The 143,089-nt window shown below is 42.5% G+C and overlaps 10 protein-coding genes across 21 annotated transcripts in view; 7 read left to right on the plus strand and 3 right to left on the minus strand.

Moving 5' to 3' along the window:
- Positions 1 to 12,521: 12,521 nt before the first annotated feature.
- On the plus strand, positions 12,522 to 25,539 carry LOC144721581 (sideroflexin-1-like). 2 transcript variants are annotated; one of them, XM_078599311.1, is made up of 11 exons: positions 12,522 to 12,611; positions 15,127 to 15,317; positions 17,968 to 18,138; positions 18,340 to 18,438; positions 19,336 to 19,411; positions 19,649 to 19,734; positions 21,009 to 21,136; positions 22,321 to 22,370; positions 22,491 to 22,540; positions 22,700 to 22,747; positions 23,042 to 25,539. In XM_078599311.1, exons 2-11 carry the CDS (start codon positions 15,154 to 15,156, stop codon positions 23,136 to 23,138), a joined length of 969 nt encoding a protein of 322 aa, XP_078455437.1. In that variant the 5' UTR covers positions 12,522 to 12,611; positions 15,127 to 15,153; the 3' UTR covers positions 23,139 to 25,539. The 2 variants fall into 2 exon arrangements, with proteins under 2 accessions (XP_078455437.1, XP_078455438.1); XM_078599312.1 differs by having other exon boundaries at positions 12,543 to 12,611; positions 15,130 to 15,317.
- A 2,372-nt stretch (positions 25,540 to 27,911) lies between these two features.
- On the minus strand, positions 27,912 to 38,051 carry TMEM129 (transmembrane protein 129, E3 ubiquitin ligase). Of its 3 annotated transcripts, none has more exons than XM_078599308.1 (6): positions 37,900 to 38,051; positions 36,368 to 36,576; positions 35,446 to 35,759; positions 35,169 to 35,329; positions 32,248 to 32,413; positions 27,912 to 28,443 (listed from the first exon to the last, which is right to left on the minus strand). In XM_078599308.1, exons 2-6 carry the CDS (start codon positions 36,570 to 36,572, stop codon positions 28,195 to 28,197), a joined length of 1,095 nt encoding a protein of 364 aa, XP_078455434.1. In that variant the 5' UTR covers positions 36,573 to 36,576; positions 37,900 to 38,051; the 3' UTR covers positions 27,912 to 28,194. The 3 variants fall into 3 exon arrangements, with proteins under 3 accessions (XP_078455434.1, XP_078455435.1, XP_078455436.1); XM_078599309.1 differs by having other exon boundaries at positions 37,762 to 37,950; XM_078599310.1 differs by lacking the exon at positions 32,248 to 32,413 and having other exon boundaries at positions 37,900 to 38,032.
- Positions 38,052 to 39,992: 1,941 nt separating this feature from the next.
- LOC144721583 (protein FAM136A-like) lies at positions 39,993 to 43,370 on the plus strand. Of its 2 annotated transcripts, none has more exons than XM_078599313.1 (4): positions 39,993 to 40,174; positions 42,257 to 42,370; positions 42,583 to 42,723; positions 42,833 to 43,370. In XM_078599313.1, the coding sequence occupies exons 2-4, from the start codon at positions 42,278 to 42,280 to the stop codon at positions 43,019 to 43,021; spliced, it is 423 nt and encodes a 140-aa protein (XP_078455439.1). In that variant the 5' UTR covers positions 39,993 to 40,174; positions 42,257 to 42,277; the 3' UTR covers positions 43,022 to 43,370. The 2 variants fall into 2 exon arrangements, with proteins under 2 accessions (XP_078455439.1, XP_078455440.1); XM_078599314.1 differs by having other exon boundaries at positions 39,999 to 40,183.
- Positions 43,371 to 45,001: 1,631 nt separating this feature from the next.
- SNRPG (small nuclear ribonucleoprotein polypeptide G) lies at positions 45,002 to 47,098 on the plus strand. Its single transcript, XM_078599337.1, has 4 exons — positions 45,002 to 45,214; positions 45,575 to 45,597; positions 45,805 to 45,929; positions 46,877 to 47,098. The coding sequence occupies exons 1-4, from the start codon at positions 45,183 to 45,185 to the stop codon at positions 46,925 to 46,927; spliced, it is 231 nt and encodes a 76-aa protein (XP_078455463.1). The 5' UTR covers positions 45,002 to 45,182; the 3' UTR covers positions 46,928 to 47,098.
- Positions 47,099 to 50,673: 3,575 nt separating this feature from the next.
- Positions 50,674 to 59,548, plus strand: LOC144721590 (uncharacterized). Its single transcript, XM_078599334.1, has 11 exons — positions 50,674 to 50,844; positions 51,971 to 52,143; positions 52,388 to 52,498; positions 52,641 to 52,748; positions 52,916 to 53,064; positions 53,435 to 53,593; positions 54,688 to 54,797; positions 54,964 to 55,075; positions 56,020 to 56,147; positions 56,923 to 57,070; positions 57,891 to 59,548. The coding sequence occupies exons 2-11, from the start codon at positions 51,988 to 51,990 to the stop codon at positions 57,937 to 57,939; spliced, it is 1,230 nt and encodes a 409-aa protein (XP_078455460.1). The 5' UTR covers positions 50,674 to 50,844; positions 51,971 to 51,987; the 3' UTR covers positions 57,940 to 59,548.
- LOC144721587 (transcriptional adapter 2-beta-like) lies at positions 58,263 to 70,611 on the minus strand. Its single transcript, XM_078599330.1, has 3 exons — positions 62,586 to 70,611; positions 60,827 to 61,462; positions 58,263 to 60,333 (listed from the first exon to the last, which is right to left on the minus strand). Exons 1-3 carry the CDS (start codon positions 63,416 to 63,418, stop codon positions 60,060 to 60,062), a joined length of 1,743 nt encoding a protein of 580 aa, XP_078455456.1. The 5' UTR covers positions 63,419 to 70,611; the 3' UTR covers positions 58,263 to 60,059.
- LOC144721588 (prenylcysteine oxidase 1-like) lies at positions 65,804 to 72,852 on the plus strand. The gene is made up of 6 exons (XM_078599331.1): positions 65,804 to 65,964; positions 67,420 to 67,626; positions 68,007 to 68,184; positions 68,461 to 68,672; positions 69,083 to 69,235; positions 69,331 to 72,852. Exons 1-6 carry the CDS (start codon positions 65,877 to 65,879, stop codon positions 69,999 to 70,001), a joined length of 1,509 nt encoding a protein of 502 aa, XP_078455457.1. The 5' UTR covers positions 65,804 to 65,876; the 3' UTR covers positions 70,002 to 72,852.
- LOC144721591 (grpE protein homolog 1, mitochondrial-like) lies at positions 71,872 to 75,840 on the minus strand. Its single transcript, XM_078599336.1, has 4 exons — positions 75,687 to 75,840; positions 74,476 to 74,680; positions 73,957 to 74,038; positions 71,872 to 73,849 (listed from the first exon to the last, which is right to left on the minus strand). Exons 1-4 carry the CDS (start codon positions 75,761 to 75,763, stop codon positions 73,503 to 73,505), a joined length of 711 nt encoding a protein of 236 aa, XP_078455462.1. The 5' UTR covers positions 75,764 to 75,840; the 3' UTR covers positions 71,872 to 73,502.
- On the plus strand, positions 75,825 to 94,341 carry RALBP1 (ralA binding protein 1). Of its 6 annotated transcripts, none has more exons than XM_078599327.1 (12): positions 75,828 to 75,863; positions 86,418 to 86,668; positions 87,185 to 87,390; positions 87,547 to 87,823; positions 87,986 to 88,335; positions 88,443 to 88,604; positions 88,939 to 89,070; positions 89,201 to 89,311; positions 89,757 to 89,878; positions 90,321 to 90,441; positions 90,810 to 91,181; positions 91,308 to 94,341. In XM_078599327.1, the coding sequence occupies exons 2-12, from the start codon at positions 86,425 to 86,427 to the stop codon at positions 91,599 to 91,601; spliced, it is 2,391 nt and encodes a 796-aa protein (XP_078455453.1). In that variant the 5' UTR covers positions 75,828 to 75,863; positions 86,418 to 86,424; the 3' UTR covers positions 91,602 to 94,341. The 6 variants fall into 6 exon arrangements, with proteins under 6 accessions (XP_078455455.1, XP_078455453.1, XP_078455450.1 ...); XM_078599324.1 differs by having other exon boundaries at positions 75,830 to 75,863; positions 87,544 to 87,823; XM_078599323.1 differs by lacking the exon at positions 75,828 to 75,863 and adding an exon at positions 77,770 to 77,989 and having other exon boundaries at positions 87,544 to 87,823.
- Positions 94,342 to 98,238: 3,897 nt separating this feature from the next.
- Positions 98,239 to 143,089, plus strand: part of LOC144721584 (VPS10 domain-containing receptor SorCS1-like) — a 79,616-nt gene continuing 34,765 nt past the window's right edge. For all 3 annotated transcript variants that reach the window (XM_078599315.1, XM_078599317.1, XM_078599318.1), the window contains exons 1-6: positions 98,239 to 98,966; positions 103,509 to 103,576; positions 121,223 to 121,322; positions 140,621 to 140,779; positions 141,622 to 141,695; positions 141,804 to 141,868. In XM_078599315.1, the coding sequence (XP_078455441.1) occupies positions 98,508 to 98,966; positions 103,509 to 103,576; positions 121,223 to 121,322; positions 140,621 to 140,779; positions 141,622 to 141,695; positions 141,804 to 141,868 (925 nt within the window). In that variant the 5' untranslated portion in view covers positions 98,239 to 98,507. The remainder of the gene's footprint in view (positions 98,967 to 103,508; positions 103,577 to 121,222; positions 121,323 to 140,620; positions 140,780 to 141,621; positions 141,696 to 141,803; positions 141,869 to 143,089) is intronic.

Here is a 143,089-nt window from a genome sequence, read left to right on the forward strand (position 1 = left end):
TAAATAGATACAGCACATGCAGCATAATGGTCCAGTTTAACACGTGCAGCGTGAATTAAAAATAAAAATGAACTAAACTCCAGCATGTGATCAAGATCAGTGATAGAGTAATTGTTGCGGCCAATGTTGTCTGGCTAAGGTAAATAATTCAGGACTACGCACGCGTCACGCATTATCATCATATGCAATAATGTTCATGTATCGTCTTTAGCCCTGATAAATCAACTACGGGTTTGAAGGCCTCTCCAACCCATTGCCATCTCTCACGATCCTGCCGTGTAACAATCCATCTGGGACCTGCACACACACACACACACAAGTTGATTTTATCGCTCCATCTCCGTGGTTGAATTCCGCTCGGGTGTGTGTCGCGTTATTTGGTTGCCATTCCGGCGTTCGTGACCATCGTCAGCATTAACTCACAAAACGTAATTGCCCCTGTACTGTGTCTCATCAGATGCTCAATCAAGTTTATTGCAATTGTGTTGTATCGCTATCAAATTCACTGCGGTTCAAACGGGCATTCATAAGCAGTTACATGCATGGACAATATTGTTGACGTGTTACAAAGATGCTGTGGAGTGCTTATTGAACGATATCTGTAATTTAAAAAAAAACTAGGTGCGCATGCTAAATCGACTCTTGCAACCTTGAAATCATGAACCACGTTATTGATTCCGCAAAACATAATTGTAATGCAGTCGCTGCCATAAGCGAACGGGGCTTTTTAGGCAATTCACTGCTCTGCATCACTTAACACTGTTGACCCTTGGTAAGTAGGAGATAAGCCAAAACATTGAGATAAGAGTTCTCATGAGTCATGCTAGTCCCTCCTTCACCTATACCCACCACATGCTTAAGTTATTGTCAATATTACGACTTTGACATTTGTACCGCAACCGAATTGCTGTTTTCAAAAAATAGATATTGAACAACATCGGTGATCTATACTGGGTTTTATTTGTATACCTTGACTGCAACGCATGTGTCCTGGATGTGGACTTTGTTGGTATGTTGTGTGCACTCAAGATGATCCAAATGTTTTAGAAAATGTTTCCATAAATGTAACTCAAATCCTAAACTGTAACTCTTATTTAAAAACTTAGATTTTTTTTATTTACTCGTAATTTTATAAATTGCATGCATTTAAATCGGAGTCGGTGCATCTGTAAATTGAAACAATATTTCTACTCTTTAACACGTAGGCTTTCCCGACCAATATTATCCATAGAGTTTTTTTTGGGTTAGATCGCGTCAATATAAATGTGTCGTTAAACCCGGCACCACCCGACACAGCCAATTAGTAAGGTTTGTCACGTAAACAGAACATGCCAATTCGTTACTAGTACAGCACACCGGTGTGTTGGAGAGTAAATCTACTCTTGGTTACACATACAATGGTGGACCAGTGGTGCAGTGGTTAGCACAATGCACTATGAACCTAGCAACCTTGCTTATATTCCCAGCCACAGCTATCATAAGTGGCGAGTGATACCCAACCCGCACTGACCAGTATGGGGAAGCATGGTCAAACATGCCCCATGAGTTACATGACATGAGGAGGCTTTCATCCAGTCGTGAATTGACAAAGGGATGAAAATTATAATGATAATCCCTTTATTATTTATACATATACACAAATATAATATACTTATATACTTATATTTGTGGAAATACAATTATAATACAATTATAATCTTCCAGCCCTTCGTTTTTCAATCCACCGATCCGGGTGGTAAAGTATGACACCCCATGATCGACGAGGCATATCATACTTTACCACGTGGGTTGGTGAATTGAGACTCAACACCAGCTGAGATATCACGTACCACTGATATTAGACATGGCTGGGAATCAAACTTAGGTCGTCAGGTTCATAGTGCAGTGTGCTAAAAACACTATATTACCACTCTCCACCAAACATAGTCTTATATCTACTTGTGCCAATGTTTTTCAAAAGAGACCTTTCATTTATAAAACCACGAAGTAGAAACCACTCGAGTTCCATTTGGGGAGTGCCAGGTGGTCATTGAAACCAGGATGTCGCAATTTCCGAAAAGTCCATCTAAGCAAATTAGTGACTCGACGCTGTTTTTGGTATTCACAAACGTCTCTTAGCGCGTAGGGTCTGTACTATAGCAGACTTGTGAAATATCTCGCCTGATATTATGCCATTCAAGTTGTGTCGCTTATTGTGTTGTGTACACAACATATCTCGCCTGACATGCCATTCAAGTTGTCATATATTGGGTTGTGTACACAACCCAAACACATAGAAGTCAGATTTATAGCCCAAACATCTTCCTCCTCCTCTGTAGTAGTCGTAGTAGTTTTGAGAAATATTTATTGACACCCGGAAACTAGGTCGAGTAAGTCTGTATGTCATAGCTTTCACTACGGCTCCATGCAATCTTGATTTGTACAAAGCGATACTCTCCGCTCGGGCAATCGGCACGGCAATTTCCCCTCCACGTGAGCAAAAATGCTCAGAGATAGAGCCCACCTGCAGAGTAGCACCGAGGAGAGGCCTAATTTGACTTTAATCAAGGAGGATATGATTATAATTATGCGATGAGCTGTGCATTGGTACATGCAGTCCCCAAAAGCTGCAGGAGCGTAGGAGTTGGGTAGTGACCCGGTAAAAAATATTTTTTTTAGCCATGGGAGCATTTGCCCCCCTCACCAACACCGTCGCCTCCCCCCCCAATGCTGAGCACGTCATTGCTCTTGTTAAGTCGTGCAAATAAGCTTGACGGGCCATACCGTCGCCAACGAGTGAATGTTTACGCGACAGAAGGTTACCTGACGTCAAGTATAGAGTGTTCCTGTGTGAGGTTGAAGATGCCGACTTGCTTGAAGTTAGTTGCGGTCAGTCAACCTTATAGCATACGGAACGCCTATACAGTATTATATTATAACTATGAGTGCCCCACTGTGACACCATTACACTGTGTAACAATTATTTTTTGGTCCCTGGTAGTAAGTGTTATTCTCTAATTGCGTTTGCCTCACAAGTACAGAAAATGGCTATTATTCCTCACAAACTTTGCCTTTGTGACCAGGACAGTGATATTTTTAAATTTACCTATTTTCAATGAGAAAACGTGGTGTGAATTTGTGTCATTCCTTCGCATAAAGTCCTGGTCACAAAAGCAAAGTTTGTGGGCAATAATAGCCATTTTCTATACTTTTTAGGCAGAAGCAATTAAAAAAATAACACTTACTACACAATGTTATATTCAAAATAATTTGTGATGGTGAGGCGAGACTCATATTCATACGGAAAAATACTGCATCTTCGCTTAAATTCGTGCGATTCTGGTGATGCAGCAAGTTGTAATTTAACCGCTCGATTTGAGGACGTTATTTATAATGCAATTGGAAAGTGCTTGTTCAGCTCCGCTGATTGCGAGACCAATCACCAAATTATCTGGGACGCACCCGACCTCGACAGCTAAGCAGAGCTGAGTCTGGATGGAGTGTGAATGGGCGACGACCATGCACACCAGGTTGTGATAAGGTGCCTGTGGGGCTGGGCACGTGGTGGTCAGCAGAGGGCAGTGCAGTAAAATCCATTGTACTGCTCCTCTATGTTCCCACCTCTATGCTGGCTTCACGGACCAGCGTGGTGAAGCATATTCAAGTAACCGCCACAAATTTTGATTTAAAGCTTTCGTGACTACAGGGATTCATATTCTTGGTTCTTTCGGTAAAGTCACGTAGAAGGGAAAAAATAAAATAATAGAAATTAATAATAAAATATTGTACATTTCTAATACACTTATTTTTAAACATTGTTTTATATTTATATTATTTTATTACTTCCCTTCTACGTGACTTTACCGAAAGAACCAAGAATATATAACCGCCACAACTTACATGACGTGGAGAAGCCATCAACGGGCAGTTTCGAATGCTCCTAACAGGAGCCCATAGGCATAAACGGGCCTCCTGAAGAGTGTGGCACGGTCCGGGTCATCGAGCACGACCCGTGAGCATCAGGCTGAGCGTGGGCAGCCCTTGGGCGATCCCACTTACGATCAGGTTTAGTTCCGATTAACAAAAAGAACTTAAGTTAAGGTGTGTATTATAATAATCTTTCATAATGCAATCGGAATGTTCCTGTTAAACAGTACCGAAGGTCAATTGCTTGGCTTCAATGTTTGCACTTTATGGGATGTGGCTTGAAGAGAGAACAACGCCTGTTTGTAAGAGAAGCCAACGTGTACACACATACCATAATCCGTAAGTCGAGGCACAAACAGCATGGAATAATTGGATTCTGTAAGACCAGCACACACTTTTAGCACATCACATCAGTCCTGCATATGCCACTTGAATAAATTAATGCATAAGCAGAAATGCACCATTCTTATCTCCTTAGATGTACCTTTCTTTAGCCTAATCTATCACCTCATAATATGCCTAAAGTTCCTCTTCTGAGCGTTCAGCTGTAGGTGCATATATTTTAATGATTGAGATGTTAAGTGGCTTATATTTCAATATTCATATGAAAAACAATTGGACGATGCAAAACAGCAGAAAAAGTGTCTGCTGCCTGTTTGTCAAGCAGGATTCCTACTCTTCTCACCTGTATTCCCTCTTGAATTACTACTATAAGAATGACAAGAATGTCTGTTTGTGTGTAATGTGCGTGACGTCCCTCCACCTGCCGCATCCCCCCCCCCCGTAATTTGAACAAATTGAAGGTCAGTTATATACAGTGCTACAGTGAAGTGAGGTGTTTTATGACGTAGTTTTGTGCAAGATTCACTAGCATCAATACAGTGCTACAGTGAAATGCAGTGAAGTGTTTGATAACATACTTTTGTGCAAGATTCACTGCCATGAAATTTACACAAGATACAATTGTACTCTGCTCATTTTTTTTTGTAAATATTACAGCTTCCGTCCTAAGATGGGCAAACACGCTAGTAGATTAATAACTAAATCTTGACTTAAAGCTTTCGTGACTGCAGGAATTCACATTCTTTGGGTCTTTCGGTAAAGTCACATAGATAGGTTCAAAGAAAATAACAAAAAACTACGACGTTTCGATCGCAACACAAGCGTTCGTCATCAGGAAGAGGGGGTTAGCTTCTAAAGGCAAACTGTTTATAAAGGTTTGAAATGGGCGTGGCCCAAATGTCAGCAGCCATTGTTAATGTAAGTGGTGGGCAGCGACCGCGACAGTGGTGCGTTTTCCACCAATCAAAGGGCTGCCAAATAAAAGTTAGCATGTTAATGTAAGATCATTGAGCGGCCTCCACGGCCAGCACCCTAAGGTGGCTATGTTAATGTGAGAGATTAGCATGTTAATGGGGGACTGCAGAGCAGCAACCTCGAGCTCGGCGAGCGAGGTGGCTGTGTTAGTGTGAGAAATTTTACCTGTTAATGTAAAATCAGAGAGCCGAAAATAACAACTAACATCGGAAGGTCGTAGGATGGGAACATCACAGCCAGTTATGACTTAAACTGGTTGATAACATCCTTCCAATGATTGCTCAGTTTATACCCATCTTCTCGATGGAAATTGTGTCTGTATATATGTGGATGGCTTCATTAACGAATCTTTGTTGATAGCCAGTGGGTTTGCACAGTACCTTCGTCTTAGAGAAATACATTTCGTGTGAGCCCACCACATTAAAACAATGTTTACCCACGGCCGAGGTATTGGTCCTACCGTGTTTCAGTTCTGCCTTGTGTTCACGAACACGGTCCGAGACATGTCGCTTAGTTTCCAATGTAACTATAGCGGAACTTCGGTATACGACCGCTTTGAAATAAGTCTAATTTGGTATACGTCGTGTTTATTCGAGAGAAAAAAATGTCTTGGGATACGACGTCTTGCTTGGGATACGACACACTTGCTAGAACTTGTATGGGTCGGGATGAGTCACCGCGTGCAGTACCCGCGTATGCCCCGTTCACGACTGAGACAAAGCGAGAGGGGCGGGGGGCGTGGGGGAGAGGGGCGGGGGGCATGGGGGAGAGGGGCGGGGGGCGTGGGGGGCTGCCCCCATGGAGGGTAGAGCCCCGAGTCGAGGCGCGCGCGACGTGCTGGGTTGAGGCACGCCACGTGACCAGTGCAACTGGCAGCAGCGCTGGTCACGTGGCTTCTGAATGCATTTTAGTAATTAGTGTCTAAATTATTTTATACAACCCCATTGATGTATAATATGCCACATAAAATATCATTTCTTTTCCTCTGGAACGGATTATTTCCTTTCCCTTTATTTCTTATGGGAAAAATTCGTTTGGTATACATCATTTTCGGGATAAGTCCTACCTTCTAGAACGAATTAACGACGTATACCGAGGTACCACTGTACTGCCGCAGACACAGCTTAGTTTGTAGACGCCGGGTTTTGCCTGTCAGGGATCACATCCTTCACAGACGGGATCAGATCTCGAATTTTATGTACTGTGATAAATCGAACCTGGATCTTGTTTTTGCTCATGTTTTTGGAGATCTTTTTGGTGACCCCTGCTTTGTATGGCAAGGTGATGGTTTTGATTGGGTCCTCAGATTGTTATTTCCCAACGGTTGGGGCGATAGCTTTCTGGATTGTCGCCTGAATATCCATTCATCTTGAGAGCTTCGTATACGTCTTCCAGTTCACTGGCTAGGTGATGTTCTTATCTTCCAAGTTGCTATGCTTACAATGTTTGTTTTTGGGCGTCATCACTCTGTGAAACCCCCATTGTGGACATTGATACTTCTGTTTCTAGCCATGATTACTTCCTTGATAATTACAGCAGTGGTTTGCCATTAGCTTACTGCCGTAGTCTTTGCTTCACAATCTATCCCACAAGGCAGCTGGGGGAGGGGTAGCTTTATACACAATCACATTTAAATAAGTTAACAATTAAATATTGAATACAGTACTCTCAGACACAACTGTCGGCAGTTGCTGAACCTGCTTGCCAACAAGGCCACTGAATTGATTTTGATAACGTTGAGGTGTTGTGTAGAACTAATTATTACTGGCCGAGACTAATTCGAGAATCCATTGAAATTAAGAGAAATACTAATAATTTAACCGCACTGACAGCTACAGGCTTAGTGCGGCCTGGAAGCGTATTATTAAGTAATACATCTCACAACTGCATTCCTTTCGAGGAAACACATGCTAATTAACTGATTACTAATCTATTATATAATTACAATACCCCTTCCGCCTCTGATCTCTGCACCTGATGGGTTCAGTGATAACGTCGTCCTGTTCTATATTTAAGACCAGAATCAGGTGGATTGCTTCACTATTCTAGCAAATCGCCCGATGATGCTGGATGTAATTACCAGCGAAACGTCGTACTCAAATTGTAAATGTTGTGGATGTACTCTTCAACACACCGGTGGGCTGAAGTAGTAACTAATTTGCGCGTTGTTTACGTGACAACCCTTACTGGCTTTGTCGGGTGCTCTAGGGTTACGACACAACATTTTATACTTACGCGATCTAACCCAAAAAACCTACATTATGAAAAAGCATATACGGTGTTAATATTATGAATACTTGAATAACAGTATTTTGTTAAATTTAAATACATATACATGTGTCATGGAATTAAGTGGTTTAACCTATCGGAAGTGAGAAATTCAACCAACTTGTAAGTAAACCGTAAAAGGAATGTATGGAAAAAATGCCACTGTCCGCTCGCCGCACGGGGAATTGAAATGCGCACAAAGGTTAAATTGATGACTAAGGCTGACTGGCCATTTTGTGAATAGGATTAGCCAACTCGCAGAATAAGTGTTGTAACAGTGGCCACTCACACCGGTAATTGCTCTCCGCACGTAAATGCTCTGGCACACACTTTTTTTTTAAACTTGGAGGCCAAGACAATGACAACACAAATAAAAGCTTGAGCATAGAATTACTGAATATTAAAATAATGTCACTGAAAAGATGTGTTATGATATTACACAACTTGTCCACACATTTGCATACACCGTCTATGACCAAATCACCCAGAAAACACTGGTCTATTCCGATCTTGGAAGCCGAGTTGAGCCTGGATAGTGCTTGAATGGGTGACCACCACGCTTTTCTCCTTGTACCATGTTATCGGGGTTACCTGGTGGGCAGTAGCTAAATCCATTGTTGTACTATATACTCCTGTGCTCCCTGCCTTCAAGAAACCTGCACTGACCAGTGTGGTGAAGTATGGTAAAATAACCATCCATGACCCGCATGGTGTGGGGAGGCCCTCGTCCAGCGGTAGATTGACAAACGGCCAATATATGTACATTTGCATATACATTTACCATATACAGAATACTGTAGCATTCATACTGCGAGACTTTAATCTACGGAGAACACAAATGGCACTCCTGATTTCCGATGTTGCAAAGAGGCATTTGGTTCGTGTCTCAGCATATAAAAGTGTTTAGAGCAGAAGTTATTCCCAGGATGCTGCCATGGTGTAATGCTTATCATACTGGACTTGCAATCCAGAGGTCACAGTTCGATATCGCAGCACAGCACTTGAAGCAATGGGGCAAGTTTCTTAAATAATTATCTTATGACCACTCAGCAGTATAAATTGGTACACAATTATTCTATTGACAGGTCGCACGTTGTGGCGTAAAGTGTAGTTACTCGAACCCTTTTCTAGACGTCTGGTTAGCATGGAAAAGTTGGCCAAAATCACCTCCTAGTGGGGGTGATTTTGTCTAGTGGGGGCCCTTCCCCTAGCAGTGGCGTGTGGACAACATTTAAGGACTGCTCTATCGCCTTTACCTCATTCCATTTCCAGCCGTACAAAAAAATATTGGCATGATGCTTCTTTCAGAGTGCATCTAAGGTTAAAGGTCTTCGAAATAAATTTGAAACACACCGGGTAGCACAATTATAGATGCAGGTCCTGTTTGCAAATAGGTGTGACACGTTACGGAAAACATTTAACGAGCAGTGAAAGCTTTAATATATTTTATGTGGCTTCATTGTACCATTTCCTAAACCTGTCTTAAACAACCAACTTTGCAACCCTTTTTTCATTCCACTGTGAATGAAGGCCTCCCCACACTGTTATGATCATGACCATACTTCATCATACTGGTCCGTGTAGGTTGTTGAAGGGGAGGCACCTTGTTAGTGTTCATTAAACATATCTACTGACTTATGGAAAGGTAAGATTGTCATCGGAAATGAGCATTGGATAAAACATGCCTTGTTAAAACATAACCATGTATTATTCCACAAAATAGTTGCATCTGTTAAATATTCATACAAAAAGTCAGTGGAGTGAGTGTGGCAGGTCAACAGAGTGTTCATTAACACAATTTTTGTGCTTTTCCCAGCAGGTAATTGCGACATTCTGAAAAGGGTATTGGTTCCTAATGCACACCTTCTACAGCAACGATGACATTTAACGTTTATGCAAAATCTTTAAAGGGTTTAAGGAATATTTGCTCTTCTTAGTCTGCCACGCAGGCATACTCATCTATCAAAGAATCCGAGCTGGAAATGACGACCCTTACGTCATAACTCAATAACACAATGGCTTCATTAAAGGTTTGGGTTCTAGTTGCAAAACAGGAACAGTCTATTGCAACAAAGGCGTATTGTGTGCCACAAAATAACTCGTCTCTTGTTTCTCAATTGTACAAGAAAGATATACATCCTCATTTGACTCAGTATTGGAAAGACCGAACTACACATTTTGTTTGTAGGTATTAAAGGGATATCAGTGTCGAATTCATTTAAATATCAACAAAGCCACGCTTTGTATTTTAATCATTTAGAGTAGATTTTAAAGAATTACACATGGTATAAAGTTCTGATTGGTGTTTAATTTCTAAGCAGGCAGTGCTTAGCACAATGATTTATTTTATAAGTAATGCAAATTGCAGGACATTGAATACCTTTGAAGTATACAATTTGCCTTTACCTCAATTGTGTTTTGTACTAAAAACTTACTCTTCCATTAAAATTGTGAATTTACAAACGTGGATACCCATGGCTTTTTTTGGGTGACAGGGTGGTGCAGTGGTAACACTTATGCTTCACAGGAAAAAGGGCATAGGTTTGATTCCCAACTCGGATGTCTTTCTGAATGACATTTGTGTCTTTTCCACTAATCTGCATGAGTCTCCTCCGGGTTCTCTGATATCCTCACATAGGTAAAAAAACAATTAAAGTGGTATTGACCAAACATCCTTATGCTGGAAATTATATGTGTATTTTTGGTGATCTGTGCATAGCGCCTGACACTTCTGTATGCTGTGTGTAACGCTGGGTAGGCTACATGGACTTTCATGCAATTTTGTTGGAGTTTTTCAGGAAAGGATTATCAAAATTGTAACTAATTATTAGTTTGTTACATGGATAATACATTTTCTCAAAAAAATTACCATCGCTACTTTTGATAAACGCCAAGTGCGCCCCTGTTTTTTTTATATTTTATCTTTTAGTTTCGCACACCATTACAGAAGACTAATAAATAATTTATCATACTCTTTGGTTCTTTAGGTAAAGTCACGTAGGTATAAAATAAAATAAATCACGACGTTTCGGGCGCAACACAAGCGTCCATCATCAGGTGGGAACGCATGATCTGCTGCTGCTGAGGCAGACTGTTTTAAAAGGTTTGAAATGGGTGTAGCCCAAGGGTCATAAAGAAGTGGCCGGGGCTAGTGATGTTAATGTGAGAAATTAGCATGTAAGATAGGAGGAGAGCGGCCTCCTCGACGAGGGCACGGAAGTGGCTATGTTAATGTGAGAGATTAGCATGATGTTAATGTGAGAAATTAGCATGTAACTGTAAGTTAGGAGGAGAGCGGCCTCCTCGACGAGGGAGTGCAACCCAACAGGTGCAATCCAAAGGGCATGTGAGTATGAGAGTGCAATCCAAAGAACATGTAAGCATGAGAGTGCAATCCAAAGGCATGAGAGTGCAATGCAAAGGACATATGAGCATGAGAGATCTAAGAGAGCGGCATAGAGAGAGGCACAGAGAGTCGGAAATAACAGCTGACATAGGCAGGTAGGATGGAAACATCACAGTCAGTTAAGACTTTACCTGGTTAATAACGTCCTTCCAATGATTGCTCAGTTTGTACCCATCCTCTCGGTTGAAGTTGAAATTTACGTTATTTACCACAAGAACCAAAGAGTATGGATTCCTGCAGTCACGAAAGCTTCAAATCAATAATCTCTCAGTTAATCTGTGTGACATTAGTTTTTTTGGGCATCGAATAGAAATTGAAATAAATAAGCGGAATCATTTTTAATTTAAACTCAGTGCAGTTTCACTTTGATTACTTTTGCTCGCACTTACAGTGAAAATGAGTGAACACCGACCCTTCTGATCAAAAAATCGTAACTTTTTTCAAATTCATATCAATTCAGAACCCAGTAAGTTATTGTAACTGAGTGCAAATAAATTGTTGTAAAAGCGACCTTCTGGTTTATGTAATAGTTATTTTTTTGTATTCACATCAATACAGAATCCACTAAATCGGTACGCATAAAAATTAATGAATTCCTACAACAATTGCACATTTGCAACAAACATAAGTCGAGCACTAACTTTTTATTTGGTTTATTGACTCTCATAGGTGAGGAAAAAATAAAAGTTTGGAAGACCAATTTTATTATTGAAACATTTTGTTTACGTTCTTCCTGATAGAAATGTAACTCAAACATCTCTTATGACCATACAAAAAGTGTGTAATAAATTACTTTCAGAAAAAGAGTGAATTACATTCAGTACATCACATTCCGTAATTTAGATTTAATTCAGACTAATCCAGAAGAGTCTGCAGACGACAGAAGGCGTCAATTAAACAGAGAAAGACAGCAGAGATGGCGTATTCGTCAACGGGATCGTTTACGACGTGGAAATTTCCGTAATATGACGGGCAATTACACTAATTGGTGAATATTCATGAATTAATTTGAGACCAGGACACCTATAAAATAATTGTTTAAACTCATTGATCGTAAACGATGTAGATTCCAGGAGTAACTAGCGAGCACGAACAAATTACGTCATGCATGCAGAGCGTCCGTTGAATGTTTTTTTTTGTTTTCTTGCAGATACCAGATCGTTAGGATACTTCACAAAAATGACCATAGATTAAAATATTGATATTCTTGGTTCTTTCGGTAAAGTCACGTGACTAATACCCTGTGGGCTGGTGGAACCAGTGGATTCCTACCAGTAATATTGATGTTCATTATTCATCCATTTGTGTCTCAGAAATCATGTTGGGTCAGGCAATGGGGGGGGGGGTACTCGGTTGAAACAAAATTCAACAAAGGGGGTACAAGTAACCAAACAAAAAGTTGAGAACCACTGATTTCGAGCAGCGTTGGTCCATTTTCTCGAGCAGTGTGTTGCGAGTAGGGCCATTGCAGGGCTGCGCCTTAACCCCCGCTACCCCCCGGCTGTTGTGAGCCGTTGCGCGCGCCCTGACGTCACTGTTGAGATAATCGCGTGGGTGCGGTGACGTCACCGAACCCACGATCCACGTCTGGTGGGTGTGCGCGCCGCTCAGCCAATAGGAGCTCGGCTCGCGCGGCACGTGACTCCCGCAACTCGTTCCAACACCGGCCCCTCCCCCCCACGTACAGCAGCAGCAAGGCAGCCGCAGTGGATGAGTGAGTGGAGTGTGTTATGTGATGATCACAGCTAACAATCATTACTACGACTTTTACATGATACATTTTCGTAGTCATTCTATTGCCTGTTTTGTTCACGCCAGCGTTTGCGAGCAGGGGTTAAGAGGGAAGCAGTGTAAGAGGGTAGAATTCGCTCTGGGCTGGGCCGCAGGCCCCGCGATTTTATTGTATAATAATAATAAAATGTAACGAATGAAATTGCAATTAAGCAGACGTCGCTGCTTACATTGTGTATGTGTGTGTGAGAGAGATAAAAAAATATAAGTCGTTCGGAGAGGAGAGAGGGCTAAGCCAGGTGTCAGATCATGAATGTGTGGTGGGTCCCGGACTGGATCGTCAGCTCTGGTATTATAAAATGGCTTGCGAATTATGAATGTGGCTCCACCTTTTGTCAGTCAGTACCGCATGTTTGTACATCTGCTGAATGTATATGAACTTCTTTCGCACCGTACGTAGCCAACCGTGCTCATCGGAGGTGCGGGGGTGGTAAGGGCAACAGACTAAGCACGAAGCTATTGACTATAGTTGACGCTGGGCCCTGCGGGTTTGTGATGGAGAACGTGGTGCAATAACAACAGTGGAGTCTGCTGCAATGCTCTCACAAATGATGGCCTGGTAAATTCCACCTCAGAAGTCTGTGGTGGGTTTGGCTCCACCAATATCAATGGTCAATGCTCAGATCTTTTATTGGATGTGGGCCCTCCCCATGCCGTTTGTGGGGGTTATTTGACCATACTTCAGCATTCTAGATTTTAAGCTTTCGTGACTGCAAGAAATCATACTCTTAGGTTTTTTCGGTAAAGGCACGTAGGTAAAAAAATAGAAAATAATAGAAATAAAATAATAAATCACGACGTTTCGGAGGCAACACAAGCTTCCGTCTTTAGGTGGAACCGAAAAAAACCTAAGAGTATACTTCAGCATACTGATCAGTGTGGGTTGGTGAAGGCGAGCGGCATGGACATGGCAGCGGTTTTTCCCTGCACTGCATTCTGCTGCAATGTCTCTGGCAACTGTTGATACCCAAATGTCCAGTGGTGAGGTATAGTTATGCAGATGTTAATGACGGATGTATCCTTCGACTGTCAGTAGTGAGTGGCTTTGTGTCAACGTCGCTTTCAAAAGTGTCATTGGTGAGAATCACTCCACAAGTGTAAATACGGCGAATGTGTCTCCATAAATGAGTGCGGTCAATGCTACCGTAACAAATGCATGCAAAATTAATTGTGTGATTGTACGAGTTGCTCTGGAAGGGCAATTTAGGATTGCTTGAGTTTTGCTTTGCTGACAACCTTGTACAGAATTATTATACAAAAGGGCAAAGGCATGTCTGTTGCCATTGTTATTCTCATGTGGTGTCTTTACCCATTACGATAGTTTTCCTACACGTTACGCATCTCTGTCAGGAATTCAACCTCTGTACAAACTGTGCCGGTGTCAAGTGTACAGAGCTTTAGATTGTTTGTCCATTCTAAATTAAATGTGTGACTGCGTTGCACTGTGAGATGAGTGACAATGATAAGCCATGCAACGTATGTTGACGGTATGGCCACTTTGTGTTATATGGATATTTCGTGAGCATGCACTGATATGATTTTATTTGACTATATCACGCCTTTGGTATTCTGGGCCAAGCATTTCGTTTCATCGCAGCATAAATTATTTAAAGATAATTCGGAAAGCAGCCATGCATACAAAAGCCTGATCCAAAAGCTCACAGGCATCATACATACTCTGCTGTCCTTTGTGACTCATTGTAACATGTTGGTCATTCAAATAGACTTATGCAAAAACATTGCATGGTTTTAATAATATGTATAGTTATAATTGTATTCCCCTTAATTTTGTTTTAATGATTGGTATGTTTTTAAAATTATGCAACGGTAGCTTTAGCTTCAGATAACGTGCATTTTTAACATGCATTTTCTTTCACAGCTGTAAGGGCCATATACAGCATGCTAAACACAACCATATAACTATTTGCGAGTCACAAAACCAAACATCGCTACGAGTGGAGTTCGACTATGTCCACAATCCAGTGTTTTATAGTAAATGTGTTTTTTTAGAAAGGGAATGTGTACCTTAATCGAATAAGTATTGCCATTGTTTAATTTGTAAAAGCATCTTCATGCTGTACAATTTTCATGTAATAGTTGTACGTCATTTTCACATTTGTTTTCCATTAAGTGGAGCCAGCTTGTTGCATATGACCTTTTGAAGGGCAAATCAATGTCCTCGGCTTGCACATGCTCAGTGATGCAGAGGCGTTGGATGACCTAACTTGCAACAGCAGCCGGTGAACAAAGTGCAAACGCAGGCTGGAAGTTTATTGACAGCTTTTTAATGTATCACCAATAACTATGAGCTCCTTGATGCACATACGTTTTTGTTCTTTTTAGTAAAAACGCAATCAAAATATGGTTGAGTTGTGATTATATGTTATTAGTTACCATTGTTGTTTATAAGTTTCAATTCTGTGTTTTTCCTATGTTAGCAGAAGGTGGAGTCGTTAAGGCCAAAGATGTCTGGAAACTTGCGCAATGATATCAACATCAAGGAGCCACGCTGGGACCAGGGCACCTTCACCGGACGGGCAAAACATTTCTTCACAGTCACGGATCCCCGTAACGTGTTGCTGTCCAATGATACATTGAATGCAGCTTCCAACATCATAGAAAATTACAAGTATGTGGATGGACTTGTTTTTATGCTAGTAAGAACAGTGAAAGTAGTCTTTCCTTCTTAGTACTCCTAACATCTTACAACGTTAATAATAAAACTTAAGATTTTTCATGAAACATATTCTCCAATTAAAATTAAGATTATTCATATTGATTATGGGGGGAGGGGGAGCAGTGGTGTGGTGGTTGCGCAATAACCTGCCACGGCTAACGTCAACTCCGAGTGATATCATAACAGGTACTGCTCCCCCTCATTCGCCTTCACGAACCAAGATTGCCAAGTGTGCTGAAATATGGTCAAACAACCCTATAACTGATATGGCATGAGGAGGCCTTCATCTGGCAGGGTATTGACAAATGGTTGCGCATGTTAGTTGTATAACATTTTACTAACATTGGAAGGCATGGTACATTTTACAACTTTTAGGAAAATATAATTGTTAAACTTTGAAGGTTGAACGACATTTTTTCAGTATAAAAAGAGCATTGACAAAGGTCAGATTGTTACATCCTTTCTTGTGAATTTTTAAAATTTTTTAACAATTTATAAACATAATTCAAGTTTAAATCTTGACTTAAAGCTTTCGTGACGGCAGGAATTCATATTCTTTGGGTCTTTCGGGAAAGTCACGTAGATGGGTTCAAAGAAAATGACAAGTATAGTATTATCTGGTGTACACAATGCATTGATTTGTAAGCAATAGTGATTGTGAAGAGACACAAACATATTAACTTACCATGTATTCCTTGAAAGCATTCACACAGACGTTATTACACTTCTTGGCCGTACTACAGTACTGCTTTAAATACTGGTGTTGACTTTTTAAAAAAGTTCGACCACCTCATTGAATTACAGCGCACATGTGAAAAGTGATACTTGACTTTGTGAACTTTTCACCATGGTCAATAAAGGTTCATGCCAAATATAGCAGTATTGTTGCCTGCTTACACCAAAATGTCAAAGCTTGTTCTGTTCAGATTTTAATTAAATGTCTCATTTATACATTTATTTACTTGAATCAGATGGAAAGTTAATATTCCACACTTGTAAGTTAAAATGGAATGTGGCAAGTACATTTTTTTGTAAACTCGTTACACATTTGGTGGGCAATGTGTATGGCCAATTACATTATTTTAAACATGAGACGAATGCATAATATTAACGACACGTTATTTGACGTTATTTAGGAAACATGTCTTATATCCTTTACATTTCAAATACAATAGCAGCTATAAAGGAAATATTGGCATACCAGACATAATATGAACTACAATGCCCGTATTTAATTAGGGGAACACGTTAAAACCTTTACAAGAATATAGTTTACTGTAGTTAAAATGTGAGTTTGATGGCTGTTCCCAAAAGTGTGAAGTGAGTTGGGCTAGGTTTTAATTTCCCAAAATGGCTGGTCATTACAAGTCGACACTTATGTATTGGCTATATTTAAACTAAGTGCATGTATCGTTGACATATTTCAAATAATACTGATACAATGTATTATTCTTAAGCATTGAATGCAGTTTCCCCCACATTTTGTAATAATATTTGCCTGTATTGCCCTTAAATGAAAGACTATTGGCTGTGACCATTGATGTGTTGCATCGAGATTTTCCTTTGTTATTAATAAACGAGCCATGCAGTGAGTACAATCTTGACAAGTCTGACAGGTAATACCTCAAATATGACTTCAGATAAAAAAAAACTTTTGTCTGCCAAGTCTATAAAGCTTAACACTTGACAGGCAATACAGGATACGATGTGCAAATGTGTTTTTCAAGTAACCTACATCTCCAGGTACACACGTATGTTGTATATGGCCATATGTATTGTATGTTGCCACATTTATTATTGTTTCCATAACATTTTACAGAATGAGAATAGAGCATTGTACCCATATGAATTTACCACTTTTCTTTTGTAATTTTATATGAAAACTTAAGGCTTATTTCTAAGTCTAAATATAATTTGCAGCCTATTGTGAATCTGCTTCTGGATGAAGGCCTCCACATATGTAAAAATCATATTTGTATTTCATTTGGTAATTATATAATATATAAGATGATAGAAAAACCTTACATTTTATATGATTAATAGTGATCCGTGTGAAAAGTAAAATAATCTCATTAAAGTTTTATTTGAGTTGAATGTGATATAGAAGGAGCATTCATATTAATATGACCATTACTGGGGGTCAAATGATGAATGACCAAGATGGTCCATCCAATGAAAGGAACGGGCACCATTTGTCTTGTAGCAAATGCTCAATTCTCATGTCATAGATCACTGGTAGTATCGAGATTCTTGATTACCTAAGCTCCTAACAATAAGGTGATTGAATGACCACCTTTGACCAGCTTTACAGTTTTTTTTCCATATAGATGTGCTGTCATGGATAGATAACTTTAATGGTTTTTTATTTGCTGAAATAGATAATAGGTATGAATGTGTTTAGCATTCTGGTCATTACTCATTAAGGATTACCAATCTTTTTTTTTAAATATCCGTTTAGCATTTATTGTAACCCCCTAAATGAATCGTCAGCTATGGCATTTTGGGACAAAATGGATTTTTATCAGATATTTTAATTTACAGATGGTTCTCCATAAAATAAAAGGTGGAGAATGTTAGCAAAATCTGTTTTGCCTGTGTCTAGGTTGGGTGTTGTACCCCCAACCCTGACGGAAGATGAGCTCTGGAACGCCAAATATGTCTACGACTCTGCCTTCCACCCTGACACCGGAGAAAAGATGATGCTGATTGGCCGCATGTCGGCACAAGTCCCCATGAACATGACCATCACTGGCTGCATGATGACTTTTTACAAGTTAGTACTGCGCAATGTTCATTTTCATCATTATAGATAATAAAAAACAGGTTCATTAGGCCGTTTTCACTGTCTTTTAATGCACTCGGCAACTATAATATTAAGTTACATTTTTGTTATGATGGATAATGTGACTCACGAAAGATTTACAAACGTAGAACATTTATGGTTTGATGGATGCTGTGATTTCTTTTTATTCAGATCCACTCCAGCAGTGCTCTTCTGGCAATGGATTAATCAGTCTTTTAATGCAATTGTCAACTATACCAACCGTAGTGGAGATGCGCCTCTTACAGTCAGGTAAACAATCTCAGTTATTCATTAAAAAGCTATTGTATTGAAGTGTGTTAAAATATGTTACACTCACACTGCTGAGTTATCATTTGGCTGCTGCTGATGTCTCTTGATAAAAGAGCTATAGAGCTCAGTGAGTTTTACTTTGGAAATAAACTTCTGAACTTCTTAAACGTTGAAGCTACATATGAAAACAATAGCTTTAGAGATTATGCAGCGGTGCATTGCAATTTATTGTAAAAAGTTAACTTGAAATGTTTGGGAAAGTTTAAATACATATCAGGTCCATATACATGTGTAAATATGTATGTTCAACTTTTATTTTATTCAAATGATTTTTTTTGAGGTGACCAGGTAGCTTACAGTTCAGTGCTAAACCAGTAACTGCTGGATTCAAATATTGGGTGCCTCCCATTATTTAACTTGGATTTCAAGTTGAGCGAACTAATGATCTCAGCCTAGTTATCAATAATTGCACAAAAAATTCTTTATTAAGTTTGGTTTAGTATTTAATGTGGCTAAATTCCAGCCATGAGAGTAAAAAATATCGATGTAACTGTCATGAGACAGTTGAACAAATGGGAAACTGTGACCCCTACTCTCTAAAGAATAATAAAGCAACTCGACAATATTTTTTTGAAGTCTTGAGAAAAAATCTCTTTAATGGGCCATTTATACACATGAGGTCTGCTGCTTTTTGAGCTTTGCAAATTCATTCTTTGACTTGTGACACTGACAGCCTCATCATCAGCCATGGTCTACCTGTAAGTGACGATGATGGCTTGGGGAGACAAAGCGTAATTGAAATCATTTTTGGGAAATATAAAAAAAACATGACCTGAATTATTTCAGCCTGAAATTTTCATCATATCCTAGATCCTAATTGTGTGTATTGCTTCGCAGCCAACTTGGTACAGCTTATGTTTGTGCCACCTCTGGGGCTGTTATCACAGCTTTGGGCCTCAACTCCCTCACCAAGGTAACACATATATAAATTGGATGTGTTAAATAAATGTTTACAGACTTCTATTCTTTATTTCCAAATACATGTAACAAATTTGTTATTATCTTTATGCAAACAATTATATTTTGTATATAAAATGACTGAATGTTGTTATTCAAGGCTGATATTTAGACTTACATTTGTTTGCACATTGGTGGCAAAATAATTACATTGTCGTGTTAATCTGATGTACATGTCCCCATTGTCTACTAGAGAGTCACCCCTCTCATTGGGCGCTTTGTTCCTTTTGCGGCGGTGGCTGCTGCAAATTGCATCAATATACCCTTCATGAGACAAAGGTACATAACATAACATGGGACCTGTTCTGAACTGCTTTTAATCATTGTCTGTAATGTCTGTTTGAACATTTTTTTAAAGTTTTTTAAAATAACTGTCTTCCTATTCATTTCACCCTTTTAAATGAAGCCCCCATACTTTTTTGTCTGGTAAGTGTTTCATGCAATATTACTCGGATATAGAATTGATAATATAACCCTTTAGTTGCTTATAGTCGATTTAGTTCTAATTGTATGTATACATTCGTGCAGGTGTTCTCAACCCATTTCAGTTATTAAAATGTCCATATTTGGAATAATTTTCTATAACCACATTACCCTTTACACTGGATCCCTGCATGATTCCTGCAGGTCAACGGTTGAGATCCCTTGCATTAGAATCCATGCTGTTTTCCGCTTGCAGCCCTGTTTACAAATGTAGCAGTTAATTTCCATACCTACTGTTTCTCACTTGTATCCTAGAGACCCTATTTTCCTGGAAGTGGGTGGGAAAGAAGGGTGTAAGCTATCAAGTAACACTATTCTGTGTAACACTGTCATGTGTGTAGTTGGGTTTCTTATGATTGCAGTACTATGTTGCGTAAGTGCTTAATATGTAAATGTTATTGAAGCATGTGGTTTACATTATTGATGAATGAAACGTATTTTTTAGCAATCTTGTCCTGGCTTTCTTTCCATTTTAAAGAATATATTTTGTAGTAATTTCTGCTGCACATATTTCAAGAAAGCCATCAAAGTTTAGTTGTACAACCCGGCAGGTGTGGGGTCAGATTTAGCCAGCTTTCAAAGTGATTTTTAGGAGCAAAACTTTTTTTGGTATGTACAACATTTAATGTTGATACATGTATGTCTTTATCTTTTTACTATTATCCTTTTCTATACTGCCTATTGGGATTACCATATACTGTGTATTTAATCATTTTAAAGATTAAACATCCAGTATAGCTCAGCTACACATGGGTCTGGCAACAATAGAAGAGTACGTATAATCTGTTGTAAATCTGAGGTTAAAAGGGTAGATGCAAAAACCTTCAATCATCATTTAAATACTGTCATTAAATTGTTTGCATGTTTTACATGCGTTACAATTCAATCATGTTGCCTTTTCATCAGTAGTTCAGTGTTGAAATACTACATTTACAATTGAGGACCTGTCATTACATTTCAAAAATGTTTCTTGTTGGCTTTTAGTGCTTGTTCATGTATGCTGTGTTCTCAGTTGTGCGTATAAGTGTGTAGCAATGTATTTTCTGTGGCATTTGCCCATGTGTTCCCAGGGAGCTGAAATGTGGAATCCCAGTGTTTGATGAACAAGGAAAACGCCTGGGAGAATCCACAAATGCAGCCCAGCAGGCCATCACCCAAGTGGTCGTTTCCAGAATTGGAATGGCAGCACCGGGCATGGGTAAGGATATTTGGACATTGCAGATGCATCCCCGTTTTTGTGCATTACAGGTCATTGCTATACATCATATATAAACATGCATTTTAAAGGTATTGCAGTATTATACATTTATATTTATTAAGAGAAAGAGTGATGTATTGACAAATTTCGTAAGTTATTGATATGATTAGTTTATACGTGCTAAAGTTATACTATTTTACAGAATATACAGCTCTTGGTCAATCCACCAATGGCTTTCCCACAACATGTCAATCATGGTAATTATTTGACCATACTTTAGCATGCTGCTGGGTAGTATTTAGTAAAAGTGCACCGATTACCAGTTTAGGTATCACGCACTACTGGTATTAGCCTTGGTTAGGAATTTAACTGAGTTAGATAGGGTTATAGCACAGTGTAATAACTACTGTGGCACTATTTAATTATTTAATAGCTTGATGTCGTAGTTTTGTGAATCGTTAGAAGCAGCAAAACTTGTTTATTAAACAGAAAATATACACTTCCTTAAATATAATCAGTGTTAATATGTTTAACAATGTTGATGCCATGTTATTTTGAGTCTTGGTGAAGGTAGTAACGACATGTGCTCTTCAGTTTGTCCTGATGTCTTATCTGCATCCTGTTATTCAAACATAAGGGAGAAAGCTGTTGTTTGGCTTTGTTAGCACTTGAACTCGGTGAACTATCCACCCACAATAATTACATAGAGAACATTACACCTTAAAAAATGACCTGCGAGTTGAAAGGTACTTCCACTAAACCAAACACTGTAGAAACAATATTAGCCTGCATCCTTTAAGGTTTAATGTGCTCAAATGTTTACTTCGCATACATTTGGTATTTATTCACCAGCATGTGTCGCTAAGTGATGATGGTTAGCAAATGAAAAGAGAAGTGAATCTTTAACCAACTGAACATAGGAGTATAATGTAATATACAGTGTAATTGTCATTCCACTGCTGGATGAAGGCTTCCTCATGCCATATTAATCGTGGGTGTTAGGCGAACATTCTTCATCACGCTGGTCAGCGTGGGTTTATGAAGCGGGAAGCTCATGACTGTTTTCTGTGGCAGAATCGAATTTAGGTCACTAAATTCATAGTACAGGGCACTAATCAGTGCCACAACTCCATTAATTGTACGAGGATATATTTACACCTGACGTTTGAAATTTCTATTTGCAGCCATCCCACCATTTATTATGAATGCTTTGGAGAAGAGGGCATTTATGAAGGTAATTGTTCAGCTTTCGTATATCACATTGGAAAAAGACTTATAATGGCATAGTTTTATTATAAATATTCTATACAAGATCATGTCAGTTCCAACATATGCCTACTTTTGTAAATTTCAGAGATACCCTTGGATGAGTGCACCAATACAAGTTGGTCTGGTGGGAATTTGGTAAGCGTTTTCTTTTTTGATATTTGAGCATTCTATTTTCTTTCCAAAGTAGCCTGGTATAATGTTTCCTGCATTGGGTTCCTTGCTGTCGAATATAAATAATGATGCAGGCCTGTTTACTTGTGCAGATATATTCTCCATGTTTGTTTTCCTCTACAGCTTGGTGTTTGCAACCCCGCTGTGCTGTGCACTTTTCCCCCAAAAAAGGTATGCTGCCTTTAATAAAAAAAACATTTAAATAAATGACCACACTAGATGCATCTGACATATGTATATATTTGTGATGAAAGTGATGCTGTTTTACGATCTTTCTCATGATACCAAATGCAGGAGATAATATCTTGCACGACAGTCAATAAACATGCTTGGTCATTAATTTCTATCCGTTATGGTCAAGTACTGCGTTTCACCTCTGGTAATTTGAACAATACTTAAACGAATGACTTAAGAGTACATATTTGTGGACTGCATTCCATCGTCACCTGTTGTTTCTCTCCTCAGTTCTATGAATGTCACCAGATTGGAGCCCGAGCTTCAGACCAAAATTCGTGAGTCTGCTCCAGGGGTCAGCGTTGTTTACTTTAACAAGGGACTCTGAGCGACCTCACTGTCGTGTGACCTCCACGTTCTCGTTCTCTGACCAGCACATCATCTTTATGGCACAAAATGTTTAATAGGAGATATGCACGAATGTTAAGTTTGAAGTCAGATGCATAAAACATTCAGGGAACTGGGGTCTTTTATAAAGGAGAGGGTGCTCATGTAAAAAACGAAAAATGAAATTGCTACATTTTAACATGGAGCTGAAATGATTTAGGTTGTCTTCACATGTATCATGGATATTATACTTATATGATCTGGTACACAAAATACTAGATGAAGATTTCACTTTTCATTATGGTGAGAATTAGAATAGTTGGTTGATTTGTGGCATGTGTTTCTCCCAATGATGTTTCCTAAGTGCTGTTTATTGAAGTCTCTACGAATACCCTCGAATATACTTACCCAATTAATGTAATTTTAAAGTAAATTCATATTTCTGCAATGTTTGAATGGGTAAAACAGTAACTTGCCCTCATTCTCCCTCTGAGAGAATGCTGTATTGATTTCACATGTACCGAACTCGTGCATGTCCCCTATTGTGCTCCAAGACTTGATGACTCTTACGATTAAATGTCAGTAATTGGATAGTCTATTTAGTAGATTTTATTGTAAATGTTATTGTAAATTTGATTTGATCTAGTTTGTTTTACATTTATTGATCAGTGTTCGCCAATATGCACAATAAACATTTCAGTTTAATCACACCTGATGTCATTTTAAATTAAAAACCATGTCTTGCTTTTGCACATTCCATGGCAATTTCACTATTTCTTACATAAATGCTAGGTCTATCATTTGTAATGCGTAGCATACCTAATTATGATTATTGCATTCATGTAAATTGGATTGATTCACAAAGTTAATAGTAATGTAATTGGACTCTAATAATCCAGCCTGAATGAGAATCAATCGTGTCTATACTGGAAAGAGCCAGATTAGAAGAAGAATATCACATCACTTAAAAATTCCCAGTGTATAAAAGGACAACTACCACATGATGGTACAAAATCAATTTTTTAGAGGCATAGGCAGTACTGTATGACTGTGTATATGCATACAAATGCAACTTGATACCGAAATTGGAAATGGTGAAGTACGGTATAATGTTCAACTAAAACTTCCTCACTGTTTTTGTATTCACACTACTGGAGAGATGAGCAAAGGTCAATGTGGCAAAATGTTATAATGAACACCAAGTTTAAACGATCAAACAGGAACATCTACATTATACGTGTAGATTTTATGAACAATATATTTCTCTTGGATTTATGTAATGCATTTTCTGAACATTTTTTGTTATTTGTAAAACGGGCGTGCATGTCCACAAGTCCATATGAATTAGCATTTTAATTATTTCTTCAGAATGGACATTTTTGCTCGATGTTCAAGTGTACAAAACATTTATTCTATGGTTAGAAAATAGTTTACATACTTGAAAAACTTCATGTTAGAGTTTTATTCCGTAATGCAGAGTACTTTTAATATATTTCCCAATGGGTCCACAATAAAGCTAACAGGTCGCATGACATGTCTCATGGACAGACGGTATGATGTCACCCCGTCGTAACATCATAACATCTCTATATGTGACCACTAATCTATCTGTACCTATTTTCTCTGGGTCTCTCTTCTTGTTTATCTTGTGTTCATATCACCAATATTTAATCCCATCGACAGCTCTCACCCCTAGCTCTGGTTTAATGCTCCTCAATTTGGCAAATTTGTATCTCTTTGTCTTGGTGGGCCACTCCAACAACCATCGCAGCCATATCTGGCCCATGTCTGCCCGTTGGAGAACCCAGACGTAAGCATTAACATCGCAAAAGGGTACATGTGGTGTTTCAATAAATCTGCACATGAAGTACAGATGAAAATGCGTCATTAAGTTACTTGTATTGATATTTTACAGGTATGTGCTGCCTCATGCAAGAATACTTAAACCTCATGCAAACTAAATTGTAACTTTTAGTTGTAATTAGGAGTCTTACCAACTTGAAAATTGTGTTTAAATCTCTGCAGTAAAGATGCTTATTTCCAAAACACTGAAAGAAAAAACCTCCGAATTTTTTCAGTAAAGCTGCTCACTTGGATTGTATGCTTTCTGACACTTAAACGGAAGCATTCTTGTTGAATTATTGTTAAAGAAAAGAAACATGGTAATAAACATTTGGTTAATTTGGTAATGGTAAATCACCGTATTGTCAGAATGGTTTGATAACATTTCTAGTTGTTAATTTGTTTTAACCATTGCAGGAAACTGAAAATGGTAAGTATAGGTGTTGACATGTATGACAATGTTAATGTGCTGGCATCATGATGGAAGTGTGTCGTCTGGCAAATCCTGCAAGAAAGTGCTGTAAAGCTGTTGTAAGTGAAATAAAGCCATCATAAGTCAATGAAGTCGGTTTGCATCGAGTTTGTGAAGGGTGTTCGCAGGTTGAGTAAATGTGTGCTGTTCCTTATTTTCCTATTTGCTTAGGTGCATACACATTTTCCTTTGAAGCAACGCCAGGTGACATGGTGTACAATAATATAATCAAACAATACTCTTTGTAAGAAAAAAATGCACATATAAACTTTCTTTGATTTCATAAAAATGTATAGCTGTACACCAAGATCGTACTACACCTTGTAATTTGGTTAGTATATACCTCTGGTTTGTATGAATGTATACAAGTGAATGTTGACCAGTGTCTCGTTTTATGATTTCATTATTAGTATTACCACTGTAACTCAATCTAGTGTACTTTTTAAAATAATTTATTAGATGATTACAGCTGCTTTAAGTAAGTTATTCCAGCATTTCCTAAAGTTAATTTCCACTAGCTATTTTTTCGTCTGCCATAAGCATGATTGCTCAGTTTGTACCCATCTCGGTTGAAATTGTGTCTGTGTCTATATATATGGATGGCTTCATGAACGAATCTTTGCTGATAGCCAGTGGTTTTGCAAAGTACCATCATCGAGAAGATGGGTACAAACTGAGAAATCCAGTTGAAGTCATAACTGGCTGTGATGTTCACATCCTACCACCTTCCAATGTTATTTTCAGCCCTCTGATTTTTGACATTAACAGATTCAATTTCTAACACAGCTACCTCGCGCGTCATCCTCGAGGCTGCTGCTTCACGATCTGCCATTAACATAGCCACCTTGGCATGCTTGCCGTGGAGGATGCTCGGCGATCTTGCATTGACATGCTAATTTTTGCCTGGCAGCCCTTTGACTGGTGGAAAGCCCACCACCGCCGTGGTCACTGCCCACCACTTGCATTGGGCATTGGCTGCTGACATTTGGGCTACGCCCATTTCAAACCTTTATAAGCAGTTGTCTTTAGAAGCTAACCCCCCTTTTCCTGATGACGACTGCTTGTGTTGCGAGCGAAACGTCGTAGTTTTGTTATTTTCTTTGAACCAATCTACGTGACTTTACTGAAAGACCCAAAGAATATAAATTCCTGCAGTCACGAAAGCTTTAAGTCAAGATTTCAAAGGTGTATATAACCTGCTTTAATGGGGGTTGTGAACATGGACAAAATGTAATAAAAGAGTGCATGAAGAATGATCATGTTTATGCTTGAAATTACACTGAAAAACGAACATGTACTTGAGAACATGCAAGTTAAGAGACACCATATTGACAACAAATTAAGCAAGTCACCACTACATGGGAATGAGGGCCAATGGTTAAGACTAATAATGGCGTGGCAGCCAAAGGGACACCCGAGAAAGTGTCCACCGCAGAGATGGAGTGATGAGATCAGCTTCCGGGTAGGAACCCAAATGGAATGCTGCATCCAGAGACAATGAGGGATGGTGATGGCTTAGAGAGGGATGCCTTCATCCAGCAGTTGGTAGACCGGTACCGAAAATTATGATTTACCGTACTTATTTTTTGGTAAATTTCCAGCCATTGTGTTATATGGATGTATTGGCAGACACCGGTGCAGCATAACACACCGTGCCTCATAAAACTGTCTGACGATGTCGCTGTTGCCCTTGAGTGAGTTGCACTCTCCCCATCAGAAGTTTATTCAGCAGCTGCTTTCCCGTTAGAACGTGTGACATGAGTAAAAATGTTTTGATGCCACAGTCCGCCAAGAAAGTATTCCGTCCAACCAAATCTAAGGCACGAGGAAAATCTGCCTTTGAAACATGGAGCCAATCGTCATCAGGCTGGGTGCTATACGATAACAGACTGAAGCTTCGTGTTCAGTTGCTTATAACATTCGTCTTCCGACTGCTTTGACATCACGAGAACTGATTTTGACATGCGCCACAATATTTTCTGGGGTTGTGCAAGTCGTGGGACAAAATTTTTTTTTTTTAAATATACATACTGTGCACAGGTGTACCTCCAATACGCTTATGTGCCTATTTGCAATGGGAATGTACAAATTCAAATCTGAGGTGTCACGATATATGAGGCAAACAGTTGCAACTATGAAGACATTCAATTTTGACTGCCCTTGATGCATTGGTGTTTACATAAGTCTTGCCTATGACCTAAACTGGATTAGTTGGAGGTTACGGTCACGCCAACCAAGTATAATTTAAGTAAACTTTTCCAAATAAGCACTTGCACCGAAAATGTTCCAATTATAAAGTAACCTAATTGTTCTATACTGTTATAGAATACATAAAAACTACTCGTTGTTTAAAAGTAGCTTAAGATAACTGCCAGCATGTGAATAGACAGAGATTGGGCATTGCACAATGTAAAATAATGACGATCATACTTTAAATTTAGTAAGGACAGCAAGACAGTATTAGTAAACGTAGACTGATTTATTTATTTTTAAACAAAGTAAACGTTTAACAAAGCCAGATGGATGCTTTACATTGTCACCCCCTTTGTCCAAGAAATGTACAAGAGATCTTTTAAACTTTTTTTTGCATTTTTATTTTCCTCGAAGTAGGAAGAGGGGGTGGGGGTCAGTGTTTTAATTTTCAAAATATAAAAAAAAATCCATCAATTGCATTTAAGATCCGGAAACATTTGTGCCCGAGATGCTCAAAATAACACTGGACCAAACGTTTACAAGCGTGCGGTTATCGTACGAGAGCCACGTCAAGGATGCAGAACCTGGCGCGGCACGTGGGGCAGGGCGCTCGGCTCGAGAGCCACACCTCCGGGTGCTGCTGGTCCTGCCGGCTGGCAAACCACTTGCCCATGCACGTGAGGCACCACATGGGACGGCAGAAGCAAGTCTGACACTCTCCCTCGGCGTTCCCATCGCACTGTTTGTGCAGCTTCACGGTGGCTGGCACCTGCATACATCCGATGCATGGCTCTGTCTCCTAGACGAGTGAGGAAAGCAGATTTATGTGGATAAGCGTTGATAAAATGCACATCAGGCCTGTGCACAAAATAGGATTCCTTATTTGAGAAAATCAGTGATGTTTAGGGCTGTGTTTTTCTTCACGAATTGTAACATATGCGAAAGATACATTTTGACATTTAAACATGCTGCTTACAGATACTATTGGGAAAATAAGGGATTGTTTATTCAGTCCTTTGCATGCGTGTGATCTTGGAGCCATTGCGTGAGTTTGGGTGTGCATGCGAGTGCACCTGCGTCACTTGTTTGCCTGCAGCAAGCTTCACGAGCCACTTCAAATGTTTGTGAGAATATATCACCCTGCCTATGCCAAGTATTGTCATTGCACATTACTGTCCCAGCCATGTATTCAAAATTTTCAAATAATTAATGACCAGATATTTTTGTTAACACTGGCTGACACTAATGTGTCTTTACATCTCACGGACAAAATTACCCAAAGAACATACTTAGCATATGGACAATATTATGTGTACAGCATATTAATTGTCAACATTAATGAAATATGGTGCTTTGTCTTATTTTATGGCTTGGCTTGGGAGGAAAGGTATTGTTAGACTTTTTGAGTTTGAGCTTGGCCAGAAATAATAGCCATGGTAATTCCCACGAGGCAACCTGAACTCTGCTCAACCCTCATGGGTCAGCAGGCATACACAAGAACCCATACCCATCGGACAGGGCCACCTTTTGTGTTTTGTTCTGTGCCAAGTGTTGTCTGCTACTCCTGGAATGTTTTTGTATTTATTATTAAGGGGAGATGCACAGCAGTGCTGACCGCCTGGTCACAACGGCCGCACTCATATGGAAGGTACCGTCGCTGACCGTTAGTATGGAGGCGGCACACAACGCTGTTTTGTGTGGCCAATGAAGGGCAGGTAAGCTGATCGCCGCTGTCACCGACTCGGGTCAGACATGGGCGATCCGATCTACAAATTAGTCTGTCGCCGTGTCGAGCCAACCATATACATTTCCCTACATCCCCTTGAGGAGAGGCAGCTTGATAGAAAAACAGGACAACTAAATCCATTCAAAATCCATTTTCTCCTCTGGGATGACAGCCCATTGAAGTTGGTGCAGATAAGATGCCACTGCTGATACATCTATTGGCTTTTCGGCACATACTAACGTTGTTAAATTGGTTATGTTGGAAGACTTGTTTTGTTTTTATATAGCTGAACAAAAACACAGCTTTGAACTCCCAGGCATGAATGCAAAATTATTGTACATAAACAAGGTCAGTAGCTCTGCAGCTAACCATAATTAACATCAACATGGGCTTGTTTTACATGGTTATTGCTGGGGTATGCTGCAAAAACACGAATTTACTTTTCTTGGAAATATTTCAATAAAATTGTATTGCAATAGCTACAAATATAATGGCAATTCAGAATTCAAATGATTCTGAAAGCATTTTAATTGATGAGATGGTGCACAGCTCATTAATTTACCTTTTTTTTTAATATATAAACATTTGAAATGCACACTGTCATGCACAACGCTTGATGTTGACTAGCTGATAAACACTTTATGAAATGGAATAACAATTATGTTAATGTACATATTATTTTATTTCGAAATCACGTGAAAACTGCCAAATTGCACACCAAGATATTCACTATTATTGTCTTACATTGATTGTAAATACAATAATAAACAGGTCTGTGTGCCAATTTACTGCTGGATGAATGCCTCCCCAGTATGTCGTTCATGGGGCTTGTTTGACCATACTTCCTGCTTGTTAGCACAGGTTTGTGAAGGGGGGGAGCAGAAGTGGATAAGATGTCACTACTTGTCACTGATGTTAGTCATAGCTTGAAATCAAACCAAGGTCACCCGGTTTATAGTGTTGTGTTCTCCACCCATACCTGCTGAATATAGAGGTGTTTTTTTAATTTAAGATGTCATGTTTATACAGTTTTGTATTTTCATACATTAGCATAAGTTAACTTTACGAAACGTTTTCAGTACATTGGTTATCATATACTGTTAGAATTTAAACGTTTTCATGTATTTAAATTCTTAATTGGTCATTCTTTGGTTATTTCGGTAAAGTCACGTATAAAGATCAAATAATAAATTAAATAATAGCATACGACGTTTCGATTGCAACACAAGCAATCATCATCAGGTATAAATGAAATAGCAACAAAAAATCTAACCAGAAAACTATAGACAGACATATAAGCAGACAGATATCACCAAGATACATAGAGAGAGTAACACAGGTACAGGGAGGGAGATCGTCTCTGTGGCGTGGCCTTAAATAGACAGAGGGGGGCGGAGGCAGAGAGAGGGAGGGGTTAGAGAAAAAAATGTATATGTCAATGAGTACGAAGAACGCGTAGTAAAGTATGCAGGCTTGAACATTAGGAGAGAGGGAGAAAAAACACACTAAATTAAATAACCTAGCAAAATATCGAAATGTTATGTAATACAACACAGAGAGTCGGTCAACACACAATTAAGGCTAAGTTAGAATTTAAGTGTGAAAATTCCAAAGAAAGACAAAACATAAAAACAAGATGGAACGGAGACACACAGACAGAGCAGAACATAAGAACGACAAAAAACGAGTGTAGACAGAAAAAAGTACACTAAATACACAGGCAGAGAGAAAACAAAAAACCCAGAGAGAGAGAAAAAGGTAAACTTGGAACTTCCCTGTAGAAGTGGTTCAATCTTAATTTTGGAGCTTTCGTGACTGCAGGAATTATTCTTTGGTTCTTTCGGTAAAGTCACGTATAAAGATAAAATAATAAATTGGTCACACTGGCTTTGAGTAAATTTTGCACGTAAAAAAACAGGCATTTACATGAACCCCACTCCATGACCAATACTCTATTTGAAAAGCTTATAGATTTTAAATGATAAAAAGGGCCCTCAAGGTCACACGTGCCAATCCTTGAATGCACATTGTTGTGATGCATGAAGTTTTATGTTGTACATAATATTATAATGAAATATAAATTATTAAAAAGAGAATGCACTGAATTTCAGACTACTTCCATTTGTTTTCTATGAGGTGTTAAGCATTAAAATGAATTTCAACACCAGCATAGGACAGACTATAGATGTCAATTGAACTATGTAATATTAGCTTTATAATGTTGGTATTCATGAAGCTGCTGAGCTACTTTTGCATGAAAACAAAATTTTTCTATGCCCATTCATGTCTACAAATCTCTCAGAAAAATGTTTTACATGACACTTCCACTTTAAACTTTCCAAGATTAGACTAAACACCAACGGGTTCTCCATAATTAAAGTAGACTTGTTACAGAATAGCTGTTATAACAAAGGTGAGTGATTGAGCTAAACATTCAGAAATAAAGCATCATTTATTTTTTGTCATATAAAAAAATGTTACGTGAACAGAATTACACACAACAGCTGAGCACAGTACTGTAATTGCTAAATTGGAAATAGTTTGCTTATTCTTGGTTCTTTCGGTAAAGTCACGTAGAAGGGAAATAATAAAATAATATTAATATAAAACAGGTGTGAAATCTTTCTGTGGATTTCACACCTGATGATGATTGCTTGTGTTGCAGTCGAAACGTCGTGAGAATTTTGATTGTTTTATATTCATATTATTTTATTATTTCCCTTCTACGTGACTTTACCGAAAGAACCAAGAATATGAATCCCTGTAGTCACGAAAGCTTTAAATCAAGATTTAATAGTTTGCTTGTTAAGTACTCTCCTGACCAAGGCTGCAGAGAGGAGCAATATTGTGTGGTTCAGTATTGAGTTTGGGGTGTACCTGCGGCTGTCCGACTGGCATGTAGTAGCAGTCATTGAGCTCCACTTGAGTCTTGAAAGCCTCCAGGAAGAGGTCGCTGAGCGTTTGGTGAATGACCACGTTGCGAGCATTGCGTATTGGGGCATGCAACTTCTCTCGCAGTTCTCCATACTCTGTCGAGTTCAACCTGCCACCCGGTAATTTTGCACTTTGTTTATAGTATACAGTATGCTTTTTGTCCCACTCTTATGCAGGTTAATAAATCATGTTACCAAAAACTTAACATACCTTTGTTACATTCATGTAGCGATTTTGTCAATTGACTACTTAAATTAAGGTCTCCCCACATGGTGCAGGTCGTGAATGTTATTTGACCACATTTCGCCACACTGGTCACTGCAGGTTGATGATGGCAGGGAGCATATAAACACAGGAGATTGAAACAGTACAACAATCAGAATCTGTACTTATCCTGGAGAAGTCCAATGAGCTATGAAGGCTCTTTTCACAGATGTCCAGGACATGGATCTAATGTGCTGCCCTCTGCTGCTCACAACATAGCCTATGTAATTTAACGATACATATTTTATGCTTAAGGGCAGATATCCACATTGGATGATGAACCAGCTGGACTGAGTTCAATTCCTGGCCATGGCTACCATCAGTGGTGACTGATATCTACACCGGTCTTGCAGCCTCCCCACTTTATAAACCTGCAATGACCAGTGAGGTGAAGTATGGTCAAACTAACCCCATAATCCATGTGGTGTGTGAAGACCTTCACCCAGTAGTGGAATGATAAATGGCTGTACGTCTTAATTAAAACATTTAACATCCCATCCATATCTGGAAAGTATGACAACAAGCAGTCTGCATTAGCCGTTAAAATATTAATAATATTACTTGAAATAAATATGGCACTATTCATTGGGGAAAACCGAAACCCTGCTGCTTCATGACGGGTATGATTACAGTCACAGTAGGATCCCAGATATAGTTCAGTTAGCAATTTCAGGAATGCACGTTGCTTTATTAGTTATATTCATGATTTATTCAGGAATAAGTCAATGTTCACTGCATATAAATAGTTAAACTATCCCAATACAGCACACGTAATGTCATTTAGACAATGTGTTTAAAAACACTGTTGATAAAGTAAATGGGAGAAAATTTAATTACAAATAAAAAAATATTATCTATATACTGTCCTGCAAACAATTTACTGCCTTTAAAGACATTAAAAAATAACATAAGAGGAAAGGAGGATAAATCAGAACAGCTTTTAAATGGTAATTATGATGCTAAACTGTTTAAAAAACAGATGGCACTTTGGTTGTATTGCTCTTCAGATGATTTACTTTACGTTAACTATTTATTCACATGTTGATGAAACACGTTCCTTTGCCAATATCTAGTGAAAAAAATCACTGGCAGTGGAAAATTTGAACTTGTGGAAAAAAATATGAAGCAATCCTGAGATAATCAAATAGCAATTTCTCAAACACATCATGTTGTTTGCAGCCCAGTGAAAACATTAATGTATCGCCTTTTATACACTTCAAGTACGTTAGTGAATGACATATATAGAAAATCTAAATATTACATAAAACCTATTATCACATTACATAGATTGTCCTCTTTCAAATCTAGAATAGATTGTCCTCTTTTTATTATGAGTAACAATGCCAATTTGCCAAAAAATATCAAAGCCACATCTATTGTGAAAGAAAACTACTCCCTAATAGGATACTGCAGTTAAAAAACCCTAAGAGAGAATGTTGTGGGAAACATCTTGTGGTTAATAATTTGTTTATGATATGCATCACGATTTCTGAAGCTGCTGGCCCAGTTTAACGTCCTTCCGATTATAACTGCTTTCTTAGTGACACCTAGTGGTGCCAAACGGTGGCCGCAGAGAGGAAGTAAACTCCGTGTATCTGGGGTAAACAGGGGAATAGGTACCCCTGTTCCAAATATCCAGGGTTCCAACGGGAGGTGGGGGAGGTGTGGGGGAGGTGTGGGGGAGGTGTGGGGGAGGTATGGGGGGTGTAATTAACCATGGATAACCTCGGATAATTGGAAGGATTTTTCATTTATCCATGGTCCCAAGCATTTTGTGACGAAGTTTCCATCAGAACAAGGGCACAATCATTCGTTGCACGTCTCTGAAGGCAAGTCCTACAGTATTTCCCCAAACACGACATGCGTATGGGAAGGGAGAGACCCTGAAGGACTAGCACCTCAGCAATGCAGTGCAGATAGCGCTGCATCAGCATTTGCATCCATACTTGATTTGGCACCAGGAGGTGGTCCTAAGCTCTCTTCAGCCACTTTACCCCGATTAATCCCGGATATTTGGAAGAATTTTGCTGAATAACTCCATGTATCTATGGTTCTAACCCCGAATAACTAAGTATTTGCCATATAACTCTGTTTAATCATGGTCTGGACCCCTAATATTTAGATGGCCATGCCCTCTGGATATTTGGAATAGACAACTCATTTTAAGCGATTCCGAGAAACGAATTCACGGAAAATTGTCACAGATAAATTGAGTTTGACCGCATTTAGAAATATAAGATAATGCAGTTCAAATAACATTCAAATGTTTTGGTAGGGATGAAATGATGTATTCAGTAATTCTAAACCACATGGAACCTACATAATAACCAGTATTTTTATTTGTATATTTTATATAATGGTTTTACATGCCATCTTCAGAGACAAGTAGCCACTACATTCAACTTGCTAAAAATATATATTATTGAATCGAAACACCACCGAATTGCCACAATTCATCAAATTATTGGGAGGTGAATCGTGAAATCACTAGTTTTTAGTTTAAAATGAAGAACATAAGCAGTATAATTTGTTTGTGGTAATTCATGGGAACATCTGTCAAAGAGAATGAAGAGGAAGCTCTGCCTCTTGAGTTTTCTCACCTAATGTCGAAAGCTGGCACGCCTGGGGTGATGCTGACCACGCGTATGGTGAGGAACTGAATGGCAGAACTTGTTTCAGGCGACAGTGAGTGCTGCCGTGACTCGGTCAACGTCAGGTGTATGTCCCGCTGCTGAGCCACGTTCACTTTGTAAGGAGTCACCTGCAGCCACACGTGATAAACACCACACTGGTCCGATGTACATCATGTACATTAAGTAATTTATGTATTTTTTAAATTCAGAGTTCAGTTTGTATTCAAGAGCAACGAGCTTTTACCTTCACCACCCAAGAATCTGTGACAATGACTCTTGCCTCCGGAGGACCCGTAGCAAACTTGTCAATGCGTCGGAACTCTGTATTAAGTGACACAGCAGCGGTGCGCCAACTCATGGAAGAGGAAACATGGCGGGCAAGCGCCCGTGCAAGTGGATGGTTTCCCCAGCCATTCCGTGACCAAAAATATCCCAGCGTGCCCAAGCAAGCAGGCACGATGAGGGAGACGAGCAGGTACATCCTCCAGCTGTCACTGGCCTTGTGGAAGTAAAATAGTTGTGCTTTTGGTACAGTGAAGCCCATTCCGATGTAGTAACCTAGATAGCGGTGAGAACATACAAATTTGTTTATTTTCATTTTATATCAGAAAATAGTTTATTGGATTCACATACACTTTTAACAAAAAAATCCCATAGCACTATTTTACATGTAACATAAGAGCTTTATCTTATTTAATGAACAGCGCCTACTTGGCATTGGTTATTTTAACATCTTATAAATATTACCAATTCAACCAGTTGTATTAATAATTACAAATATCAGGCAAAACCACATGTAAATAAAATAGCTAGTTATTTTAATTATGCATCCCAAACTGGTATCGCCCCAACCTGTGGTTTCTAACCTGACCACGGGTGGTCTTGCAAGTGGTAAGTGGTCCGTGGAATGAAAACAGATACTATGATTTAGATTGGTTATAATTTCTAAAGATATGCTATTGGTGCATAGTAGTCTGCGAAAAATGTTTAAGGGATGACAGTGGTCTGCAAATCCAGAAAGGTTGGGAACCACTGCTCTATAGTATGACCATATATTTAGTAAAACCTTAACCTATAAATTTCATATAAAAACACCAACATGTCACAGTCACAAAAACAGCAAGATCAGTTGATTTACAACACGAGCAAGCTGTGCTCACGCATACCAAGAGGCAGGAGGGCATGCACAACCATGGTGGTGGTGGTGCGCCGTGTATGGTAGCGCACAAAGTCGAGATCCTCACTACCCAGCCACCCCGAGAAGAGCCCTTGCACCGTGATTCCCGCCGAGCGGAACTCCGTGGGGGTCAGCAAGAAGCATACACAAAAAAGGAGGTAGGCAAGTGTGAACACCATCTCTGGGGACTCCATGGCTCTGTAAAACAAGGTGGGGGAAAGAAAAAAAAATCTGTAGCCATAATCTGGTACTGTAAAATACTAAACGCATTCATGTCAAATTTTAAGTGGTACAGTTTCAGCAATTACAGTTGTTATTTAATGGCAATGTGAAACAACAGGTTGCTGAATACTACTGATGTGTAGTTCTCAGAAAATGTATTGGATCATTAGCGTAATTAATTTGTGTAAATTTTCTTATTTGCTGAATAATTCTAAGCAGGCTTTGCATCACATGTACTTATCATATTGGGGAAGGATGAGTCTTTAACATACCAAAATGTTCGATGTAGTGAAATAATTGACTGTCATTTAATAACCCAGGAAAGCCTCATCGAGAATACTTTTTCAGGAGGGTTCTACATTCGGATGTTTTGAAAATTATTTTTGAGAGCACTTTGTATTCGGGAGATAATTTTTTTTTAACTTATTTTACCTAAATAATATCCAATTGAATGCGGGAAAACGAGTTCATTTTCCCCAAATGCAGTTCTATAGCCTTCCAACCACCTCAAAACTCAGGCGGTTTGGAAGTTTCACATCCAAGTAAAATCTACCAAAACGTTGCCTCCAAATTACTGGATGAGAGACGTGTACCACAAAGGCCTGGTACATTGGAGTTAGAGTACAACTATGGAAATCGATCAGGATAGTCCTAAACGTAAACATATACACACTGACCACCAAGAGGATGTCGTAATTTTATGCACAAATTACAAATGACCGTACACTCAGAACAATCACTGTACTGCACGTCAACATATCAATTCAAAGTCGCTGCCACGTTGATTCCACTGTTATATCACATTGACCACCAGCATGTTAGCCGTAACCCAATATCGCCAAACTGGAGCCCCAATTTGTCCAGCATGGACTGTGACACTTCATCTTCACCTACAATTAACTTAGTCGTTTTCACACTCTCACTGGCCAGAAGGTCTCTCATGACATTAAATGTCAAACCACTGCTGGGTGAGAACCTCTCCATGTCGTGCGGGTCGTAAATGTTATTCGATCATACATCAGGCTGGTCAGTGCTCTTGCACATCATCGTACACTGCAATGGAACTTCACTGCACTGCCCTCTGCTGCCCAACGTAACCTCGCAGCAGCCGATGACCGGCTGCCACGGCACGGTTGTCATCCAACATAGCACAATCGCAACCTCAATGTTTGCCGAGCTTCTTAGATGTTGCGCACTCTAGGTGAGATTTGCTGTAGGCCCTAAATGCAAATCGCAGTCCTGTATCCAGGCCCCACGGTTGTCTGGCATATTGAGTCGACGTCGTCTCTTGCAACTCACAGTCGCTGACGCCGCCACGAGCAACCAGTTTCCTTCCACTGTCTCTTCCTCCTCCACTACCCCTAACCCCAACCCCGACAGAACCAGCGCCGGCTTCTCCCACACCAGCGCCACTGTTTTGCCTTGATGCGATGACGTCACATCCACGGGTAAGAGCAAGTGTTGACGTCACCGATAGGGGGCGGGTGATGACGTCATTATAGGGAGCGAGTGGGGACGTCACGCACGCGGAGCGAGTGGAGAGTGGTGTCACACCCATAGGATGTGAGTGGTGACGTCATCCACGCGGAGAGAGAGGCGACGTCACCTATAGTGAGCGAGTAGGGAGCGGGTGGAGTCACACACGGGGTTGTGAGTGGTGACGTCACCCACGCGGAGAGAGAGGTGACGTCACCTATAGTGAGCGAGTAGGGAGCGGGTGGAGTCACACACGGGGTTGTGAGTGGTGACGTCACCCACGCGGAGAGAGAGGTGACGTCACCTATAGTGAGCGAGTGGGGAGCGGGTGGAGTCACCCACGGGGTTGTGAGTGGTGACGTCACCCACGCGGAGAGAGAGGTGACGTCACCTATAGTGAGCGAGTGGAGAGCGGGTAGTTGTCACCCACGGAGTTGTGAGTGGTAACGTCCCCCACGCGGAGAGAGAGGTGACGTCACCAATAGTGAGCGAGTGGGGAGCGGGTGGAGTCACCCACGGAGTTGTGAGTGGTGACGTCACCAATAGTGAGCGAGTGGGGAGCGGGTGGTAGTCACCCACGGAGTTGTGAGTGGTGACGTCACCCACGCGGAGAGAGGTGACGTCACCTATAGCGGGTGGAGTCACCCACGGAGTTGTGAGTGGTGACGTCACCCACGCGGAGAGAGTGGTGACGTCATCCGTGGGGAGCGGATGGTGAACAATTTTCCTATTGAATGTTTCTGATTTACTGCAATTTCCACCCGTCCTTCGACGGGCAGAAAAGATAGTTGTAAACAAATTGTCTGATGACAAAGTTTTTCAATTGTATGACTCGTTACCTAAGTGTAGCTATTGAGTAACACATCCATTAAAAAGTACCTGCTGAGATTAAAAAAAAGATTATTGTAATTTTATTTGTATATTATTTTCAAGTGATTTGTTTACCTTTGCTATATTTTGCACTCCCATCGTGTTTTTGTGTTGTAACTTTCTGACCAGTCCCTACTGGACATCTGTGAAAAATAACTTTGCAGCTCATCGGATTCCTCCAGTATAAATACATCTTATTAAATCGCCGTACGAAGTGTTACCTAAGTATATCTATTGAGTAACATAATTACTATTTTTTACTAACATTACTAAAAGGGGGCCGTCCATAAATGACGTCACGCGATTTTGGACGATTTTTGACCTCCCCCCTCGTCACATGGCGTCACAAAAAGTCAGACCCCCCCTCAAATATGACGTCACAAAGCTCTCCCCCCCCCCAAATATAAAACATGCTTCAAATCGCATTAAACTATTGTCATTGTAGTGCGTATTTAATGTGCCGCTGCACCCTCATGTTGTAAGAGAAAACATTTATTCAAAAGTATATTTAATTAAGTAGAACGTGTTGTCTATATTTATTTAAAGTTGCGCATTTTGATGTGACGTCACATTTCTCAAACCCCCCCCCCCCGCTCGTCACACATCGTCAAAAATTCTAGATTTGAAGCTTTCGTGACTGCAAGGATTAATACTCTTTGGTTTTTTCGGTAAAGTCACGTAGGTAAAACAATCAATAAAATAAATGAAATTTTAGTTTTCATTTATAATATGTTATTGATTGTTGTAGGTAAGACAATCAATAAAAGACATGAAATTTTAGTTTTCATTTATTTAATTTTATTGTTGTAGGTAAAACAATCAATAAAATAAAATAAATGAAATTTTAGTTTTCATTCATTGTATTGTTTTACCTACCTGATTTTTCCGAAAAAACCAAAGAGTATCGTCACAAATATCTGACCCCCGCCCTCCCTAGGTGCGTGACGTCATTTATGGACGGCCCCAAACTAATGACGGAAGGACCGTTTTACCGGAACCTAACAGGATGTGACGTCGGGGGGTCCCCCGGAAGTATTTAATGGGGGGGGGGGGGGGCGTGTGGTAGGGCACGCTGCTGGGGGTCGCCACTTCTCGCCTGGGCCCCACGTGTTGCGATAGAGGTCCACGTGTTGTGGTAGAGGTCGCCGGTCGCGTGCCGTGGCGTGCCCGCTGCACTCGCTGTCCTGCGTGGCCGAGGCGGCCGCTGTGAGCTCTTGGCAGTCAACGCGTAAGCGACGTGAGCTGTTTAAGATGATTGTGTTGTTCGAGGCAATTGGTTGCTAGCGCGAATTGCGGGAACTCCCACAGGGTGTTTGAAAGACAATTGTTGTTGCCAAAGTAGTTGCTACGAAGAAGTGCCGTTGTCCGAAACGTCGCCTATTTTATAGATGTGTTTTACTTTTAAGGCAGTGGTGTTATTGACCAATGTGTTTTTAATTTTGTCGATAGATTTAGGGAGCGACTTTTTGGGGTTTTCCTAACGACAGCAATTTGTCAAAGCTGCCCACAAATACTGTCTAGGACAGGGGTCGGCAACCAAAATAACAAGAAGAGCCATTTCTTTCCAATTCGGTACAAAATTCAGAATTTCAAGAGCCGCAATGCATCTGAGTAAATACTGTACATACGTACATATTGTCAAGAAGCAGCCCATAAAGAGCCGCATGCGGCTCCGGAGCCGTAGGTTGCCGACCCCTGGTCTGGGACGAGGACAATACCGCTTCTGCTTCCGTTTTGGCTTCCAGAAACTATTAAGGATTCGGTATAAGAGTTTGCAACACTTGGTAAATCTAATTAAAGGTGATGACATCGCATGTTAATGATATTATGGCTTTGACTGTTTTATATCAACTGTAAATGACTAACCCTTGGTGTTAGTGTCGTATGGGCAAGCGGTTAAAATAGAAATGTATTGCATTTAATGTTTGTACGATATTTCTCATGAGAATTACAATACTACGGCAATTAATCAACTCGCCAGTAATAATCTTGATTGTGTCTGACCTCGGAACCTAAGCCTAGTTCGTGCTTGAATGGGTGACCACAATGCACAAACAGCTTGTCTTGGAGCTGCAGGCCACGAGTTGTAAAGTCAGATGGCAATGCAGGACAAAATCACTGTTTTTAAATCCTTTATATTAAGTTCACTTGCTTGCTTGCGCGCTTACGACCGTGCAAATCTTTCGGTCGTTTTTTTTAACCCACTTCCCGTGATCCAATCGAGCTGACATTTTGCACACAGACTCGTTGTGCGTGACAATTTATTTTCGTGAAAATTTTTTTCCCAAAATTTTCCACTTTTTAGGAATAAAAAAAATGTCATATTTAATTTAAAATACCAATGTGATAAAAATGAAACTTTTACTCAAGAAAAACAGAAATGAATTATAAAATAAAACCGATGCCACGCATATAAAGGATTTATAGTGAAAAACTTTACGGGTTAATTTTTGTACTATCTTAATTTTAGAACTTTCGTGACTGCAGGAATTATTATTTGGTTCTTTCGGTTAAGTCACGTCTAAAGATAATATAATACATTTTTTATTTAATTTAATTTATTATTTTATCTTTAGACGTGACTTAACCGAAAGAACCAAATAATACTTTTTGTACTTTTATGCCTCCACGTCTGTGCTCTTCGCCTTCACCAACCCGTACTGACAAGCTTATGGTCAAATAATGCCTACAACCCAGATCCCTTATTTGCATCGTCCTGCAAATGGATTGGCAACAGGGCTGTGGCATGCAAATCCATATAGTCATTATAATCTCAAGAACTTGCAAATTATAGGGAACAAAAGGTGAAAAGTGTATTGAGCATATCGAGATTAATAATACTGTAGTACTGTTTACACATGAAAGCTAATGAAGTTGCAATACTTTTTCAGGAGGGTCCTGCATTGTATTGTTTGACAACTTTAGTTCATGAGTGTTTTACTTTGGCGAATTTATAGTGTTTCATTCGATGAATGCTTGTAATTGTACTTAAATAAAGGAATCTGTGCATCAGCGGAACAAATGCAAAATCAGAGACATCGACTGTAGAGAAGTAAGTGGGCTTGGGCAGGACACATCAAAAGACGTGATTATGGCCAATGGATGAGACTGGTGACAGATGGAAAGAAAATGTACCCAACAAGTGCAACTACTAGAGGTAGAACGATGATATATCTTCACGAGTGAGGTATATTGTGGCATTTTAGAAGCTTGCGGGATGTGAATGGAGATATGCAGAGACTTTTAACCAGCAGTGGATACACAATGTATGAATGATGATGTTGGAAGACACCTTGCATTGACCTGCTAGCTGCAGGATCAGACCCTGAACATGGACGGCGTGGAGGCAGCGCAGACGAAGGTGCAGGATGCCGTGAGTGGCATGGTGGACAAGCTGGAGAGGGAACACATCCGTAAGATGCAGGTAAACCATACCAAAGTATAAACCATACACTTGCACTGTTTTCCTGTACAGAAGCTACAGCAACTAGGTTGGGGACGTTTACATGTGCACTAGGCTAGAGGTGTCGGCAAATAGGTGCTTATAGGTTGATTTTGCCGATTGCAGTGTCTTATTAACGCTAAGATTTCTAAGAGTATGGAATATTTGATATGTTTCTGTGTGCTGTTCTCCAGGCACGCATGTTCCGCTGCAGTGCAGAGTGCTGTGAAAACAGCGCAGCGTCAATGTCGGCTGTACACCATTGTATCGAGAGATGCCATGCTCCTCTGGTGCAGGCCCAGAGTATTGTCACCAATGAGCTGGAAAGATTTCAGGTTTGCTCTTGTTTCCTGACCATTTGTCCAATCAGCCTTTTATGTGCATCCTGCATTGGTTTGATTTTTGTATCATTCACACAAATATTTTCTATATTCCTGTGTTCAGAACCGCTTGCAGCGCTGTGCAATGAGCTGCAATGACAAGGCCAAGGACTTGTTTGACTCGGGGACCAAGGAGCAAGTCGTAAAACAGCAGCTGGAGTCGTGTGTGCGCTCTTGTGCAGATGAACACCACGATCTCATCCCCAGTGCGACTCGTCGATTGCACGACACTCTATCGTCCTTGCCACAGTAACTGTCCTCACCAGATGAAAATGTGGAGGGAGAGCAGTCGGTGAACTTGCTGTTTGGAAGGAATATATTACATCTGAAATATTGTATGACATTGCTAGGGTAGTGAGGATGGTTTGCACTCAGGCTATTGGTGCATGTACAAAGAAATAATTTTACCTAAATATGAGCTGACTTGTCAACAGCTTTTGCAACATTTTTTTACATATGTTGTTTTTGTTGGATACTGTGTGTGGTTTATTGTGTTAAGTCTAATGTTAATGACTTGGGCCCTGAAAGCTATTATATTTTATTGACCTATGTGATGATTGAAAATGCAGGTTACACTGTCAATAAAGGAGAATCTGAAATTATTTAACATTTTCTTGTCACTATTCTACAATTAAAGAAAGACCTATGTTTGCCATTTCCTAGCATGTAGCAGTGTTGGCTCTTGATTATGAAAATCAACATGAAAATGTAGCTCATTTAGAAAAAAATATAAAACTTTATAAAATCAAATTACTATATAATTGATGTATTAATATACAGTAATACATTATTCATACATTGTACAATGCAAGTTCAGAGATTTAATCTCTTACATTTACTTCGTGACCAAAAATTGTATCCTGTTCAGAAGACACCTTGGGTTCCCTGAACCAGTGATGCAACTTTTAAATTCCCCTGACAGGAGCCACATTGCTGTTTAATGTTCACATGCTACATATACAGATAATCCTCGACTTATAAATATCCGCACAGATTTTTTTTTACATCGTCTGAACTCGCACTTTTGAAAGGAACCGCGGAACTACTGTTAAGCGGAGCGATCCTCAACAAGATGTGTTGAGTCACAGCAGCCTGCTAGGAGTGTGTGTGAAAGTGTGTGTGGGGAGCCGGCAAAAACAATCCCCTACCTTGCCGTGGTGCTGGATGGCAACGCTGTGGTGGGTAGTGCCGTGGGGGGAGAGAATTTAGATTGACCATTCCCCTGATGGCATTTGTAATCACCACAGCAGCCAAATGGGGAAACCTAAGCCTAGTTCGATTCCTGCTCATATCCAACAGCAGTGATGATTATCTGATCCAGTCCTGGGCCTCCCCTAGGTCGACTCAACCGCGATGTACAAACATCGCCACTGGGGAGTCAAAGGTGGCCGGGCGTGCTGGTGGGCCACCCACCCACTTGTGTGCCGTGTCGGCCTTGATAAGTGTTCGCGAACAGCACTTGCCTCCACAGCCTGTTAAGGCTATACGGGGAGATCGTTGGTGTTTGTATGCAATTGTCCCCACAATTGTATACACACACAGTCATCATCAGGACTCGAGGTAAGTGAAAATAAAACTAGATTTATTTCTCTGTTACTTTATTTTGTTTCTATTTACTGTACAGTTTATTACAGTATCGCATGCAAACGAACATGTTTTCTGATTTGTGTATTTAATGCGTCCCATTTTTCTGCAACTTGTACACTTGTTACACTGACCGTGCGTACATTTAAAGACGACGTTATTGTTCCGACTTACGAACGGGGCTCGTGCATAATGCACGGGCATAATGACTTTATGCACGGGCATAATATGACTTTAAACCCCCCGCCAAACCTACGCATTTCACAAGTAGTACTAATCACATATCTGCATTTCCCATAAATATGCTACATTCCTCTTGATATGCAAATTATTTGGTCAAGGCGCTCTTCCCCCCTCCATCCCAGCTTAAATAGGCGCACCAAGCCTGGGGTGTGTCATTCAGACTGTCTTCTCGACAGACCTGTTCTCCACCTGAGGACGGCTGCTTGCGTTGTGGCCGAAACGTCGTGAGAACTATTTTATAATGTTTTATTTTTATTATTTTATTATTTCCATTCTACGTGACTTTACCGAAAGAACCAAGAAGATGAATCCCTGCAGTCACGAAAGCTTTAAATCGAAATTCAGGGGCTCAAGAACTTAAAGTGTTCGTGGGAGGCACAAGGGGCGGGGCGGGGCTTGGCGGGGGTGGGGTTTAGGAGGGGGCGGGGCTTGGGAGGGGCTGTGCACGTCACGTGATCCCGAGCGGAAGTGCGTCACGTAGTGGCGGCCACACTCCGCGGCCTCCTCTCGCCTCCTCCCCGTGGGCCCCTCAGACGCTTCGCGACTTTCATTTCACGACTCGAATCGAGTGAAAGACCGCGTCCACCATGAGCAAGGCGCATCCCCCCGAGCTCAAGAAGTAAGCGGCGGTCACGCGGCCCCACGGAAGCCGACGCGCGATCAACGCTGGCGGGGAGTTTGTGCGCGGGAATGAGCGCTGCGGCCTACGTGGGCTTAGGCGAGGCGCTGGTTGCGGCCTATCACTCGCCATTAACAATTGTCTGGAGCGCGTGCGGTGCTTTATTTGTTGTTAATTACCGTGTTTAGTTTACGCATGAATGGACTACGGCCGTAAATTGCTTCGATGTATGCGCCGAGCACGACTTGGTTGTTAGTGTCGCCAGCCTGCTGCTGGCTTCATGCGTGAATGAATGAACGGGGCCGCATGTGTATCTTTGTCCCTAACGTGTGCGCCTCCTTGTGTCTTTCTTGGCTTTAGGTTCATGGACAAGAAGCTGAGCCGTAAGTAATTGTCGATGTTTTTGCCGGGCATGAAAAATGTTAAGCGTATCATAATTACGATTATTTGACCGAACACTGTATCGCGCTTAAAGGCTCTTGATTTGTTTTCTTTATACTCTGGAGCTTTGTCGACTCTAGTGATTACATTATTTTTACAGAAATTTTGCGAATTCATGGCCTCTGATTAACTTGATTGTTGCCTTGCAGTGAAGTTGAACGGGTCGCGGACGGTAACGGGCATCCTACGCGGCTTCGATCCTTTCATGAACCTGGTGATGGACGAGTGCTTTGAGCTGTGTCAGGGCGGCGTGCAGAACGATGTTGGCATGGTGGTGAGTGAGCAGCCACTGGCGTCGTGCTTTCATGCAATTTAAATCAGAATAATCAGCCTTTATCAATCTAAGCTATACTATTTTTTATTTACCAGGTCAGGCCCACTGAGCTCTATAGGACTGGCCACACATGATAGTCAAATACTCAAAATTCATCGTTATAAATGTGTAAGGAAAAACTGGAGGACCCAGAGAAAAATCTACGCGACCATGGGGATAACATGCAAACACCAAATATATAGGCGTCATTGTCGGGATCGAACCCATGACCTGTGTACCAGGCGAGGTAGTTAACATTTTGCCACAGTGGCGCCCACTGCTCGGTGCTTGTTCACTTGCAACTTCGATTTTGTCAAACTTCACGGTGGTAGGGTGTTTCGGAAGGGTCACTGCAAAAGAACAGGATGCCTTCTTGATTTGACCATTGCTACATAGAACGCACCGACTATCTAAAGAAAAAAAAATTCTGAAGAGTGGCAACCTTATTCTATCATAGAGCGAGAGTAAGACAGTAATTATGGAGTGGGATTCTAGTCTCCGTGCAAATTATACATACAATTTTGGGGTACAAGATTTAATTGGATAGTGCCCAGATAAGCCAGAATATCAGTACGTTTATGCAGAAACGTTGTTAGTCATTTAATGAGTAATATGTTTTAATACTTTAGCTTATTTGCGTTTGTTTCTATAGCTGAGAATGAAGCTGTATTGCTATGAATTAAAATGTCCTATGGCGACATTTGGCATTGAAGCAGTATATTTAAAAGTACCATGGTAGAGCTGTGTTTTTATATAAACCATCTGTGTTTTACCTTGATTAGTTTTAAAATGAATTTACATTGTTTTGCCACTTAATATACCTTACGCAATTGTGAATAAAAAAGTAATGTTTGGTTACAGAAAAATTACTTTCTGACATTAATTGAGCTCTTTTTTTTTTTCAACAGGTTATTAGAGGAAACAGTATCATCATGTTGGAGGCCCTGGAGCGAGTATAGCTCTCCATGAGCTCTTCATGTTTATCATGTCAAGCGTTCATAGAAACCGTTTCATAATATTCTTGGAAAATAATACATTGATGCAATTGTTTAGATGCAGCAAGGATTGTTTGTACGTAACATAAATGTCCCCTTGTTTATACAATAAAGTTGTAATTTTTACGTTGTGCATTCAATCGTTTTGTGGGTTTATTAGAGTATATTGCAACCTTTTGGTTATTCGCGTCTTGTATTTTTATTGGTTTAGAATGCCAAAAAACATTCTTCAGCCATGGTCTATCCACGTGTAGATAAAAACATTCACAAACCGTCACTATCATGGTTTAGTGTAAAAGTCCATCTACTGCACATGAGATTATTTCATTGCTCAATGATAATTATCAGTGTGGACATTCAGGTGTGCACCCTCCTTTGTCATTGCTGTTTCTTGAACTCCATCAATCATGCGTTACAGCAATGTGTCCTGCCCCAAGCCCACCACGATATATATCAGAGGTGGGACAAAGTCATTGTTATGCAAGTCCAAGTCGAGTCGCAAGTCATCAAATTCATGACTCGAGTCTGACTCGAGTCCAAGTCACATGACTCGAGTCCACACCTCTGATATATATAAATATGAAGCTAAATGTTTACGATCTCTAATGCATGTTTTCCGCCAGTAAATCCAAGCTTGCACCTCTCCATGCTTTGTGTACTTGGCTTTTTATTTATATTATCTACTAGCTTGTATACCTGGTGTTGCCCGGGCCAAATAATATTTCAAAACTATTCAAAATCTAACAGCAGTGCGTACTGACTGGTGGTACCTGCTATGATTACAGCAGTGCATACCGACTAGTGGTACCTGCTATCACGACAGTACATGCTGATTATATAGCACAAAGTACTCGCCTGAGTGGCGTGGTGAGGCCTAGTCCCGTGTAGAGCCTCCGGACTCGCCGAGATTGTCCAGCCGGCCGAGGTGGCACCTTGGCAGGCTGGGGCTGGGCTGCTATCTTTGACCCCCTCTGCCACGATCTCCTCGGCCGCTCTGCAGTAATATCTACGACCTATAGTGGTAGCATCTACCGACGTTATAATAGTAACTGCACGCATCGGGGTGGGTGGGACATCACAGTGAAGAATTAACGTCAACGTTTAGTGTATTTTTATAGCATTTTTAACGCGAAATAAAATGTCCCCCTCACTCCCACCAAAGGCGGGCGACTTAGCATGGGCCGTCCCCCCCACCATAGGCACGTGAGTTGGTATGGGCGTGCACGCGTCATAAATAAATAGCGCACAAAAATCGCACTAAATCGCTAATTAAACTAATTTAAAGTTGACGGATGTGGAAAAGAAATAACACTTGCTGACGGCGGGGCTTACGGCGTGGTACCTGGCTATTTTTATTTTTCGTAAACCCCACCGTTGAGCCAAATCATTTGCAAGCGCGCGAATACAGAAACCCACACACAATTTTTTTCTATATATAAGAAATATAGATGTTTGAGATCCTTGTCCGAGCAGGTAATATGCGTTGGATTATATCTTTAGGAACATTTATATACTGCTTTTAATTATTTAGTAAAACATTTCCAAAAGCACTGCTATCCATCTACATCTTGATTTTATTGTTCCCAATACACAACACATTCCTGCGGAGGGAGCTGGTAGGAACGTTGGGTTGCTTGGTCAATGGCCAGGGTCAACGGCCGACTGTGAGGGTGGGCACAAGCCGGCGTGAGTAGGTTAAACGTTGAGTTTTATAATGTCACCACGGGGTGACCAGCCCCTCCCCACCCAGCCGTTCCCCACCCTCCCCTCCCCACCCAGCCCCTCCCTGCACGACGGACGGACACAATAATCCCCTGTGGGCTGGTGTAACCAGGAGGTTCCTACCAGTATTATCTCTCCTAGGTATACATACTATGTGTTATTCACTTGTCCCTACAATGGATATATTTGTTTTCCAAACGTTTGCATGATGTTTTTCCCCTCATTTGAACCTTATGGCGAGACCCCGGAGTCCCATAAGCCCCTGGCTCTGGCATGAACATAAGGTCAACAAAGACTTTGCTCTCTTTCACCAATGGGTTTGAAGGATGGTGGAAAGTGTTGTCTTGTTAAACTATGCCTTTAAAACTGAAAATTATTGCCTGCAGTACCTATTTAAATACACTATCGAAAAAATTATTTACACCCCTCTGTCAATCATCGTGTTTCTCTGTGGATTTGTGAACACTTTGTTAACAGTACATAAAATAGTATGCGTTTTCAATGCGCTGTTCATATTGTAACAAGGGTTTTTACCAGTGTTACTCTACAGAGTAGTGGGTCACCGCTCCTCTTATCTGCATTGATACGAGTGGTATGTGGGGCTATGGCTTAACCGCAAAAAAAACCGATCTGCATAGATGCATACGGACAAGAGAAGTATTAATTATCAAACAGGAGGAATTAACAGTGCAACGCATCTCATCTGTTAAATATCTGCAGGTAATAGGATTGTCATCGATTGATCCTGGCTGCAGACATTGGTAGGTCACAAATAATAATGAAGATAGAGCACTATGAGAGCTCCTTTACCAGTGGCAATGGAGACTATAAGAAAAGCTATCTTGGGTGTGGACCAATCAACTTCAAGGACAGTGCATATCATCAGAGTTGTTTATTTTTGTTTGCATTTTGACTGCTTGTGTTGTGGTTATTGCAAACATGATCCCTTGTATAAATGTGTCAGTTTTTGTACCAGTTGAAAGGGTAAACCCCTATTACGAAGATAGAGCAGTTTCACTGTATAATGCATACCGTTATGACAAATAAAGGACTTAAGTCGTGTAGGCAATTTAAGCAGCTTTGAATACCACTCATGACCCTGCCCATACCCGAGCATGGAGTGCATTCGCTTGTTGAGCTCTTCTGCGCATTCGTCCTCGCTGCTGCGCTTGGGCATGACATGACAACATAATGATCTGCGCCAGGCGGGTCGTGGCGTTGATGTACGGAGTCGCCAAAAATAAATGTATTAATTACGATTTTGACTTCCTTTTATTCGGGACCCCGGGGTCCCGCCATAAGGTTAATTTATATATAGCCCAATATTAGGCTGTTCCTTTCCTGCAGTCAATTGCTATTGATAGTTATTTTTTTTTATACATATGCCTATTTCTCTACTCCAGTTTTCACAACATAGTATTGCTGAATAACGGGATTGTGTGATTTCTTGTCAAACTTGCCGATTAATATATATTTTTGTAATTGATGCAATCGTGGTGTAGCTGTTACAAATTTGGAATAGGTTTTTCTAGATTATTTTTAGGCCTTGTGTTTTTTGAGAGATTGGACGACTGCAACGATTTACACTGAGTCAAATAACTTTTCAGTCTCAAAAAGAACTAGGCATACTATCGGAACCTAATAGTTTGTAATCGATGGTTGAAACCTTTTGCTCAGAACTGCGTTTTACAACACAAGCTTAACCAGTGAAGTTAATGTTATGTGCCATCGTTTTTTTAGCGCAACCGATCTTTGTGAATTGCCATTCATTTTCTGTACCATTTACTTTCGGTGTCTGGTTGGTAGCAAGCATTTCGATGGTATGTTATACTTTTAAACAGCCTGTCAACTGCATACAGCTAAATTTAATGCAAATTTTGTGGAGGGGTAAAGATAACTTAAAAACATTGGTTCCAGCAAATCATTGGTTAACTTTCTGTTGGTAAAGGCACTAACCTTTGGACTTTGACTTTGCTTACGCAGGACACTACTTTTAACGGCTAGCACTCCCAAAGTTTCATCAGATATATAGTTTCTGTGACTAAACACACTTGCACTTGAGTATAAACACGGAAAACGTGTACATGCATGCAGTATATACCGTCTCAATACATGAACACCCAAAGACACTGAACTTCTTATCACCTTTACATTTTAAGGTAAGTAATTTGTTGTGCTTACTGTTTTTGCACATAATCAAGACATGGGTGTTTGCAAAGTACAAGTAGCAAACATTGCGGGTGAGTTAAAGAAATTAAAATGTCATACATTTGATATCACATTGGCACTGCCGGTGTGGATGTTGTAGTGTAAAATCAGAGGTCGCCGGTTCGTTTAAACTCTCGGCGCAGTAGTTGAAACAATTGCGTGTCTTAAATACACGTACCTCTGTCCACCCAGAAGCAGAAATGGGAAGTCAAATTTTCGACCAACTTAAGTCCCAATTGGCAAACTTAAAACATCAAGCTACAAGGGTAATCGGTGAGGGAAAGAACGTTTTCCACTCGCTCATCGGTCGACAGCCAGAGTTGTGTGCGAGCACACAGTATGTATGTATGTTGAACTTCTTTCGCACCGTATGTAGCCAACCTTGCTAATTAGAGGGGCGGGGAAGGACAACAATTTTAACGCAAAAAGCAGTTCTCAAGATATTAGTTTCAAACGAGATTTAAAAGTGCATGTCTATGATAACAGTGACATTATTTTCGGACATTGACAATGACAACAACACGTGGGTACGCCACGCGGTTTACTTGGCAGGTAGCAATGTAAAGGTGTAAAGTGTGGGTACTCCTACCCCCCTCTCTCTATTTAAGGCCTCGACACAGAGACGCTGTCTTTCTGTGTGCCTATGTGTGTGTGCATCTCTTTTTGTCTCTGTGTGAGTCTCTCTCTCTGCTTGTGTGTTCTGTCTGTGTGTCTCCGTGTCTATGTTTTGTCTCTCTCTCAAATTTTGCAATCTTTGGAAGAACGTGATCAACCAGGTGGGGTGTTGACTGTTGTGTTGGCCGACTCTCTGTGTTGTATTGCATTATATTTCCAAGTTTACTATGTTTTCTCATTCATTTGTACCTGATGATGGTTGCTTGTGTTGCAACCGAAACGTCGTATTCTATTATTTAATTTAATTTATTTTTACGTGACTTTACCGAAAAAAACAAAGAGTAATTCCTGCAGTCACGAAAGCTTAGAATCTAGTTTACTCCTACCTCTTCAACGATGCCTCGCCAGTGGACGTGAGTGACGAAAGGGCTGCACCTGTATCTTTGCGGGTGTTCTGTTCAGCACGCTGGCTAGTGACCATGTTGCTGTTGCTGCTGGGAGCAGCCTCGGTGCTGCTGGTGGTGTGGTGGCTATTTCGTGATGATCCCTCAAAGCTGTTTGGGGTCTACAGCCAACCCGGCAAGTTCTACCACATCAAATACGCGTTCTTCTACTGCTTATACACGCTGCGCCAGGTACCTTGCACCTTTTATCAATCTCGTTTTTATCTTTTGCACAATAGCCGGCCTCGACAATAGATGTGTTCTTGAAACTCACCACTAATTAAACATACTTTGTAACAGCTAAAGTTTGTCGTTGATGTTATGTTGAAGCATGCTAATACATTTTTGTGTTAAACTGAAAATTTTAAAAGTGGTTCTAGAGCGTGAGAGTAGGTTCTCATACAAATGAAAAATATTGCTTTATGATGCTTTCCAGTGGAGAAACAAACGTGAGCAGAATGTAATTGGGCAGGCTGGATACGGCAGGAGGTCACGGAACACGCCTGCCCAGATGGAATGTGCACAGCCACTCTCGAACAACCCTAAGGTACGCTGACCTTGTCAAAGAAATGTACCCACATTGCAACTCTGCTTGCACAGAAAACGCGCGTGTGTGCTTATCGTATGTTGATATGCACATTTTTGTCCTGTTATCAATCGATGGATTTGTATTTTTTACTTTTGTTCAGGCCATTGATGCAGTTTATTTCAATGCAGCCAATAAGCAAGGATGTTATCTTGTGGCGGCCACGGCTCGACGGCCCAACAAAGTCATAAACGGCTTTATCATGATGAAGGTAAAGTTCAAGGTCTAATATGTCCCTGGTAAAAGTACCGTGTCGGTCAGCAGTTGGTTCGGAATTATTTATTTGATTAATAATGCATGTTGGAATAACTTCATATACATTACGCGTCTTTTAAATGGATCCACTTGCAATGAAAATATGTGTCTCTCCATCTTTAGCTGCCAAACATAGGGCTCCTATTGAGTACCAAGCTACCTGACACCATCTTGCATGCAGAGGAGGACATGACGTTTGGCGCAGAAGGTTTGACATTAAAGCCATTGGAACCAATGAGAAAGTGGAAACTTCTTTTTAATGGACCAATGAGGTAAACTGTCGATTCATTGAAGACAAAAATCACATCATTGCATGGGGTCGGCTGCTCATGTTTTCTACATGTAGCTTTTATCTGTGCCTATTCTCTCGTCACACACAATATCCTCATATCATTCCACCTCGTCCTTCCCATCTCTCATTCGGTCTCCCTCTACTCCTGCCCTGTATGGCACCTCCGATTAGTGCGGTTGGCTATGTACGGTGCGAAAAAAGATACATACATATGTACTGACTATCTCCTCCCACAGTGTCAATTGACAATTCAAATTGTACAATCAGGATTTTCATTAAGGTTACTTCTTGCCATAAAGTGCTTGCCTATATATTTTTTTGTGATGGTCATGCATTGTTTTCCACCTCAGGCTAAGGGGGGAGGATCGCACATTGAACGTGATCGTGGACCTGGTCTGGGAGAGCACCCTGCCATATTTTGACTTCGACACGGAATTGCACCCCACTTTCATCTGTCGCGGTATCGCTCGAGAGCCCTGGAGTGGCACATTCTTCAAAGACCTCGAGGAGTGAGCCATACGCTGCACCACTTAATTTCAAATTTCTTTACCGCTTTCCAACTAAGATTGAAAGTGTATGCATTAGTTCTGTCCATCTCTCTGTGACAGTGGGACATTAAAACTCTCCGAAACATTATCCGAAATAAGTGAACCTATAATATAAAGAAGCTTTGCTAATAAGGAGTTATCCTTTTGAAAACTGCCCATACTGATTAAAGGATTGCCCAAACTTGGAGACACAAATTAAAACAAAAAGGACTACAGTATTTGTAAATATGCAAATAGGTTTTTCACAAACAGCTACCTAACCACTGCTGTACTGTACTAATTCAATACTTTTGAGATCAAACGCAAGTTGGAAAGTGTGACGTAATCTGTCAATATGTATAATTTCCCCTAAACTTTCACTGTACATTTTTTATAGTAATGTTAATAGATGTATCCAATTCCCCCCCCGCCCCCCCCAAACTTATCACTCTTATTAGTTTGGTTTCATTTGCAGTCACTTGATCGAGGCTGAGACCATCAACTCACGACACTTGAGAATACAATAAAATCAGGGATCACTGAACCCCTGCTTCGGTCCAAGGTTCTCAGTGTCAGGACTCTCATGGTTTTTAAGACGGTGATTGTTTTCTGTGCGTTATTGTTTTCAGCAAGTAGAGTAAGGTGCCGTCCATAAATGACGTCACGCGATTTTGGACGATTTTTGACCCCCCCCCCCCCTCGTCACACGGCGTCACAAAAAGTCAGACCTCCCCTCAAATATGACGTCACAAAGCTCTGCCCCCCCCCCCAAATCATATTTCCATTTTGAAAATAAAATATGCTTCAAATCGCTTTAAACTACTGTCATTGTAGTGCGTATTTAATGTGGCGCTGCACTCTGATGTTGTAGGAGTGTTGTTATAACAATTAGTGTTGTTATAACAATTCTATATTTATTTAAAGTTGCGCATTTTGATGTGACGTCACATTTCTCACCCCCCCCCCTCGTCACACATCGTCACAAATGTCTGATCCCCCCCCCCGTGCGTCACGCCATTTATGGATGGCCCCTAAGATTATAACACTTTGGTGCTTTGCCCTTCCATTCCTCGCAGGTCTCACCAGACACACTATGAGCAGTTTGGGTGGCTTCGCGGCACCATCACCGTGGAGGGCTTTCCTCCACAAAAGCTCATCATGGGCTCCATGAGAGATCACTCCTATGGTGACGAGTTTACTAAACCTCAGACGAAGTTATCGACTTATACACTTAAATGTTTTCGAATTAGAATTTATGTGGGCATCGTTGCGAAATATAATTGTTACATATTTGCTTTCTTTTGCACACACTCAACCATAACACACCCATAATACCTTGTTTTTTGGCCCAGGCAAGAAGCGCGAGTGGAAGTACCTGCATCGTTATGCCTTTCACATGGTGACACTGGAGGATGGAACACAGTTTAACGTTGGGGTCGTTTCTCAGCCCATCACCACTTCTGTGTAAGTCACTTATTCCATCTGACTGCAACCAATTCTATTTTAGTTTCTGACTTTTTTTTTTTAGTAAACTGATCTGACAAAGCTACATGTTAACATTATTACAGCCATAACCAAATCACCTGGAATGCGCTGGATCTTGGAAGCTAAGAGAGTTTATCTTAGATAGTGTTTGGATGGGCGACCACCATATATGAACAGGGCTATGCAGTAAGTAGCAGAGGGCAGTGCGTTACAGAGGTGTGGACTCGAGTCATGTGACTTGGACTCGAGTCAGACTCGAGTCATGAATTTGATGACTTGCGACTCGACTTGGACTTGCATAACAATGACTTTGTCCCACCTATGAGATGTGGACTCGAGTCATGTGACTTGGACTCGAGTCAGACTCGAGTCATGAATTTGATGACTTGCGACTCGACTTGGACTTGCATAACAATGACTTTGTCCCACCTCTGGTGCGTTATAATATATTGATGTTCTGCACCTCAAAGCTCCCACGTATATGCTGCCCTGCCTTCACCAACCAGCAGTGAGTATTAGCAAGTTGGAGACCAATGATGGTCACCACCGTGACCCTCATGGTGTGGGGAGACCTTCATCCAGATGTTGATATACAAAGAACTGTATATGTGTACATGTACGTTCTTACGTCGTTTTAATAAAACCGCAGCTTCAAATGGTAATGGTTAGATAATTATTAGTTTTAATACAGCGCCCGAGTCGCCGAGTGTGCTTTACATCACATCTCATCTTAAACATTGTAAAAGGCACTCACAGTAGCAGCTGTCCCTGTGGGTACAAGGTGACCCATCACCTGGCTTGCAAAGGGGCAAAGTGTGTCAGTAGGGCAGCGATGATTGCAATGTATAATACATTGAGCAAGTTTGATTTGAGTATATTCGATGTGTTTCATGACGTTCTTTTGCCCTCTGACCTACCTGCAGTCTGGAGATGGGCTACTTGTACACACCGGTTGGAGAGATGCATAGCGTGAACTGGACTGACTTCGACCTGGCCTACCATGGCGAAGGGGGGACCCCACCCTCGGATTACGGATTCCGCTTCCGTGCAGGTCTACAACGCACCTCTCTAGCCTCACGGGAGGTGGCGGTCCTCGTTATGCTTCCAGTGAGATGGTTATCAAATGTACAGGCGGTGCAACTGCACCGGAGTCCACGGGCCAGAGGAGCACCCTGGCACTGGGCTTCGGGGAAATTGGACAGGGGCCCATGCTCTACCATTCTCACACCACTGTGCCTGAGTTGGCTCACACCGTCTTAATACAGACAGTGTGTGAGTGAAATGCTAGAATTCACTCTCCGATGTGTTTTCTGGTTCTGCTGCACATTTTCCGATTATACAACCCCCAAACACATCGGAGAGCCTTACAGCACAACTGAAACAAAACCACAGTAATAAGTGCATACCTTACTAGCTGAGATATTTTAACACGTAGGCTTTCGCGACCAATATTATCCATAATAGATGTTTTTGGGTTAGATCACGTAAATATAAATGTGTCGTTAAACCCGCCACCACCCGACACAGCCAATTAGTAAGGGTTGCCACGTAAACAAAACATGGCAATTCGTAACTAGTTCAGTACACCTGATGTATTGGAGAGTAAAAACACAATGTATACAATTCGAGCACGACGTTTCGCCGGTAATTACAACCAACATCATCAGGCGACAGCCAGAGTTGTGGAGAAATCCTCCTGTTTCGGTCTAAAAATAGTGGGATAAATGTGATGTCGTCACTTGTGAGCCAATCAGGTTCACAAGTGACGACATTATGTATGGCTGAGATATGTTTGTAACGTTTCAGCTATGTTCCCTGCTGTTCAGGTGGGAAACTGTACAATGTGCAGTGCCTCGTGCAGGACGTCTCGGAGTTCTACATTGGCTTCGAGTGGGAGGCTCGCATTGTGGAGAGGCTGTGCCTCTTCATCGTTAACGGAAAGCGCGGCTGGGGCATCTCCGAGTGGCATTATCGGCGAGTGCTTATTCTTTTCCTCCTCATTCCACGATACTGACAAATTTCACTCATTTTCTCAAACATATGCTCCATAAATCTAGGATTGAAGCTTTCGTGACTGCAGGAATTACTTTACTCATTGGTTCTTTTGGTAAAGTCACGTATGTAGAAATAAAATAAAATTAAAATAGATCACGTTTCGAACGCACCACAAGCGCTCGTCCTCAGGTGAAAATGGCGTAAACAACACAGCGAGGGAACATACAGAGGGACATTACACAGAGCACACAGAGAACGGCAAACTGCACGGAGGCAAATACAGCAAGAAGATGGGAGGCGCGAACTCAGCAAACCTTAGAAATAGAATACGATGCAACCCAGTCGGCCAACAACTGTCAAGATTTCCCCTTTTAAAGTCCAGACTTGTTTTTGTTATATCTTATGCGTATGACTGAGCTTTCTGTATGAGGAGGCTTCATTTTCACCTTCTTTAAATTACCATTTGCCTTCCGTCTGTGCACTGCAGCCTATTATGACCTCACTCTCTTCAGATATGAAGTCCTCTAGATGTAACTGCCCCACCATGTGTACAACATATTCATATGTACTTTGATATACATTGTTTTTAAAATTGTAATGTATGGTTTATGTGCGTTGCATGTGGCGGAGGGTTATTTGACCAATCAACTCATGTGTAGGTGCTAGGTTGGATTATTGCATCGTAGGATCGTGAGAGATGGCAGACTTGGGGAGACCTTGCCTCAGCAGTGGATTGAGCAGGTGGATGATGATGATGAATGTATTGTGGTTTTAAAATAATAGCATTCCTATTTTACAGGCATCATGGCGGACGTCCAAAAGAGTATTCTTCAACAGACCCTCAGTAGGGAAGTGGGAAGATGAAAGGTACATGGATCCATGAAAAAAACTGATGCCTCACTTAATTATTTTTGTGCTGTAATTATTTTATAATTTTTACAATACAATATATCAGTGTTGTGAGAGATGTTTACCTGTAATGAATAAAGCACAACATGAATAGCAAATAATTAAGCATTGTATTGAAATGCATTGCATTTAGATTGACAAATGTAAACTTACTGAATGCTGCATTTGTTTGAGTATATTCATTGTCTAAAAAAAAATGGAGAAAAGGTTAATTTTATCTCAACATATTACTTCGGAGAAGTAAATCAACACGACATGCTGCTTCGTTGTTAAAACATTTATGTGCTGTCATCAAGTCAAACATGAACGATACATTACAGTGCAATAAACACAGGCAGTTCGTGTAAAATAACCCACTTTGTAAGTTTCCAATAAAAAGTGCATCTTTGAGTCTCTATATATGCCACACATCAATCACGCACATTGATGATTGTTATGGCCACAATTCACAATTTCGATGCACAGTACTTAAGCTTAAATCACAGCACGTGAAGGGGTGGGTTCAAGAAGTGAGCAGGTCACTCATGAGTGGCACTCAAATCGCTTCCTCCAGCCCTGATGCACTTTTGCTTGCAGAGGCGTAGCATGATTGGCATGGGCCCTGGAGCAAGGTATAAAATGGGGGCCCCTGTTTAACCCTTCCCCATTCAAAGACGTCTGCAATTTTCAGGATGGGTGTCCCGTTCACCACCGTATCACGGAACGTCCAAGCATTTCAGCGTTCAATTTATTTAGAGGCGTAGCGCCATTTTTTTTTTTAAAGATATTGTACTCACCACAGAGAAATACAGTGACACAAACGCATTTTATGATAGCTGGTGCCAAACTGTGCCACACCCCCTTCCGCATGGCCTTTTACTTCGGGAATCGGAAGTAAAACTGATGATTGTACATGTACGTCATCGGAATGGGAAAGGGTTCATTTCCATCCTCTACATAACCCAGTAACTGGGGATCCTCTTGCCTGCGGGCCCCTGTGCAGCTGCACTCAATAGTTCTACAACTATTTGCAACTTCTGTAATCATTTCTCATGTCCCTTCTCCAATATCTCTGGCACACATTAATAATACAAGTTTATAAAGACACGAGAGGAAATACTTTTACAGTCCGTTAACGTGTCACACGTTTACTTACAATATAATGTGTACGGTATAAAACCCAAGTCAAGGCTTGGAAGAATAACGTGTCTAGACATTGGCAAATTATTAGCAAAAACACCATGACAATTTAAGTTACATCAACAATTAAGCAAGACAATGTTTTGGATAATGCATTGAATAGGACTTAAGGAATATTAGTGAAGGACTTTTGAAAAATATTGATCCTAGTTGTTTTCATCACTGACCACACTTCATAACACCAGCAGAGTGAAGTGTGATCAAACAACCCCCATGACTAAAATGGCATATGGAGGCCTTCATTCAGGAGCGGATTGATGAAGGGCTGAACATTACTGTTATTGTATGATCATGTAAAGCAAGTATAACAAAATGATGTATCTCCCTCCTTGCACCCCTCCACTCGAATAAACTTCCCCTCTACATTAAGCAGGCCTCCACCTTAACCTCCTTTTGTTCCTCTCTTAAAGCTCACCTCTTCTCCATTGCCCATTCTTCTTCTTCCCTCCCCTCGCCCCTCCACTCCTTTCCGTCCCTCCCCTACCATTTCATAACCCCAATGTGCCCTCTGTTATGGTCACTCATTCCTCGGCCCTTGGACTTTCCTGCCATTTAAATCACTATTTTTACGGGTTTTTTTTACTCTGTGAAACACCTTGAGCTAAGGCGCTCAATTATAATTATTGACAGAGACTTCACAAAGTCCCAATACTCTTGGGTGCTTATTTATTAACCACATCATTTGATTCAGAATAAATGAAGCATCTTAATATTCAGCACGATTATTATAATACTGCGTTTTATTTTTTTTGGCATTTTCAAACATGCTCGCTCTTCCAAGTGTAAACTCAGGGGACAGGGCTTGTATGTATGTGGAACTTCTTTCGCACCGTACATAGTCAACCGTGCTAATCGGGAGGTGCCGTAGAGGCTTCATCCTCTATTGCGCCTCTCGGGCAATCCAGCCACTCTTGGTTAGGAAGCTGAGGATGCGCTTCTTGTGCGACTTGTCGAGGTAGGGGGGCAGGCGTGGCTTGGAGGGGATACCCTGCCGCTTCTGGAGGTAGTCGCGGATGAGGATGGCCTTGATGGTGACGTAGCGCGTGGGGCTCAGGCCGAGGGAGGCGCACAGCAAGCGTTCCTGCTCCGACAGCTCCTGGAAGCCTGGGAGGCTCTCCAGGGTGGGCACGTCGCCGTCGGGCTGCTCCTTGTTCCTGTGTGGATGGCCACGGAGCAAAAGAAATTAGCATCCTCCATCGCACAGGTTTAAGACAGGCCCTATTATAAGCGCACTTTAACTCTGATCATTGAGCTCTATGTAAGCATATGGCATAGTGTCACAGGATACATAGTTTCAATAGTTACAAAGTTTGATACTAAAGGATCAACTGTGCGAACTGTATAAAAGGAAATTAGCGATAATAAGCATTAATGTCTAAAAATGTATTGGTAAATTATTCGCAGAAACACCATAAACAATGAGAGTGCCATCAATAATCAATTTTTAACAATTTTGCCGAAGGATTGATCCCCGTTTTGACGCCTGGTCAGTATGGTATAGATATCGAGAGTGAAGTTGCACTGCCTGCACTGCTACGGTTTTAGATCCCCCTGCTCCGTGTGGCATATCTACCCAGTGTGCGGGCGGTGCAAGCACACACGCAACGTCAATGCCACCGCCTTGACGCCTGCTCCACGCAGACGCACCTGAGCGCGAGGGCACCGAGGCGTGTGTTGGGCGTGGGGGGCCGCCCGCTCTGCCTCGTGGTCGGCGTGGGGGGCCTCCCCGCCTTGCGCTTCTCCCTCCGGTGCTTGGCCGCCTCGTACTCGGCCGACTCCTCGAGACGGGTGATGCCGTCGCAGCGATACCTCTGCAGCTCGCGCACGCGCAGCCGCAAGCCGCGCTCGCGGCTGCCGCTCTCCATCATCTCGTCGAGCTTCTGCGCCGGCAGGAAGCGGCAGAAGGGCTGCATTCTCCCGCGCAGCTCCGTCTCCTCCTTGGAGGGCGGCCGGCCCTTGGGGCCGCGGTCGCGCTCCTTGCCCAGGAAGCCCGCGATGAGGTTGTACTCGCGCACGATCTGCTTGCGCCGCTGCCGCTCCTCCACGCGGCGGACGTACATGTCCACGCAAGCGCGCTTCAGCTCCAGGTCAAGCTCGTCGTCCGAGTAGCTGAGGGCCAAGCCGCTGATGAGGCCCTCCGCCTCGGGGTCGTGCTCCACCTCGAAGTCGTCGCGCAGGGGCAGGTAGCCCAGCTGCTGGCGCTCGGCCGGGGAGAGCTCGAGGAGACACGGTGACGGTGGAGGGCTGCCCAAGCCGGGCTCCGTGCACGTGTGGTCTGTCACTCTTAAATACATCCAAAGCGCCTGTTGTTAGGATCACCAACTCCAAGAGCTCAATACTGTACTCTCACTGCCCAGAGGATGTGGTGGTGTCAAATTAAATTACATGCACATGCATAACCCCTTTTGTCAATCCACTGCTGGATGAGAGCCTCCCTGTGCTGGTCACGGAAGTTATTTGGTCATTTTGGTCAGTTTGGGTTAAGTGAAGGTGGGGAGCACAAACTTGGAAGAGTAAAAGTACAGTACAACAATGGATTTTTCTGCACTGCCATCTGTAGCCCACAAATTAGCCCCACAAATCATATAATAACATGTATGTGCACGATAGTCACCCATCCAAGGACGATGCAGCCTCCAACTTGTTTATCTTCAAATACGGTATCTTATATCAGGTGCATTCCACTCGACTTGGTAAAATCAACTAATAATGTCCTTTATTTATCCAGTAAAACTTTACTGAGTGTCCAGCATTGTTTGGCCAATTACATCCATGAGTGTCACATTGGAGAAAACTGCAGTACCCAGATAAACCTCACATATACAAAGAAGAGGTTACACTCAGCGCTCTGTACACGGGGAAATTCCAGAACCCAATGCTGTACTGCCATCTCAAGACCAACTTACAGGGAACTGTTTCGATATTGGGCCTTCCAGTGGATTTCTAATGAGATGGTCCCTAATGAGATGGTCCCAGCAACGGCAACGGAAGAACATAAAACATTTGGCTCTGCATTTCATCTCAGCTCACCTTTGTAGCGGGCAGGGAAGGTGTGAACACACTGCCCCCTAGTGTGCGGATTTGAGGATCAGAGATCTAGAAGGAATGTCAAAAGTACTGTACATACTGTAGTTTTGTCATAGCCACTTCCGAGGGCTATTTTGGAACACAGATTTACACTGCACTGCGAGAGTTCTAAATGGATTCTTCGTCCGATGAAATGACGCAAACAGCACAACAGTCATAGAGATGAATAAAACAGCATAGCGCGCGGACCTGAGGAATTAATGCATTTGCCCATGCGTAGTTTTTTTGCGGTTGTGCTGTATAGCCCTCTCAATATATTTTCTGTTTATACCGCGTGTTGTTCGGCATGATGTCCGACGTTTCGCTCCACGTCGGTTACCTGTTGGGGATGATGGCAGGGATGCACGCCCTCCCGATGTTACCGTACACGAAGCGACCTAGGTAGTGCTCCGTGGCCTCTGCCGCCGTGCGGGAGCCCACGTGCGCCGCCACGTCCTCCCAGTTACCGAAGCCATACTGCTCCACGGCCTCCAGCAGCAGTTGCTCTTCGCAGTTACTCCACGGGGCAGAAGGTCCCGCCGGGATGTCCTCAGGCGCTCCGGGCTGCCGGGTCAACGGCTCGTCCGGTCGCGTCTCCTCCGCCGACTCCGGCGCCGCTTGCGCGGCTGCCCCCGCCGAAGCCGCTGACATCGGCGCGTGGGTTGGAGCCGCCGGGGTCGGAGCCTGCGTCTGAGTCGGAGCCACCGAGATTGGAACCTGGGTCGGAGCGGGGGTCGCGGCCGACGCTGCCGGTGCCGTGGCCAGCGCCGCGACGCAGGGGGTCGCCCTGGGTAGTTGCTGTAGCTCGGGCGCACGGCCACTGCCGGGGCCACACGCCGGCTGTTGGAGGACCATCTGGTAGGAGTGCCAGCGGCGGTGCGGGCCCAGCTCTGCTCCGGCGCTGAAGCACTCGAGGCAGAGCTCCATGTCCGCGCACTCGGCGCAGCGCAGACGCAGGGCGGTCGCCTCCTCCAGGCAGTTGACGCAGTATTTCTTGATGCCGGATAGGGAGGATGAGGAGGAGGACGAGGAGGACGAGGACGACGATGACGAGGACGACGACGAAGATGAAGAGGAGGACGATGACGACGAGGATGATGATGGTGCCGCTGCCGGCTCCGCCGTTTTCTCGGGAGCGGGGCGTTGGCGCTGCCACTGCGCGCCGCGCTCCATCGCTGGAGGGGGGAGGGGGTACGGTGGATGAATCGGCGCCCCTGGCTCCGCCGGCCTTGCCCCTGCCTTGCCCCTCCTCCCACGCCAAAGAAGGAGCCCCGTTGCTGCCCTTGCAGCCCTAACCTTGCCCCTCCTGCGCTAGTGCGCATGAGGGACGATCGTCGATTATTAATTAGGAGACCGAGCGCTCCGCTCAGAGTGAGTTCATTTGAAATGCAAAATTATGCAATGATTGTACGTGTGCGCGCTTGTGTGTGCGTGTGTATATGTGAACGTATGTATAGACTGGCACGCACACGAGCGACCCATCATCCATCGTGACGCATTGCACTCGGAGTGCATTATGTCCACTGATTTATTTGTGTTGCTGCCATGGAAACAGCCTTTTTTCAACCAAATCCGACATGCTATTGACCTACTTAAATAAATCAGGCGCATATTTTCTACAAATCCCTTAATTATATAAACGTGCATCAATAATTATCCACGATTTGAGCTTCGGTTTTTGCTTTCACTGCAATTGTAAATTGCCCTTCGGTAAAAAATAAGCAATACATTAGCCGGGTCTTTTTTAGCACGGCCATCCGTAACGTATTAAAATACACACTTGCTGTCGTCCGCGAACAATGTGGCCTGCAATACATTTTGCAAACATATCAAAAAGGAGGGGGCGGGTGAAATCCATCATGTTCCCAGCCCAAGGCTTCCTGCTGGCGGCACGGCAGTGGTTGGGTGCAATGCAGTGCGGGCGCTGTCCTTGGTGCTGATGAAACGTCACTGACTCCCCCCCCCACCCCCCTTTTGTTCCAGCCACTGTGCCAGGGTGTTGGGTAGGCGGTGTTCTGCATCGCAAACGCACGGCACTTCAGAGTGGCCGAGTGTGGTTCTGGAGCCACACAATCAATGGCCTTGTCAGAGCAATACCGGCATCGGTAAGGTCTTGGGCTCCAGCCATCCGTGGGTTTAAACCAGGTTTTCCGTGTGGAGGAAAGGTTGATGCAGTTAGCACAGCGACTAAGTTTATCCCTTTTGTATGAGGTAGTATACATATGCTCAATACAGCTTTCTAACCAACATTTTAAGGCATTTAAATTACTTCCTTAATGTGGGCTATATTTTACTTTTAACACGTAGGCTTTCGCGACCAATATCCATAATACAGGTTTTTTGTGAGTTCGATCGTGTGTCGTTAAACCCGCCACGGGCTAAGAAAGTGTCAGATGGTGAAAGTCTGAGAAGTGAAATTAAACATGTTATGATAGTAGGGTTATTTACCCTTTTTAACATGTTAAAGAAGCGCTGAAATTGAATGGTTACAATGATGCACAAATCAACAGGGCATTGAATGCCAAAACCAAATCAAACACTTATTTGATTTAGATAATGTTGAAGTTATGTGCAAAACTAGTTACTACTGGCCAAGACTAATTAGAGAATCTAACGAAATTGAGAGAAATAAAAATAATTTTAATCGTTCGGATAGCTACAGACTTAGTGCTGCTTGGAAGCGAATCAAATAATACATTGTTTAATGGCATGCCTATATAGGTCACCATACTTCAATAGGGATTACCGTTGATACGGCTATTTTAGTGCACACAATCGACAGGAAGTACAAGAACAATGGACTTGCTTAATGCGCATGCATAATGTACGTTGATTACCATATAAATAACCCAAACGGCAATGGATAACCATAGTCATTTATATGCATTCTTTAACCCCCCCACACACTTCACGCTGATACCCCTCTATTTAAGGAACGAAACAGGAAGACGTCTCCACAAATCTGGCTGTCGCCTGAAGCTAGTTGTAATTAATGGCGAAACGTCGTCAATGTTGTGGCTTGGCTCTCCAACACACCGGTGTGCTGTACTAGTCACGAATTGGCATGTTCTGTTTACGTGACAACCCTTACTAATTTATGGCTGTGTCGGGTGGTGGCGGGTTTAACGACACATTTATATATCTACACGATCTAACCCAAAAAAAACCTGTATTATGGATATATTTTACAATGTTTTACAAAATGTATCCTCGTCATCAAACACAGTGAAGTGTTTGGATGACATACTTTCGTGCAAGATTCACTACCATTAAATTCACACAAAATCAGCTCAATCTTTTCGTAAATATTACAGCTTCCGTCCTAGGACGTGCAAGCAAGCTAGTTTTAAATATCACTGTAACCGATTACAAAAACACAATGGCATACATAGTAAACGGCTGAATATATGCATGATCACAGGTAATGAATGAATGATCGCAAATATATTTCACGGTACGGGCGAATTAATTGCACGCGTTCATCAGTCGTGACACGCGTTCATCAATCGTGACACGCGTGAGCGCATGAATGAACGCATGTGACGTCAGTGGGGGGGGGCGGTTGAAGGTTTCCAACTTCCCGTGCCGCCGCCGCCTCCTCCTCCTCGCCGCCCTCCTCCTCTCGGTCACCATGCCGCGTCTGGCCCAGCTACTCGTCTCGCTCCTCACCGCCGTCAGCGCCGCATCCTCCGCCTTCATCGTTCCTCCCAAGAAGATCGGTAGGAGGGAGGGAGGGAGGGAAGAAGGGGTGGGGGAAGGTTGGTGAACCTGTCCGGGGTAAAATCAAACAAACAAAGTGTGGGAGCTTCGCTCGCTCGATGCGCGCCCGTCTCTGAGCGCCTCTCCCGGTAGGGCGCGGTAGTCGAGGTGCCCTGGCCACGGCGTGGCCTCCTCCCCACGAACACCCCACATTGACAACCCGAGCTCGGATCTCGCGCATTTATCGTGAGGTTTTATTCGTTCATGAAGACTCTCCTCTCTCAATTGCGCCGTGACGCATGCGTTGCCGATCGTCACGGTCTCACGAATTTTATCTCGTCCGTTTTACACCTGAATGGTGGTAAAATGTTTAGCACCTTGGACTTGGATTACAGAGGCCGACCCCTGTCCACCCAGCAGAACAGAATGCATGGACGCACAACGGTTAGTCGATAGGCAGGCCGCATTTGGTGGGGGTAAAGTGTGGGTACGGCCCTATATTCACTGCCCTATATTCAAAGACGTGTGGCCATCGTGGAGCTTGTGGCCAAGTACCATCGAGAGGGGGCCTCTCCAGAGCTCCCTTGAGTTGGAGGCCTACCGGTGATCAAACAATTGTAGGGCTGCACATTTATCGTTCACATTTCACTAAATATAGAGTCGGCTCTGCTTTGACAAGCACAGTATGAGAGCCCTTGACTTGTAAAAGTTATTCACGTGTCAAATCAACACCGGCCACCTGCGTCTTCCAATATGACCACCGAGGAAGTTAAAGAGGCATTATTGTCTATTACCAAATCACCCGGCACGTGTTAAGATATTGGTAGACCTAGGAAGATTAAAATGTTCTAGCCTGGATAGTGCTTGGATGAGCCACTGCCATGCACTGACATGGTATAGCCCGTATAGGCTTCGGGGCTACTTTCTGGGCAGTGACGAACAATGCAGAAGTATCCATTGTTGTGCTATATACCTCGATGCCTCAACGTCTGTGATCACCACCTTCACCAACCCGTGCTGAGCAGTGAGCTGAAGTATGGTCAAATAACCCCCACAGTCCGCACGGCCTGGGGAGACCATCATCCAGCAGTGAATTGAGCAAGGGCTCTACGTGTACATTGTTAGATCATGAACATAATGTAATGTCACATTTCCTTACATTGCAATGAGAAATTCATACGGTTAAGGCACATCGCAAATTGCTTACCGACAGCCCCTTTATCAATCCACTGCTCGATGAAGACCTCACGGTGTGTCCGTCATGGGATTTGTGGTCAGTGCTTGTTAGTGAAGCCCGTGTGCAGGGCTTGTGACGAGGACTGGTTCAGATATCACTCGGCCAGGTTTCTCGTGCAGTGTGCTCACCACTCCTAACCACTGCACCACTTTGCCACCCCCATGACAAATGAGCCAACTGCTATTGGTGCATCTTCCGTTGTGCTGAACGAGACCACCTTCTATTGTGTGTGCACCAGCTGTCATCGGCGCAGGCATCGGGGGCTGTTCGGCTGCCTTCTTCCTGCGGAAGAAATTCGGCCCCGAAGTGATCATTGATGTTTTTGAAGCAAAGCAGGTGGGCGGGCGGATTGCCACCATCACGGTGAACGGGAAGGTTTACGAGACGGGCGCCTCTATCATACATCCCCTCAACTTGCACATGCAGAGCTTCGTCAAGAACCTGGGTGAGAATTCGTTTGTTTTTCGCCACCAGACTTGTGCGTTTGTCACGGGGAAGAAAAACCATTGCATCGCGTTAAAATGCGTTCATGTGAATGCAATTTTTAGCATAGGTCTTAAGATGTGTGTCTGGGTTGTACCATGTGATGTTCGGCATGTCCGACGTTTTGTTCACATGCTTTAGGAACTTAATTCATTTGATTTCTTGAAGCTCCTAGAATGCGTGTGGTTGAGCTTAACGCCCCATGCAAATGGTCGGATAATAATCTTAACATGTGGTACAGCCTGAAACATATCAGAGGTATACAGTACAACTACTGAAACCTACGCAGTAATACTTTTTGGTGATGTGTGGCAAGCTCACAGTAATCATCACTATTTGCAGGTTTGAAGCAAAGGAATGCTGTTCCAGGAGAAAAGTTGGGAATTTACAACGGAGAGCAATTTGTGTTTGAAGAAAGTAGTTGGACAGTCATGGATGCCATCCACCTCATGTGGCGTTATGGCTTGAGTTATCTCCGAATGCAGATGTGGGTAGAGGAGATCTTGGATAAGTTTCTCAGGTAAGTTAACTTCCATTTACCTTAAACTTGGTGTCGCAGCACGAACAGCATTGGCAATGATGACCTGTTAACTGATACTATTCACGTATATACGTTTAAATTGATTGGGAAAACATGACGAGATTGTAGCCGTCATTGTTACACTGTAAGAAATACAATTTTAAATTTATTTCCATGTTAAGCAACGTTTAATTAGTATTATTAACAGTACTCGTTTGGATAGATTTTTGGTTGCAATTTAAATTCGATGTGCACTTAAAGGGCTCTTGTGTGCAGGATCTACAAGTACCAATCACACGGATTTGCATTCTCGACAAACGAAGATCTGCTGCTCGCTTTGGGCGGAGAGGCGTTCATTGAATTGACAAAGCACTCGCTGGAAGAGGTCCTCGGGGAACGCGGCGTCTCCCAGCGCTTTCTTCAAGAGCTCGTTGGAGCTGCCATCAGGACCAACTACGGCCAGTCGCCCAACATCCACGCCTTTGTTGGCAAGCAGGCTCCGATTAATGCATTCATATGAACACCTTTTTATTATCGTTATTTGGGCCATATTTCCTATTACTCTCGAAATAAGTGTGATTTCCTGCTCAAACGAGCATTAGGGTGGTGCTCCTCTCTGTTTACAGCCTAACGAGTGGTAGAATTTCCATAATCCTATGACGGGGTTGAGTAGTCTAAGAGAAAACACTTTTGACATCCCAACAATGTGTTACTTATTTTACTGCCCCCGGAGTGTTGATGGGCTGAGGCAACCCCCCCGACCAGGATTTTAACTTGCAACCTGCTGCTCGTGAGCTGTTCAGTCTGCTGCTGTGCCACCTGACTTGGATAACTTTTAACTCTTTATAGTTGACGTATCTGTAAAACATTGTCGTTAACCAACTTTTCTTCCCTTCAGGGGCAGTGTGCCTGGCTGGTGCTCAGCCTGGCCTCTGGGCTGTAGAAGGTGGCAACAGTCTGGTGTGCACGGGGCTGTTGTATGCTGCAAAAGCACAGCTGCAACTTGCCAGGGTCACCTCTATTTCCTTTAAAAAACGCCCAGTTAGAAAAGGTGAGCAGCGTTTATTTTCGTGCAATACATTTTGTTGGTTGTGATGTTCATCATGGAGATGCTGCAGCGTGGTTGTGCTGTTTGTGTTTTTTTAGGTGGAGAAGTGAGCCTGTATGAAGTTGGATACGAGAGTGACTTGGGCAATGGACATAACCTTTATGATCTTGTCGTGGTGGCTACTCCACTTCATGAACAACTGTCAAATATCACATTTGAAGGTTTTACCCCACCTATCACTACCTTCCCAGGTTCCTATCACCACACAGTGGCTACCATTGTGCATGGCTATGTCAATACCTCATATTTTGGCTTCAAAGATCCAACATCATTCTCAATAAGCGAAATAATGACCACCGAAGACTCTGACCTTTTCTTTAACAGCTTAGGTAACCTCTCTCCTGTCAACGCAAGTGTGGACTATCAGCGCAAGCCCTTACACGAGTCTGCCGTATGGAAGGTTTTCTCGAAAAAACCTCTCGATCGGCAGCAGCTCAAAATGCTGTTCCGCACATATTACTCCGTTCAGGAGGTCGACTGGCTTGCTTACCCACAATATAACTCATTGCCTTCTTCAGGCAAGCTGCCTCCTATTGTTCTGCATAATTCACTTTACTATATCAATGGACTGGAGTGGGCGGCAAGCGCAATGGAGATGGCAAGCATTGCTGGCCAGAATGTGGCCCTGCTTGCCCACAGCCGCTGGAATGGCCTTGATGAGCGTGTTGATCAAATGGACCTGATGCACCGTATTAAAACGGAGCTCTGATCCCCCAAGGCAAGGCTTAATATGACCTGAATAATACGCATAACCCTGCGAGCTGGACTTGTTAATAACCTGAGGATTGTGTTCTAGATTGAGGGAAAATTATTTTATGTATTCTGCTTTGAGAATGAGCTTTTATTCAAGTTAATTTAATTCAAGTTAATGTTAAACCACTGAAAACGGTTAGTCGAGGCCAACATATAGAAAATGTATTAAAATGTATTTTTTTCTACTTAGGATTCAACAATGATTAAAATAGCATTTTGAAAATTATTATGCACTAGGACAGTTTAATTTCTGTATAGTTGGCAATTTTGAGCTTAAAGTGTTAGACGGTTAAAATGTCATGTTGAAATGCTTTTATCATTGGCGTGGGATTGTGCAAAAAAATATTGCTTGGTAAATTAAATCAACGTATATTTAATAGGACTGCAATTATTAATCCATGGTGATGTTTTGGGATTTATCAGGCAAGATTTTCATAGAGCTGTTAAGGTATACCTCAATCTAGATTTGAAGCTTTCGTGACTGCAGGAATCCATACTCTGTTTGTTTCGGTAAAGTCACGTAGGTATAAAATAAATTAAAACTAAATAAAATAACGACGTTTCGGGCACAACACAAGCGTCCGTCATCAGGTGGGAAAGCATGGCCTACTGCTGATGCAGACTGTTTTAAAGGTTTGAAATTAGTGGAGCCCAAGGGTTATAAAGGAGTGGCTGGGTCTAGTGATGTTAATGTGAGAAATTAGCATGTAACTGGGTACGGAAGTGGCTATGTTAATGTAAGAGATTAGCATGATGTTAAAGTGAGAAATTAGCATGTAACTGGGCACGGCCGTAGCTATGATGTGAGAGATTAGCGTGACTTCACGGAGGTATACCATGGGAACCTCATTTGCCAGTAAAAATATAGTTGTTTTTTTACCCTTCTATCTGGCAACAAAACTGACACCTTTTTACAAGGAGTCATGTTTGCATAGATCGCAATACCTGCAGTCCTAATACAAAAGACATAACTCTGATAATGTGCACTGTCCTTGAAGTTGATTGGTCCACACCTGAGACAGCTTTCCTTAGAGCCTAGTCTCACATGGGTTGGACCAGATGACGCCAAAAGTCTTTGAGTTGTGCGCCTTTTGGCGTCATCTGGTCCAAACCATGTGAGACTAGGCTCTAAGGAAAGCTGTCTCGGGTGTGGACCAATCAACTTCAAGGACAGTGCACATTATCAGAGTTATGTCTTTTGTTTGTATTATGACTGCAGGTATTGCGGTCTATGCAAACATGACTCCTTGTAAAAAGGTGTCAGTTTTGTTGCCAGATAGAAGGGTAAAAAAACAATTATTCACGGAGGTATATTTTATTTTATACCTACGTGACTTTACCGAAAGAACCAGAGTATGTATACCTCAATATTTTACCTATAAACATGAGTTGCACCTTTTATACAAAAAAAGCCATATAGTTACACGTTTGGTTTAGAAATTAGACTTTGTTCATCTTTTCAACTGGAATTATTTAGTTGATATGTATATACAAAAAGTGCCATCTACTGAAATGGGAAGGGTAAAATAGCTGATTTTTGTTGTAATTGTGTCGTGTATAATTTCGGTTATTAGTTTGTTTTACATGACCATCGTTGCAGTATATTTCAATTCCCAAAGCCAGCAATGTCAAAAGGATTTCTTAATATGTTTATACACGTTTTTAATTGCCTCTACTGGCCTATTTTTAAAAAAAATGGTCAGGATTGTAACCAAGTAGCTGCTTGTGCTTCACAGAAGTCACTTGCATAAAGAGTCATCCTTGCTATCTAAATTGTTAGTGAATACAAATTTACATGAACCAAATGAAACATTGACAAATGCAAATGACAATAAAATCAACATTTTTATGCAGGGCATATAACCGGAAATTATATTCTTACGACAGAACCCTAAATCAAATAAGTATATAATTATACATGTATAATGTACATCAACAGCATAAAGTTTATTTACTAACTTGAATCAATTAATCCAAGTGCTTTTGCTGCTGACAACTTCGTAAGTTGAATGAAGAAGAAAAAGAAATTCAACTCCTGAAGATGCCCGCAGCACTAAATGATAAGCTACTGCAAAAACATACATGTTAAATCGAATCAGTTAGGTGTATAACTGCAAATGTTACACTTACATGTAACACAAATATGGTTAAAATATACACTTGTAACAGTGTATGTGCATGAATTTATGATCGGTGTAAACCTTGAATACTGAGTGGCAGTGACACTTTAAAATTTAAATAAAAAAACTATTGTGTGGAAATTAGGATATTGCTTTTGAAATAAGATTTAAGTTCTAGAATGTATAGGTGTACCCTGATATACTTAAAATACTTTGATTCATCATTTGTTAATTTTGTCAAATTGACACTTTTTTTTGGTTTGTCTCGTTGGTTTCGTTTTTACGTTTGATGACCCAAAAGGTGAGACAGACACTCTTACTGCCTCTCCCTCACCCTTCCAGTAACCCAACACCTATACGACCTGCACCAGTTTCTGGTTCGTAAATTGCAGTTTACATGTATCTCTCGATTTATGATCGTTCGGTTTACGAAATTTTGCCTTAATGCAATTGACATTATGGACAATTGTCGATTAACGAAATCGAATTTCCGTGTGAACGAAATTTCACACGGCACATGCCGTGAGATCCAAATGTAGCACCCAGGAGACTGCGTCATCCATCCGCAACAGTGCCACGGTATCCCGACGATACAATAACAATGCCTCAACATCACCTTTCCAGTCATCCTGTGCAGATGTTTTGGCGAGTTCCCTGAAAAGGTATTTTAAAAAATTCAATAATTTGTATTTGTTCCTTATTATTTTTGTTTTGTGAAAAGTGACATAGGTGTATATTTTTAGGTTAGGAGTAGAGTTGGAATTAATGTCCGAAACCCATCCCTAAATTTTCGTATTAAATGGGAAAAGCCATTCCAATTCACATAATTGTTTTACACAAATCGAGGGATACATGTAAAGTGTTTTTACTTAGCTGTTTAGTTATTACTCACCATATTTAGGCATGAAAATGTTATTTGTATTTACAATTTTTGTAGGTTTTAGGTCAGAACATTGTTAGGAACGTAATTTGTGATATATAATGGGACCTGATGGGAAAAATGTTCAGTATACAATTTTTCACTTTACATTCATGTTTTCAAGAACGCAAACTGAACATATATCGAGGTACACCCGTAGGTATATCGTTACACACTGCAAGTTTTATAGTTTGTTTTTAATTTTGGGTAAAAAAAACTGCCTCAATTGGATATTGTTATACTAAAGTGGACAACAAAAAGAAGTAAGATTGATAGAAGGTACTCGGAAGCTTTATTTTAAATAAATAAATTCAGCAGCGGAATGACAAAAGGGCTGTAAATGATTATAACAAAAAATGTGGTATTGGGGAAAGCTCACCAAGACCATCCAAAAAAAGAGGAAATGGGAGTCAAATAATTAGGGTCCTTTCACAACACCGACGATGGCTGGCCTAACAATGCGGTTGTGCAGCTTGTAACCGATCTTGGTAACTACGCCAACTGTGCCAGGATCCTTCCCTTCCATGGGCACCTGGAAGAGTGCCTCGTGCTCATAAGGGTCAAACTTGGCATCAATGGGGTTCAGAGGAACCAGCCCATGCTTGGTGAACACTTTCTGCAGCTGGCTCTCGGTAAGAATCAGACCTTCGTATAAACTCTTCAGATGTGGGTTGGCGTCATTTAGCTCTTCCTTGGGAACACTCTCCGTTGCCTTCTGAAGGATGTCTGCAACTTCGAGCAAGTCCTTGCAGAAACTTTGAATGCCTGCAAAATAACAAGTTCCATATCGGTACACAATACTGTGCCCTCTTGAGACAAAATCGACCAAGCAACTTAACCCATTGTGCTGTAGATGGTAGTGCCGCCGTTACCGAATATCTTGCCATCTTCGATCATCCTTTGGCTCCGTCGTCGCACATTTTCAGTGTCCGCCAGTGCACGCTTATAGCGATCCTGAATGGAATTGAGCGTTAATGGCAAACCTAATCTATGGTTCAATAAATCTAGTCTGACATAAAAAGACTTGGGCAGGACACCTCACTAGGACATAAAACAGGCAACATTAACAATTGAATGGAAGCCAATGGAGGGAAAAAGAGGCAGACAAAATGAATTGGTGGGATGAGAGAAGATTTGTAGTAGCAAGTAAGAGTGGAACACATTGGGGGAGGCCCTTTCATGTTAACAGTTAAAATATGTAAGTTGGATCAGCATTCCCATTGAAGACAAGCACAGTGCTTCTCACATATGCTTGTATGAGAAGTTTCCTGACACCGCCCTCCCCCAACCCTACCAGTAAAGTAAGGATGTGTTGCTTATTTAAGGACTGCTCTACAAATTGTCCTGGAGGCGGGCACATCTCAGCATTCACTAGAATCACCCCCACGTACCGTCAGATCTTTGACTTGCTCTTCGAGCTTGGTTTTCTCTTCGAGGGCGGCGATCTCCTGCGCGGCCTTGTCTCCAGCTGCTCTTTCCTCCACCCTCCCTGACGGCGCGTCTCCGCTCGACTGTTGCTCCGTGCTGTTCTTGTTCTGCTGTTGCGATGCCACGCATAATCCACGCAGCAGCAGCATATCCCTGCGACGCAAAAGGCTAAAAAAAACAATGGATTGATTATATACAACGCTGACATTCTACATTTCGTCCTTTTTTCCTCATTTATATACCAACATTTAAATGCCGCATCAACGCAAATAATGCGTCTTATGAATTCGAGCATATTGTCCAATTAAGTTGAGGTGACCATAACTCCGTGCCAAAGAACAACGCTAGTTACATTAATCTCTGATTTCATTTAAACAGCGGCACGTTTTCCGGTATACATATTCTGATACTTTGTGGGGTATGGACCAAGGCCAAATCATCCATGCCTAAATCTGTATCATTTATTCCGTAGCCTTTAAATCGCACGATTTCCAAAACTCGCCTTCGCATCACTTCAGCCCAGTACGTGCCAATGACGTGAGACAATTTCAAGCCATGCCCGGAATCAGCCAGTGCCACGACGCCTATTGAGGAACCTTTGAAGAGCTTAGATGCGAAGAACCACTAAATACAACCCCTAGTCCGTATAGGTGACGATGAGTTAGAGGGGCCGAGGCTCCTTGGGTTAGGTTACATGAAGGGTGAGTGGACCATCCATACCCATGACGGGCAATTGCACGCAACGTGGCCTATGAGATACTATTTTCAAGGCAATATTATTGACGAATGTGTTGACTGCCAAAGCAGTATCGCAAAATGAGGAAAATAAAGTCATAACCGGCTCCCTTCGACCCGCACTCCTCCCCCCAGCTCTCGTCAGTCACGGGTACGTGAATGAGTGATCAAGGGGGTTCAACTTGTGTCCGAAACAGCCTCACGTCTTGAAGTGAGGACGCGCGCAGCTGTAGTCGGTGTGGATACGAGGTCACGAGCTGACCTAAAGCCTCGCTCCCTCCCCAACTCCAATGCCGGCGAATGACCTTACACGTGTGTGCCGACCGCGCTGTAGGGGGAGCGCTCCAGACTTGTTTCGGGGGGAGGCCGGGGATGAAACTCCGCTACGGTGAGCAGCTAAGGGGGGCGAGTCAGAGGGGTTCGCGTGCGGGCGAGGTACCTGGGCGAGGACCGCGACATCGCGGGGAGGAGACGGCGGCCCAGGCCAAACACGCGGAACCCAGCGGCGACGGCCATGTTGCTCCACCTTGCACGCGGTGCACGCCGGGAGCGTCACGTGCTCGGATAGCCACGCCCCCTTCCCGCGTGCCCCGTCCCCAACCCACGTGTAGTGGTGGTGAGTGTTGTGGTGGTGAGTGTTGTGGTGGTGAGTGTTGTGGTGGTGAGTGTTGCGGTGGTGAGTGTTGTAGTGGTGAGTGTACTGGTGGTGAGTGTAGTCGTGAGTGTAGTGGTGGTGAGTGTTGTGGTGGTGAGTGTTGCGGGGGTGAGTGTAGTGGTGAGTGTAGTGGTGGTGAGTGTAGTGGTGGTGAGTGTGGTGGTGGTGAGTGTACTGGTGGTGAGTCTACTGGTGATGAGTGTAGTGGTGGTGAGTGTAGTGTAGTGGTGGTGAGTGTAGTGGTGAGTGTAGTGGTGAGTGTAGTGGTGGTGAGTGTTGTGGTGGTGAGTGTAGTGGTGAGTGTAGTGGTGGTGAGTGTGGTGGTGAGTGTGGTGGTGAGTGTGGTGGTGAGTGTAGTGGTGGTGAGTGTGGTGGTGGTGAGTGTACTGGTGGTGAGTGTACTGGTGGTGAGTGTAGTGGTGAGTGTAGTGGTGAGTGTAGTAGTGGTGAGTGTACTGGTGGTGAGTGTAGTGGTGGTGAGTGTGGTGGTGAGTGTAGTGGTGAGTGTGGTGGTGGTGAGTGTACTGGTGGTGAGTGTAGTGGTGATGAGTGTAGTGGTGGTGAGTGTAGTGGTGAGTGTACTGGTGGTGAGTGTAGTGGTGGTGAGTGTGGTGGTGAATGTAGTAGTGAGTGTAGTGGTGAGTGTAGTGGTGGTGAGTGTACTGGTGGTGAGTGTAGTGGTGATGAGTAGTGGTGGTGAGTGTAGTGGTGGTGAGTGTAGTGGTGAGTGTATTGGTGGTGAGTGTAGTGGTGAGTGTAGTGGTGGTGAGTGTAGTGTGTGGTGAGTTTAGTAGTGGTGGGTGTAGTGGTGGTGAGTGTAGTGGTGGTGAGTGTGGTGGTGAATGTAGTGGTGAGTGTAGTGGTGAGTGTAGTGGTGGTGAGTGTACTGGTGGTGAGTGTAGTGGTGATGAGTAGTGGTGGTGAGTGTAGTGGTGGTGAGTGTAGTGGTGAGTGTATTGGTGGTGAGTGTAGTGGTGAGTGTAGTGGTGGTGAGTGTAGTGGTGGTGAGTTTAGTAGTGGTGGGTGTAGTGGTGGTGAGTGTAGTAGTGGTGGGTGTACTGGTGGTGCTTTTTTTTATTGTGTTTCTCCCTTGTGATGGGACTTTGTAGAATGAACGTTGAGATTTATAAGTTGCACGGGATGACCAATAATGTCTGAATTGGTCTGTATTAAGGGTTCACATGCTCGTATTAGGGGAATTATGATTCCCCCCCCCCCACAATATACTGAGGCTGTGTTCATTGTCATGCGATGTTATGTTCTGTGAAACTTAAATGTTTATTGTATTATATTTTATAACCTCCTAGAGCAGAGTCCCCACGGACTCTGCCACCCCAGGGGTTGTGGCAATCCGTTTAACACTTTGACTTTCGCGACCAATATCATCCATAAGAGGGTTTTTTCGGGTCAGATCGCGTAAATATAAATGTGCCGTTAAGCCCGCCACCACCCGACACAGCCAATTAATAACAGAACATGCCAATTCGTTACTAGTACAGCAACACCGTTGTGTTGGAGAGCAAATCCACAACCTTTACAATCTGAGTACGACGTTTCGCCAGTAATTACAACCAGCTTCATCAGGCGACAGCCAGACGAAAGACGGAACGATTCATTTTCCCATCGATCCACCGACTTGCTTATTTGGCATCGATTCTCTGCTGTCTTGTTTGTACGTATTGTCCCAGTTTTGTAACGTCTAGTTATTGCTCCGCCTCGTTCGTTCCTTCCTTCCGAGTATCGGTCTGAATAAATACCGTACGAAATGTGCATTGGTGTGAAGTTATTGATTCTTATACACGTAACGATATATTTTGAAGTATCGTTAAAATGAGAATCGATTCGCATGATTTTCGCGATACGCACCCTGTAAGGCTCAACATGAACATACACGATTCGTAGAGTATGTTTTCCGTTTCCATATCACAATTTTAGAAATTACTATATTATTTTAGCCATTGCACGCTCCGTAATTGCGAGTGGAATTAAGGAGAATCGATTAATTACACGCGCGGATCGATGCAAGGATTGAGACCAAAGGAATCTTAGAATCGATACGACCCCTCTTGGTGGGAAGGCGGCGGCTGGTAAAGTCTTCGCGTTGTTTACTTCCCTTCATCATCATCACCGTCAATATTAATAAGAGTATCACCAATTCTGTTGATGATATAAGATACATCGTCGAATTACTCGTTACATCGTCGTGTCGATGGCGCCGTGCTCGTTTTGTTTGTTGTGTTTATAACCAAAGCGACGTTCGCTGGGCACAGTTTCTAGGAAATCCCGCATGCCTGAATGGGGCCTGGTGTTTGTATTTTAGTTTACATTTAAACGCTAAACTTGTTTTAAAATGATCGTCTTGGACGCGGTGTGTGTACAAGTACAGCCTAGAAAGTGTAACTGTGAGTGTATATGGGTGGCAGCAGCAGTTGTTTCGTACACTGCCTTATGAATCCGGCGCCTGAGTTCGATAACCGGCCACAAATAACAACATCATCAGTGGCGAGTGATTTGCGAGCCGGTCTCTCGTCTTGGCATTCCCGTTCACCTCACATACACCCACACACACTACACATCGTGGTGAAGTATGATAAACCAGCCCCGTTACTCACGGTGTGACGAAGCCTGCATCATTTGTGCGTTGACAGGGATGAATACCTGTACTGTATGATGAAATACGATACATTCACGTGTAATATAAACAGGTTCCTGGAAGTGGCCCTGCATTATCGCAGATAATTTAGCTTATACCGTGCACTTACACGCATGGGAGATCGTACTTCAATGTGTTGCACTGACGACTTTGAGAAATGCTTACATGAAAACATTTGGTGTGTGTTCGATTTAAAAAAAAGTTTATTCCAATTGTGCCATCAAAACTCTCGTAGTGAGTGAGCAGTGCACCACCACGATAGAATGGCCTGCAGACATATCATTGAACTGCTTCTGGGATCCTTTCAAGGGATATTCACTTGGAATGCTGCATATTTTCAGACTCCCTGCTATATATATCTTTTCCATGGAGATGTGTGTCGCATGGCAGGCGAACTTTAATTTGTTTTATCTTTGTTGTATTCTCAGAACTGGAATTTTGCCAGTTTTACGTGAAAACCCAGTTTTAATACTTATGTAGGGGTGTTAGAGAGAGAGCCCGTTATGCATGGCAGCCTATGGTAAACAAACACAGTAGGCGGGGCTACATGTGTGCACAAGCAGGTGCCCTCTGCGACGTCCGCGCCAGACACCCTGGGGGGTCGATTCGGTCGTTATGATCCCCCGGGGCCCCACCCCTCAGGGAGGGGTGGGGTATAAAAGGGGATTGTATCGAAGGGCTCGGGAGTGATGTTTAGCTAAAGAAGAGGAGGCGGAAGACGTCTGAGATAGAGCCCTGGACTCCCCCTGGTACGCCGTCCTTATCAGGACCGCGCAGGCTCGAGCCAGTGGCGTGGTACCAGAGCCAGAGCCAGTGCTGGTCTGGACTCTGGGTACCGGGCCCGACTGACCAGTGTCGGGCCAAGATAGCCTCCCCTAGCCCATTAGTGGAGGACTCAGAGGCAGGCTAGGGTTAGCTAGAGAGGTGTGTCCTCAGATAGACGGGTGAGGGGGCCGATACCCCCTCAAATGTGTATGTCACAACGTTGGTGTAAAATAAACAAGTGTGCCTCCAACTCCGGTGTGAACGAGTCGTGAGCGTTACTACATCTGGCGTCAGAAGTGAAACAAAGTACGAACATGGATACACGCCGGACGACTCGAGTCGGAGTACCAGGGGCGGAGGACACCGCTGCAGTCGGAGGGCCCGAGATGGCTGAAGATGCCATCGAGCAGCCGGGGCTGGGTGCACCCACGCCACAGCAGCTGGAGGAAGGGGAGCCGTCGACGGAGGGGCTGAGGCAGGCGCACGCGAAGCTGGCCGAGCTGCTGTACGCCGCAGCCGCCATGCTCGACAACATCACGCGGCTGGGGGCTGCGGGACCGCCACGAGGCGACAGCAGCCAACGACCACAGCGCCTTCCCGCCATTTCAACGGAGCAACATTTTGAAACTCCCGCCATCGCCGCAGCTGCTGTTGAGGGCGTGGCCGCTCTAAGCATCGCGTCCAACGGCGGGAGTACAGTGCCTGCCGCGTCACCACGGGTGCGACCGGCGATGCCATCGCTGCTTCGGGCCGACGCTGAGTCGAGTGAGGGAGACGAGGGAGCGCGATCGTCCTCTGCAGCCGCTGCCTTACATCAGCGACTGCCGCCGCTCAAAGAATTTGTGGGCGAGGAGGGCGACTGGGGCGGCTTCCAGCGGCGCTTCCTCGCTCACCAGGAGATGGCACAGTGGACAGACGCCGAGGCTCTCCGAGCACTGCCAGCACTCCTCGACAGCGACGCCCTCGCCACACTAACATCGGCAACGAAGGAGAGGCGTTCCACGCTGCGGAAGGCGATGCAAGTGCTGTCCGCTGTGTATGGGCCACCATCGGACTGTCGTCAACTCTTTTACGATCGCCAGCGGGGGACGAAGGAGTCGCCCCTGGCGTACCGTACAAGCCTCCTGGCGCTGGCAAAGGAAGCCTTTCCACGAATGGACGACGAGGGGATCGACGCCATGGTGACAGAAAAGATACTTTTGCTGGCGGACGACTTAGACATCGTCATTGTCGCACAGGACGATGCAGAAATGTGCTCCCTCCAAGCGGCCCGTCTCCTCCACGCAAACCTGTCCTCTCAACGACGGAAGGCCAGCAAGGCGGCGAGCGGGCGCGCCGTCGCTGCGGCCACCCTCCCGGCGGAAGAGGTTTGCGCCATCAACCATCGACGGCAGCACGGAGCGGGAGCGCGGGAGGACCGGGCCGATTCAAGCCGTCTACAACGTCCATCGTCGCCACCAGCGCTTCCACGCTGTTATAACTGCGGCATCCGGGGCCACGTCGCCTCGGGGTGCCGCTCTCCTCGGCAGCGCGGAACGACACCTCAACGGGACGCCGGCCCTCGTCACAAGCTCCACCATCATAATCCGGCGAGTCGCGGCACCCCTCATGTTTGGCCCACGCACACGCCCGTCACACACTCGAACACCGCAGCGAAGGGGGGGCAAATATCGCGTACCATGGCACCAACACGCACCGCTCTGGGTACTCACATTGAACCCAGCCAGTGGTCCGTGTTGGCCCATCGGGTTGTAGCCGCGTCATCGGGGTCGTCGGCCGTTGTGGGTCACATCGATGGGGTCGAGGTGCGCATCCTGGTCGATACAGGAGCATCGGCGACCATTATTTCGGAGTTGATTTATAACATTCTCCCTGCCCAGAGCCGTCCTTTGATGCCTGTTAATGTGCCATTCTTTGCTGCTAACGGGGGTTCACTTGGCATCATCGGACAAATTCGAGCCCAAATTTGTGTCGGGGATATTAAATTATCTGGGCCGATTTTTGTTTCCTCCTCGCTGGCGGTTCCGTGCCTGCTGGGGACGGATTTCCTGGCCAAAATGCCGATTAGGATATTAATCGATCAGGGATGCATTGAGCTCCCATCGGGCCGACGCATGGCGTTTTTGCCATCCCCCGCTACGAGCCGGACGGCGTTCGCGACGGTGCCGGCGTTCGTAGATAGAACGGTGCGCGTTCCTCCGGGGGCGCAAATGTTAATTCCTTTGAGACTTCGGCGGCCCTTCGCTAAGGGCATTGGGGCTCAAGGGGTTTTGCTGGGACCGTCTAGGGCCGGGGTCAGTGGACCTAATTTACTCCCGGCCCAGACCATAGTGAGAGGGGATGGAGAACCCTTCATCGCGGTCCTCAATGTGGGCTCGCAGACGGTGGTGGTCCCACAGGGGACCGTGCTTGCTCACGCAACGCCGGTGCCCTGTGAGGAACCCGTCGCGAGTCATGTCGGCGCTGCCCCTGCACCGCGACCACATTCAGACAGCGATGAAGGGTGGCTCGAGGCGCTTTGCGCGGGATCGACGGACCTGTCAAATTTAGAGCGCCAACGTCTTAAGACACTACTGAGGGAATTTTCCGACGTTTTCAGTCGGGATAAATACGATTTGGGCTGCACTCATCTGCTGCGTCACCATATTGATACGGGTGACAGCGCGCCAATACGCCAAAATCCTTTTCGGTTGAGTCCCGCCGAAAAGGACCATGTCAAATCGGCTGTTGATGACATGCTAGCCGCCGACATAATTTCTCCCTCCAACAGCCCTTGGGGAGCGCCGATCGTCCTGGTTAAGAAGCAGGACGGTTCGTTGCGGTTTTGCGTTGACTTTCGGCGCCTTAATAAAATTACGGTTGCCGACGCATACCCGCTCCCACGGATGGACGAATCGCTTGACGCCTTGGCGGGAGCGCGATTCTTCTCCACATTGGACTTACTTTCGGGATTCTGGCAGCTTCCTCTGGACGATGATTCAAAGCCTAAAACTGCTTTCCGTACTCCGCACGGCCTGTTTCAATTCAACCGGTTGCCGATGGGCTTACACTCAGCGCCGGCAACTTTCCAGCGGTTGATGGAATTGGTTTTGGCTGGATTGCAATGGGAGTCGTGCCTGATTTATTTGGATGACGTCATTGTCTTTGGCAAAACTTTTGAGGAACATCTCCAGAGGTTGCGGGCGGTTTTCCTAAAGATGCGGGCTGCTAATTTGAAATTTAAGCCCCAAAAATGCCATTTGTTACGCGAGTCGGTGCGTTATTTGGGGCACATCGTGGGGCGCTCAGGTATTTCTACCGATCCCGCCAAAACGCAGTGTGTAAGCTCCTGGCCGACTCCCACCTCAGTGGGAGAGGTTAGGAGTTTTATTGGGTTTGCGTCGTATTATAGACGCTTCGTCGCTAATTTTGCGACTATCGCCAAACCCCTACATGCTTTAACATCTAAAGGGGTTCGGTTTTGCTGGGGTCAGGAGGAGGAGGCTGCTTTTTGCTCCCTTCGGGATGCTTTGGTAAACGCTCCTCCCCTGATTTACCCTGATTTTTCAAAACCGTTCTTGCTCGACACCGATGCGAGCAACACGGGTATTGGGGGCGTGCTCTCCCAGGTGGTTGACGGCGTGGAACATGTGGTTGCGTACGGCAGTCGGGTGTTGTCTCCAGCGGAGCAACGGTATTGTGTCACCCGTAGGGAACTGTTGGCAATTGTCCATTTCGTCCAACAGTATCGCCCATATCTGTACGGTCGGCATTTCACCGTCCGCACAGATCATGCGGCACTGCAGTACGCCCTGAGGGTTCAACAGCCATCGGGACAATTGTCCCGATGGTTGGAGGTCCTCCAGGATTACGATTTCCAAACCACATACCGTAAGGGCGTTCGCCACACCAACGCGGACGCTCTGTCACGCTTGCCAACCACCTCCGAGTGTGCATGCCTCCTGGGGTCTGGACGTTGCAGGCCTCCAGGGGACACATCGGTACCTGTCTTGGCGGCCGCCAACGACGACGATGCAATGGTTCCTAATTCAATCGAACAGCAGGGCAAAGATTCCCTGTTGGGGTTGCCCGTCATTGAATGGGGGCGCCTCCAGATGGAGGATGTCTCCCTCCTCGGGTGGCGACGTCGCGTTGGCGGTGCGGCGGGGGGAAAAAGTGGTGGTTCCGACGCATGGGAAATGTGCCAAGGTCTGCTAATGCATTGGGACGGGAAGTCACGTCGACATCGGCTGGTTGTCCCTACTGGGTTGCGGGGTAGGGTGGTATGGGCCGCTCATGAGCGCCTCCTACACCTGGGGACCCAAAAGACTCTCGCCTTGCTGCAACTTGATTTTTACTGGCCTGGCATGACGAGGGATGTGGGGGATTTGTTGGGATCGTGCCCTCAATGTGCACAACGCAAACCGCCGGCACGAGAGTCTAACCCGCCCTTGCAATCGATCAAAGTGTCCAGGATAAACGAGCTGGTCGCTCTGGACATTTTGGGACCATTCCCCGCCACCCCCAGAGGGAATAGATATTTGTTGACGGGTGTCGAGTATTTTACACGCTGGCCTATGGCCTGGCCTTTGGCCAACCAGTCGGCAGCAGCCATCGTGGAGGCCTTTGTTCAGGGTTATGTCCTGGACAAAGGTGCTCCGGAGAGGCTGCTGACCGACCAGGGCAGAAATTTTTCCGGTAAACTACTCAGACAAGTCTGCGATCTCCTGGGCACAAAGAAAATTCGGACCTCCCCATATCACCCACAAACTGACGGGATGGTCGAACGTTTGCATCGCACCATCTCGTCCATGTTATCACAACAAGTTTCGGACTCGCAAACGGATTGGGACCTACAAATTCAGGGGGTCTTGGCGGCGTACCGGATGGCACCCCATGCGGCTACGGGGTTTTCTCCCTTTTACCTCATGTACGGCCGAGAACCAGACCCGCCTGTTCGTGCCCAGTTGCGGATCCCCGTGCCGCAGGGAAAAACTAATCTGGCTGACCACGTTAAATTTAATCTGGACAAATTGACCGAGGCACGGGATGCTGCAATGCAAAACTCTGACCTCCGTCAGAAGGCAAATGAGCGCCTCAGATTGAGTCGAGCGCACATGCTGCAGTGGAAGCCGGGGGACAAGGCATGGTTGCACTGCCCCCAGGTGCCACTGGCAACCTCCTCTAAACTTGTGCGGCCGTGGCGGGGCCCTGTGGAAGTGGTGGAGGTGTTACGTCCGCAGTGCGTGCGCATCAAGTGGGGGAAGCGGCGATGGTTCGTGCACCCCTCCAGATTAAAACCCTTCGCTGCGGTACACGACCCCACTTCACACGCGCGTGGCCAAACATGTGGGGGGTCGGCCGACTTGCTGGGTCCGTCTCTGTCGCTCTCACCTGATGCCTTGCCGGCTGTGCCACCTTCAGGAGCATCAGGAGTGACGGGCTCACGCCCGATCACCCCTCCTGCGGATGCCGAGGGTCACGCGGAGTCAGAGGAATGCTCACCTCAAGACGGACAGTCGCCACCTGATGGTCCGCCACGCGGGGTTACCCCGTGTGAGGGGCCCGCTGCAAGGACGCGCGCTAAAATGCGCAAACTGTTGTGAGGCCGGAAAATGTGTACAAAGCTGTTGTGTTTATTGGGTGTTGTGTGGATGGTGTGTTTCCCGCTCCTCGGATGTACATATGCTGGGTTCACCGTTTGTTGTGTGTGCGGGGTGGGTTCCCTGCTGGTTGTATATAAGCTGTTTTTTTTACGGAATTCGTATTTATTCGGGGGGGGTGCGTCGGGTTGTTTCTCATCTTGTTGTTGCGTTCTTGTTCTGGTTCCTGTTATTGTTCAAAAATAGTGAGGCACACGCGCGGTCAGGGGGTGAAGGCACCTTTATTGTCAAATTTTTGTATGTTGGCAGCCGGGACGGCTGCATGCTATGCGGGGGGGAGTGATGTAGGGGTGTTAGAGAGAGAGCCCGTTATGCATGGCAGCCTATGGTAAACAAACACAGTAGGCGGGGCTACATGTGTGCACAAGCAGGTGCCCTCTGCGACGTCCGCGCCAGACACCCTGGGGGGTCGATTCGGTCGTTATGATCCCCCGGGGCCCCACCCCTCAGGGAGGGGTGGGGTATAAAAGGGGATTGTATCGAAGGGCTCGGGAGTGATGTTTAGCTAAAGAAGAGGAGGCGGAAGACGTCTGAGATAGAGCCCTGGACTCCCCCTGGTACGCCGTCCTTATCAGGACCGCGCAGGCTCGAGCCAGTGGCGTGGTACCAGAGCCAGAGCCAGTGCTGGTCTGGACTCTGGGTACCGGGCCCGACTGACCAGTGTCGGGCCAAGATAGCCTCCCCTAGCCCATTAGTGGAGGACTCAGAGGCAGGCTAGGGTTAGCTAGAGAGGTGTGTCCTCAGATAGACGGGTGAGGGGGCCGATACCCCCTCAAATGTGTATGTCACAACGTTGGTGTAAAATAAACAAGTGTGCCTCCAACTCCGGTGTGAACGAGTCGTGAGCGTTACTACACTTATAACGCCATCAACTCGCTATACTTGAGAAACCGGTTCAGTCATTTACGCTGACACTCGGGTTTGAACCTGGGAACTCAACGTTGCAGGCTCAATATTGTGACCCCAACCAATCAATGTCATTGATATATGGACAGTTTTTAGGACATATGTTGAACAGTTTATTGGCATATAAATTATTTTTTTATTAAAATGTATAGTTTAGTATTGGCATGACCATTTTTACCATTAATACATGTTGAATAGCAGACATCCTCATACAATTGCACATACAGAACACTGATGAAGGTGACTTTCAAGTATTTTTTTCATGAATTAAGCTCATTAATATTCATCAACTTAAGCCCCTTTCTCTATTTAAGTCCCATTTAAAAACCTTTTGTTTACTACGGCCTTTGAATAGACCTTGGTTTTGGTGTTATACTTTTTTGCAATATATTTTTTTTGTCTTGTACAGCGTTGTGAGATGCAGTTTTGCATGAACGACGCCGTATAAAATGTAATATAATTAAACTCACATGAGACAGCCCGTGATGCACAGTTTATTTGCATGTCTATTAAATAACAGATATGTAATTTTGTGTTGCATCTTAACAGGGGGGCAATGGCTGAGTGCTTCCTGCCAGCACCAGGCAGCCCAGCCGAGAACCGCAGGGCGGCCGAGGGCTCAGGCATGACTCGCAGCCCCAGCTTTGAGGAAGTTAGCCCTACAAAGTTCCCGGGTCTCTACCGCCTCACTGAGCCCACGGGACTCACAGACGGCAGCCATCTCCCTGGAGAGGTCCCTTCTGATGAGGATCGCGACCACGCCAAGAAGAAGAGCAAGTTCAAGAAGAAAGAGAAGCGAAGTCAGTTATCTTGTTATTTCCCCATTTTGGTTTTTCTACGCATAAACTAACCCCGTCGTAAGAGTCTATAATTTATATAAAAGGATAAGGGCCACTCTTGAAGATGAGCTTCATCTCATTGCTAATATGAGCAGTAATACACATTTGCCTTTTTGACTTCAGTTTTATAAGTAACACATTTACGTATTGGGGTAGAACAGTGGAGCAGTGGTCAGCTGACTGCACGATGAACCTGGCTCTCTGAGTTCGATTCAAGTCCATAACTGACAATAGCAAGTGGTGCACTTGTCCTGGGTGTCTCCCTTCACCCACCCACATTGATCAGTGGGATCCCCCCTTCAGCCTACATTGACCAGCAGGGCAAAATATGGTTTAAAATCCCATAACCAGTAGGGTATGGGAGGCCTTAATCCAGCAGTACATAGACAGTGTTGTAAATATTCATACATATGCAGGTGGGCTTTCTTGGTTTTTAATTTCCCTGCTTTGTGTAAAAATGTGTGTTCCTTGGGCCAGCTGAGGGATATGCGGCTTTCCAGGAAGACAGTTCAGCAGATGAAGCAGAGTCACCTACCAAAGTGAAGAAGTCCAAGGGTATCCAAGTATTTAAAAAGCCCAGCTTCTCCAAAAAAAAAGATAAGGAATTCCGCATTAAGGAAAAGGTCAAAGAGGAGAAGCCCAAGGAAGAGAAACAAAAGGAAAAGAAAGTCAAGGAGCGAACGGTTAGATGCTTATGTTTAAAAAATATATATTTCAAGGAAATGTATTTTAACGAAGTTCATTGATCAAAAATGACTTTACATAATTTGTATATGGTAATACAGGATGTGCGCTGTTATGGACAATACAACAAACACGCATTTTCTTTGTCATAGCAGGCCGTGGCAGACGTTGTAAAACTCCCCAAGAAAGATAAGCAACAGAAAAGCAAGAAGAAAAAGAAGGCCAGTGTCTTGACTGTACCAGAGCAGGATTGGCCAGAGGTAGAGGTGGTTGTGGGGCCCAAGCCTGGTCCCATCTTTGGTGCCACCTTGGAGGAGGCTGTGCATCGCACTGCCCTCTACGACGGAGTGCCCTTGCCAGCTGTGTGCCGAGAGTGCATCGACTACATTGAACGTAATGGCCTTAAGTGTGAAGGCATCTACAGGGTTTCTGGTGAGTTTCAAAACACGCTCACTTATGTCTGCATATTGGAATATCAAGATTTATATTACAAATTATCAGCGTGTATCACACAATTTTCAGATAAAAATAACTTACACTGATAATAAGATGTTATTTATTCAACTTGCTAATGGAGGCCTTTGTCAATGGCAGGAATAAAGTCGAAGGTAGATGAATTGAAGGCCATATACGATCGCGAGGAGTCTCCCAACCTGGAAGATTATGACCCTCACACAGTTGCAAGTGTACTGAAACAGTATCTGCGGGAGCTTCCAGAGAGTTTGTTGACACGAGAGCTCCACCCTAAAATTGAGGAAGCCTGCAGCCGTCCTTTGGTTGAAGATCGGCTGGCTGAGTGCAAGCGACTTTTGGCAGAGCTTCCCAAATTCAATCGCCATCTCCTCTCCTGGCTCATGGTCCACATGGACCATGTGGTGCTGCATGAGAGTGACAATAAGATGAATGTGCAAGGCATTTCTATTGTCCTGCACCCCACAACACAGGTGCGTAATAATGCTTTGGCCATGCATATACTGTTGCTTATTGTGTCCTGAAAATGAAACAAAAACGGATTTCAATTAACCAATTTGTTTAATGTGTTTTCTTACAGATAAGCCACCGACTGCTTTATATGTTTTTTATGCATGTGAATGACCTGTTTAAGAACGTGAATCTGAATTCTGCAATCAGGCCACTTCGTTGGTCCAACCTGGCAAATGCTCCAAACTTCCCAGAGAGCCAAGAAAATATCAAAGAAGAGATCCGGAGACAGGTTAGAATCTCAGCTGTAAATTAGACATAGCTCATGATGCAGTAGGTGCTCGTTGATATGGCTCAAATATGTAAAGGTTCTAAAAAAAATACCATTATTTTTTTATTAGTAACATTTTACATAAATGGAAATACGCTATTATCACCCTTGCTGTTCACCATAAACCCATTATAAAAGCTTGTTCTTTAGTTTACATTATTGTTTATGATTGGCTTGTAATACAATGCCAATTTTTGTTGCATGTGTAGCACATTGAATTATTCTATTGTATAGACATTACATCCTTAAAGTGTTCATGCTATGCCAAATAACATTGTTATTTTATTGCGCATAGGAATTCATGCTGAACAGGTTACACAGTGACCTGCAAGCTGGTGTTAAGGACTCTGGGAAGGAGGAAAGGCTTTGGGAGGTTCAAAGAATCCTGACAGCCCTTAAACGCAAACTCCGTGAGGTCAAACGACAGGTGAGAAGTGTGCAAGATATACCATTCCAAAAAGTAATATTCTGTACAGCAGACGTATGAAAACATATTAAAGGAAGAGATCGTTTCCATCTGTAATCACTGGACACATGTGGATTACATGTGTTTTAAGGACTGTGAAGAAAAGATAGCTCAAGAGATTGCCAGCCTATCAAAGGAGGATGTTTCAAAGGAGGAAATGACAGAAAATGAAGAGGAAGTGATCAACATACTCATAGCACAGGTATGTACATTGATCATATACTTCCTTTACAGTCCTTTGCCAATCCATTGCTGAAGGCCTCCCCACGCTGTGATGGTCATGGGGGATGTTTGATCATACTTTACGCCGGTCAGTGTGAGTCGTGGATGAGAATAAAGTTGGGATGCCAGTTTCATAGTGCAGTTGGCTAACCACTGTGTGACCGCTCCACCGCTAATTGTCAGATAACATCACAAAATGTACATTTTCGAATGTGTTTCAGGAGGGTTGTTTGCCATTCATGACACTGATCAGTATAGGTTGGTGAGGTTGGTGAAGTTGGGGAGTAGGACTCGTTCAGATATCACTTGCCACTGGTTGTTAGCCATGGCTTGAAAATGAACTCATTAAGTAAGATAAATCAATGTTGTAAATGTATGATTTGAAAATAATGGACATTGGTGATCTTCCACTGCTTATTCTTCAGGAGGATGAGGTTTTGACAGAACAGGAGGAGCTGCTCGCCATGGAGCAGTTGCTGCGGAGAAAGATGGCCGCTGAGAAGGAGGAGATCGAACGACTGCGGGCTGAAATCGCAGAGATACAGAGGTGAGGGCCTCTCCACAGATGTTGGTTTTCACATGACACCAGTTCGAGTTGCAAAATCGTGATCCTTCTTGTCGGTGAAATAGTTGAATCATGATTTAGTTCATCTTTAGAGCCTTTTGTCAAGCCATTGCTGGATAAATGCCGTGTAAATCATTGTGATTTAATTTGACCATATTTCAGTGATTTTGCAGTGATAAGTGCACTATGCTTTGAATCAAACTCAGGTGGCAGGGTTTCTAGCACAATGCACTAACCGTTACATCACTGCTCCCCCAAGTCATTGGATAGTGACTGGAGGGAGCCAACACTTTGTTGTAAGAATATATTTATACGATAACACCCAAGTGAACTGATAAAATTAATCATGCATTTCCTGGCATGTTCTTATTGAATTCTAAGGAAGGAACGAACGTGTGTGCTTTCCTTGTGTGTGACGAGGTAGTCGACAACAGGTGCGCAGTGAGACGGAAGATTACAGCTCGGACAGTGAAAGTGAGAGTGAGGACGAGGAGGAGCTGCAGCTGATTCTGGATGATTTAATTCGGCAAAATGAGGAACTTGAGGTAAACAATTGCAGTGTACAAGAATTCGAGTATTTTGGCTTGATTGTAACAACACAGGGTTCTGAGTGTGGCCTTCCAGGCGAAGCCCTTTGTTAAGCCTTACCTTTCTCAAGCTTTCGACACACTACTGTGGGCATCTTCAGCAACTGACTTGAGAAATCTCATGTCGTATCTACCCACATAATGCTCAACACGCAGCCCAACCCAGACTATCACACTTGTATAGTCTGTTGTGAACTCTAGCCTATGCCCAGCAATGAAATACAGAGTACATTATTTTGACATGGGTGATTTTTTGTTTTGAAGGCAATATACAAATGTTAATATTTGTGTACTATTTTGTGCAAACATTTTGACATTTTTCACAGATCAAGAATAACCACTTGAATCAAGCCATCCACGAGGAGAGGGAGGCCATCATAGAGCTGCGGGTGCAGATCCGCCTTCTGAAGTCTCAGCGGAACAGGCAGGAGCAGTGCCAAGAGGAGGCAGCGGCCGCTGGAGAAACTGCTAAGCTATCTCCAGATGCATCAGCCGTCATCGCTGTTGCACCCAACAAACTCAAGTTGGAATCCGCTGTTTCCATCGATGCAGCAGACAACAGAGCTGCAGCTCGGTCTCCTGCAGAGATTTCGGCAGATTCTAAAGTGGCCAAGTCACCTACGGATGCTCCTCTGGACTCAAAACCTGCAAAGGATGTGGGGAAGGAAGCGTCAATGGCAGGAATCGCGAATGCGAAGGTGTGCAATTTCTGTCCGTCATCTCTCATTTATTTGTGCAAATGTTGGCCATCTATTATATATAGCTTTTGAAGTTAGTGCCTGAAAGTTTTGTGATTTTAAGCGTTTAACTATTTTATTTTGCAGGATGCTGCAAAAGATGTTGGGAAGGATGCTGTCGCAGCAGAAGAAGCTGGTAAGGTGGTACAACCTGTGAAGAACGTTTGCAAAGATGATAACGTGACAAAGAATTCTGATGAAACACAAATCGCAAAGGATTCTGGGAAGGGGGAGCAAGTGAAGGGTTCTGGGAAGAATGTACCATCAGCCAAGGATGCTGGGAAAGAATCCAGGTCAGCAAAGGAAGTTGGTAAAGAAGAGGTAAAAGGAAATGCAAAGGATTTACAGAAGCCTTCGCCTGCCAAAGAAACAGAAATATAAAGTGTTCTTTAAAATGACATATAACAAAAAAAAATCTAACCTTTAAGCTATGTATAATATATTATGGGATGTGTTTTAACCGGGTTCTAATTTTCAGAATATGCACCTTTATGTCCACACATGCAAGTCAGAGGTATCGCTTGTATTTGTTTAAAATATTGTAGCAATAAGTGAAATGTGTATGTAAGTTGTTTGTCCATAAATATTATGGTTCCATTTTTAGTTCACATTGAAAAGTGAGCCAACCGGAATTTTAAGCAGAGCACATTTTTTGCGCATGTATTAACACCAAAATGAATACAAATGGAGTGTGAATTACAATTGTAAAATATAGGAACCTTCCATCTATTTAGGCCATAATATAATGGTCTGGCTCTGTTTTATAATGTGAAATAAAAGTGAAACTGCTGTATTAAATTTCAAACAATGTGCCTTTGGACATGTCCCTGGGATTGGAAATAAAGTTTTACCTTTTACTCCTATTTTATTTTAATAACCTTGGTACATTTATTCATGTTATTTTTCTCGTCATGATGAGTTGCTTAATTGCATATGCTTTGTAAGGTGTTAACTATTACGTGTAATATAGGATATGCACCTACCAGTTTCCTTTTCAGGACATTTTTAAATTAGATCAATATGCGTCAACACGACAAGCATTGTTTTTTTTGTATCGGTCACATTGCCCTTTAATAGTGTTTATTCAATGGAAATATTCATGAAATGCGATTTAAATTCTGTAGCTGCATGCTGTAAAACACCACGTGTTAAGTGTGGATTAAAATGTATATGCATTCTCTGCATGATACGTGTCGTTGCATAAGCAAGCAGTTAAATGGAGTTGTTAAGTAGTTTTTTTCATGCGAGGTCTAAACCAGTTGGTGATGCAAAAAAGGGGGCGATGATGCAAAAAAGGGGGCAGTGATACATTGCTCTGTACTTTCAGTTAAATATTTACTGCTTATGCACGATGTTAAAGTCATGTAACGCTGAAAGATCCACCAACTCGAGCGACAAAGCGCCAGTGGGGTTTTCAGTACCCGTTCTTTGACAGCAGAGGGCGAAGTGCGTTCAATGGAAACGGCCTTTGATACGCATGCCGTTCACAAGAAACGCAACCCATTCATTCACATTTACAAGCCTTTTAACAATTCACTTCGGAACCGATCGAGTGTTTCTTAAGCCTCGACTATCACACAAACAGCAGCACGGTATTTGAATACACTTTAATTGGTAATGTCCCCGTGTTGAAAATGGTGCGAGTGTGTATATGACAAACTCAAAATGCGTGTACGAGACGTGTTCACAGCAGTATTCACTATTGGTATGCATTAGGAACTGCCACACGACGCAAACTAACGTTCATTCAGCTCCTGATGAAATATATGCATCTATAAATATCCACCAACATTTTTTTGTATGCGTTTTCTGTGAACAAAATGTACCCTTTGAGTTTATGAGCGCCTTTTATGACCGTTTATGCAACCGTTTAGTTATGCCGAATATGCTGTCATGCATAATTATAGGCTTATTCGGGAGCTTGTATTGTTTAGTGGTGAAGGCCGTCATCCAACAGTGTATTGACAAAAGGGATGTTGCACTGTAGGCAACAATGCATAGTTAATGTACGTGCTAATTGTAAATTAAATCACACCCAGTTTGGTCGTGAGGTCTTGCATCCTTGATTTACAATGCGGTGTAGATCCCAAAAAATACATTTCCGTTGATAATTTTAATCATTACATTGTCTGACTTTCTCTTGCCTCTCCATTCTAGACAGCGATTTATAAAAGCACACCTTTCATACGATTACGTGCTTTATGCTGCATTTTGCTGTTACAGTGCTCTTGGCGTTGTTTAGAGTATCTAAAATTTATCTCTAACCATGTTTAATTTCAGTCGTAGTCGCCTATTATACAGTACATTCTGTATTCTATCATTTACCAACCCGCACTGACGTGTGTGGTGAAGCAAGGCCAAACAAATACTCCCCATCGCCGGCATGGGCATGGGTATACATTCATCTAACCGTGATATTATAAGTTCGTTTAATTTATTATACCATAGTTATACACTAAGCAGGGGTTCTTAACCTTTACTGCAGCCTCTGCACCCCTTTGATTCTCAATCGTAATAAAATGTATAATGTTAATAAATACATAGGTTTGATGAAACAAAGTAGTTGGACTTACGTGCCCGTGTTTAATTTATTTGCGATGATTTACCTTGTTAAAAAAAACATGGAATGTCTCGCACCCCCACAAAGGGCACCCCAGGTTAAGAACCACTGCTTTAAAGCAATGTTTCCACGTATTGCGTTGATCGACTCGACATAGACTTAACATACATCCTAACCAAGATCTATTTAATATAGCTAGGTGCAAAAATAATATTTTGAAACGCACGTTAAAACATGCGAATTAATGTGAAATGCCAAAAAAAATCCATAAACCAGCCGAGGTAAAAACCGCTTCATAAAAATGCCAATGTAGAGTTAAGGGCTGTAGCAATGCACAGAGCAGTCGTTCTCGTCAATAATTAACATCAGTAAAGGCAACCGCCAGATTGTCCCTCGTGTTGAGATTGGATATCATATATGTAGCCGACTGAACTGTATATCCTTCAAGCCTCAAATATAGCACTCATCAGCCTTCATCGATCCACTGTTGGATGAAGGCCTCTCCAAGCTTTCGCCGTCTCTCACGATTCCGTGGTGTAATAAAACAACATCTCCACCTGAGTTGATTTCATCGCTTCATCTCCTCGCACAACCTTTCAACACGTTCATATCCTCGGCTGCCACTTCCCATCATGTCTTGACAATCGGCCATTATCTCTTCTGCTCATGCCCACTATTTGTAACATGTTGAAATATGTAATTAACCTGCGTGTCTTCTCGAATTCATGTTCCTTATTATGTCTTGCAATATAGTTCTAAACACACAAGCACGTCTATTTAGCTCCATTGGTCTGCGCCAGGGCTTCATTTTGCATGGAATATATTCTGCCCCCCGCCCCCCACAGTATATGTTGGTTGGGGTAAATATTTGCAGGAGCTCAGTCCCAGACAGCTCTGGTTGAAATTAAGTCCTTACCTACTCATTGCGTTGTCACAATTGACGCAAGGCGGCAAGCACGATGTTTATACTCGTCTGCTGGGATTTCATGCGATTTAAATTTTGTCATTGCACCCTTAACGTATACTGTGACATAGTGGGTTCCCATGCAGCTCTGCAGCCAGCTGCTAATACGGTAGCATCTTAAAGCAATTACAGCCCACATGCAGTTTTATTCTCTGCATGCCCACAGGATTACGCCTATATAAGCTATTTAAGGCAGATGATGCACGCTGACAGGCTGATTTTAGGAGATGGGGAGTTGGTAGCTCTAAGATTAATGCGGCCACGCTCTATAATGCCCAATGCGTTAAACATGCCCATTATTAAGTAGTTGATTGCACCTATGCAATCGAGGGTGTTTGGCATTTTGGAGATTGAGCTGCACAGTGTAATTCGGCGAGGTATAAGTTCAGAAACTATCGCCAAATCTCGGAAGCTAAACAGGCTGAACATAGTCTGGATAGTGTTTGGATTGGCGACCATCACATGCATGAAAACAGCTGTCAGAGGCTGCTGCGAGACGACATTAAGGGCAGCAGACAGCAGTGCAGCAAAAATCCAAAAGTCTCCGCTCCCGACCTTCACCGATCTGCACTGACAACGGGTGGTGGTGAAATATGGTCGAATAACCCCCATGACAAGCAAGGTGTGGTGGAGTCTTTGTCCAGCAGTGGATTGACAAAATGTCTGTACAGTCCTCAGGGCCGGATTAAGGCACGGGGGCTTTAGCGGCTGCAGCCTCCGCCAGCTCCTCCAGCTGAGATTAAGTCAAACGTTATTTCATTTGTGAATGCTGAATTTGATTTGTTGTGAGCCTTGTAAAAAGACGTTTATTTTTTTAAATTTAACTTTGTTTTCCTTTTGAAAATATTACTGGGGGCCTCAAAATCTTAATCCGGCCCTGGCAGTACTGTGTATGTATACTCCTGACAGCCACGATTCACTGTCGGATGTAGACCTCCCCCAAGTCGGCTCCATGCGAGCTGATTTCACGGTTCCATCTCCTCGGTAAACGTCATAGCCGTACATGTATCCATTCAGAATGTCACACAGGTACCCTCCCATCATTGCTGTGTCAGCGTGGCGGAATTCTGATTGATAAAACACCATGTCCGAAAGAAAAATAAACCCACACGAACGAAGAACGATGCACTAAATCAAATTGGACCGTCATCGATCAACAACCTAACATTTTTAGGGTCGCATGCCGCAGTTCTTTCCATTTAATTAATTTACACATTCGTCTAACTCCGTTCCTCCCTCGAGACCGTTTTTACCCTCATGAGAAATCACCTGTGGGACGACTCGTGCTGAATATTTGAGGGCGCTGTAGCATTAAAAAAAAACACCGGAGGGAATGTTGCCATGGTGTAATGGTTAGCGTACTGGATTTTCAGCCCAGATGGGATTCGTTCTCCCGGAGCGGCAGTTGTGTAAGTTTCTTAAAGGTGCCCGCCCCTATCTGTCCAGCAGAGATGTTAACTACATTGCCTGGTATACAGGAGGTTGTGGTTTCGACCCTGACGCCTGTATATTTGTAATTTGCATATTATCCCCGTGGTCGCGTGGATTTTTCTCCGGGTCCTCCGGTTTTCCCCTCTACATTTAGAAACATGCGTTTAGAGTATTTGGCTGATATTAATTTCCACATAAGCAACTCTGTTGAGCTATCATCGATCGACAAATTGCGTGTGATAGGCAAGAATGTTGATACACCGACCTCTTGAAAGACGTCTGGCCAGTTGTGGAAGAGTTCGCCAAAATATAATCTCGAGGGGCTTTGTGGCGCTCCCTTTACTTGAGGCCATTTCGCCAGCAGCGGTGTGAATTTGCATTCTAAAGCAATGTTCCGTACATCACACGCACTATTTAGTATAGAGCACTTTGGTGCGTTTTCAGGCTTACCGCGTGTTGTGTGGCATTATCCCTGACCTTTGGCACCAAGTGCTAAGAGCTTTAACACAACCACGAAAACATACGCAGTTCTGTAATGTGTATTTATGTTGAACTTCTTTCGCACCGTACGTAGCCAACTGTGCTAATCGGAGGTGCGGAGAAGGACAACAAACAACACACAATTCAGTAGTTTTTTTACCGATTTATATTGTTGTCACCATCATAATCTCAATAGCCATTGTTTATCCACTTCCAGATGAATGCCTCTCGACGTATTGTATTGTACAAGCGAACTCTGCCCGTTCACGCACCACCATTCTCACACCCACCCCAATTGGTGTCACGATCAACCAACTTAGCCCATCATCGGCAGTGTTTAATTCAGCCCAGTCTGTACGAGTCAATGACCAGCAAAATATTTCCGCATCCGCTCCACCACATCCAGTATAACTCTCACTATGACTTTGGCTCATAGGCAGGTTCAATCAGCAGCATGTTTTTTTTTCTTTAACAAGCCTGACTGCTAATGAAAAGCAGAATATTTAAACCTGCTAATAGTTTCCTTAAACCAATTCTGCTTGATAATATTGGTCGGGAAAGCCAATAGGCTGATGGACTGAAACGTATGTATATTGTGCAGAGGACATAATATAGTTCGGCTTCATATATTTGTGTCCTTCCTGACCCGAGCGCTTGGAATCCATGGGTGGAAAAACCCCGATTTTTCCAGCGGCAGGCATCGGGTTTTTTTCTTTAATACAATTAAACCCGATTTTGGGGAATTAAAACCTGGTTTAATGAATACGAAACTCTGATAGGCTTAGGCTGCTTCCTCGTCGGTGCTGCTATCGTACTCGGGGGGCCATCGGGCACGGTGTAGTCGTAGAATGCGGCGGGCAGGTTGGTCTTGATCAGGGGTCGGCAACCAAAATAACAAGAAGAGCCATTTCTTTCCAATTCGGTACAAAATTCAGTATTTCAAGAGCCGCAATGCATCTATGTACAACGTACATATCGTCAAGAAGCAGCCCCTAAAGAGCCGCATGCGGCTCCGGAGCCGTAGGTTGCCGACCCCTGGTCTTGATGAACACGAGCTTCTCCACAATCGTGGGCGCCAGTGAGTTCCTTAGCTTGGAATGGATGAAGCCCATCGTTGAGAAGTGCGGTTCTGAAATTAGAACCAATTAAACCGGATTTCTCCCAATCTCAGATGATCGGGTTTAATATAAAAAGACAATTAAACCCGATTCTAAAAAACCCGACTGTGCCACCCTTGTTGGAAGCGAACGCCGGGCGTTATGTAAAGGAACGTCGAGAGCGAGGCGGGTGGAGAGGGGGCTAGGGGACAAAGTCGCTTACACGAGGCTCATCCCCGAGAAATCGTGCAAAAAAACATCTGCTCGAGGCGCATCGTGTCGAGCGAACGAGCCCCCCCCCCCCGTTCCTTTGCGCAATGTTAGCCGATGGGGGGCGCAATAGTGGCCGATGGGGGGTGGAGGTGGTGGGGGTTGCATTGCCAGCGAGGGGCGCGCACGTTCGGGGTGGGTGGAATGGTGGGGGCATCGTGGTGGTGGTGGGTGGGGGGCTTGGGTATAGAGGAGGGGGACGTGCTCGAGCACAGGAGGGGACCGTGGTTGGGTCGGTGGATTGATGGTTGGGTTGGATGGGCTGGTGGTGGTGGGTGTTGGACACGGACGCCGCGTCGCTTTTAACACTTTCGCTGCGCGGAGTGAGGCGGATAGCGAGAGGGGAGCTGCAGAGAGAGAGAGACACACACGGACAATCAATACACAGTGAGACACACTACACATACATACAGCCAGACATGCACACTCACACACACGCATAGATAAACATACACGCAGACACACACACCGACCGACGTACGCACATGAGCCGGAGATGTGAACGCGGCCGGGCTGCGTGCGCTCCGGTCCAGCTTGTGACGCCCGGCGGAGCGCGGCGGCTCAGCGTGGGGACTCTGCCACCGCTGCTGGTGACGATGTCGCCTCTGATGCTGCTGCTGCTGGTGGTGCTGGCGGAAAGCAATGCTGTCAGCGCAGCCACAGCAGCCGGTGCTGCTATCTGGCGACAAGGGGAACTCACCCCCCATTCATCGTCAGAAGCGGCGGTCGTGCCATCAGCGGCACCAATTCTCCGTCGGGATCTGCCGGACTCTAAGCCAGGGGCTCCCAAGCGCCCGCGGCGCGTGAGAGCGTTGCCTCGGCTGCCTCTCGGAGTGCCCTCCGTGCGGGAGACCGGGGGCGTCGTGAGCAGCAGCTCGTTCGTGCTGGCCGGAGACGGCTCCCACAATCAGGCGATAGTCCACTGGACGGGCGACAACAGCAGCGTGAGTGGCCTTTTTTGCCCATGTGCGCCAGTAGTGAGGCATGCGTGTGTGTACCGGGCGTGTGCGCAGGGCTTTAAAACATTTTTATCAATGAATGTTGCTCGGTTCTTTGTCGCATGTCTAGTCATCTGGAATTGAATACCTCTTTTGCTGCGCACATCAGCGTTGCTATCGTCCTGTCGGAATATGAAGTCTTCAATTCACCCAAGCCTCTGAATTGCCCTTTTTGAAGTTTAATTTGTGCGCGTTATAAATGTAATCATGAATGAATGTACGATAGACTGCAGTCGGTACGTGATTAGTAGCCACAGGCAAAGTGAAACTGTACGTGGTGTGTTGGGAGCAGAAATATTTTTCCTCGTTGCCGACTTGGCTGAAATAAAACCCTGACCGTGTTTCATCTGCTTATTCGAATACATATATAGGTAGTTAGCTCTCGCTCTGCCCGTGTGTAAGGGCTGTACTGAACATTCAGTTTATATAAGGAATAGAAAAGATCATGACTTGAGTGATTCATGTAAATTACGGTATACAGTAATGATGTTTCATCAGGGCCAGAAAGTTGAAATTTGGTCTACTCTTCGACAAAAAATAGGAAAATCACAGGAAATGTTCCTGGCAGTGAAGGAACAACTCGAAACTCAGGTGGTGGACTGGTTGGAAATTCATCAAAACTGCCTTAAAATGTTTCCCGATGACCTGAAAATGCAGACAGTTGGCATTCATATTGCCTGAAGATACGGAAAGTCTGAGTTGCCCCTTAACTGCCTGAAGATTTCAGAATTTTAAACATTCGAAAGTCAACATTTTAGGTTTCTGAGTCTCCCAAAATTGCGGCAGAGGTTTATTGGTTTCACTCAGGGCAATGGTCAGCCGTCACGTTCTAAATTGCATTAGTCTCATGTTAAGAGTTTGCAAATATATGTATACCAAAACCAGAAGGTTGGCGAAGGCTAATTAGTGGAGAAGTTTAGTCTACAAATTGTATTTCAGTTCAAACTTTAGCAAGGGCCGACTTAGCCCATCATCAGCATAGTTTCATTTAGCCTGGTCTGTACGAGTCAATAACCGCATCCGCTACACCACATCCAGTATATCTCTCACTATGACTTTGGCTAATAGTCACTTTAGTATACCAAAAACCTGGAAACTATTCAGTGAGAAATTGAGCCCTGGCCATCATCATTTTCATCATTATCTTCTTCTTCACATATCCTAATGGGGCGGGTTAAATAAGCGCAGACAGGTGAATGGCTCCATCCTCTATTCACGGGAAACAACGTTAAGGATTTACACATTTTGGGAACTTGACATATCCTCCACTGACTGGGGATCTTGAAGATGAGTACTGCTCAACAATGCTTATTGGTGGAAAGGGTGGGGGACGTTTTTTTATTTACATGACAGCAATGGGAGCAATAGCCACTGAAGTGGAAACTCGTGAGGAGTTGTGCCAGCAGCGTTTGCCCATCATGGGAAAATGTTCAGATATGCGCTTTAAATGTAGACTTATAATAAGCGTATTGTTAAGAATGATACGGAACCACATTTCCAAAGAATTCGTTTTGCATATTCGCCTGCCACCAAGGAATTAAATAATTTTGCTTATAGAATTAGAGGAAAGAAACGAATCATATTCATTCTCTTTATTTTAACTCATGTGGTATTGGTCACGGGAAACCACGATAATGTCATGAATACATGCATTTTCAGCAAAAGCAGCCACCCTGCTTGATTAATGAAGGCCACTTTGAATTTATAGAGCATTATTAATCGCCTGCCTGGGTAAATCCATGCTTTTTCATTGTTATTTAAGAAAAACATTTTTAAACGTTTAGAAATAACGATCAACCTTAATTCTCATAAACAATTAAATTTCATTTCCTTACCTGTAGCGTATGTTGGTGATAAATGGTTTAATTAAAACTGTTTTTTCTCAATATGTTATAAATAATCATGTGATCTTTATGATCCTGCTGTATGGCTTATTTAACATCTGTGCAGAATTTATCTCGACCGGATTTAGGATTTTAAAAGTAATCACCCAGCGCTATATTACATTTCTGTGTATGAAAATAAAACCATTTGAAACCAATTACAACAATGGCATTTTTATGAAGATATTGCCAAAAAATATGGGTTTCATATTTCTACGTGTTTTTCTACAATTTCAAGAATGTAAACAATTATAGCAATCTGTACTGAATTCCACCTGCAACAGCATCTGTAAGGCGCTTGCCTATAGCATCGAAACCGTTTGGAGGAGGCTTATTTAAGTAGTCAATCATCGGCTGTGATAAATCTACTGCTGGATGGAGGCTCCCCAAGCCATTGCAATATCCTATGATCCTGCGCCGTAATATTTAATTTGGTGCCTACACATGAGCTGATTTATTGGCTCCATCTCCTCAATGGATGGACTCTCGGGTGGTTATTTAGCTAGTAATCGTTTATTTAAAAACAACATTCATGACTAATCTTAAAAATTGTCTATGACATGCAATAGTGTCTAAACATTTCGCATGGGGGGGGGGGGCTCTTCCCCTTCTCCCCCCCACCCTGCCCCTGATGAGCTTCTGGCTGGAAGTATAGAGACGTGATATATTTAGATTTATATATTTTAAAGTACCTGCATTTAAAGATGGACCACTGATGGTTACAGACGTAAATGGTGAACACTGTAATCTCACAAATTTACAAGCAAGACACGTAAATAATGACCTAATTACTGGCTGGAGGTTGCCTGTATAGGCTGTAAATCCTGAGCGGCCTTTGCTACAAGACACTTGTGTGTATTTTACTCTGCATTGTGCAATCTAATCCCAATCCTCAATTATCGTTCATCTTGTGTTCTTTAGCAGTAAACAAAATAATTACACCAATTTGGCACTGGATGAATAGCATTGCATTTTGCATATCAAATATTCTGGCAAGCAAATGTACTGGGTTAATAATCAATTTTATATAATTTATGGTGGTCAGGTAATGGTAGCCTTGAAAGATAAACATTAACTAGGTCTGTGTTAAAATTTGTTCCAGTCACAGTAAATGCCTTTGAAAGCACACAATGGAACTTTAAGGATTATTGCTTCCCATTTGTTTAATGCAATAAACAACACACATGTTTTGGCTTCCTTACAAATACTTACATTTAAGCAATGTTAACCACTGTTTAACGTTTCTATAGATTAATAATCATCGGCCATGGTCAATCCACTGCTGGTGAAGGCCTACCCAAGCTGCCACCATATCTAACTATGCTGCAATGTAATTTAGCAATGAATATATTTCTTAAATAATATGGTATGTGTAGATATCTCTCTTTATATATATGTAGTACGTTGATAATTAATGTACTATATATATAAAAGACAAATTAGCAAAATTATTTCGTGGAATTGTATTATTAAGATGGTTAACAGACTGCATATTGTTTACGGACAGAATTAACTGAATAAAGTTAAGAAAAAAAAGTTTTTTTTATTCGTTTCCGTCTGGCATTTGTATTTAGAATAGGAAGTTATGCACAGGAAAGAGCTGTTTGCAACATCAGCTGTACAGTAACAGGATTTTATTATAGGTAAACTGTGGCACTATTCAATCACGGCAGCTGTGGCAAATGACTAATTTGGGCAGCTTCTTAATACTCTTTTTATGTTTTACAGTTGCACATGGCACATGCGAATGCTTTTGTTAAGTAACATCATTTAATAATATATTGGCAGGGATACAGTGGTAGATTTATGTATTATTATCATAACTGCATGACCCACATGTGACTGATTGAAATCCATGCAGCTGTTAAAAAATGGCTTTGTGAGAGCCAATCATCAAAAAATGTGTCATTTAACTACCACTGATGTGAAGATGGGATATTTCCATGGTGTAATGGTTAGCAAATTTTACTTGCAATTCATAGGTCTACAGTTTATTTCATTCTCTGAGCACGGCAATTGAAATAATGGGCAAGTTTTTTTTTATGCCGTGCCTCTGTTCAGTTTAAATGGGTACAACACAGTAGATCGGCATCTGACCAGCATGGAAGAGCAAGCCAAATGCCCCCTTAGAGGGGTTCTCTAGAGCTCACTATAGTGGAGGCCCAGCCGCTGGCAGTGGCATTTGAAAGAAATTGCACGGCTGAGCCTTTACATTTTACATGTGCAAAAAATGTTTGATGGAATGCAAATTCTTTCGAAACAGGAGTAAATATCATGACCGAATCCATCACACTCACATAACTTCATACCAACGGCTAAGGCTCAAACTAACTTTGTGATTTATTCATCAATCGGCAGCACCAGGTTTTGCAGATAACATTTCTTGCCGTCAAGAGTTCACTATCGTGTAGGTTGTTACGGTTGTGCTACATAACTCTCTGATAAGATTGTCGAGTTGTACCGTATGTTGTTTACCGTGATGTTTGTCATGTCGCTCAGAAACTGTAACCCATCAGAGAGTTCACTATTTGTGGCTTTGATGAAGTACATTGACTCTACAATTCAATTCTGCCAAGCTGAATTATGTGCACTTTTTCCCATGCAGGTCATCTTGATCCTGACTAAATTTGTCGACAGCAATGTGGACAGTGTCACCGACAGCTCTTTGTGGCGGTGAGTAAGACCTGGAATCCCAGATGGCAGGTGACACGACAGATACGCAGAGCGGACCAATGATAATTATTATTATTAGTCCTTTTGCATTTGACGGCACTGACAGCTAACAACGTTACAATTTTGCCATTTCATGATTTTAAAAAGGTTTTTGATGGAGGGACGTAAAAATGTCACTCTAAAGAACATTAGTGATACCAAGTTAATTGTATATAAGAGAATAAGAAAATGTCATTCATATATGTTGACTCTTTTTTAGACTCAATTCTCCACAGTCCTTTGATGGGTGAACACAATGCATAACTATCGTTGACTGTGGGGCTACGTGGTTGGCAGCAGAGGGCAGTGCAGCATAATCCAATGTTGTACTGTACTTATATGCTCCCGTATCGACGTTCCCTACTTTCACCAACTCAGCACTCACCCACATATTGAAGTATTGTCAAGTAGCCACCACGACCTGCGGGGCAGGGAAATGCCCTCATGCAGCAGTGGAGTAACACGATGGCTGTATGTGTGCACACTGTATTTGGAAGAACATTTATGAACGTGAACAGTTGTGCTGTGCTTTTGATCTTCCTTCGGAAGACTCGTCAGGTAATATCCAGTCACACCAATACATTTACTTTTCCCTTCTTTGTTCGCCAATGTAGTTTTCTTGGTATAGTATAAAACTGAGGTGAAGTATTTTATTGCAGGCTTTCACAATTTAACTGTGACTTGTATACTCACGATAATAAACCATTTATTATTTAATTTTTAAGGGCCTCGACGAGTAAAAAAAACAAATAAACAACAGTAAATCATTCATGTGTTTCGTTGTGTTTCATATTATTCACTGTCAAAAAATTGTGCACTTTTACAAACATGCAGCAAAAAAGGTTTTGGTAGCCATAGCTGGAGAATGCATTTGGTAAACCTGACTGTGTCCATGGCTTGTGATTTAGTACCTAGAGCTTAAAGTAAAGCAGGCAAACAATACAGTGCTGTGTAATGAAGAAACAATATGAATGTGAAAAGTGATAAAAAAAAATACTTCTGCAACTCCACTGACCAATGAGCTTCTCTTACACGGTTATGCCCAAAGCCACGTGATAAGTTGCATCGAAGTCAATCAGTGAACGCCTTGTTAACTGGTTCTGCTGCAGTACGCATTGTGTGAACGCATTATGAAATGCAAATTTCATTTCATTGCAATGCAACATGAAAGCGTTTAATTGTTTTTTAAGAAAATAAAATCACACTTCCAGTCCACTTCCAGTCTTCGGTCAAATACGAGTATAGGATTTATAAATGTAACAAAATGACCATCGTGGCTACAGGTGACGTGGCTGGGAGTTATTTTGGCACTTGATTTATAGATCCACGCCGAAGACAGTGGGTGGCTCGTGGCATCCGTTTGGGGAAGGTGAGACTACGCTACATCTGGTTTTTCAGTCTCAGGTGACACGGGCAGGTGGATTAATTGCTAATTGCATTACAATGACAGTGAAATCATCAGTGCTTTTGCCACCAGATGGGCCTATGCAGTCCATGCAGTTTCTCTGAAGAATCGGGCTGCTGGATGCTCAGCACTGATGCATCATTGCGTGTTGCTTTTCCATTCCAATGACCGTGTGTCAATGAATTCACGTGACCACATGAACTGAGACTGGGAAATCCAATGTGGTATGTGGTTCCCTATAACTGGAGTCACAAAACCAACATTGACTGACAAAAGGGGTTAGATATGTGATCTGAATATGCAAACTAAATTAAGGTTTAATGTATCACGTTCGGATACTCATGTGACACTTTTTGTAACCAACACCACGGTTATGGTCGTCTTTTTACATTCGGTAAACATATAGAACACATGCATGTCCAATATGCATTGTCACGTGATGAAGTAGTCTGATTGGCCATAAGGTAGTAAGGGCTTATAAAACATACCTCTTTTGCTGGCTCTGTAGCAGAAAAAGGCTGCGAGCAGGCCTGATCACAGTTGTCCATCCGTGACTTTTTAATGAGGTTTTTGGCAATGCCAGTAAGTATCCCTGGTAAACCTCCAGACAAGTGACTTATTCACATGTATCAAGCTGGCATGGTGGGCTTCTGGGGGGAACGGAGGGGGAGGAGTGGATTATAAATGAAATAAAACATGTTAACTGGAGCCATGCCTGTTTTAAGCAGGGGCTATTGAACAATGGAGAAACGCTAAAGAAGTGGCATCAGGGAAGACCTTTTAGAGCCACATCCGCGCGAAGCACAAAGTGCTCACAGAGCTTCGCAGGCTTTTGTGAATAGCAGAGAACGGCGGGTGTTGTTTTGAGTGATTAATGGAGAAGGGGTGGGGGGGAAGGTGGGGGGAGGGGAGGGGCTGGGATGCAGGAGTTGCTCGTGGTGTTCTGGGCTTGGGCAATCGCCAGCCGGTTAGCCCGACGAGAGCTCCATGGGCAGGGAATCGCCCGGCCTGATCTAACGACCCAAGCCACTTCATTACTGTCAGGGCCACTGAAGAGGCCTTTGTGGCAACATGACGGTGCAAATTGAGATGTCTGCGATGCTTTCTGCGATTCTCAAAGTGCTGTGATCTCAGGGAATATTTTTCCACCAAGTCGAATATTATTTTGCGGAGTAGAAAGAGAAAAAGAATAATATCGTACGATCATTTGGAATTTCAATGAAATAGAAATTCATCATTTTGATGTGTTTTCACATTTGTTACTCGACTGCTCGTGCAATGCATATGTTTAATGAGTGTATGTCGGTCATATGTTTGCGTTATCAATGCAGCATTCATAATCTCTTGCTCTCATTCTTTTCATCTTAAGATGTGCTTTACAAAGTTTGGGAATGGAAATGAATATATGAAATTGTATGACATCATCAGATGAAGGCCACCCAAGTAATCACCATCCCTCACAGATTTGCAATGTAAAAAACAACGATCCCCCATATAACCGTAACAGACTGTTGGGGCAAGTGCTGTTAATGAGCACCTATGAAGGCTGGCATGGCACACGAGGGGTTGGGTGGTCAAAACCACGCCCGGCCGCCTTTATCTCCCTATTGGCGATGTTTACACATCGCACCAGGTACTCATTTGAGGCTGAGTCGACCCAGGGGAGGCCCAATCCACCTAGCACCAGCACATGAGGTAAATTCATAGATCCACATCCTCGGTGGACATTAGCCGGCTACGTTCCAATCACAAATGCTGTAAGGGTGGTGTCAGACATTTAACCATCACCGTCCTCTACGCAGGAGAAGATCGTGGTTAGCAGCAGACAAGATGAAGCAGAAACCGTGCCTGGCGTTACAAGAAAACTGGACACTATCAGCAAATAACGCTAATAAGAATACAGCACCATTGGAACCTCATTTGCCAGTAAAAAATATAATTGTTTTTTTACCCTTCTATCTGGCAACAAAACTGACACCTTTTTTTTACAAGGAGTCATGTTTGCATAGACCACAATACCTGCAGCCATGATGCAAACAAAAAACATAACTCTGATAATATATGCACTGTCCTTGAAGTTGATTGGTCCACACCCAAGACAGCTTTCCTTAGAGCCTAGTCTCACATGGGTTGGACCAGATGACGCCAAAAGGCGCACAACTCAAAGACAATGCACCATCAGAGTATGAGAGCTCGGGGTAAGCATTTATTCCATTGGAACCTCATTTGCCAGTAAAAAATATGATAATTGGTTTTTTACCCTTCTATCTGGCAACAAAACTGAAACTTGTTTGCATTATGGCTGCAGGTATTGTGGTCTATGCAAACATGACTCCTTGTAAAAAAGGTGTCAGTTTTGTTGCCAGATAGAAGGGTAAAAAACCAATTATCAAGAATACAGCAGTTCGTGATTTGATACATTTATTTGTTGCTTGACATGCAGGTGCGCATTAACCCAGGGGATTTAGCAGCTACAGCCTCGGGTTTTGAGGAGCCCTTAAACATATGTAGTGGGTCCAACCGAGTCGCAGACGTTGTTCCTTTTAGAGGCAACACATTTATTTGTAACACGTAACACAAAGGGGTAACTGCCCCTTTACAAGATACAGCCTAGGGTGGTGAGCACCCAGCTAACTACACTATACAGAGGAGTTACAACTACGAAGGGTCGGACCCTCTCACTCAGGTCCGCCGCGACCACGTGTTTGCCTCGTACGCCGTAGAGCTTCCAGCTTGTAGACGTTGAGCTTCCAGCTTGTAGAATGCAGCGACCCCGACTCTCTCAGGGACCCACCTTATATCCTCTCATGGGTCGGGGCCGCTCCGCCCTTGGCCCCGCCCCCTCCTGGAGCCTTCCAGCTCCCTCTCGACAGCTCTCCTCGGACACGTGATCCCCCCCTAGCCCCCCCCCCCCCCACCTGGGGGCCTCTATGTGGACACTCCAGATCACGTGTCTACGGGGTCAACCAGAGTGCCATGGCCCGGGGCAACCCTGCCCCTGGGCTGACACTCTCCCACTCCCCCTTGTGGGAGCCCGCACTACACGCTATTCGTGGTGCCCGCGCTATTCCAGCGCCCACCAAGCCCCGCTAGGACTGGTACCACACCCGCCCACGGGGTGTATGCGATGACGGTGCATCGCACGCCGTGGCCCCCTCAGGCCGACACCATACAGTGACATCCCCGATGTCACTACACATGTATACACTGCCCTATCATAGTTGAAACGCAATGCTGTCTGTAGCAACTATGATGAATCCTATACTGTAGTGTAATTGGGTAATTAAAGCCATGACATCACCATGTGTATTACCGTACTACCATTTTTTTTACTTTGATTTAGATTAAAAATTTGAACATCACATTATAAACCTAGAACTGGAACAACTATGGTAAACAGCAATGGAGTGTTTGGCTTTGGGCATGGTTGGTTGTACATCAACAAAGGGAATCCATTAAATATACTGCACAATGAAAGAGTAGGCCCCAACACTATCACTGCTCTAGGCTGCCATCAAACATAACACTGCCCTAGACATACGGACTTTAAAATGCTAACGAGAGTGCCATTTGTATTTATTCTACTTTAAATACATAATGTATATGATGAACAGACTATTCAAAAGGTATGTCTGGCAAAGACATTCGTCATTATTATGGTACTGTATACATAACAAATGTAACGTATTTTATGGAAATGGAAAAATAACATTGAATGGGTTTAAAATAGGGCTGCCCTGTCTAATCAGTTTGGAGTTATTTGTATGTATTCTAAAATATATTTTCATAACCAACTGGGTGACATTGCACTAGAATAAGTGGCTTGCCAGTTAAAATCTTCTCACAGTTTCTATGCACATGTCCATAGGCTTCAAACACCAGCAACAAACAGCACAACTTAAGATGTAATAGATTGGAGTTAATGTGATCCTTGAATTGATCAAGGTTATATAAGAACTTTGGAAAATGGGTGATATAAGGAAATTCCAAGTTCAGCGCTGTGAGGGAAGAAGCAGACGGGTGCCATGTTGGCGAGATGTTAACTGCCTTGCCTGGTATACGGGAGATCGTGGGTTCAATCCCGACCCTGACGCCTGTACATTTGGAATTTGCATGTTCTCCCCGTGGTCATGTGGATTTTTCTCCGGGTCCTCCGGTTTTCCCCTCCACATTTAGAATCAACATGTATTTAGAGTATTTTGTTTCTATACATTTCGACATGATAAGCCACTTCGTTGAGCTATCATTTGTGGCCAGGTCCATTCTTACCTGGTAAAATAAAAAATAAAAACCTATAGTTTTTAAAGAAAAAGTTCCGAGTTCAAATCATAGTTGGGGGGTGGCAGGGGGGCGGTTGACACAGCCTTTCCTTTCTCTAGGGTCAATAAAATGAGTTCCACTTTGTGGTTAAGTCAGCCGTGGTTGTCATATGACAATACTGGCCCCTGCGATAGGAACGTGGATTTTCCACAAATTGCTGAGTGCCATAATCAGGGGACGGGTGGCTATCCCATGCGTGTAATTGAGTGGGAATCCGTTATTGTTTTCCATGTAAATTAGAAATAAACTGACCCCATTTGGGAAGTAAAGCTGCAGAATTAATTTAAACGTATATGTACCTACGATATTAGCATTTAATGTCCTGATCGTAATGCTTAACTTTTCTGTAGTTCCTGTCACATTTGCCTGAGTGTCTGTCATTGTGTATTATTATTTTATGAATGCACAGTGTTCATATTAATGGAGTCCGGTGAGTTGTTATTTTCTGCTGTTTATTTATAAGGCCATTATAAAAGCTCACCATGCAAAACAATTATGCCAAACTGTAATCTATTGGCCCTTACCTCTGCCAAGACAGATGGCTTCTAATAGCCTGATCAGGTATGAAGACTGTTTAGTGTTTAGTGCTGCCCACATATCATGGTGAAATTTTTGAGTGCAGCGTATAAGAATAAAATCATGGTAGATTTAAATTAATTCTATCGGATTTGAATATTCAAAGTGAAATCTGTGAATACTGTATCGTTTGAAATTCATAAATGTTTCAAGCAGAATTCCTCGTGGTTATTCATCTTAGATATGTACAAGGTCGTGCAGCCTCTTGCATTCAATCATGTGCAACAAAAGAATCATTATTCTTTAGGAATCACCATGAATCTTCAAACATTGTCATGTGCGTGGAGTGTTATTTATTTGTTGCTGTTTATATTTACTCATTCAAACACCCCTGTATGTGTAGAGCTATGTATGAACGTGTGTGTGTTCATGCATCGATTTTTTTTTGCTCTTAAATTCAACTTATGGACCACTCCACACAAATCCCACTACAATCTTTTTACATCAAAAATGCCAAAATATATTACAAAATGTAAATGTTGTGATGCTAACTGGCAATAGGTGGAGTGGTGTTGCAGCAGCAATCCCATTGAATTATGAACCTAGCGACCTGAGTCTAATTCCCGGTCATGGTTAACATCAGTGACGAGTGATTTTGAATAGATCTGGCCCTCCCCCCCTTCATCAACCTGGGCTGACTAATGTGGAGAAGTATTTGCAACCAACTCTTATGGCTGGCACGGCATGGGGAGGCCTTCATCCTGCACCGGATTGACAAATAGCAGTACACTATGATTACTACTACTACGCAACAGATAACAACATATTAATACATAGTACAAAATTGACTGCTGCGAAAATGAGATGGCTAATCTTAAAGTACGTAATTAGCACCTTAAAATGTGCTGTTTTAAGAACGTGTATTGTATTAAACGTGTACATTTTGAAGTATTGCCCAGAATAGCCACACACTTTTTGTGTTTCAGGTGATACTTGATCCTGACTGTTAACATATTTCTTGATGAACGAGGACTATATAAACATTGCTACCTTAATTTGCAACAGCTACTTGACACATTGGTTCAAGATGTAAGACCATTTTGTAAGGTGAGCCTTGGTGAAAAATATATGGCATTGGCACTCTTAGAATCACTCCTTTGTGAAATATCATTAATGCGCTCAGCAATGGATGTCTCCTGCCTGCTCTGATCCATTACGGCTGTTGCGATATGAAGAGGCATTAGACGCCAACTGTGAAAATATGCCATTCCGTATATAGATTTACATGATCGTTCAGCTCTGGATTAAAAAAAAATAGTTTGTATATTTGAGGCACCTTGACACGAATTCTCAATCACTGCACGGCTTTGGTGTGCAAATTACATACTTTAAATTTATCATGTTCTGCTTCCTTTGGCTGCTGTTAAAAAGCAGAATTGCTGACATACGTGTCAAGTATGAAGTATGGGATGACGTATTCGTCATAGTGGTCGTTGAAATCTAAGTGCCGGCGGGGACAGCATTTGTTGAGTTAATCTGGTAAAAGCTCTGCATTCACCCTTCAAGCGTGATGCTATAAATGACATTGACATTCAGACCTTATAAGCCTATTATTGTATTAAGGTCTGCATACAGTATACCCCACATTAAACTCTGGTGATGGAAGTGGAACAAAAATGGAGAGCACAACTCTGGATTTTTGTGAATGACAGAAATGGTGGAAAGGATTTGAACTGCATAACACTTGCTTTAACAGGATTACTTTAGACATTTTAACTAAATTGGGGGAAAAAATTGTAATCCCAATAAAATAGAAAGCTAATCGGGCAAAATGTGACCCACGTTTTTTTCTTCTGAAACTCTTGGGTTTTGTGAATACCAATGCTGAAATATTTATTTGGTATCTCTGCCAACGTGGCAGCATTCCATGTGGACAGAGCATCAATTCCAGCCATTGCCAGGAAGCCCGGGCATGTTGACAGAGTACTCGCATGCATTCCTAATTGTCATCATTTTCAAATGCTTTTCTTAGTCGTGGAATATAATGACAAGCATGCACGCACCTGTGTCTACCATCATGCCCCGGTGCTCCATTATTCCTGTGTGGAATAAAGCCAAATTCAAAGTGATTATATGTTACAGGGAGAACTACAAAGAAAGGGATATTGCCTTTTCTCAAAGGACTTATTCAATAATTTTGAGCACCGTAATCAAAAACCAACATGAAATTTAACAATTTTTTTTTAACAGTTCGAAAAACATATTTTATTTTCATACCTCCAAAGGCGATTTTTTCAAATGCTTAATTAAAATATGTTGTGCAATTCCTATCGAAGTATATCAACGATAGATAAATGCTGAAATATAGCTATGTCCATAATAAAAATGCCTCTGCTCATCACCATACTCGCACACTTGCTTTCACTTATACTCACATTTAAAATCCAAATGGCTACACATGGAGGAATATTGAATATGCCAAATTATATGCAAATGGTTCTGTTATATTTCTTGTAATAAAACAAGAGACCAATGCTGAAAAAGCAAGGCAGATGGTGTTTTGCATATGTAGACTAACTTCAGTCACATGCACTGGCACCTAAAGTTACCCACATGGTGCATAAAACCCCGAGCGATATAAAACGTTGTCTCAATTGGGCGCTTATGATAGTACAGTAATGTAAAATGTTGATTCGTTCGTATGCTGAGAATTTGAATTAAATGCCCTCACTGTATTGTTAAACAAATGTGCCTCTGCCGAACTGTTGAATGTCATCGTTGGTAAAAAAGGAAAATAATATTCTAATGGTTACAGATGTCACAACTGAGCAGAAAACCACTGCCCATTATGAAAAAGGTGAAAGCTCCTGTACAAGATGAAATATCTGTGGATATCATCAATGAAGGAGAACTAGCCTGCCCAAATAATACTATTGAAGCTATTTCCTAAATATGTACACAGCAATGAAATATTGTACTTCAATCATGGAATGATGCCTCAGTCATTATCGTATTTAATAAGGGAGTCTAAATTGATTATAATAATTACAGACCCATTAGCCGATCATAATGTATATAAATTGTTTGTGAAGAGCACATGGAACTGAATAATGCCCACTTTGGAGCTCAACCTACCATATAAGAAAACTGGATTTCGATTTTAAAAAATGCCTACCATTAACAATATACAAACTATAAATCAAATTCCCAAAAATTACATAAATATAAATACCATCATGCCTGGCTTTTGTAGCCTATGAAATGGCATTTGAGTTTGTGGAAATTGATGCAGTCATCCAAGCTTTTGAAGACCAAGGCTGGGATTTAAAAAAATATATAGAAACTATTAAAACCACTCATACAATGAGTTTGCATGAAGCAAATAAGGACAAGTCAGAAAAGTGTCACAGACGGAGATGTGATTTCACAAATGCTATTCACAGAAACACAAGGTATGTTCCAGAAATTGGATTGGGGAAGTAAAAGGCATAAATAAAATATAGAAAGTCTGAGCCATATCAGATTTGATGACAATGTAGTACTCTTAAAAACATTGTTTTATTTGACCAGGTAAGGCCCACTCAGCTGCATAGATATTTTGTGGCTTTTTAAGTGGAAATGTATAGCAGCTAAATACTCTAAACGCGTGTTTCTAAATGTGGAGGGAAAGACCCGGAGGACCCGTGGAAAAATCCACACAACCACGGGGAGAGAGAACATGCAAACTCCAAATATACAGGCGTCAGGGTCGGGATCGAACCCACAACCTCCTGTATACTAGGTGAGGTATGTAACATCTCGCAAGCAATTGAAAATAATGACAGGAAATTACTGAAAATATTAACATAGAAGGTTGAAAAGTTGGGCTTCATAGAAATATGAAAACAAACAGAAGTCAGCTTTATCAAAATGTGTCAAACTAAATAATTGTTGAGGACAAAATTATAAAACACAGAGTATGTAGCTGGAACCTTTATTGAAGGCTGATCGGGGTCAAAACGATTGCATAAATAGTTGACTGAGAGCAGGATAGAGTTTATTTATGTTGGTAAATAAATATACCAAATATGATCCTTGGCACATAACACCCTGTAGTCTAGACATATTCTTGACTTAAAGCTTTCGTGACTGCAGGAATTAATATTCTTTGGGTATTTTCGGTAAAGCCACGTAGATATAAAAAAAAATATCACGACGTTTTGATCGCAACACAGCAATCGTCATCAGGTGGAAAAAAAATCCTGCTACATTTTTCACCTGATGACGATTGCTTGTATTGCAATAGAAACGTGATATATTTATCATAATTTTTCTATCTACGTGGCTTTACCGAAAGACCCAAAGAATAGACATTGTATTTAGTACAGGTGTTCTTTGCAGACATGCTCTTTCAATGATATGTCACTTGGGCTATATAAAGATCTTCATTCATTCGTATATATATGAAAGGAAAAGGTTAATCTTCGTGAAGTCTATTTTAATACTGAGACAAAAATAAATGAATCTAAAAATGCTGTTCTACTCTTTAAATGACGACTGAAGCAGTTTGGGCCACACACAAACCGAATTCATGAAGCAATTTGAAATGCGGAAAGAATAGAGGGTGACTGCTCGGGAGACCGGCTAAATGTATTGGGTTGACCTTAAGGACAAGGCTTTTGTCTGGTGGGTAGATCTCGTTCTCAGAAAATTCATAGCACCTCTAAAGCATATTTCTGATGAACCACGAGGGGCTACCTTCTGGTCTTAAGGATGAATTGTGTGCCTCAGTCAGCCCCTTTGATCTGATTTGTTTCTGCATTCAAGCTCTTCTTTTATGCCTAATGCTAAAAAAAAATACCAATAACGGTGGCGTGGTAAACGCGGCACTTGCATGTTGAGCGCTGAAGATTCGTAGACTGTGGGATATGTCCCGTGGTGTCCGATGGACCTGATCAGTTGATGGTTTGTCAGGTCAGTCAATGAAGCTCATTTGCAGGTGTAGTTTCTTGAAAAAGTTGAAAATGAGATGCCAAATAATTAATCATTGATATAAGTACATTTTTTCCCTGCCATTTCACAGCACAAGGTTACCGCAAATAAGCTGTGTTTCACAGACAGACACAGTTGCTCTGGTAATGTTGCTATGTTTTTATCCAATTACATAATTTGTGGGTAACTTTCAAATCTGGCAGATTTGGACTGTGACACTGGCGCAAATGATCGTCGCAGGACGTTTGAAGCAGACGGCATATACATATTTTTGTTAACACGCGCACGCAGCATTGACCAAGGTAGCTACAAGCCTTGAACCGTGAGCCTCTGCAACGACCGGAAAGCACGCTGCCCTTGGCCACATTGCGACCCTCGCTCTGCGTTCGATGACGCATTATTTTTGGAGTCAAGGTTATGTTGCAGCACCCAACAATGAGCCAAGCAGGATGTAGTCTGCTAACAATCAAGACCCTATTTTTTGTTGTTTGAGTTGTACATGTTTGTGGAAATTAGATTTAAATATTGACTTTCTTCAAATGTGTTAAGAATAACTTACACTTGTTTAGCGCCTTTCATTTCTATTTGGAGAGTGTTGTTGCCGGGGTTTATTGATTGGCTAACACAATAAACCTCGTGGAAATCGACTGCATCGAGTCACCAAGTTCCTATTACAAACTTGATTTGAAGCTTTCGTGACTGCAGGAATTACTCTTGTATTTCTAAGTTTGCTAGGTTTGTTTTCTACCTGATGACGATTGCTTGTGTTGCAATCGAAACGTCGTATTATATTATTTTATTTATTTTCTTTCCACGTGAATTTACCGAATGAACCAAAGAGTAATTCTTATTACAAGTTAATTCAAATAATGAAAAATAAGGATGACGCCGGGATGCAATGGTTAGTACACTAGACTTGTGATACAGAGATCACTCACTGGCAGTTGAAACGATGAGCAATGAGTGTGGCAGCCCTGAGTTGAATACCCGGCCAAGTCTAACATCAGTGGCGAGTGATGTCTGAAGTCTGAATCAGTCCCCAAACAATATGCACTTGCACCAACCAGAATGGAGAAGTATGGTCAACATACCCCATAGGGAGACCTTCATCCACCAGTGTATTGACGAAGCGCTGTCGTTACTAACACTGTATTTGCTGTGTTTGTATGTTAAACTTCCTTTGCACCGTATGTAGCCAACTGTGCTAATCGGAGGTGCGTAACGCAGCATGCAAAGAACCACTGCTGTGGTAATAGGGTTAATGATATAACAATTTAAGTCAAATTGGCGTAAAACTTTTTTTTATTTTACCAGGTAAGGTCCACTGAGCTATATAGATATTTTTCAGAGGCGACCTGGCCACAAATTATTGCTCAACGAAGTGGCTTATCACGTGGACATTTACAGCAGCCAAATACTGTAAGCGCACGTTTCTCTAAATGTGGAGGGAAAAACCCGGAGGACCCAGAGGAAAATCCACAAACACGGGGATAACACTCCAAATATACAGGTGTCAGGGTCGGGATCGAACACGACGACCTTCTGTATACCAGGCGAGGTAGTTAACATATCACCACCATAGCGCTATACAGCTGCGGTGTCTGATGAGTGCTGCTATCCAGCGCTGAAATTTGCAAAATCTCCTGATGTGAGCGACTCAGTGGGGAAGCATCGCCCGCGAGAAACAATGCTTCATTCATCTGGCGGTCGTCATAGAGAACACTAAATACATTTGGCGAAGGAAGCGGTCATCGATCATTTCGATTCACTTCGTAATAACATACACAGTGCGGGTGTATGCTGGGATATTTTTGAGTACAGTGTACGCTTTTCATCGCTATGAATGAGTTTAAATTGTTAATTGTGGCCATTGTGGTCGCATTATGCAGTTCAGTGTGTCTATGAAGACACAACAACAGCTGTTCTGTTGCACTGTTTAACAAGCCCAATGGAAAACCCTTGTGCAATTATGAGCATGTATGCTGCAGGAAGGGTAGCTTATCCCCCCCTGCTTCTGTTGATTTTTAGGCTTCTCCTTGATCACTCTGCGGTTCACTGGATGTGATTGTGGGGTCAGCTTCTGGGTTGAGCATGATTCCGGCATCCCTGGGGGGGGGGGGCTTTTCCGGAACGGCTACTGACTGACCGGGGGGACCCCCGCGTCCCCACTTCAACATCCGGCCATACAACTACATCGACAATGTGAACCGGGTGCCTGTTTCGTCAAATGCATTCTCCCGTGTCCGCAAGGAAAGGGTGGGACACGAATTAGCGGTTGAAAGGAAAGCGTACGCCATATTAACCATGGCGCACAGTACACTCCATGGGCTTGAGTAGAACATTCAGAATGTCCTACATCTATCTGAAACCCCATGGTTATTCACTGCCTAGCAACCTGACACGATCTCAGCAACATATTTGCCTTGGGATTAGGTGTGCTGCGGATAAAATGCCTTCATTAATATTATATCTTTTCCCCCAGCCCTTTGTTAATCCACGAGTCATAGGAGTCCTTCCCCGTGTTGTGTCAGTCATGGGAATTGTTTGATCATATTTTACAACGCTGCTCAGTGCGGGTTGGTGAAGAAGGGTGGCTGGGGCAGGATCCGGTTTAGATATTGCTCGCCACTGATGCGAGCCGTGGCCGGGTATTGAACGCAGGCCATCAGGTGCACACCGAAGCGTGCAAACCACTGCGCCACTATACAACCCAAATGCTATAAACAGAATACCATATATGATATATGGATGTGCATTTGTGAGCGTGTGTGGCAGCTGTCGAGTCGAGAGAGAAAAACCACGTATGTGTGTATGAATAAAGGCAAAAGTGGACATTTTGACTGCTGATTCTTTTCATGGAATCTAGAGGATATGCATTTTCTGAAGAAAGCCAGGTGGCCAAAATATAACTATTTTTGAAATGTGAGAAAAAATGTATAATATTTTTTAAAAAGTGTATTCATGTTAAAAAAAACACTTTTCGCTTGCATATGCACAATATTTTGTGCATTTGTGTAGAATGTATGTAGCGTATTATATACACATTTTTTGATTGTGCAAAAAAACTGCCCTGAAGTGTATCAAACAGTACATGAGTACATTATTTCTATCTCTTAAAAAATATTCTGTAAAGTGCTCCAATTTTTTTATCTTCATAATAAATGACGGAATTTTCTGGATCCCCAAGTCTTGAGAACACTTAATAGCGACTGTTTTTAAAAAAATAATAATAGCAACTTAATCTATTAATATGTTATTCAAAGTTATATTTTAATGTCTTACACTACTTTACATACAGCTCTGTAATTTATAGATCTATACACTAAACAAATTTAGCTGAAGTTAAAACTGTCCGCTATTTAAGTTTGTATCATATTGCTCCCTCATTCCAATTATACGGACACGTGTGTAGTGTTTTCTGGTGGTGTCTTGCGCTGTAGTAATTGTTTTTATTTATTGCAAACATTTACATATTTATCATGTGCACATTGTGCTGCTGAGGGAAATATATTCCCAAAGGCAGCAGCTGTGGTGCATTTATTTTAAATACTCCCCCGTATTGGTTCCAAACGGTCAGAGATGACTCGCACCCGCCGTGGCTTGCAACTTATTATGACATTGGCTTAACCAGAGGGCTAACATTGATTTGCTCATCCATGGGTAGAAAATCCATGACTTATTGTTACCATCAAACAACTAGTTAAAGAATGATGCATAGATTTTCGTAGTTGTGCTGTATAGCTCTCCGATGTGTTTTTTTTGTGTTGTACCACGTGGTTGTTTGGCACAATGCCCCACATTTTACTCCACGTGGGAATTCAGTTCCTGACGAAACTCCCGACATAAGTAAGTGAATCGTTGGACATCGTGCAGATCAGCACACGGTACAACTCAAACACACATTGGAATGGTATCACTAATTCAAGAGCTGCTACATTGAAATATAGTGTTAAAAAATTGCATCAACCAGCTCTTCAGAAAATAACGTATTTTTATTGCATTTTTTCTTCAGGGCTCAAAATATGTTTGCACCACCCGGGACAACGCATCCATTATACCTCTCTTTATGGCTGTGGCAACTAGTCACATGGCCATCTCCCGGTCATCTCCAGTTTAGCAGTGTGACCCAGAATATATTTAATGTGAAATTAAGCTCTGCCCTTCTCTAAAAGGGAACCTACCACAGCGTAATAGTTAGCACACTGGATTTGCAATCCAGACATCACTGGTTCGATCTCCCATAGTGTCAGTTGAAATATGTGAGTTTATTCAATCCCCCCCCCCACCTCTGTCCACCCATCAGTATAAATGGGTACAATCGGCAGGTCAAGTGTGGTGGGGTAAAGTGTGGGTTACTCCCACATCTTCTGGTACGTGTGGCCAGCATGGGAGAGTAGCCCAAAATACTCTCGAGGGGGGCCAGCAGTGGCGTGAGCAAAAGATTGGAGGGTTACCTTTAACCTTTTATATTTAAACACAGAAAAAAAAATGACGTATCAACCAGCCCTTCTGAAAATGTTGTTCGTTACATTTTGAGCTCTATCTCCAGAGACTTAATAGTTTCAGCTCGGTATGTTCGGGTTTGGTGACTCAGAAAAATATACCTGTGCCCGGTCCACCACATCCACGATACCTCTCACGATGGCCGTGGCTATTGGTCACGTACCACCTACTCCGGTCTACCAGCGACCCGGAAAAATAGCGAGAAACGAAGCCCTATCCTCGCCTAAAATAGATTGGGTCTGCTGACATTTTCTTTCACGTCACACACCTGCTCGGCCATTCTGCACGGTCAGACATTGGAAAACCAAAATCGTGTCCGAGGGCCGGATGATTTTTGAGGACGTTCACGCGTGGAGGGACATCCCTCACCGCGTCCGTTCACAACGGAGCCCCTGCAAGGGGGTTGACTCTTGATTACATTAGACAGCTGTGAGTGGTCTTCGCCCGTCCATGCGGCCTCGGCAATGAGCCACGTAATGGAGGCTGGAGTGCTCAGTGGGTGGGGGATGACAATCCGCCAGTGTGGATCAACGCGTTTCGGCGCTTCGAGCAAAAGGCGGGCGGGGGTCATGGCGCATTTGAGCTCAATAGGGATTCGCTCAATGTAAAGTCCTTGAATGCGTTGTGTGGTTTAAGCAGCAGAGTTCTCTCGTCTCGGGCATTAGTGGTTGCCAGGGATTTTTTTGATGTCCATTGCCCTCAATTCTGTTGAAACGTGTAAAAAATAAAACAGACGAATGAATGCTATATATAACTTTCTTAGTATTATGTGGAAGATATTACGTATTATTTATGCATTATTAAGCATGGATGTATGCGTTCATTCATGATAATAATTTTTGGCAGTCAACTATTTTGTGTTTATTATTCGTCTGTGTTTTTTGTAAATTCACGTATTGCCATGTGATATGATCAGTCGGGGTCTAACGATACATACATTCATCAATTGCTATCTATTAATTTCGAACGAATTGTATATAAGTCAACATGCATTGCATTGCATTGAAGTGTGAGCAGGAATCAATTCGTTTATACAGTACTTGTATATGTTGTATGTGATGAATCCACATGACCCCTTCAGCAAATAACGGTCAGCAACTTTCACCACAAATGTAAAAAAATAAAAAATATCCTTGAATTGAATGTTTACCCTGATTAACATGCAGCCCTACAGCGTGTGGGGAAAGGGGGGAGGGGTGCCTAAGGGGTCTTATTGAAGGTTCAGCACCCCTTTAAATTCTTATAGTTTCAAGTTTGTTTCACATTGATTGTGTCGTGCACCCCTGAGGTTGCATATGCTCCTGCCTTAATCAAGGTCGCACACTTCAGGGTTGTTAGCGTTTAATCGTTGTTATAAGAAGCTTCGGGGCATTGACGTGGCCTCGCAGTAGCCCGTTCAATGCTTGTTGCAGAGGTAACGGTTCGTATACCGGCGGCCACCCTGATTAATACTTTTGGTGTTATAACCGATATAATACGTTTAACATGAAGGCTTTCGGGGTAAATATCCAGATCGCATAAATACGCGATCGCGTAAACACGCTATCTTACCCAAAAAAAAATCTGTATTATGGACGATATAATACACTCTGTCTGCTTCGCAGTGGATGGAAAAGATCCAATGATGTCATTCACAAGAGTAGGCAATGGTGTGCCAGTATCAAGGTCCAAATGGAAATTGCAATGCTGAGTTTTTGATTATACATAGCAATCGTCACCCGTTATGTGCATAATAATACCCCAGATCATTCTTTCAAATGAAACTCCTGGTCTCCTGAGTTCTGACATGGTTAAACAAATACACTTGAAACTCACACTTGAAGCTGAGTGGTTATGGCTGTACAAATGTGTGGTTTGTTAGTCTAGGATTGACTCTGTGCCAATCTCTGCAGGTCTACGAACTATGGAGCATCTTACACGAAGCTCACAGACAAACTCGACCCCAAGGCCATCCTGGTGGCCCTCTACGTCTGCCCCAGCAATAAAAAGAAGGTTGGTCGATGCCATCAGTTAATAGTATACAGCCCCATTGGAACCTCATTTGCCAGTAAAAATATGATAATTGGTTTTTTACCCTTCTATCTGGCAACAAAACTGACACCTTTTTTACAAGGAGTCATGTTTGCATAGACCACAATACCTGCAGTCATAATGCAAACCAAAAACATAACTCCGATAATGTATGCACTGTCCTTGAAGTTGATTGGTCCACACCCGAGACAGCTTTCCTTAGAGCCTAGTCTCACATGGGTTGGACCAGATGACGCCAAAAGGCACATTATCAGAGTTATGTTTTTTGTTTGCATTATGACTGCAGGTATTGTGGTCTATGTAAATATGACTCCTTGTAAAAAAAGGTGTCAGTTTTGTTGCCAGATAGAAGGGTAAAAAAACAATTATCATTATACAGCCCTTTGTCTGTTCACTGCTGGTCGAATGCCTCCTCATCCCCATGTGGGCCATCGGGGTGTTTGTTGGACCATACCTCACCATGTCGGGCAGTGCATATTGGTGGAGGGAACTCCCAGGACTGGTTAGGGAATCGCTCGCCGCTAAGGTTAGCTGTGGCTGGGAATTGAACTCGGGCTGATGGGTTCATAGCGCAGCGCGCTAGGCACTGCGTCACTGCTCCCCATTGCTGTGAATAATAACGGAACTTATTTCTCAAGTCTTGAAGCGGGACGTGTTTACTGCATATAGAGAGAGATATCCCATGCTTCATTGCAATGTGAGATAGAGTTTCACTTATGTGCCTGCTCATTTTGTATTCTATATTAAACATAGGGCTGCAGGTTCATAGCACAGTGCACCAACCACTCCATCACTGCTCCACCCTACCTTCAATTAGACCGTCCTTATTTAAAGAACAGAGTTGTTTTGCTTATGAATTGCAGCCTAAATGACAATGTGTTAGTTATGGGTGAGTACTGCCCGTTGTGTTTTGAGACTGCAGCTGTGCACATCTCAATGTGTCATTACCACGAATCAGTTGGTAATTATGTTATAAGTAGGTAGATTTTGTACATTTGATGTATTTTTGAATAATGTAAAGGGGAAAAAAACGTTATTTTTTTGAGTAGTTAATAATCTCCTTTCTGCGATATGGCTGACACACATTGTTTACCGAAATGTGTTTGCCCTCTGAATGTCGGGCTGTGTTGAGGCAAGCAGGGATATTTTTGTTACTGCACACTGCTGCTTATACTTCACGTTTTTTTGAATATTGGAGCTAAACGGGATTTTAAAGATACACTAAGATGATTCAAAATAATTTTAAGAAATGTGTAATGATGTAATTTCTCTGTTTACAATGTGTGTTTTGGACAAAATTAAAATACGATTTTCTGACAGCAAATCACTGAGTCCTCATTTAGTAACCCTATTGGGCATGTTTGACCAATTTCTGACAAACAGGCTCATATATGTTCCTGAATTGCATCGTAAATTGTTGTAATGTGAAGGGTATCTGACCTGCTCCTCCAAACAACCTGGTTTCATGATTCCAAGTCAATACTTAAAACAAAGCATCAGTCTTTTCTGTGAAAAAAAAATATGGATTTCTACAGTGTAGCTCTTATTGAGGTAGGCTTTATTTTTGTTACCAATTTTGTCTTGTTAAGGTCCTTACTCGGACTGTGCGCAGTAGGCATTTGTGTTGAATTACAGCAATTCCGGTGTTTGCTGTCTGCTGCCCTGAGAGAGACGCAACGCAGCCTTGAGAGAGGTAGCAGAGGTTGATGGAGTGCAATGACGATGACGTATGCAATGCAACGGGGTCAGCTCTCCATTCCAAAGATAAATAACCAAGTCGATTGTTACCTGGTGGATTTTAATGATCAATATCATCTACTGTAAATATATGCTCACATTGGTGAAATAAAACAAAAAAATACCAATGCAATGATATCATCAAATTGGTTTGATTAATCAGAAAGTGTACTATTTACTGCAAATTACTTTCAAACCCTTCCCTCCCCTCCCCCATTAACTTGTGACATATCTGGGATGGAGTGGTGGCGTGGTGGTTAGTGTACTGCACTGTGAACCCAGTGACCTCATTTAGATTCATGGCCATGGCTAACGTCACTGGGATATGATATCTGAACTGGTACTCCTTGCAAACTTCACAAAAGCACCTCCGATTAGCACGGTTGGCTTAGTACAGTGCGAAAGAAGTTCAACATACATACATACAAACATGCATTTTCACCAGTTCGGTTGAAACATGGAAAAACAACCACTACGACTGACACAGGGTAACCTTCATTCAGAAGTGTATTGGCAAATAACTGTAAATTATTACTATTATCCCATATGTTGTACACGTCCTGATTTGCATCGCTTCAGTTTGTATATACACACATAACAATATCTTCGCCATATTCTTTGGATTGTCTCGAGAATAACTATAGCCACGCTTCGACAGCAGCGATGTCAAAATTATAAGGAAGGTGGCTCATTCATTCTTCATAAATCTATCACAGATCTCTTTTAACTCCAACACATTCACATCTAAACTTTCCCCCTCCAATCATGCGTTTGATGTTGTGCAATAAGTAATATTCACAATTCACTTTGTACGAGAGCTTCTTAGACTACGTGGTGTGTCATTAATGTTGTAACTTTCTACACTACACTTTGGAATCACATTATCTAATTACATATCTAGGTTCTTGTATATAAATTGACATTATTTCAGAATGAAAATTACAAATAAGGGCTTAGAGACTATTTAACATTAAAAGTGCGACTCCACTAAAATTTGAATGGCTCATATTGATTAATGCAATGCAAACTCACAGCACAGATGGTTCAGTGGGTATTGCTCGAAATGGACTTACAACAGATAGTTTACAATAGCAGTATATTATTCTATAATGCATTATACATGGAAAAGAATCACTTTTGAAACCAAGAAATACGTACACCTACCCTATAGAGTATTCTGCAATTACGTATTCAGGAAACGGGACTGTTTATACTCTTTGGTTTTTCGGTAAAGTCACTTAGGTAAAAAATAAAATAAATGAAAACAACTAAATTAAATCACGACGTTTCGGGCGCAACACAAGCGTCCGTCATCAGGTGGGAAGGCATGGCCTCATGCTGATGCAGACTGTTTTTTTTATATTCAAAATCTTCCGTTGTTATCCGTGCAATACTTAACCTGTTTGCTCAATCCTTAAACATATTTTTGCTTCTTGCCATGTATAAGGGTGCAATGATGCGTAGGATATTTGAAATGAGAGTGAAGACACTGGAGCATCCCCATTGGTCTTGACGGACTGCTTTTCTGATCCCAGAAATAAGCTGCGAGAAATAAAAATACCCAGGACATGACCCCGTGTCACCATCGCTAGCCGTCTGCTGCACCCTCTGCATTCCATTTGAGAAGCAGTATCTTCTTTGTGATGCGCAAGCTTGGGTTTCTCACGTGCTGCTTACGTGTTACGGTTCTGAATGATGGGAAGTAAAAAAAATATGAAATACCAACGCGAGTCGATATCGCGTCCAACTAAATATACTGTTTTCATTTCTTTTTGCTGTTCATATTGAATAAACAATATATTGAGTTTTTTTTATATCACAATAAAATGCCAAGCTATATCATGGAATTTGTTTAAGGTTATTGATTGGAAATTACATACAAAACTAATTGCATAATACTGTAGACACGCATGAGAGATGCACATGTACAGTCTGTTTTATCAATCCACTGCTGGATAAGGGCCTCCCCATAGTGTACGGATCGTGGGGGTTATATGACTACATTTCACCATGCTGGTCAGTGTGGGTTGGTGGAAGTGTTCTGAGAGATAATAAAATAATATTAACAATACGATAAATAATAATGTACTTCTCGTCATAAACAGTAGACAATTTTTTTCATCTATTTATAAAGTCCTGGTGTAATAATACAGCTCTTGTTAAGAGTGACATTTTAAATTACAGCATCATTTGGAACTGCATTTAACAAATGTTCAATCATTAACTATAAAAAAAAACATTCTTATCATGCGCTTTACATCAAACAATGCATAAGTATATATAAAGATTCTAGATTTGAAGCTTCCGTGACTGCAAGGATTCATACTCTTATTTTTTTCGGTAAAGTCACGTAGGTAAAAAAATGAAATTAAAATTAATAATTATTTTATTTTTATTAATTTTAATTTCATTTTTTTACCTACGTGACTTTACCGAAAAAACTAAGAGTATATATAAAAAGATACATATATAATGTGTACGGGTACAGCCTTTGTCAATACACTGCTGGATCAACACCATGTTGAGCATGGGGGGGGGGGGGTTTCTTTGACCATACTTCACCACACTGGTCAGTGTGGATTTGATGGAGAGGGTGTGCAGCAAGACTGATGCTGATACCACTCATGGCTGACTAACTGAAAATCTGATTCAGGTTGCCAGGTTCACAGTGCAGTGCGCTAACCACTATGCCACTCCTCTACCGTGAGGATGTATGTGTTAGGAGATCACGCAGACATGCGCTTTGGATCGGTGATATTAAAGCATAGGATTTGTTATGCAAAGGCCATGGTCTGGACAGCACAAGTCACATGGGACCACATGGTCCGGCAGATATTTATCTTGGAGTTTCTATATCGCAATGGATTGTGCATGCAATAACCGCTTTTGCTCAGAATGCACTATTGTTCATATTATAACCCCGGATATTGTCTTACTAACAATATAAAATCTGTAACCAATAGTCCACAAATATGCATAATTGTCACGTTGTTTATGGCATTGTATGTTTAGCTCACAGAAAATTGAATTGTACTGTCCTGGAGCTATACCACTTGCGTATACAAATTCAACTTTCATGAAAGCAATAAACTGTAGCTGGTGCGATATTAGAGTATGCTTTTTTTGGTCCTGAAATTGTGCATAGTAGAAGAAAGCCGAGGGAGAGTAATGAGTATCCAGCACGTTGCCCAGGGCATTTGGAATAAAAACTTGTTTGCTGCCCACATTCACGCGAGTGGTTTTGGGCAGCGTGGCAGATGTCCCTGCTGCATGCTGATGCCCTGGCGTTTGCGTCGGCATTTGGTTCCGTGACAGCTGACGTGACCTGTGCTGTGTAGTTTTGCATACTCATTGGCCCAGCTGTGCAAGGCCTCCCGAGCATAAGGAAATTGGCAGACTCAGGCCGCGGTTTCGACCGATTGAAATGTTTCTGCCGATGTTGATGCTCAAGAGTGAGGCCGTGGCAGTAGAGCGGAGGAGAGTTACGCAGAAAGTGCCGCAATGAGTCGATTCGACAATGTAGTGGAATAATGATATGCATCGTAAATAATATTTAAATAAAAGTATTGCGTTGGTTTTATAAGTGGTCGAAAATGCTATTGAAGGGTAACAAATTATCACTTTTTTATTTTGTTAGAATCGGACAGTAGAATACAATTGTTTGTGTTAGGTGTTATCATAATAATAATTTCCAACATATAACCAGAAAAGCATAATTTCATTAAAAAATGTAGGACGGTCCTCTATTGGGATATTTGGCAAATGTCATGAATGCGTGTTTAGCACATGAGAAGAAACCAGGTATACAGGAAGTCGTGGGTTCGATCCAGACCGTGATGCCTATATATTGGGAGTTTGCAAGTTTTTCCCGTGGTCACGTAGATTTTCCTCCGGGTACTCCGGGTTTTCCCTGCCCATTTAGAAACATGCATATGGAGTATTTGGCTGCTTTACATATCCACGTGAGCCACTTCATTGGGCTATTATTTGTGGCCAGGACAATTCTGAAAAAAAGCTATATTACTCAGCGGGCCTTACCTGGTAAAATAAAACATAGTTTAGTTTGATCGTGTACTATGTCTACATCATCTGGAAAGCCCTGGCAATCAGCCATCCAAGTACTTATTAAGTTCAAGTCTGCTCAGCTACTGCTTAGATTTGACAAAATCAGGCACATTAGGTGACAGACAAATGTACAGTATTTACAAAAACACATTTTGGTTCAAAGTTTTTTCTTGGACTTCAGAGTCATAAAAAGTAATTCACAACAGTAATATTATAAACTTGGAAATATACTTCATGGGTTCAATACTGATTTGTTACTGTTGTTAAGAAAAAGGTCAGATGTGGTCTGCATCTCTTGCTACATTGTGTAGGGTTTGCTGCAAAACATATTCAACACCCCAGTACTTCAATGCTGCTCCAAGTATTATTAGAAATATATTGCCTCTCAGATACAATAAAATAACAAGGTTTTTTTTTTTTTTACAAAATACAGTTAAACGTGGAAAATCCAATACTTTTCTAAAAGCATACTTGACATTTCAACAAATTAAGATGACCTTGATGTCATTAAAACATGCACTTTCCCTCTCCTCGGTAGTGAAATTCACTTTTAGGGCATTCTTGCCTCCCCCCATTCACATTTAGATTTTCCTCAGGAGATTAAGAATCAATATTCATTTTTGGTATTGACATTTGTGATTTATGAACAATCTTATTTGAGCTTCCTCGGGCAGCGCTGGTTTCTACTTAGGTGCCTCATCCCCCTGTCTTTGCGTGAGGTAGTGATGGTGTGTGCAGGACGCAAATTGCATTACTTGCACTTCAGAATGCATTAGAGGGGCAAGCAATCTGCCTGCTGCAAAAGCCAGCCAAGCATGGCTTTTCATTCCATTTCCCACCAGGCTCTACAAAACACAGGGACAGTATTTAATCCAGAGAGGCCAGTTGCTCCCATGGTCTTCAGTGCAGGTGAAGAAGCCTCAACGTTTTTAGTGGATATGTTCTTATGCCTATGATCAATAACCTTTAAATATTCCCAATCTCATCAGATCTAGGAAGCTAAGCAGGATTGAGCATTTGATCCCGAGAGGGCAGTTGCTTTTGTGGTCTTAAATACACGTTGTTGTTCAACTTCTTTCGCACCGTATGTAGCCATCTGTGCTAATCAGAGGTGCGCGGGAACGGACAACAAATTAAACACAAAAAGCAGTTCGAAAGAAGTGAGTTTTCAATTTCGAAAAAAAAGTGAAATTATCTCATATTTCCAATAGCACTTTTACTTGCGCCTGTGACCAATTCAGCCAGAAAGCCACAAACCTTGTCAGATATCAGAAACGAATCAAGGTTGAGCCTGGATAGTATTTAAATGGATGACCGCAAGTCAAGGTACCTCGGGAGCTACACTGTCGGCATTAGAGAGCAGTGCAGCTAAATCCATTGTTGTACCCTGCCATGGCCTCACATCTGTGCCCCCCGCCTTCACCACACTGTTGTGACCAGCATCATAAGTAAAGCATGGTCAAATAAACCCGATGACCCGCACGGCATGAGGGAGGCCATCATACTGAAAAAAGGCTATACGTGTACATTTTACTTATACGGATTCCTTCGCAGTAATGGGTAATCTATCGTTTAACACTGAAGACTTCAAAGTTAAAACATGTTTTTAAAAAAGCCTAAAGAGAAAATAAATCGTAGTAAAGTGCATTATAAAGCTTGGGCTCACTGTAAAGACTGGGTCAATGAGACATAAGTCCTGGGTGTCCATGTTAAGTGTGTCCAATATGTTTAACCCTGGCAGGGCATTTACATGACTCCTGCAACAAAGAATGATCCTACATGATCCTTAAAACATGTATATTCATCTTTAAAACATTTGTGTTAAAGTGCCTCTAGACTTGTTTGTTGACATGAAATTACTGATGACATCCTATCTTATTTAGATTAAACATTTCAGCCGCTACTTGCACTTTTGCTTTGGAAACCTCTGTTTACTCATACGAATGCGTAGGTTTTCACGCGTGTGACATATGTCCCTTATATATGTGTTCTGGTTGAACTGCGTGTTTGGCACGATGTCTCCATGTTCTGGGAGCTTCTTCAGGAATTCAATTCCAGCACTTCGAGCAAAACAAATGTTTGGACATTAGACCGAACAACACGTGGTTCAACTCGAAAACACATCAGAGGAGTTTCAATTGTATTCCATGAAAATTGAGACAATGGAAGAATACAGTCATTAACTTGTTTACTTCACAATGAATGTGTGAATTCACAACCCACGGTCTCTCAAAGTCAATCACAGTTGGATTTCTGTAGCTGGGGGAATTGTACAAAGTAGACTTTGTCGGTATGTCAGATTCTACCAGCATCCATTCCCGTTATATGCTCATTTTCATTCTTAGTTTCTCCTGCATCAAATTATCATGAATACAATTATTGGTGTTTTTTCACTAACAAGGCAAGAGTCCATTGGGTTACACTTTCAGTTACAAGGCAGCCCTGCGTGTCATTGCAAACAAAGAACCACTCTCTCATGGCTTTTTTGGGTTGTGCTACGTGTTGTTCGGCATTGTCTGACATTTCGTTCGACGCTCTGGGAGCTTCTTGGGGAGCAATTAACTTCCTGTTGAAGAACAAATACCGGATAACTACGCAGGGCTATGGGAGAGCTATGCAGCACAACCACAAACAGCGGTAGAAAGGATCACTGGGAGGTAGCAGCGATGGGAATCAATTAATCTCTTCTGCGTAAAATCACATTATGGTGCGCTCACAAATATGCTCAACCTTTGCAAATGATTCTCTCATGATTTCATGAAACGTTTACACGTAGTTAGAACGTCGAATATTAGACTCGCTGGGGACTGAGGTATAGGGGGATATGTGACTATTTATAGAAAATGACAGTCAGACCATTGCAATAACGGGCTATTGGGCAAAAATAAATCGTGAACCGTTTTAAACCTGGGAGCAGCATAATTTGCTGTGCTTCAAAGGTAAGAGAAAGTACGCGAGATTAATAACACATTACTGCATGCGAAAGGTCTTATTTGTTACCATCTATAGAAAAATATAGTTGCACCATGCAAATATACTGCACTGGGTGTTGGCAGGGTGAATATTGCGTTGATCCGATAGGGTAAACATCGACTGTTAAAGGTATGCTTAGCTGGTGCAGTAGCCGAGTCAATCTTAATACAACGTCCTCGTTAACGGAGCAGCTCTGCCACTGCTTATTTACGTCATGCCGAAAGAGGCCTCCTCTAGAGAGCCCCTCTGGCAAGCCCCTCGAGGGGGTATTTGGCCTACTCTTCTATGCTGGCGATGCATCTTAGAAGGAGGTTGAAGTACGCACACTTAACTGCGGCTTACCCATTGAGCCAGCTGAGTGAACAGTGGCGGGTGATATTTAAGAAAATTGCCCATTATATCAGCTACCGCGGTGGGAGTTCAAACCGGCGACCTCCGAATTGCAAGGCCAGTGTGAAAAGCAATTACACCCCAGCAGCATCCATAATAAAAAGTACAGTATCACTTCAAAATGAAACTTTTTTTGGTGAAACTGTGCATGCACAATTAACAAACAAAAAAACCCGAAACATATTCGTCAATAGCGCTGCCTTAAAAATAATGCGTCTATAATTGGTGACATTTCTGGCACAAAAAAAACCCCTTTGTTGTAGCACGATATAAAAATTTCACTTTGAAAAGGGAAAGCGTTCTTGATGGGCTCCGTATATCCGGTGGCATGGCGAGGAGCATGAGGAAAGGGTGCACTGGCACGTGTGAGAGTCGGAGGCCTCGCGCCCGTGATTTGCAGCGTGCCACTGTCGGCCACCGATGGGTTTCCGCAATTGCTGATGCTTAATGGCACCTGAAACGTCAACTGGAAAAAATGTGTTCCCAGTCAATCAAAAAAGTTGAGGTGCGAATGGCAGTTTATTTCCACTGGGAGATAGGGTTTATGAGCCTGTAAATTAAGCTGCCCGTGTGTTTTATAGTCACGTGTAATTGTTGCAAACTTCGTTCTTTACAGAATTAGTGTAATATCAGTAAGTTACGGAAACGGGTAAATGTTCCATATTTTGGTTCGTAAAATTGCGCGACAAAAATCCTTTTGTTATGATCGCATTTTTTATAAGGTTCTTAAATGTACTAAAACTCACATGATGGCTTTATTGTAATATTTGTTAAAGGTTGGTTGGATGGATGTTACTGCTAAGATTGAGCCTTTGTGAATAACACACTGTGTTCTTTTTTACTCTGCAATCCGTCAGCAGATTGCGTCTGAACTCTGAAGGATAATAGTCTGTTCATGGCACAGAGGAGATGGGGCAATGGTATCACAATTCTGCTTTGTTTCTCTGGGTCACAGCAGGGCACGGTGGGTGGAGAGAGGTGGTCGTAACACTCTGGGACTCTTGCTGTGTGTGTCAATGCCCCAGGGTGTTACTAGTTACACCCATCCAATAAAAAAATCGGTACAATTACCAGCACGGATGCCTAAAATCTCTTTCCATTATATTCCCCTTTCGTCAAATGCAATTCGCATATATCTCTACATGGTATTTTGTACTGCGCATAAATGGAGATAGCGGTGCTCACTGCAAATACCCTAGGGGCACTGCAAAGGCCATTGATTTTAAGGTCTGTTTGGAGGCTCTTACGGTTGCAAAATGAGAATGTATATTTCACACTTCCATTGCCACGACGTCAGTCCTGCAGTGCTACATGTAACATTTAAGCAACCATTAAAATGCACTCATAGCTCACTAGAATTAGAGATGGTACTTGTTACGGTTACTGACACTTGCCCACAAATGGGAGCTCGCAATTGGACGTGCAATTATCGGAGCTGATAAAAAAAAATTGTGAACAATTTATCAACTGGTGTTGGCCTAATTTTTTTTAACAGTAATGCAGCCTGAAAACTAATTTGGAAAGAAATTAAACATGCTGCTTTGGTTATAATGATGTTGTTTTCTGCATTTCTGGAATGGCTTTGTATAGATTTCAGGAATGTATCCTATGGGTTTCATATTGCACGTTGGTAATGTCACAACGGCAACTGCAACTGAGTTGTGGTTTCCTAAAAAAAAAAGAACACATGTACAATGTTGCATAGATATATCCTGTTGAAATATTTACCACAGCGATGCAATTGTACGAAAAACTACATCCTTTTTTACATGCCTTATTTGTGTATATGAATAATTTGAAGTAATATATACTTGTACATACTACTTTATGGTAATATATACTTGTACAGTATATACTACCTTGAACATTTTCTATTATTTTACAAAATCCTACACAGACCCTAGTATAATGCCAGTCGTGTAGTTTATGTGCATATTGCAACACTCGGGATCCTTTAAGGCTGCAGTTTTGCTCCTTTGACTTGCATTGCTGTACTTAAATAAGAATCGCCAATATGAGATTATATTTTTTCCTTCTTGTCACTCATTAAAGTAAGCACGAGCAAATGCTTTTGCTGCTATGACGTGCAGCATGGAACCGTTCGTTCGGTGGGTTGCTGCAGGCTTGCAAGTTGCGTGTGCATCGTGGTGTGTGCGAGATTGATTTTGTTTGAACCTTCGGTGCTGTTCTGTAACTGAGCATCAGATGCGGTCGCATTCCCAGGAGAGCTCGAAGACAGCGGATCACATCGCATTTGCTGTTTTTAAGTGTACTTCTGAAAGCGTCTGTGCTTTAAAAAGCTTGCCTCATGACTCCCTAACCTAGGCGAGTGTGCAGGACAGGTCTCGTGATTTGAATCCATCTCATTTTCTCTCTCCCTCTTCCCTTTTTCTTCCCCTTTATAATTTCGTTTTTCCCCTTTTGGCCATTGCTCTTGACAACACTGACACAATGCACCACGTCCATTGGCTTGTGTTATTGCTGCCCTGGGTGTTGCATTTGTCTTTGGGTCTTGCGTTGCGTGTATAACGATGCGTCGATTAATAGTATAAAACATTTTAACACTCATGATACATCCGTCGAATTGCGTGCGTATGAATCAACAATTTTTTTTATTCATCTCATCGTCAGCAGCCATGATCTATCCACTGTTGGATGCACGCCTCAACAAAGTCATTGCCGTCCCTCACGGTCCTGCAATGCAACAGTCCTTATAGCTCCTGCAACGAGCCCATCTCATAATTACATCGCTCCCATGACGTCCCCTTGGGTGTTCCCTCCTTTGGCTGCCATGCCGTTGGTAATTGGTTTTTTACCCTTTTATCTGGCAACAAAGCTGACACTTTTTTTTTCAAGGAGTCATGTTTGCATTGACCACAATACCTGCAGTCGGAATGCAAACAAAAAACATAACTCTGATGATGTATGCACTGTCCTTGAAATTAATTGGTCCACACCCGTGACAGCCTTCCTTAGAGCCTAGTCTCACATGGTGTTGGACCAGATGACGCCTTTTGGCGCCTTTTGGCGTCATCTGGTCCATACATTATCAGAGTTATGTTTTTTGTTTGCATTCCGACTGCAGGTATTGTGGTCAATGCAAACATGACTCCTTGTAAAAAAAAGGTGTCAGTTTTGTTGCCAGATAAAAGGGTAAAAAACCAATTATCATTTTGCTACTGGAAAATTAGGTTCCAATGGTGCTATGCCGTTGTTGTTCTTGACTTGGAGTGTGTGACTTCTCCTGTCACTTGACGTCACGACATTGACCGAAATATAAACAATAATCAGGATTCTTCAATCCAACCGCGTCGATCATCTGCGCGAATCTTCCGCAGCTGTCTCTTGAGCTGCCGCTGCTTCTCACGTTTGCCTTGCGGTTATCCTTGCACGCTCGATCCGCAAGATAAATAGTTACGTAAACGTGCAGATAAAGTACTACACCTCTCCCTTAATCCAAGCCCCCAAAAAAAGAAAATTGCAATCCAAGGCATTTAATCTGCTAAGTTTTTATTTTATTTTGTGCGTAACATAAAACACGCTTACTGTGTTTAAACATATTCTTAGGTTTTTTCGGTAAAGTCACGTAGGTAAAAAATTATAATTAAAATTAATAAAAGTAAAATAAAATAAAAATAAAATAAAAAATCACGACGTTTCGGAGGCAACACAAGCTTCCGTCTTCAGGTGGAACCGTCACAGCACGCTTGCTGTATCAAGTAAATGAGAAATTCCAAGAGATACTACCCCGTATATATACTGGTTGAGGGGGGGGGATGAGCCAGGACAGGCCCCCTTTTTAATTATTATGGTAAGGCTGTGACGGTTCCACCTGAAGACAGAAGCTTGTGTTGCCTCCGAAACGTCGTGATTTTTTCTTTTCTTTTTCTTTTATTAATTTTAATTATAATTTTTTTACCTACGTCACTTTACCGAAAAAACCTAAGAATATGAATCCTTGCAGTCACGAAAGCTTCAAATCTGTGTTTAAACAGTTGAATACCTGTCAACCCTGTATCAGTGCCCCTACCTTATTACAGACCACTTCAGACATTGTTGGTCACCCCGTACCCTTATAAATCTCAACGTTCATCTTACAACGTCTCATCACATGGGAGAACCACAAACAAATAGACGACAACAAAAATGTTGCCCTATTGAAACGGCTGTACGCCATATGGACCTCAAAACTCAATTCCCCTGTACAAGAATACGGAGTAAAACCGAATGGGTTGACAGGGATGCAGTAGAGGCGGGCGGTATGTGTTTGATTGTTGCATGCCAGCGGTAGTCTGTCATTTACCACCGTGTGGGCATATTCAATTAAGACTTCTTCTGTTCTTCCATTCATTCCTTGATAAATTGTACTCTATAATTTTGATGAAAACGCAATTCACCCCCAGTAGTCGTATATTGCGATGTCTTGTAGTTTTATGTCTGTTACCCTTGCGTGTACAAGTTGCTCTGTGTGTGTGCACCCCCAGGCAGACGTGGCACATTGATGGATGCGTTTGACTCGACGTCGTGCATACGTGACGAGTGTGTCCCACAGGTTTTCCTGTCGATAGCTGGACACATCAACTCTAATAAATTTACCCATGGGTCGAGTTCTAATTGTTCCCTTTGCGATTATGTACACTTACTCATTTTTTTGCAGCCTTTGGAAAGCTAATCCATTCAAATGTATGCTGAGCCACGGACAATGCAATTACACAGCTTAATAATCCTACGTAGCATAATCACAGAAAATTACAGCACAAAGTCCTGATTTGGTGTCGAGAATTGAATGTGAATGATCTGGCTGCTACGTTTTTGTAGTTGTTGGATAATGCGATTAAAATGTGTGCACAGTCGACGAGACATTATGGTATATTTCCACCATGCAGGTTTGGCTGTTCCGTGGACTAGAAGGGGTTAGCCAGCGCATGTAGTTTCTACGTCTTCCGAACATTTTGGCTTTTAAAAGCTTTTAACAGAGCCAGCTATAGGCATACTCTGCACTATTGTGAATTAAATCAGCAAGAACATTTCGTCTTTTTTGTAGACCTTTGAAATAAAATACATGACTTCTGTAAAAAAAAACATTTACGCAGAACCTTCAGCCATACTTTCTCATAGGAGAAAATACGAATAAGAGGGAGACGATTTTTTGGTGCGAAACTGAATACAAAGAGTGGTTTTACCTCGGGAAAATAAATTACTTGAGTTGAGGAAATAAATTAGACAACCTTGAATAACATATTTTTAATATTCAGTTATGATTGCCATTACAAGATCGATACTATTTTTTTTATGTATCTGTGCTTTATCATTTTCATCATTGTTTTTAGTTGGCCACGTGAAATGTCGACAAGATATGTGTGAAAATGTTATATTGTAAGAACGTATTATTTTTTACGTATTTTTAAATAATTTATTTGGTTCTCGGACAACATTGTTGAAGGCCCTATTTATACATTTTACCAGACATTAGTATGTAGTTTTGTCATGAAACATCAATAACAATTACCACACGATACTGTAAATTACAAATAATAATATTTGATAACTTAAAGATATTTGCCAATGGATGGTCTCCCCATGCTCTGTTGGTCATGGGCATTGTTTGGCCATACTTTTCAAAACTGGTCAACGTGGGTTGGTGAAGCAGGGGAGAGCGGTGGCCCAGTACTGGTTCACAAGTCACTCGCCGCTGATGTAAGTCAGGCCGGGAATCGAACTCACAGAAGCGCGCTCGTAGCACAGTGCGCTAACCACTCTGCTGCAACTCCACACACATATCGCTAACACCTTGCGTTGAAAAATTACAAAGAAGTATTAAAATTCAGGCTGTGGACAATGAGGTAAAAAAAAATCTTCACAAGCTTTGAGCAGTGGTTTCCTCAGGAGAGGTCATTAATGTGTAATTGATTTTTCAATGCATCACCCCTTGAGGAAAGCAGCAAATGAGTCCTGTGGTTATTTTTTCGTAACTCCCGTCCAAAATAGCAGCTTTTGTAAAGTGTGAATACAGTGACAGCTTATTTGCATTCAGAGGAAAATTTTCCATTACGATTTGTTCAAAGCAGAGGTTGTGTATGCTGCTTGTGACAGGTTAATGTCCTTTGGGTCATTCTATTTTAATGAAATTTCTTTTAAATGTGCCTTGCTAGCAAGTACCATACACCACTGACATTCTTGAAGATGTGTTGTTCATGTGTTGAGCATTTTATACAAAACATCACACATTTTAGATTGGATATAACAGGATCATTTCGCAAGAAGTAATCTTTATTTTTTTTCAAACATGAGATTGAAAAAAACTCTTTAATATATAGAATAAGGAAATTGTCACATTATGAGTTATTAAATCACGTATGATTTATTTATGTGATTACCTTCATGCTTATGTTATAGAGCTATCTTACAAAATCAAATAATAATTTAAAATGTATTTTCAGTTTTCCATCATACGATTGAAAAATGCATTATTACTAATATATTATGATTTTCACCGTAATTTCTGTTACGTAACAAACTTTAAGAACATGACAACTAAAAGTAAGAAAATATACTTTCTGCATTTTAGCTGTTCAGAAGCGGTCTAAGGAATAAACAAAAAACATTTTTCATATACCTTAATTAGACTGCAGAAACATTACTCAGCGATGTTTTGTTAGTGTTGTGCCAAAGGGATATATAGCGATTCCTCCTGGATGTTCATAGAATTGATCTATGGAGCATTTACTAATATTTTCTTTGCTTCAAATTATATTGACTGCATTTTTTTAAATTTGTCTTTGATTTTTCTTATAACTGAATATCAAACAACATTTGATGTCTACCACATTTTGTCTAAAATTCCAATGTCAGAAGCAAATTTACTCCACATTATCTAATTTGCCTCATGCATTTGAATAACTGGCTGACGTTTTAGCTTGTTAGACCTTGCTTAGACAGCTGGAAGCTTCATTAACGTTCTAAAGTTAATATCAATTGTTCGCATAAAATTGGTTTCTCCCTAAAAGTGAATTATGGTGAGAATGAGTGGTTCGGCAGACAAAAGGCACGAACAAATATAGAGCAGACTGCATCTGTCAATGCTCCATGCCATACCAATTATCTGGTGTTGAACACCACTGCATTAGTAGGTTTTCCGAAATGTCGTTGATGCTCATACACCAACATTTTGGAGCGGTGGTAGAGTGGTTAGTATACTGCAGTATGAACCCGGTGAGTTTGGTTCCTGGCCATGGCTAACATAAGTGGAAAGCGATGTTGAAACCAGTCCCACCCCTTGACCAACCTGCACTGACCATCATGGTGAAGTATGGGGCAAAAAAAACACCCCATCACATGAGGAGGCCCTCATCCATTAGTGGATTTGGAATGGCTGCAAAAAAATTAGCCATATTGCATCATGAATTGAATAATGTAGATTTATTTTGGATTTTAAATGTTTTTTTACTTAATTCAAAACATTTTAATCGTTCATTGTAACACTTTTTGGTCCCTTTTTATTATAAGTCATAACATTTGCCATGACAAATTTCGTCTAGTTTATTTTTACTTATTCCATATAATGTTTACAATAATGTCTTATATTGCAAAGGTTCATTTGAGTCATAACCTAATTTTTTTTTTATGTTTTTATTTTGGTTTAATGATTTATCTTTATGGACATTTCAGTGTATCCTTTTTTCTCTTTAAAAAAAAAACCTTTCAGCATTTGAAGTAAAACGCCCTGGAAGGTCGCATGGTTCCCATGCTTCGACGTTGTCAGTTGAACAAAATTAATGAAAATGCAAATTGTGCGCCTTGTTAGAGCTGTGTGCTGAGGTCCCCAGCACCAGTCAAGATGTAAAACAATGCTCGAAGGCGGATTTTGGAAGCATTGATTAATGCCACTTGCAGCAGTTCTGCTGACGCTCTCATTAATTAGAATCTCCAACCTCTTTAGATACGGAGAGTCACCCAAATTAGTCTTTCTCACAGATATAGCATTATTTCTTTTGTCCACGGTTTTGTCTATGTGCACTCCAAGCCCTTTGCAAGCCTGCATTGATTTATGGATATATGTGTCCCTTTGTCTGTGCCTCTGCATTTGCGTGCCATTTGTCTGCCGGAGCGTTGTTGGCAATTACAGCAGTATTTATCTTCCAAGTGCTTTACTCATAGATTATTTCCACTTGCGAAGTTGTGATTATATAATAACCATAAGTTGAAGCCCTATGTCAACCCACTGCTGCGCACAGGCCTTCCCATGTAGTACAGGTTATAGGGATGTATTGGCCATGCATCACCATGCTGGCCAGTGTGGGATCGTGAAGGGAGTGCCCAGGACCAGTTTAGATATCACTCGTCACTGATGTTAGGCATGGTTGGGAATCGAACTCAGGACACTTGGTTCCTAGTGCAGTGCGCTAACGACTGCGTCACCGAATCATATAGAGAGCATAGAATATACTCTACGTAGACATATATATGTGATATTGCCAGCATGAGCAAGTACAAACCAAAGATAATCAGGAGGCTGACATTTCAGGCAATTGCCCTTCTGCAGAGCACAGAATGTGATGTGCTAAAGGACCATTGCCTGAAACATCAGCCTATAATACATTATTCTGTTGTGAGGCAGTGTTGGTAGTGAATGTGGTTAGTTGTGTTCGTTTGTATATAGATAGTCGGTTAAAAATAAATTTGCCTATTGAGTAAATGAGACAGGCGTTGAGGCAATGCTTTGGAGGTGAGGGTTGGGATATCACACATCCACTGGGCTGTGACGGTGGTCAGGAGATGGCAATACAGCACGTGGATTCTTAAATCATTCTGTGCTGAGCCTTGCGTGTTCCGGCCGAGTATGGATGGATTTTATTTGGGAACTCAGGTTTTCTTCACAAATGACAAACACATAAACAATCAAATGGGTCAAACATGTCAATGCAGGACGCTCATAGAAAAGTTAAGACTCAGTGAGACTTTCTTGGATAAACAAACGCATTATTGTTGTTGTTGTGATTCTGCTGGGTGAGAGCAGCTGGTTAGGCTAGTGGTCAGTGTGTTTCACCGTTGAGCGAATTTGTATTGATTTAATGGTTAGGGTCCTGCTGCTGTAATAATTACTGTTGGATGGTCGACACCGTGAGGTATTGACTGGAAAAGTAGGTCATTGTGTGCTGATGGCAAAGCCTCAGTTACAAAATATTAACTTTCCCGCAAATACAGCAACATAAATCAATAACTCTCACAATGAAGTTAAAGTTGGCCACAGTTCTATTGAAATGAAGTTCATGAATTTCAATGAGCTCTTAACTGGCAAAGTAGAGTAAATGTAATACATACAATCGGGAGAAATATGCATCATATGCTGTTATTTCTTTATTTAAGCGGAGATTACAATTAAATCAAAGACTCTTCATTTAAGGAAACGTGGATAACAGAGTGCTACAATAAACATGCAAAGAAATTGTTAAAACATCTAACGTATTAAAATTTTATATCAATATACGAACATTAAACAACAAATAATGAAAGCAATAATGAATAATAAATGTATATAAACAAATTTACAATTTACAATCATGCAGTGTACATTTTAAAAACTGTAATGAATATTTTCCAGTGACCTGTACTATCCAGCGTCATGAAATATGGCTCCTGTCATCCTCGCAGCTGCTTTTGGCTAGCATTGCGAGCTTCCAGATGCGCTTTTTCGGCCGTCTGGAATGCTCTTCCTTCTGATATTAGGAAGCCACCGGAGCTATACACTTTTAAATATCGATTGATAATTAAATTCTATAGAACTACTTTTTGTGTTCAGTTTGTTGTCCTTCCCCCGCACCTCCGGTTGGCTACGTATGGTGCGAAAGAAGGTCGACATACAGATAGAATAATGCTAATGATTCTAGTCACAATAGTTTGTATATAGATGCATGGGCGCACATGTCACAATCAGTGTGTGCGTGTATGTTTTCTGTACACACTTGGAGGCAGACCATGTGGATCCATTTGAATGCCGCCGTTACATTTTAAGCGCTTGTACATCTGTGATAAAAAAAAAATTGGCCCTTGGGGCTTAGGTTTAAGACAACATGTGTGTCGCTCCTCTCTTGCAGATCATACTGGTGAACGAACCCCACGTGGAGAGGAGCCTACACGTGAGCCTGGATGAAGGGGCTAGCTTTCAGAGGACACGAGTGACCTTCAGCCTGCAGAGCCTCCTCTTCCACCCGCACATGGAAGACTGGTTGCTGGCCTACAGCCAGGATGGAAAGGTCTGTGGGTGCTGCAGTCACACGTCTGACTGCCACTGTGAGCACATAGTTAGTCGATGGACAGGTCACATACTGTGGCGGGCAAAGTTGGGGCACACTCATTCGCTTTAGGGAGCGTGGAAGAGTAGGCCAAAATAGCCTCTAGAGGGGCTGCACCTCGAGCTCCCTCTAGCAGAGGCCCTTTCCACCAGCAGTGGTGTGAGTGAGAAATTGCAGAGCTGCACCGTTACCTTTGTGGTCACTGAGCTGCTCAAGTAAAAATTGCAGTGATCTATTCACCATGCTGTCATGGCGCATTCTGTTTCTATACATAATAACAATTTGCATCCCTTTGTTAGTCAACTGCTGGATAAAGGCCTCCTTTTATGTAGTCTTGATATTTTATTTTTTCAGTCCAGTAGTCTGTAATGCAAGTCTTCCCATTCCATTAGATGCCTGATGCATTAATATGACTTTTAAGACTTAAAAATAAGCCGAACATTAAGTTGGTGAAACATTTTTCATTTTATTTTACAATTCCCTTTATAGTTGTACTAATATAATTCATATTTGAAAAGACTCTGAGTGGAGTATATTTTAGCTGTAAAATCTAGATTGTCCAGTTGAGTTACTCCACTGTAAACCCACTCATATTCAGACTATTGCCACTTTCATCACATGCTCGATTACATCCCATGAGATAGAACACTAAAACAAAGAATTGTGAACGATTATATATTCCGTTCATGTTTCAGTAGAATTGATATTTATTTCTAGATGTCATCGGTAGCTAGTAATATGTACACCACAGCATTTGTACTATTGGCTCTGAAACCTTTTCTTGCCTTTTATAAACAATCCAGCTGTACGTGTCAATGGAACTCGGAAGAGACTGGCATTTGTTGCAAGAACGGGTGTCAGATGGCCGATATTACTGGTAAGGAAAATCGTGCACATTTATCATAACATGTTTATTGCTGTGCTTTGAACAGATATGTCAATGTAAATATGGAGGTTGTATTCCTCTCATTTCGTCTGCTCGCAGGGCGGTTCCTGATATCGACAAGGATCATGAGCTCGTGCACATGGAGGTACAAGGCGCAGATGGTGGTAGGTGGATATTGTTGCTCATACGTTAGGAATGGCGTGCTTGCTATCTCTCTTAGAAAACAAATCTTGAGTTTCGAGGGCATTATTATCTGGTATATTTGTCGTACTTTCTGACAAAATGTACCAGCAACAATATCGGCAAAACCATACCGGAGGATAGCGTAACTATGAGGTACAAAATAAACACAATCTCATTCAATTTCGATTTGCAGGGAATTTCGACTGCAGGGATTCATATTCTTGGTTCTTTTGGTAAAGTCACGTAGAAGGGAAATAATAAAATAATATAAATAAAACAATAAGATTCTCACGACGTTTCGATTGCAACACAAGCAATCATCATCAGGTGTGAAAACCACAGCAAGAAAATTTGAAAAAAGTGGCGGTGGTGCTAATATTAAGAAAAAAAACGCCACTTTTTTCAAATTTTCTTGCTGTGGTTTTCACACCTGATAATGATTGCTTGTGTTGCAATCGAAAGATCGTGAGAATTTAATAGTTTCATTTTTTTTATTTTTTATTTCCATTCTACGTGACTTTACCGAAAGAACCAAGAATAATAATCTCATTCGTGCAGTATTTTCAAATCCTTCTCATTGTAAATGTTGGACACGGTCAGAGAAGTTACTTGTAGGGCCGTGTTTGTTTGTCAAGGGAGTTAAGCGCAGGTGCAGCATCACCTGCAGCGCTGCAATGAGAGCCACAAAATTACGAGAGGCCTTTGCCATTGTGTGTCACCTCAGCTTCCCACAGTGCAACCCTTGTGGGTTTTTTGTGTTGTTTCAAATAAAAAACAAGCAACGAAAAGACACAGCCTGCGAATACGTCTCCGATTCTGTCAAGCTCCATCTGTTAATTAATTGTTTCATTATTCAAGCAGCACAGTGCTCTACCATCAATAGCATCTATTGAATATCGAGTCAGAGAAACGTATCAGAATCAAACATTCTGCTGCAAAATGCATGGCATTGTCCATTTACTAAAATTAATTTTGCATCGTTCGTTAAAAAACGGAACGGTTATTGTGCTGCAGGTTCTGGCTTTCAATTGCTCTGGTTTGGCCTCTAAGAGGCATTTGTTACTGAGCATTTTCATTCTTTAAGCATTATCAGCATCACTAATGCACCATTGCAGATATGCTCTGAGTCATTTCCACTACATACTGAACGTCCGATTAGCACGGTTGGCTACGTATAGTGCAAAAGAAGTTCAACATACATA

This window comes from Lampetra planeri, chromosome 12, assembly GCF_965212315.1.
Source record: "Lampetra planeri chromosome 12, kcLamPlan1.2.h2, whole genome shotgun sequence".
NCBI lineage: Eukaryota > Metazoa > Chordata > Hyperoartia > Petromyzontiformes > Petromyzontidae > Lampetra > Lampetra planeri.

Bases quoted from the DNA above. Each gene is read 5' to 3' on its own strand.
- LOC144721581 (XM_078599311.1), top strand. From the start codon at position 15,154: ATGTCTGGAAACTTGCGCAATGATATCAACATCAAGGAGCCACGCTGG. The intron at 15,318-17,967 runs GTATGTGGATGG...GCCTGTGTCTAG, and splicing joins AACATCATAGAAAATTACAA to GTTGGGTGTTGTACCCCCAA. The intron at 18,439-19,335 runs GTAAACAATCTC...ATTGCTTCGCAG, and splicing joins GATGCGCCTCTTACAGTCAG to CCAACTTGGTACAGCTTATG.
- TMEM129 (XM_078599308.1), bottom strand. From the start codon at position 36,572: ATGGAGTCCCCAGAGATGGTGTTCACACTTGCCTACCTCCTTTTTTGT. The intron at 35,330-35,445 runs GTAAAAGCTCGT...GTGTGGCTGCAG, and splicing joins CAGATTCTTGGGTGGTGAAG to GTGACTCCTTACAAAGTGAA. The intron at 32,414-35,168 runs GTGAGAAAACTC...ACCGGGTGGCAG, and splicing joins GTGCCAGCTTTCGACATTAG to GTTGAACTCGACAGAGTATG.
- LOC144721583 (XM_078599313.1), top strand. From the start codon at position 42,278: ATGGACGGCGTGGAGGCAGCGCAGACGAAGGTGCAGGATGCCGTGAGT. The intron at 42,371-42,582 runs GTAAACCATACC...GCTGTTCTCCAG, and splicing joins AACACATCCGTAAGATGCAG to GCACGCATGTTCCGCTGCAG. The intron at 42,724-42,832 runs GTTTGCTCTTGT...TCCTGTGTTCAG, and splicing joins ATGAGCTGGAAAGATTTCAG to AACCGCTTGCAGCGCTGTGC.
- SNRPG (XM_078599337.1), top strand. From the start codon at position 45,183: ATGAGCAAGGCGCATCCCCCCGAGCTCAAGAA. The intron at 45,598-45,804 runs GTAAGTAATTGT...GTTGCCTTGCAG, and splicing joins CATGGACAAGAAGCTGAGCC to TGAAGTTGAACGGGTCGCGG. The intron at 45,930-46,876 runs GTGAGTGAGCAG...TTTTTTCAACAG, and splicing joins AGAACGATGTTGGCATGGTG to GTTATTAGAGGAAACAGTAT.
- LOC144721590 (XM_078599334.1), top strand. From the start codon at position 51,988: ATGTTGCTGTTGCTGCTGGGAGCAGCCTCGGTGCTGCTGGTGGTGTGG. The intron at 53,065-53,434 runs GTAAACTGTCGA...TTTCCACCTCAG, and splicing joins CTTTTTAATGGACCAATGAG to GCTAAGGGGGGAGGATCGCA. The intron at 56,148-56,922 runs GTCTACAACGCA...CCTGCTGTTCAG, and splicing joins CGGATTCCGCTTCCGTGCAG to GTGGGAAACTGTACAATGTG.
- LOC144721587 (XM_078599330.1), bottom strand. From the start codon at position 63,418: ATGGAGCGCGGCGCGCAGTGGCAGCGCCAACGCCCCGCTCCCGAGAAA. The intron at 61,463-62,585 runs GTAACCGACGTG...GATGTATTTAAG, and splicing joins CCTGCCATCATCCCCAACAG to AGTGACAGACCACACGTGCA. The intron at 60,334-60,826 runs GTGCGTCTGCGT...CCATCCACACAG, and splicing joins CTCGGTGCCCTCGCGCTCAG to GAACAAGGAGCAGCCCGACG.
- LOC144721588 (XM_078599331.1), top strand. From the start codon at position 65,877: ATGCCGCGTCTGGCCCAGCTACTCGTCTCGCTCCTCACCGCCGTCAGC. The intron at 65,965-67,419 runs GTAGGAGGGAGG...TGTGTGCACCAG, and splicing joins CGTTCCTCCCAAGAAGATCG to CTGTCATCGGCGCAGGCATC. The intron at 69,236-69,330 runs GTGAGCAGCGTT...GTGTTTTTTTAG, and splicing joins AAAACGCCCAGTTAGAAAAG to GTGGAGAAGTGAGCCTGTAT.
- LOC144721591 (XM_078599336.1), bottom strand. From the start codon at position 75,763: ATGGCCGTCGCCGCTGGGTTCCGCGTGTTTGGCCTGGGCCGCCGTCTC. The intron at 74,681-75,686 runs GTACCTCGCCCG...TGTTTTTTTTAG, and splicing joins ATGTCGCGGTCCTCGCCCAG to CCTTTTGCGTCGCAGGGATA. The intron at 74,039-74,475 runs GTACGTGGGGGT...AATTCCATTCAG, and splicing joins AGCAAGTCAAAGATCTGACG to GATCGCTATAAGCGTGCACT.
- RALBP1 (XM_078599324.1), top strand. From the start codon at position 86,425: ATGGCTGAGTGCTTCCTGCCAGCACCAGGCAGCCCAGCCGAGAACCGC. The intron at 88,336-88,442 runs GTGCGTAATAAT...GTTTTCTTACAG, and splicing joins TCCTGCACCCCACAACACAG to ATAAGCCACCGACTGCTTTA. The intron at 88,605-88,938 runs GTTAGAATCTCA...TATTGCGCATAG, and splicing joins AAGAAGAGATCCGGAGACAG to GAATTCATGCTGAACAGGTT.